Below are 114079 nucleotides of genomic sequence, written 5' to 3'. Positions count from 1 at the left end.
AGGGAATCATTGTTTTAATATAAAGGATTTAATCTGGCTGTAGGTATTTCAAAATAATCAAGATGGACAAAGATCTAATTGAATTTGATGGACAAAAATAACCCAATGGCACATCAGTGGTTTCAGTTTAGGGTGCCATACTAATCCTAATTTACACACACAGATAAAGTAATAACTGCTTAACAGCAGAGACATGGTGGAATGAAACTGGAGGGGTGGAAATCAAGAGGGATCGGGGAAGATAACTAAAGTAATGGGCTGAGAAAAGGAGACGGTTTTGATGGCTTTGCAGGGAAACCCAAAATGGACCAAGGCAGACTAAAGAATTCCCAAATCCACATTCCCAGGGCCAAAAGGCACACACCTATAGTGCTCCTGAGCTTATCTGTACATCCTGCACTGGTGAGTACCTGAGTCAAACACTAGCTCTTGTTGGATCAACATCTACTATCCTTTCTCTCACTCCAATTAACAACTCTGCTTTCTTTAAACTGCCAGTCTGTCTCTGATGAAGTCAGTGGGTGAGCAGGCTAATCGGTCACTAGGTTGAGTATGTTAGCGGCAGCAAGCAAGCCTGGTGTCTATAAAGGCGATTGCAGGGATGATGTGGACCCCCTGGAGGGCTAGATGTCATGAATAAACCACATGAAATCAAACGCCCCTGCTGGGTCAAAGATGACGGACGACATTCTTATTGTTATCGTCTTCTCTAACCAGACGGTGAAAGTGAGGCAGGATGATGTCCAGCAGATGAAACGGCCTAAGTTCTACCAAGCCAGTGACATCGCTGATCACACGTTCCTCAACGAAGCCGCGTCTCGGAAAACCTTCACCGCCACTATGTCAGCGCAAGGATCTACATAAGCAAGCTTCACAGCACTGAGTAATCCACAGCACCATTAAAAAGCAGTCAAACCATAGAAAAAAAAGCAGTATAGGAACAGAAAAGCCTTTTGTAACTTAGAGAATTTTATTACTTTTGGTTTTCAATGTGTTATTCAATATGTTTCCCATCAATCATAATCAATCATAAAGATTATTCACTGCGCAGAGAATTAATCACGCCATGTGGTTGATGCATACCCCCCCCTCTTTTCTGTTCTTTTGCCATAATGGTTATGCAAGCTTAAAATGATTTAAGATTATTCATACAACTGATGATTTATTTGATGACAAACTATAATTTATCACATTTAACATTAAATCTACATGTGTAGCTTTGTACTACTTCTTCAGTTAGTAAAAGTCTGAAACCTTCCAGAATGCCTAGAAGGGGTAACACCATGTAATCCTCAAGTTAATAAATTGTAACCTTGTAATTAATCAAACTTCATTAACAAACCGTGAAATTGTATCTTATAATCTTTGTTTATCTTTAGTAAAAATGACAGCTTGTGATGACAATGCAAAACAATTTTTACATTATGTGTTAGTTATTATTGGTTATAATTCCGATCAGTCGTTAGCCCGTCCTGTTTATTTGTGGTGCAGTGCTCCATAAATCTGTGTGGATTTGAGGATAAGGGCCAAAAGGCATATTTATGCTTTACAAAGTCCTTAATAAGCTCAACTTCAGATGTAACTTCATTAAAAAAAGATTCAAACAATATTCATGTATGCTTTACAAATAATTTATTATTCATTTGATATTTGTTATAATAGTTTTTTCATGTTTACAACCAAATAATAACCAATTAGTAAACACGATTGTTTGTGATGTATTATTTGTGAACTATAAAATCCTCCTCCTACTAATAAGAATAATAATGATTTAATTTAAGAATTGTAAGACGTGACAACTTCTTTTCCCCCCATAAACTAGCTGATGCCCATCTGCATCTGCCTCGCAAGTTTCAGTATACATTATTTTCATGTTTATTCAATTCAATTTTATTTATACAGCGCCAAATCAGAACAACAGTTGCCTCAAGGCGCTTTATATTGTAAGGTAGACCCTACAATAATACATACTGAGAAAAACCCAACAATCATATGACCCCCTATGAGCAAGCACTTTGGCGACAGTGGGAAGGAAAAACTCTCTTTTAACAGGAAGAAACCTCCGGCAGAACCAGACTCAGGGAGGGGCGGGGCCATTTGCTGCGACTGGTTGGGGTGAGAGAAGGAAGACAGGATAAAGACATGCTGTAGAAGAGAGCCAGAGATTATTAACAAGTATGATTCAATGCAGAGAGGTCTATTAACACATAGTGAGTGAGAAAGGTGACTGGAAAGGAAAAACGTTTATGTTTATCCCAGTAAAGCTTAAAAAAATAAAAAAATTCAAATTTTTTGTAAATGGGTTGTTTATTGAACCCATTGACGAAACAAACAAACAAAAAAAAGCATTAAATACTAGCTTCCATATATGATTATTAATTTGTGTCATATTTGCTACATCTGGCATTTCATTTGCAATGTACTGCTTAAAAATAAATTGTGCAATTATGATGATACATTGATAATTTAGAATTATCAAAAGTATACAAAAACCTCATGTATCATATCTGATACATGAGGTTTTACATACAGGAGGTTGAATTACACTAAAAATGTAACATTTATTTTTTAACACAGTACAGGAAATAGCATCAACATGTAAAGGTGCCACAAAGTTGAAAAACTTTCCATCATGTTTTAACATCATTGACCGAGCATCCTTAAACCTTTAAACCCACGTCTGGACATGCACACGCCTCTTCTGTGTGACAGTCAATCCATATAAATGGCTTTCTATCTATGGAGCTAAACTGGCCCAGATATACAAGGCGGAGCAGAAACGTGCAAGTGGCCTGTCGTTACGCAGTTGTATGTTTTAAGACGGCAGTTGCTGGAGGTGTGTAATCAGTGTGCCGTGTGATGATTTGTTAGGGGAGTAGAAAAAGGTTTTGCGGCATCGGGACAGCTGTCTGTGTTGTTCACAGTGCTGACGGAGGGAAATCAGCAGCAATTACTCTCCTCTCTCACACTCACTCTGTTTGTCTGCCCCCTTTCATGTCCTGTCATCGCAGAGCGCGAGCACCAGTCTATGCTGATCACGTAAGGATAACACGCGTGTTCCTGTTTCCGACTTTGAGCTCCCTGCAAAATCATGTACACCGTGTAATCACACCGTTCTTTTGATCTCTGGTCCTTTCCTATCAGTGGGGAATCTGGTGCAGGCAGGACTGAAAACACTAAGGTTATCCAGTACTTTGCCAGTTTTGGAGCGTCCGGGAGCAAAGCCTCAGACTCCAAGGCTCAAATAATGGGCATTTGAATGTTGCTGCTTCCAGGGCTCAGTGGAGGACCAGATCATACAGGCCAACCCAGTGTTGGAGGCATTTGGTAAACCCATCAGGAACAACAACTCCTTGCACTTTGCAGGGATCAGATTTTAAATAATCAGATAAACTATTAATGTCTCGCATGAAATGAAATAGAAAAATTGTTTCCGAATATGTGCGTCTGTTTTCCTTCTAAGGAAAGTTCATCCTCATCCACAGCTAAGCCGGCTGGCGCTGACACTGAGACCTGTGAGTGGATGTTACTCTTGCATTACTTCTGATCAGGCTTGTCAGTGTCAGGGGGCCTTGTTAAAAATAACACGCCTTGCTTTTTATGTGCCGTCGTCCGTGACATGAAGATGTCACGCCGTGACAAAACATCAAGTGAGAAATGAAAATAATTTGGATAAATGGGCCCTTATGAATTGCGTTTGTCTTGGTGCTAGATCTGCTCGAAAAATCAAGACTGATTTCCCAGCAGGCTGCCGAGAGAGGATCTCACATATTCTACCAGCTCCTCTCTGGAACGAAACCAGAGCTCAGAGGTAAAGCAGATAAATCTGCAGTGGATAGAATTAAAATGACTGAATGTGAAACGACAGACTGGGGAAAAAAACATGTTTTAATAATGTCATATGCTGCATGCTAATATGCAAGAAAATGAATAAATAACAATTTAAAATTCAACGTTTTAAAAACTAAAACACTTGTAGCGGTTTTAAAAGCAAAGGCTTGGTTTGTGTGGATATATGCAGTTTCACTCTTAGGAGATTATTAATCCTATTAGGCCAAGATCCAGCAATTCATTCTTGTCCTCTGTAGTAGACATGAGTCTACATGACTTCTACATGACATCAATCATCATTAATTCCTGCTGTACTGTCAAGAGGAGATCCTGGGCTTTCTATTGATGCCACATTTGTGGAGGTTTCAAAATGACGGGCAGTGCAGCTTCCACATTTTACAGCAGCAAGGGAAGTTAAGTGATACAGTGTTTGCAAATATTATGTTTCTATTGCTAAAAATCTAATTGTTTCTTCTACATGTGACTCCAAACATCATCCATCCATCCATCTTCATCCGCTTTGTCCGGGGCCGGGTCGCGGGGGCAGCAGCCTAAGCAAAGAGGCCCAGACCTCCCTCTCCCCAGCCACCTCCTCCAGCTTATCCGGGGGAATACCAAGGCATTCCCAGGCCAGCCGAGAGATATAATCTCTCCAGCGTGTCCTGGGTCTGCCCCGGGGCCTCCTCCCGGTGGGACATGCCTGGAACACCTCACCCAGGAGGCGCCCAGGGGGCATCCTTGTCAGATGCCCGAACCACCTCAGCTGGCTCCTTTCGATGTGGAGCAGCAGCTGCTCTACTCTGAGCCCCTCCCGGATGGCCGAACTTCTCACCCTATCTCTAAGGGAGAGGCCAGCCACCCTTCGGAGGAAGCTCATTTCTGCCGCTTGTATCCTTGATCTCGTTCTTTCGGTCACTACCCACAGCTCGTGGCCATAGGTGAGGGTAGGGACGTAGATCGACCGGTAAATTGAGAGCTTCGCTTTTACACTCAGCTCCCTCTTCACCACGACGGACCGGTGCAGCGTCCGCATTACTGCAGCTGCAGCCCCAATCCGTCTGTCGATCTCCGGCTCCCTTCTCCCATCACTCGCGAACAAGACCCCGAGATACTTGAACTCCTCCACTTGGGGCAGGAACTCATCCCCGACCCGGAGTGGGCACTCCACCCTTTTCCGGCTGAGAACCATGGCCTCAGATTTGGAGGTGCTGATCCTCATTCCCGCTGCTTCACACTCGGCTGCGAACCGTTCCAGTGCGAGCTGGAGGCCCTCACCCGATGAAGCCAACAGAACCACATCATCTGAGGCCACCAAAGCGAAAGCCCTCCGCCACTTGGCTGCGCCTAGAAATCCTGTCCATAAAAATTATGAACAGAACCGGAGACAAAGGGCAGCCCTGGCGGAGCCCATCACCCACCGGGAACGAGTCCGACTTATTGCCGGCAATGCGAACCAAGCTCTTGCAACGGTTGTATAGGGATCGAATGGCCCGTAGCAATGGGCCAGACACCCCATATTCCCGCAACACCTCCCACAGGACACCCCGAGGGACACGGTCGAATGCCTTATCCAAGTCCACAAAACACATGTAGACTGGTTGGGCAAACTCCCATGCACCCTCAAGTATCCTGGAGAGGATAAAGAGCTGGTCCAGTGTTCCGCGACCAGGACGAAAACCGCATTGTTCCTCCTGTATCCGAGGTTCGACTAACGGACGAACTCTCCTTTCCAGCACCCTGGCATAGACTTTCCCAGGGAGGCTGAGGAGTGCGATCCCCCTGTAGTTGGAACACACCCTCCGGTCCCCTTTCTTAAAGATGGGGACCACCACCCCGGTCTGCCAGTCCACAGGTACTGCCCCTGATCTCCACGCAACATTGCAGAGGCGTGTCAACCAGGACAGCCCTACAACGTCCAGAGCCTTCAGGAACTCGGGGCGGACCTCATCAACACCAGGGGCTCTGCCACCAAGGAGTTGTTTAACTGCCTCAGTGACCTCGCCCCCGGAAATTGGCGGGTCATTCCCCTCATCCCCAGACTCTGCTTCCTCCTCGGAAGACGTGTCAGTGGGATTAAGGAGGTCCTCGAAGTATTCCTTCCACCGCCTGACAATTTTCTCAGTCGACGTCAGCAGCGCTCCGCCAGCACTATACACAGTGCAGGTAGAGCACCGCTTTCCCCTCCTGAGACGTCTGACGGTTTGCCAGAATCTCTTCGAGGCAGTCCGAAAGTCTTTTTCCATGGCCTCTCCGAACTCCTCCCACACCCGAGTTTTTGCTTCAGCCGCTGCCCGAGCCGCATTCCGCTTGGCCTGTCGATACCTGTCGGCTGCCTCCGGAGTCCCACAGGCTAACCAAGCCCGATAGGACTCCTTCTTCAGCCTGGTGGCTCCCTTCACCTCTGGTGTCCACCATTTGGTTCGGGGATTACCACCACGGCAGGCACCAACCACCTTGCGGCCGCAGCTCAATGCAGCAGCTTCGGCAATGGAGACGGTGAACATGGTCCATTCGGACTCAATGTCCCCAGTCTCCCTCGGAATGCTGTTGAAGCTCTGCCGGAGGTGTGCGTTGAAGATCTCGCGGACTGGGGCCTCTGCTAGACGTTCCCAGCACACCCTCACTACGCGTTTAGGTGCACCAGGTCTGTCCAGCGTCTTCCCCCGCCACCTGATCCAACTCACCACCAGGTGGTGATCAGTTGACAGCTCAGCCCCTCTCTTTACCCGAGTGTCCAGAACATATGGTCGCAGATCTGCTGATACGATTACAAAATCGATCATCGACCTACGGCCTAGAGCGTCCTGGTGCCACGTGCACTTATGGACACTCTTATGTTCGAACAGGGTGTTCGTTATGGCCAAACTGTGATTAGCACAGAAGTCCAATAACAGAGCACCGCTCGGGTTCAGATCAGGGAGGCCGTTCCTCCCAATCACGCCCCTCCAGGTCTCGCTGTCGTTACCCACGTGAGCATTGAAGTCTCCCAGCAGGACAACAGAGTCTCCAGGTGGAGCACCCTCCAGCACCCCCCCCCCAGGGACTCTAAGAAGGCTGGGTACTCTGAACTGCCACTCGGCGCATAAGCGCAGATGACAGTCAGGACCCGTTCCCGACCCTAAGGCGCAGGGAACAAACCCTCTCGTCCACCGGGAAAAACCCCAACGTACCGGCAGCAAGCCGAGGGGATATTAGGATACCCACCCCAGCCCGCTGCCTCTCACCAGGGGCAACTCCAGACTGAGACAGAGTCCAGCCCCTCTCCAGGAGACTGGTTCCAGAGCCCAAGCCATGTGTAGAGGTGAGCCCGACTATATCTAGCCGGTACCTCTCAACCTCACGCACTAACTCAGGCTCCTTCCCCACCAGAGAGGTGACATTCCATGTCCCTATTGCCAGTCTTGGCAGCCGGGGGTCAGTCCGCCAGGGCCTCCGCTCCTGGCCGCCACCCGGCACACAATGCACCCGACCCCTATGGCGCCTCCTGCGGGTGGTGGGCATGCGGGAGGATGGGCCCATGTCTCCTCTTCGGGCTGTGCCCGGCCGGGCCCCATGGACTAAGGCCCGGCCACCAGACGCTCGCCCTTGGGCACCCTCCCCGGGCCTGGCTCCAGGGCGAGGCCCCGGTGACCCTATCCCGGGCAGGGTAAACTGTTCCCTCGGTGTCCTTTTCATAAGGGTCTTATGAATCGCTCTTTGTCTGGTCCCTCACCCAGGGCCAATTTGCCATGGGAGACCCTACCAGGGGGCAAAAGCCCCCAGACAACATAGCCCCTGGGATCCCTGTGACACACAAACCCCTCCACCACGATAAGGTAGCGATTCAAGGAGGAGCTCCAAACATCAATTTCAGAAATATACAGAAATTATAACGCTTTCAAAACAAAGCTTTTAATCTGTGTTCTTTAAGTGTTCTTTCACTGTTTTCTCTGTGTGATTGTAGGGTCTTTACCTTACAACATAAAGCAAATTCAGGCACCTGTTGCTGTGATTTGGTTCCATATAAATAAAGTTTAATTGAACAGTGGACAGCAGGACTTACTAACTCCCATTGCAATATGTCCGTGCTTCAGAAGGCAGAGGTTTGAATGAGGAACAAAGGGTTTTAGTCAGAGCTGTAGAAGGGGAGTCAGACTTCTTGCTGTCAGGGGATGAGGCGGAGGAGGGCCAGACATTAGAGCGGGAAGGTGAAAGCTCAGAGGACGACATACCAGCTTTCAAGGAGCCTGCGCAGGGACAAACTGACAACGCTCGCCACTCATTATAGATAAAAAGCATCGTGTAAGATAGGGCTCTGACGTTTTTTCACATTGCAATGTGTAGAAGTGGAACACACACACACACATACAATAAAATAAAAGTTTGGTTTCTTAAACTATTTGCTTTGCTGATTTATATAATTAATATATTTCCCAAAGGTGCACTAAACTCCAGCTCTTCTTTCCATATCAGTTCTGTTTCAAACCTCCTAAAATTGGGTTTAAAAAAAGTTTACAATATGAAAAATTAAAAGTGGGACATTGTTGCCCACAACCACCAAAACTGGAGGCTCTTTGATTACATCAAACAGTTAATAAGCAACCAGGTTTTTTGGGGGGAAAATGAGTCACAGCACATAAAACTACAAGAAGGTGCTGCTATCTGAAGGCATCTTTAAAACTGAAAGCATTTTTTAGCATGTGTATGTTCACAGTATGACTCGGACATCCTCCATCCAGACCCAAGTCAAGTACCCTAGCTTACACAATATAATGGATTCCTGGTGTCACGTTTTTGTCCCTGCGCAGGCTTCTCAAAAGCTGGTATGTCCTTCTCTGAGCTCACACCTTCCTGCTCTGATGTTTGGCCCTCCTCCACCCCATCCCCTGACAGCAATAAGTCTGACTCACCTTCCACAACTCTGAGTAAAATCTTTCCGCCTCACTCAGCCTTCTGTCACATCCACGGTGAGGTGACATAACAGCACAGCTTTAGGTGCCTGTTAGCTGCTGAATGCAGTTTGACCAAAAAGCTTGACTAAGAGAAGTTCTTTTTAAACAGGGTTTTTGTGTTGAAATGTGTTTCTTTCATTTTTAATTTCCACAGTTTTAATGCTCATAAAATAAAAAGGAATGTTACCAGAAAAAAAATGAAAATATTATTACGTTAAATCATTTTGGGATATCATGAAGGACAGACTATCCCTGGGTCTCAGAGATATGTTCTTGTGGCTACTCTGTTTTCCCAAGGGGTCATGGTGGTGAATTTATCCACATGTTTGAGTTGACAAATTTTGCACCAGTTGCCCTTGTGACACAACATACATTTATCCAGGCGTAAGACCAGCAAAAAGAATACACTATCTTGTGATTTGTTCCTCTTCTTGGTCTCAAACCAGGGGTCTTTTGTGTGTTAGTCAAATGTGTTAGTCATTACACTGTGGAGCCACCAAATCTATTTTAATAGGATCAGTTTTTTAAGCTTTCTAGAGTCCCAGTTTTGAAAAAGTGCCACCTGAATTACTGATTCCCAAAACAAAAACTTGCAGGAGATACCAGTGCAGCTGTAAGGTAGCAAGTGGAGAGTTCGAGGTGTAGCTCAGCTAATTCAATGGAATAAATTTTAAATGAATTTTAAATGCATTTACTTCAATAAGTTGTAACTTTAGTAAATGAAAAGTAGTCAGCAAGCGAGTAGACTGCTGACTCAGTAACGTAACATGGTTGGAGTAATGTTAATTATGTTAGCTTTAAGACTCAGGGAGTTAAAAGAAAATAGCGAAACCCACCAAAAGCAGTAGATTAAAGGTTGAAACTAAAAGTAAAGCAATACACGATTGAATAATTAAATGTGAAGGGAAACAGCGAAGAATGCGTATCAATATGTAAAACCGCTACAAAGCTCTGGATAAACAGATCCAAATAGTGGCTTAACACAAATTTAATATGTCTGAAAAATACTAAAATACAAGTATAGTTCAGCAGTTCAGATGGATGTAGCCAATGTCACACCATCTGTTGATTTGTGGACTCGTATTTTACATTTTGAACCAGTAACTTTACTTGGAACCAGAAGTCACCATGTTTGGCCAAGTGGGTCTAGCGCTATCTAGCTAGCAAACCTCATGAAAAGGCAAAACCACTGTTTGTAGCTTTTACTTATTAAAAGACTGAAAAATTGCAGTTTCATTCACCAAACCTGGAGGACAAATGTCTGAGGGGCAGTTACAACAGGGTATTTACTTATCAGTTAAGAAAAAGCAGCTAGTCTTGGCTACCTGCATCCAATGCTCATGCTAACAGAACCCCAAAGTGGACTTGTGTGGCTGGCTGAAACTGAACCAAGCAAATGTATAAACCTTACTAAACTATGGACCCATTTATTTAACTATCGTGTAATTGCATTAAAAACTCAAAAAGGCAAATAAAGCACCAGTTAGTGGTCTAATTTATCTGTCACGAAGGACTGCAGACAGCTAGTAGCTAGCCTCCTTGTTTTTATATACCTGCTGATCAAAGTAACCGCACCCCTAATGTTAAACTTTAAAGGATTTTTTTGTAGCAGGCCATAAACAGTTTTATTTCTATTTTTTTGCTACAGTTAAACGTATTTGGGTGTGCTGATGAGTTTAAGTTTGTTTTTTGAGTCTAAAGGACATACTTTAAGAAATCAATATTTTATCAAATCTTGTAGTGTAGTAACTGTGGTGTCTCTTTTCATTATAACAAAAAGGTAAAGTATCATTACCTTACCCGAAACAGTGTGGGTGTGTCAGGGAGTCACTCTGGTGGACAACGTGGACGGCGGCGAGGAGCTGCTGCTCACTGATGTGCGCTCACTCCTGTGCTCACACTGAAAGCTTTTATCTTTCATTCAGAGTTTGTATATAACATTTGATTATGGAAACGTACTGGACTGTTGATGGTGCTGTTGCCTCTTTTTGTACAGCTTTATTGTGATACTTTGTTCCCAGTACGCTCTGTTCTCTCTGCTTGTGTGTCCACAGGAGGCCTTCGGTGTCCCGGGCTTCACTCCTGAGGAGAAGATGACCGTGTACAAACTGACCGGAAGAGTAATGCACTTTGGAAACATGAAGTTCAAACAGAAACCCAGAGAGGAGCAGGCTGATGTGTTTACCTCCCTCTCTCAAGTTTACCCCAGTTCTTCTCTTTTTAGCTCTCTCCTTCTCCTAAAACATGCCCTTCCATTTTGACATACAACCAAATATTTTTTCATCCACTGCATATTGTTTTTTTTTTTTTTGCTTCCATTAATCACAGTCTTGGCAGCAACCTATTTTTCAGCTGTGTAATTAGATCCTTGTCCTCTCTCTCCTCTAAACTGGCTGACAAAGTTGCCCACCTCATGGCCATCAACTCCGGGGAGCTGCAGAAGGGCATAACACGCCCCCGCGTCAAGGTTGGCAATGAGTTTGTGACCAAAGCTATGAGATCACTTCAGTACTAAAGGTCCTTGTGATTACTTATTTAACAAAGGTGCCGATGGACTCATTCACATTTTAAAGATCATCCAATTTTCAAGTCAGAACCAAGACCAGTGTGTGTACTCCATCGATGCTCTGGCAAAAGCCACCTATGACCGCATGTTCAAGTGGATGGTGACCCGCATTAATAAGACACTGGACACCGAGATGCAGCGGCAGTTCTTCACAGGAGTGCTGGACGATGCTGGGTTTAAAATCTTTGAGGTAAGCTTTAAGCAGAGTGGTCTCGATCAGAAGCTACAATATGCTACTTCCTCTTGTCAGCTCGCAGGGTCATGCTCTGTGCTTTGTCTCCAGTTCAACAGCTTTGAGCAGCTGTGCATCATCTTCACCAACAAGAAGCTGCAGCAGTTCTTTAACCACCACATGGAGCAGGAAGAGTACAAGTAGGAGGGTCTTTGTGGACTTTGGCCTGGACCTGTTGCAGAGGGTAACGCAAACATACTCTCAGAAACGCTGTGTGCACTCACGGGGCATTATTTCCACCTTAATGTATTTTATCCCCCCCTCCAGCCTATTGGGATTTTATCCGTCTTGGAGGAGCAGTGTGCGTTTCCAAAAGCAACAGATGCAACTTTCACAGCAGCTCTGTATGAAAACCACCTGGGCAAGTCCTCCAGCTTCCTCAAGCCAGAAGGGGGGAAGAAATTGGCCAAGGCCCACTGATGCACTATGGCGGCACTGCAAGTACTTCTTAAGAGATTACTGGCTGGTAAATACACGAATGGCTCCAAACATGTGTATGTGATGGAATAAAGTTATTTCAAAATGCTTCTGTCAATGAAATCAATGCTAATGTGTGACTTTAAGCTGTTTTTACTAGGGGTGCAACGATACACAAAATTCACGGTTTGGTTCGATACTTTAGTGTCACGGTTCGATATTTTTTCGATACAAAAAAAATGTTCATGCCTTTTTAATTTGTCATTTATTAAAATTATAAATATATATTTTAACTCAAAAGTACAGTTTTTAAATTTAACCCTAACCCTTGTGCATGTTTTTTATTTTGACAGCGAATGCGCACCTGCGGACCACTTATGTGCAGCCCTGGTTATTTAGCTCGTCATATCGCAGCCACAGAAATTATTTTGTCCATGAAACCATAAAGCTGCACTTTCTTTTTGCCTTATAGTCTGATTTGTCATAACTTTTCTGTTTTGTGGTAAGCTTTTCTTTGGCTGTCACTTCTTCACCCTGACCTGTCTTATTTGGCTCAGCAGAACTAAAATAATATAAACTATATATCATATATCCTGCTGCTTTTACACACGCACTCACATAAGCTCAGCGATTCTCTGCGCGATCAACCTCTCACATGTTTAAGCTGCGGGAGATTTCACTTGTCATGTTTGTGTAGTAAGCTACCAATTAATAAGACGATGTCAGAGGAATTGGTGCACAAATTATCATCACTCACAGATCAGTGCTGTCGCTCTCTATACACAGTTCGCGCGATTGCAAAGTGAAAGCAAAAAACAAGAGCAAATTCAAACGCGATTTCAATATGTCACATATTGACAGTGGCTCACCGATGCCAATGACATAATTACCCAGCTACATTTCTGAAAGAATGCAAAAGCATTGACATATATTTTTTGCTTCCTACGATAGGCCGACGGGCAGGGCAGAGATAGATTTTGGTAGCCCGACTGGAAAAATCGCTAGCCCCAGGACGTTGGGCTAGCGATATTGCAAGCCCTGTATCTGATTGAGGAATTACTCATCTTTGGAAAAGAGAGTTTATTACAGAGAAATGGCTCATTCCAAAATAAAAGCTATACTATACGCTTCTTCTGGGCTATATTCTCAGCAGCATATTAAACATATCAGGTCCCCATAAGGAGACTCATGTGCTAACGGCTGTCTAAATGACTCGGGTAAAGTTTGTAGCATGCGTGCTTATTGTTTTTGTCTGCTTCCACTTGTCTTTGCACTAGGATGCTGTCGGAGTAAATGTGCAGTCATATTCGTTGTGTTCCCACTAGTGCTTTCAGGTTAATCTCGTTCAAATGACCTTAACGCCACAACACGGCAAATCTCCGTTAACGAGCTACCCCTGATCGCCCCGTGCATGGGGCTAGACTGCCAACACGTTAACGAGCTAACTGCGCTAACACACTAGCTCCCACCCATGTAATTGAGCATTGCGTGGCACATCCAACATACTGTTTTACTTTAGTCCATGACTCGCTTACCTTCAGGGTCATACGTCACATGAAAACCAAAATAATTCCAAACGCCAGATCTGAATGAGGGTGGGGAGGTTCAATTTGCCATGTTGCAAGGAGAGCTTAACTTCTGTCTCGCTAGCTTGCCCTGCGCTCTTCCTCCTGACTATGCTGTCTGTGTTGAGCGCTCAGTGGATCTGCGCTCGACAGTGCAGCCTAGGCGGAGTAGTCAAACGCAGATTCACTGAGCGCTCAACACAGACAGCATCGTCAGAAGGAAAGTTGATAAAATAAATTACAAATTTTGTATTGTTCGATACATATGCGTACCGAACCGAAAGCACTGTATCGAACGGTTCAATATCGATACGAATATCGTTGCACCCCTAGTTTTTACCTCTCATAGGTGGGCTACAATATGACAGCGTGGCTGGATAAGAACAAAGACCCCCTGAGTGAGACAGAGGTGGGACTCTTCCAGAAGTCGTCAATGCCCTTGCTGGCCCCTCTCTTCAAAGAAAAGGACACTTCCGGAGGATCCAAGAAACAGAAAAAAGGGTCTTCCTTCCAAACAGTCTCCAAATTCTACAGAGCAACTCACACAGCCACAGGAACAAATACACATCTGCAGATACTGCACGATACCCATAAAGTAACAGAGGGTAAAAAAGGACTTAAGGACAATACAAAACGTAAAATTCAAGAAATAAGAACAATGCAAATGTCATAGATTGCTCATAGTCTACCTTTAACTACTTATGAACAACATAAGTTGTTTCTTGTAAAACAAAGGGGGGCTCTGTTATGGAGCGGCTGTGTGCAGACAGGAATCGTGGACCCAAAAGTGCAGACACTGAGAGGCACCAAGTAAACTCAAAAAACAGCTTTAATGCTGAACTAAAAAAGAAACCAGAACTGAGACTTTAAACATAAACTCAGGCACGCAGACAAAACACACAGCAAAATAAACGGTAGATCGCAACACAGAAACACAGGGCTTAAATACACAGAGGGAGCAATCAGGGAATGGGTAACAGGAGGGAAACACAGCTGGGCCAAATCAGGCCTATCGAGACAAGGGGAAGCGAAACCAGATACATTAACCTCAGACAAGGACCTTCAAAATAAAACAGGAAACATGACACAGACTGAACTAAAGACGCAGACTCGCACGCACTGCAACAAAGGGAACAGAGACGTGGGACCAGGGCAGACACAGACACTGACTGGACACGGGGATATAGCAACTAAGGATACACAGAGACGCGAACTAGACAAGGGAATACAGCTGACAGGGGAGACAGAGCAACTAGAGAAGACAGAGACATAAACTATAAGACAGAACTCAAAGAAACCAAAGACTAGAAATTATAAATAATATAATAAACTCAAAAACCCTGGGTCAACGACCCAGGCATCCTAACAGGCCCAGCAAAAAAAGTTTGGGAACCACTGTCATAGACATTGGTGAATAATTTTAGTTTCCAAATCTGATCTTGGTATTCGTGATTTCATTCTTTATTGTTTGTGTTTCAAAGGTGTGACAGACAGTCTTCTCATCCTGCACCAGCATGCCTGTAGTGGGGTGTTAGAGGGAAAGGATTTCCTAACCCAGAGTTCAAACCAAGGTCTAACTACATCTGTATTTATCCCAATCATTCTAGTGTATATACACATACACAATGTAACTAGAGTTTAGTTAGTTCGATCCCAACAGAGCACTTCAATCTTGGACTCTTTACCTTAAAATAAGATAAGATAAGATAACTCTTTATTGTCATTGCACAGTCATACATAGTACAGTAGTACAATGAAATTGGAAAACTGTCCTAACTCCGAACTGTAGTAAAGGGACCTCTGACTAATACGGCGGGGTCCCTGTCGGCTCGTAGCCGAAAAATAGCTTTACTTTGTTGTGTGGGTCAACTTTTTTTGACAGAGACAGAGAGAGGCGTTGAAAGGCTGCTCCAACGGAACTTATTGTTTTCGGAGGAAAACACGAACACGGTGTACAGTCGAGTCTTAATAGCTTACTTAAAACTGGGCTCGTCAGGCACTCTTCTTGGCTGAAGTGGTTATTATTACATTTACATGCTTCCAGCTGCCGTTTTTCCTCGACGACAACTCGTACCTTTCCACTCCCCTTTTTCTCCCTCCTTGCGCTCACAGACCCATAACGTGTATGGCAGTCCATTCTCCCTGCAACACGGACTACACTGCCCATGATGCTACATTGTTTAGAGCTATGCTTGTAGCATTCTGCCTGTTAGCTTAGCACAACAACAACAAAAAAAGGCGCTCTCTCACCCAGGAAACACACAGTCGCAGAGAGAGAGAGCGTCACCCTGTAACCATGGCAACCGTAACGCTGCCGCCTGGAACAACAGCACGTAGCTGTCAAACAAAACCCAAACAGTCCTGACCCGCGACAAAATGAAACAGGAAAGTACCGCAGTGTAATCCATTTATTTCAACAAAGTAACTGTATTCTGAATACCACCTTTTTAAACGGTAACTGTAACGGAATACAGTTACTCATATTTTGTATTTTAAATACGTAACGGCGGTACATGTATTCCGTTACTCCCCAACACTGACGATATGACACATCACAACGCAACAAACAACACAACACAGTATATTAACTTAGTATAAAAAAGAAGAATAAGTGTATGTGTATTGCACACTGTTATTATTGCACATTATTATTGCACCTTGTTATAAATATAAATATTATTATTGTTATTATTTTAAACATTGTTACCTCCCCCCTAAAAAAGTCCAGGGAGGTAGCCAGTCAGGTCAGCTATTCGCATTGATCAGGGCTAAATACACAGAGTCCTCAAGTCCTCAAGTCATGCGCGGCTCAGCTGGCTGGAGTGTTCACACACATCTTCAACCTTTCCCTCTCTCTATCTGTAGTCCCAGCCTGCTTCAAAATGGCCACCATCGTCCCTGTACCCAAATCCTCCACCATCTCCTCATTGAACGACTGGCGACCTGTAGCCCTGACCCCCATCGTGAGCAAATGCTTCGAGAAGCTGGTCAGGGACTTCATCCGCTCTGCACTACCCGACTCACTGGACCCTCTACAGTTTGCATACCGCCACAACAGGTCCACTGATGATGCCATAGCCCTGACACTACACACTGCCCTGTCACACCTGGAGAAGAGAGACACGTATGTGAGAATGCTGTTTGTAGATTATGTAACGGAGCGAAGGTGATTTTATTTCCACAGTGTCGTTTTTTTTTAAAGGAAGGAAACCTTCCTCCAAACGGACAGAGCAGTGGAGCCGCCAAGGGAAAGCACACGATTAAAAAAAACTGTATAATTAAAATATAATTTATATTTAAATAGTTAAAAATGCAAAATGAATTAAAACAACCTTGGCCAAGGGGTAACACAATAAAAAGCAATAAAACACAACATTAAAAGTCCAGTGGCATCCGCCACGATATAAAAGTCACAAAGAACTAAAAAAGTCCAGCGAAGTGATGTAAAAGGGAAACCCAGCGGAGTCCTCGCCTTCCTCCCCGCATTCCGCGTCCTGGTACGCTGAAGAAAGGGAGGGAGCGGCAGTCACTATTCTTTTCGGCAATTTTCATTCAATAAAAGGGGCTAAGTCGAAGACTTACCCCGGGTGGGCAGAGCTCTCAACTCCGCCCGCCGCTTCTTTAAAACTGCAAATCGGCACCAGCTGTCTCGCCGCCTCTGCTCTCCCGCAGTGCACAAGCTGGGCTCTCGTTACTACTGCCGTCCGCCTGTTCGCTCCGCGTCGCTGGTGCTGTCCGTCCTCCTCGAACGCCAAGCTCCAACCCTCTTATGTGTCACTCAGCACTCTGTAAATTACACTGCCTTTCCTCTCAGGTGTGTCCAATTAGTAAAAATGGGGAAAGGCGGAGTCTCTCCAGGACAATTTGACGGTATAACCAAAACATGCAATCTAAATAAAACACTGCACAAAATATAACCAGTACATGCAATATAAAAATATAAATAAGTACACTTCACATTAAAATACAGCACAGCAAAACAACATCCGTCCTTCCCTGGATGACATCTACAGCTCAGCATTCAATACCATCGTTCCCTCGAAGCTGGACAGGAAACTGCAGGATCTAGGACTGAGCAGCTCCCTCTGCAGCTGGATCCTTAGCTTCCTGTCTGACAGACGCCAAGTTGTCAGACTGGGCAGCATCACCTCATCCCCCGTCACACTGAACACTGGTGCTCCACAGGGGTGTGTACTGAGCCCTCTCCTGTACTCACTCTACACCTACGACTGCACAGCCACTAACAACTCCAACATCATTGTGAAATTTGCGGACGACACTACAGTGGTGGGTCTTATCACCAACGGTGATGAGACGGCCTACAGGGAGGAGGTCAGCGCCCTGACCCACTGGTGTCAAGACAACCATCTCACCCTCAACGTCGCAAAGACAAAGGAGTTGATAGTGGACTTCCGGAGGTGCAGAGAAGTACACACCCCCATCACCATCTGCGGCGCTGCTGTGGAGAGAGTGAGCAGCTTCCGGTTCCTTGGCGTACACCTGGCTGAGGATCTTACGTGGTCAGTACACACAAACAAAACAGTGAAGAAGGCGCAGCAGCGCCTCTTCTTTCTCAGGAGACTGAAAAGATTCGGCATGAGCCCCCGCATCCTCAGGACCTTCTATCACTGTGCCATTGAGAGCATCCTCACTGGATGCATCACCACCTGGTATGGCAACAGCACCGCCTACAACCGCAAAGCTCTCCAGCGAGTAGTGCGGTGCTCTGAACGGATAATTGGAGGTGAGCTTCCCTCCCTCCAAGACATCTACAGGAAGCGCTGCCTGAGGAAAGCGGGGAGGATCATCAAGGACTCCAGTCACCCCAGCCATAAACTGTTCAGACTACTTCCATCAGGAAGGAGGTTCTGCAGCATCCGGTCCCGTACCAGCAGACTGAGAGACAGCTTTTTCCATCAGGCCATCAGACTGCTGAACACGTCATAGACACCTCAGCTTCACTACTGGAACTTCAACATTATGCACTCCATACTGTACAGTAATGCCACTGTTTTGCACATGTCTCAACTCTGTATATTTTTATATATTTTATTTATTGTTTACTCTATTTAATCTGTAAAATATGTGTATACACACACACACACACACACACACACACACACACACACACACACACACAGAAAAACATTTAGTATACACATCCAGAAAATTTTTTTTGCATATACTATTATATATTGTACATATATTTATTAGTTTCAGATTTAGCCATTCGTATATTTGCCTGTTTATGTTATTGTATTTTGCACAACTCTGTTGCTTGTGAAGCTCGCACACAAGAATTTCACTCACATGTACTGTGCCAATGGACCTGCACATGTGATGTGACAATAAAAGTGATTTGATTTGATTTGATTTATTGCCCTGTTGTAAAAGCTGTCCTTGAGTCTGTTTGTTCGGGACCTCAGCAGCCTGAACCTCCTGCCAGACAGCAGCAGCTTAAACACCCCGTGTCCTGGGTGTGTGCAGTCCCGTAGGATGCTGCGTGCCCTCTTGAGACAGCGAGTGCTGTACAGGTCCTTCAGGGAGGGAAGAGGATGTCCAATGATTTTTTGGGCCATATTGATGACCCTCTGGAGTGCCTTTCTGTGTGCTGTGGTGCAGCTGGAGAACCACACACCGATGCAATATGTCAGCACACTTTCAATGGAGCAGCGGTAGAAGACGGTCAGCAGCTCCTTCTTCAGGTCCATTTTTCTGAGGATTCTCAGAAAGTGGAGACGCTGTTGGGCCTTCTTTAAGACCGCAGAGGTGTTAGAGCTCCATTGGAGGTATATAAAGCGCCTTGCGGTGAAAGTTGTTGTGATTTAGCACTATATGAATAAAATAAAGCAATCATTTGAGTGTGATCATATTTTTTGTTACTCTTTTCCCTCTCTGGTCTTCTCTGTACTATGTCCAGGTACTATATCCTCAACACCCACATCATCCTCAAGGGACTTGCTGACAACAAGAAGGCCTCTGAGCTCATCCTAAATTCCATCGGCCTAGATAACATGGAGCCACTCCAAGGTACACCACTATTACAAAGACCCAGAAGAATGAATGCTACAATATTCCTTCGCTTCAATAAAATCATACATTGTCTAAATTTTCTTATGATTTAAATCTTCAAAAAGTACAAGTGATGATTATGACTGTTAAATACTATCTACTATTGGCATCTGGTACAGATATAGTATAGTATATAATATTGTAGTACTAGTATAATACTGTCTGTAATATGTTCAAAGCTGTTTATCTAAAGACTGACCATAGGTCTTCTTTTTTTCTATCATTTCCTTTTTTCTTTGTCTTTCTTTTTTCCATCTTTTGCTTGTCCGTGTTTTCCTCCCATCCTGCCAGGATTCTTTTTCCATGCGGGCATCCTGGCAAAGCTGGAGGACATGCGTGATGAGCGGCTGGCAACGATCATAACCATGCTGCAGGCTCAGCTTAGAGGATTTCTGATGAGGATTGAGTTTAAGAAGATGCTGACCCTCAGTGTGTGGATCTGTTTGTATATGCATGCATGCACAGTACTGTAGCCGTTTTGGTTGTTCTTTCTGCATTTATGTGGCGCGTGTTATGTAGAATTGCACTGATGGGTATCCAGCACAATGTGAGGAAGTTCCTGCAGTTACGCTGCTGGGGTTAGTGGAAACTCTACACTAAGGTCAAATTTTGAAATTACTCCTCTTGACAAATGATTAATTATCATCATCATATTTTCATCATCATATTTCTTGCTTTGTGCCGACAGGTGAAGCCCCTGCTGATGGTCAGATGTCAGGAAGAGACCTTCAAAGCTAAGGAGGAGCTGAGGGTGGCAGTGGAGAAGGTGAAGGGACTGGAGAGCTAGATTAAAGATCTGGAAAGAAAGCTTGTCACTCTGTCACAAGAGAAGAATGACCTTGCCCTGTCATTGGCTGCAGTAAGTAGATCATTATGTCTACACACAGCACTGCTTAGCAGATGTTTCTGTGCATTTATGCTATATTTAGAGTCCTGCAAATTAAATTCCTGTAGTATATTGGAAATCTTTTTTCTGCAAAGTAGCACAGTAAAACAACCAATACAATAAAAGGCTGATGCCTTTGTTGTTTCTTTAGTGTAAAGGATGCTTATGAGCCAATGTTTGTGCTTCCCATGTGTTACCGTTACATCAGGATAATACATATTATACATCTTTAAATCGCTTTGTTTCTCTTGTGCCTTTGTCTCTCTGCAGGAGCAGGACACAGTGGGTGATGCAGAGGAGCGCTGCACACGGCTGATGCACCAGAAGGTCCAGCTGGAGGAGACTGTGCAGGTAATTTGCAATACAGGATCTGTACTGTGTTACAGACGTCTTTAGCATCTACCAGTAGAGCTCAGTGGAGGCCATTTGGTATAATCTGCAGTAATACAGCAGCAAACAGGATAAAGGGAATTTTTTTTGTCAGTAATAATAACTTGGATCGCCAGTATATGTGAATATAAATGGAGTAAAATTTAATGTTGGGATAACTAGCAAAATGGCCTTGTGTATGTTTAGCACATACACAAGGTCGAATACTCATTAAATGAGGTCATTATTATTTAGAGCTTTTCATTTCTTGGAATCCACAAAAAGTCTTTTTTTTTCTTTTTCTTTTTCTTTTTCTTTTTTACAAACAATTGTGAGTTTAGGATCTAAATGAGCGCCTGGAGGAAGAAGAAGGCAACACAGCGTCTCTTCACAACCAGAGAAGGCAGCTGGAGGGGAAACTGCATAAGCTGAGGAGAGACCTGGACTCCCTGGAGTCTACACTGGCCAAGACTGAGAAGGAGAAACAGGTTAAGGGCACAGGGAACAGGAGTGTAGCAGCTGATGAGATGTAGCTCATTTGCATTTTCTGTGCCTGCAGACATTTGGACAAATAACCACAAAACCAGGAGATTTGATGCAGAATTTGAAGGTTATGACTAAATGCTGGTGACCTGTCCAGAGTGTACCCTGCCACTTGACGAATGGGAACTGGCATATGAAAAGTGAGAGAGGGGACAAGAGTGCTCTCTCTCACACACACACACACACACACACACACACACACACACACACACACACACACACACACACACACACACACATGCAGATTTACATTTATTTCCTGGACACTTGCACTTGATAAACAAAACTTTCTTCCTTGAAAGCCTAACCTAAAAGTAAACTAAAATTTGTCTTCATCTCAAAATTTAAAGCCCGACATTATAGATACATGCTTTTTGTCTCATCATATTGACCTCATCTGTAAGTATAACATAGAAGAAGATAAAGGTTTACACCATTTCTACATATATTTGTGTATGTTCCTGTTATCTACAAACTGTCAGTGGAAATGGACCCTCTTTCATGTTCTGCTGTGTCCATTTGTTGTGTGTTTAAAGGAGAGACTTTGAAATTATCAACACGAACTAGAAGGAGGAGGATGAGCAAGCTCTCAGCACCACGCTCACCCAGAAACTCAAAGAACACCAGGTTGGTGAAACTACAATAGCTTTTTATTTTCACTATATTCTTAATAAGGGTTATTTGAAACTGTTCCTTCTTCTGTCAGGGCTAACAGGGTGTCAGAAGCACCGTACAAGATGCACACTTTAGCAGTTGTAGATGCTATTTATGCAAAACCTGAACTACAATTGTAAATTATTTTTAGCAGCACAGATGGCTGTACTAGTTGGTCTACTGTTTATACAGAAAGTTCCAACACTCTGAGTCTGGTGGTCATCTGACCTCTCTGACGGCATCATCATGAAGCTTAAATTTCTATTCATCCATTAAATGTCTTACCAACAGTTGGAGGATTGTTCATTTTCTTTTGGCTGCTCCCGTTAGGGTGAGCCACACATCATCTGCCTCCATCTCACCCCATCCCTAGCATCCTCATCTGTTACGCATATCCACTATCTGTCCTCTGCACATGTCCAAACCTTCTTCTAAACCTCAACCGGAGGAGTCAACCGGAGCCGTCTCTCTGATGTATCCTGTCCATCCTGGTCACTCCCAAAAGAATCATAGCATCTTCACGCTACAGGATGAATTCTAATAAATACACTGATAAAAGTGAACTTTTATTGGAAGTGAAGAGAAAAAAAGATTAAAGCTTGGTGAAAGCAAATGAAAGCTAACCGGACGGCTAAAATGACAATGATGGGAGCAAAGAAGCATTGCAATGTGAAAATTTGGAAATAGGAAAGTGAGAAGCAAAAGAGGATAAAGAGCAGTGATGATTAATAGTCTGGCTTTAAAGACGCAAGGTTTTTGCTGTGAGTGCTTATGCACACGTTGATTCGTTTTCTATCCTCTTTCAGGGACGCATCGAGGAGCTGGAGGAGGAGCTGGAAGCTGAACGAGCCATGAGAGCCAAGGCACACGGACAGCTTGTATCACAGCTTTACCTAGCAGTTTCATCTTTGAGAGTCTATTTCAGTCCAAACGTGATACATACCTGACCACTACGCATATGAATTCAAGTAAAAAATACGCAGACATGTGACATTATGCTACAGCTAGAGAGTCAAGTTGTTTTCCTGTTAGGTAGAGAAGCAGAGAGCAGAGCTGTCACTAGATCTGGTGGACCTCAGTGACAGACCGGAAGAAGCGGGAGATCTCAGCGGGAGATCTCAGCTTTCAAGCTGCTCAGAAAGCAAAGCTAGATCTTTAGACTATTGTGTGCTTAACTCTTTCAAAATAAAACAGCCACAAACATAGACGCTCAGCCACTCTTATAGATGAACTCTGAGGCCCACAAAGTGGAGGACAGCGTGTCGGAGGCAAACACTCGCCTGGCTGAGATGGAGCACACTCAGACAGAGCTCAGTGCTGGCAAAATCCATCTGACTGGTGAGAATGCGAATGCATGCGTTACTGTTCCTTGTTGAGCTGGATGCATCATGCATTTGCCTCTCCACCTCTCCATCCAGACTACCTATCCACAGGCTCATAACTCAGCCTGGTGAATGCCCTGCATGATCTCTTGCAGTTAAAGGAGCAGCTGGATGAGGAGTTAGAATCCCGTGGGGAGATCCAGCGTCTTGTGTCCAAGCTCACTGCTGACGTCACCACATGGAGGAGCAAGTATGAGACGCCATACGCCGCACCAAGGAGCTGGAGGAGACCAAGTAGGTTCAAAAGAATTTTAAAAAAAGAGTCTTATGAATCATGACAGTGATAAAATTTTAATTTAAATTCCACTCTGGTTCTTTCCTCCCACTCTCTCCCAGGCGCAAACTTGCAGTGCATCTCCAGGAGGCTGAGGAGGCAGCAGAGGCGGCTCAGGCCAGAGCTGCCAGCCTGGAAAAGGTCAAGCAGAGGTTGCAGGGAGAGATGGAGGACTTCACTATAGACCTAGAGAAGGTACACATGCACAAAAACAAAATCTCAATGTGTACAGGACACAGAAGCACCAGAGGCTATTACACGGCAGAGGTCATGCACATGAGGTTAGTTGCTAACAAACAAATCCAGCAGAGAGCAGTCAAGAGGCAAAATTCCAATAAACAAGCAAAGTGTTTTCAACAGCACTGGAAACAAGAGCAATGCTGGAACGTCTGATTATTCAAAGCTATTACTTAGAAACTTAGTTACCCAACTAATTTCTGATCCAGTTATCCTCACCTTTTGTGTGGATAATGCACTTCTTTATTATATTAATGCTTTCTGTAATGATATATCAGCAACAATTAATAATAATAATGAATCTAACTAACTGAGTTTGCTATGTCTGCCTTTGTGTAAGCAGTCCAATGCGGCAGCTCTGGATAAGAAGCCGGGAGTTTTCGATAAGATGGCAGCCGAGTGGAGCCAGAAGGATGAGGAGCTGCAACTGGAACTGGAGAACAGCCAGATGGAGAGCCGCTCCTACATGATGGAGATCTACATGCTGGAGACGGAAAGCCAGGATCACTTGATGACTGTCTGCAAGGAGAACAAAACCCTCTCAGGTGCTTTCTAACTTGTCCATTACAGCTGATCATAATTTGCAAGCATTTGAAGAAAGGAAAATATGATTCTCAGTGATTAACTGTTGTGTTTTTATTTCTGTGCCATTTCGTTTCAGAGGAGATCAAGGAGTTGACTGTCAGCTTGGGGAAGGAGGCCGCAGCGTCCACAAGCCAAGAAGAACGTGGAGGTGGAGAAAGAGGAGCTGCAGATGACTCTGGAGGAGGCTGAAGCTTCACTGGAAGTTGAGGATGTGCCTTATTTTCCCAGTGTTTTAAAAAATATTATGATGTTATTTAGAAAGGTTTAAGATTTGACATGTGACATGAGTGAAAGAAAGCAGACACAGTGTGTGTGTGTGTTTCCAGGTGGAAGAAGGTTGGTGCTGGAGCTGGCAGCTAATTTGTGTGTTTCTGTAAGAATAGCAGGCCAACAGCAGCCTGTTTAAATACATGAAGACCATCCATGACCTGGACGATGCTGAGGAACGGGCTGAAATGGCAGAGATGACCCTGACAGGAAGTGGTGAACAAGGTCTTAAACTATCAAAAGTCTTTAACATCACTGATAGTCATAATCAGTGTAGTCTTAGGAAATAGCCTGCATGCTGTTGATGTTTTTGCTGATGTGCTGTAAATGTACTGTATGTGTTTTTGTGGAACATCGGGTTTGGGGCTTTGGTTGTTGCTCTTAAAGTTTTGCAAAACTTTTAGATCCTGTATTGTCGATTAACATAGCAGAAAAATGTTTGAAATGTTTTTCTGTACATGTGGAATGTGATTTATATCATCTCAGCGTTGGTGCATAAGCCCTCTAGGAAGGAGTGGCTAAAGCTGTGGTCTCACGTCAAGGATAGAGTCCACCCTCGCGTGTGAGTGTGTGTGACCTGCTGCAAAGTTCAATAAGCTGCAATGAAGCAACTTCTTGAGCACATTATTACTCTAGTAGCAGAAAATTTGTATCTTATTGTATTAATTTATTTTTTCCTTGTAGGTGATTCAGATTTGGTCGACTTTCCTTTAAAGTGGTAGCGTTTAAAGTGTCTACAAAAGATTCTGACAAATGGCTCCTTCACGTCCTGAAATGTTACATGAAATGTGTAATTCAGTTCAATTTCATTTCTAAATCTGGACTACTTTGAAGTTCAAGTTCGTGGCATTGTATTAACACACAGTGCCAAAAAATTCTCCTTTTATAGGTGCTCACACTTGCCGATGATCAGTTAATGAAGTGCATTTGATTTTCAGCACCTGGCTGCCATGTCATGTGGAAAAAGTAAGGGTGTAAGTATTGCTTTTGTACTGTCAGGATAACTTTGATATTATGGCTCTTGGCATTACCCCCCTCCCCAAAAAAAGAAAAGAAAAAAAGCATATTCTGACTGAGGCAGTTGGAAAGGGGAACCCACATCACATATGAGCAACATGGGGTACTATAAAAAACAAAGCCACATGTGGTTGTGCAATGGAAAGCTAAAAATTATTTTTCACCTACACGGGCAGGGCTCGAGTCCCACATGAAGTCAGCACTGACATGTACAGAGCATGCACACATCCCCATGCTCTTTTAGTAGGAAGGGCATTAAACTGAGATGGGAGGCAGGTCTATTTTTTAGATGCGATGTTATGTTACAGCACACTGCTCTCACTCGGGCGTTCTGGTCTGTGGGTCAAAGGTTTCTGCTTAGCAGGAGTCATTCTTTCACATACATATTATAGTAATATTACAGTGTGGCATAGAGGATGTCTGAAATTATGTGGTAACACCTAAAAGTATAAAATTCCGATGCTTAAAAACAAATAAAATAAAAACTGGATTTTACCTGACTTCTATTGCTCCAGTAGCTGTGATGCTGGGTAACACATCCTCCCATTCAGTTGGCCTAAGATGCTCTTTATAATGAATGCAAGATGCCAGTGCAACAAGAACAAAAGGCACTTAACTTCATACATCAACATGAATTTATTTTAGTTTCAGATGAACGTTTCACATTTTATACAAAATCATTAGAAAATGCCCGACACTCCAAACTCCCACATCTAATCCTTACTTGGTGGCTTCACACACTGAAAAGGATTATTTGGGGAATCATGCAGCATCCCGGCCCAGATGATGAGGCTCAGCCCGACCTCCAGATCACAATCGAATGATGATGCTCAGCTTGCTCGTTGGCCAAACACTCCCTGCGTGACACAGTGATATCTCGCCACATCTAATAATGTACAGAGTAAGATACAGTAGGATGAGTTGTTAAGAGGAGACCGGAGAGCTTCCTGCCTTTCTCCGTCGATCATCACCAACCACCGCTTAGATGTATGGACACAGTACCACATCAACAACACCATGCATGTTTTCATACGCATGACACATCATTGGTTATGATTAGCTATGTAGTTTAAAAAAAACAAAAAAAACCCAAGATTGATAGTTTAAAAATTAACCAATGACTGCAGGCCTGAGGACAGGGAGAGGGCAGGAGAAGGTCCACTGAGCCTCTTGTTTGGATGAGGTAAAGTGAGCAGGGGCAGGTGTATAAGCTCATGACTAGATGGTTTACTAATGTACATGCCCGAGCACACACACGCACGCACGCACGCAAGCAAACAATCACATATTTGTCAACACCTCTGCCTCATGCCAAAAACCTTAGACTGATGCCTCGCCCTCTGCAGGACAGTGTACAAGAAAGTGTGTGTGTGTGTGAGAGAGAGAGGGGAAGGGGTCAGAAAAGATAGCACACACCCTCGATTAAGATTGAACAAATGAAAGAAGATTTTATTCAGCCAATGAAAAGAGGTCGCCCCTCTCAAACACAAAAAAGCCATCACAGCAAGGGCAGAGAGGCACTTACACAATCGGTTTCTACTCGCACACACAGGCTCGCTGTGTGTGAGAGAGTGTCTTTAACAGCGACACAGCTACATTTTTTATTTTTTTAAATGACACTCACACTCTCAGATACTCATTTTCACACTTAAGCTTTTGGCACATGTACATGCAAAGCTTCAGTTTGGCCTGCTCAGGCTAAACTGAGGGAAAAGGGAGCGGAGGGGGGGGGGGGGGGGGAAAGACGACGTGTATGTGAACGGACGGATGCATGAACAAACTGGCGGACAGGCTCTTGAACACTTTAAAAGAAAAACAAAGACACTCCCCCCTCCCCGCCTCCATCTTTGATCCTGTCCACGCCCCTTTCGGGGTCACGTGTCTCTAGCAGCACCAGAGGAGCCCTCTGATCGGTGGGTACAGCCATCAGTCCAGTCACTCGGTCTCGAGGATGAGCGGCGGTTGCTCGTTGTCTTCCTCTAAGTGTAGGTCGCTGAGGTCGTCGTCAAGCCCCACCCCTCCCACAGCGCCCTGCTCTTCACAGTAACCTAGGAAAGAAGAGTTCACAAGTCAAACATTGATGAGATTTCTTCTGATTGGATCACTTCCAAACTTGTCCCGCCTTTCTGCACAACTTAATTACAGATAGTCGCTCCAGAACAGCCATCTTTACAAAATAGAAAAAAGTTTATTCGTTTTTATTATTAGTTTTTATTTACCTATTGCCTTTTTTCCCCCCAATCAGAAAAAAAGAAAGATATCAATACTGTGTCACCTACCCTTTGAGACAGCAGCACTGTAGGTCTGGGCCACAAGTGGGCGATCATGTGACCCCTGCTCAAGGATCTCATTGGGGGGCTCGGTACTCCCGTCTAACCTGAAGCCAAAGACTGAAATCCTCAGTTTAACTCCCCAAAATTTACCTTACCAGCTAAAGCGAGCCACAATCTGCCAATGCTGTGTTACCTGTGCTGCTTCGTTAGTGTGCATTCGCCTCCCTCCTGTGGATCCAGGTTGTACATATACAGGTAGCCATCAGCCGCTGCTACAAGCAACCTGGGAATCTTCTGAATCCTAATTTTTAACAATTAAAAATGGAGATTCATGAAAGATCCACAAATCCAATCCAACACGTCAATCACATTTATCCTCTTCAGCATCTTCTCTTCTTCAGCACCAGATGTGACATACCAAGCAGCTAATAAGAATCCTACAAGCTCATTAATATTTTCCAGTTTCCTATTCTTAGATTCCTCCTCTGATTCCTTGGCACACAGATGAGGAGCGGCAGAGGTGACGGATGTTACATTACTCAAGTATTTGCATTATTTTAAGTGCCTGTCAGAAGCTCAGGACCTATTATGGAAATGCTACTAACTTCAGTTCTCCATACAAAGTGGTACAAAGGCAGAGTGACAGAAGCCTGCACATCCTCAGGAAAACCACCTTGTAAAAACTCATTTTGATTATTATTAATATTAATTATTAATACTACTCGCTACAACTTTAAATTGAAAAAAAAAAAAAAGTAGGTCAAAGGTGACCAAAGATTAAAATCAGTCAGTATTTTAAAACTTCCTACAATCAAAGTGCAACGTAAATAAAATGTGCTAGAAATTTTGTATGACCTGTGATTGTAAATTCAGTCAACGCTACTTCACATTTTTCCCCCCCCCTTTCTCTGGCGTGATAAGAAGTAACAATTTCATAATGTCTCAAACGCAGTGTTGCATTTGTGCTCACTGCGAGTGTGGAAAGTGTGTACTCACACAGCTAAGGCGCAGATATTCTTATGCCCGCAAAAGGGTAGACGTACAGTGGCGAAGGCTCGCCCCTGGGTAAACATTTCCGTGACTTGGGAAGGCAGGTAGGTGGTGGACGCCATCAAGACCTTCCCCAGGTAACCTCCCCACGTGGTGGGCTCCTCGGCTGGCCTGAGCGAACACGTACAGAATGTGAGATGCATGTTTTCGTTGGAGGAAGCAGCAGCTTGATAAGTGGCTACGAAACAAGCCATCCAAAGACAGACAGCTACGTACACATACTTCTCCTTCTGTGTTTCTAATTTGAAGATGTGGACCGTCTCTGTGTTGCTGGAGGCAGAAAGGTACAGGCTGTCCATACTGAACGCCAGCGAACAGATGCTCACGCACCTGAGAAGACAAGCACGGCAACACACGTGCACAGAGGAGATGGTAAACGCGTACAAAAGCGTGCACAGATGTTACGAAGAATCAAAACTGCAGTGCATGAGCCGTCTACCTCTTGACTCCTCGTCGAAACTCAAAGAGCTTCTGTCCCTCTGGGATCGAGAAGACACGGATGACTGTACCCTGAGAGGAAGTGAAAAAAAAAGGCACAAGATGTACAGAGTTGCAACACTATTACAGGATGCAAGAATCAAAATCTGCATTTCCTCATGTGGAAAACAAAATTAGCTGCGGAGATGACAGGGTAATGTCCTGCACAGCAGCTGAACTACCTTCTCTGATGCTGTAGCCAGCTTAGTTCCAGTAGCATCGAAAGCCAGAGCCGCTAATGGGCTGTCGTGGGCTGGAATCATATTTGCTGCTCTCTGGAAAACGACACACAGATTAACTACTTTACAAACCTGCTTTCAGGCCCAGAAACACCTTCAGACAAAAACAGCCAAACGCACAATAAGCACTGCAGGAGTGCTCAGACCTTTATATAAGAGAAGCCAAACCACCAATTTACAAAACACACGGCACAACACAGGAGAACCAGCTGAAGAGGAAAAGACTCAACTCTAAGCCTGCACTTTAAAGACAAAGGTCGCTCTTTCAAAGATGCAAATGTTCACATTTTAGGCCGAGAAGATGGAAAAGTAAAGGAGGTCATCCACGTCCACTATGAAAGACCATCAATTAACCAAGTTTGTGATTCCGGTCAGACACAGGGGCCATGCAGTCCTTCAAGACTGCTCCATCACTGTGTGTTGCTGGAAGCGCATGAGTTAAGTATTTGCTGAATGGTGATTGGTTGACTAGATCAGGGAGCGACAGCTGAATTAACCAGCAACGCTTTTAAAAGTAATAACTGTGGTTCTTCACTGCAGCTGGCTGACCGACCAATAACAGCACTGCCTCCATCTGACAACAGAGCTCTCTGCAGGCAGACGGCTCTGTGCCCCGACTAGAGCGACTACATCTGCTGTTACAGGCTGTTCAACCCCCGCTCGCACTCACACTGTGCCTCAGGAGACCTCAGCAGCCACACAATGGTTGGGCGGGGCAGTGGCTGACGGAGGTTTCACACTTCGGTGCTCAGTGATGGTAATGACCCAGTCTTTTTTCACAACTTGGCTGATGATTAACAACAACCCTTAGTGGAAAACCCCCACTAGGTGTTAAACACCTCTCAGCCCAAGTAGTTTTAAAACTGAAGAAGCCTCTTTGATGAACCTAAAGAAATCCAGCTGATTTCTTTTCAAGCACTCAAAGCTACCATGACCTGGACGACTGAGTATCTATGCAGACATTCGTCAGAAACTGAAACACTACTGTGGCACAGCAAGCGTATGCCCCGGAAAATGCTTTGTAATAAATCCTGATGATGGCTTTATTTAAAAACAGGAGCACATAAAGTATCATTGTCTGGGTTCACCTACCAAGTTGACTGTGTCAAACACTTGGACCTCTCCTATCGTAGCACTGCCTGGGTATGCCAGGTAACAGTTATCATTGCTGATGGAAAGGGCACACAATCCTGGAGAGATACGAGCACAAAGACAAACTAATCAGTAAAAAAAAAAAAAAGATGGAGAGAAAAAACAAAACGAGTCAACACAACCAACTACAACAATGGTATCGGTAACATTAAAAGAAAAGAGGAGAAGAAATGAAGTCTTAGTGTTGAGAGTGGCAGACAAAACAACGCTGTTCAAAATAAACTGAGAAAATGAAAGTGGAGACACTTCTCAGCTGATACGAGAAAGTCATATTACTGCTTTCAGTGGGCCTCACTCATAAACCGCGTGAGCACACGTTACGCACAAATCTGAGTCGTACTCTGCAAACAAATTTTGAATAGCTACGTATGAATCTTGGGCTAACTGAACAGGAGGAGGTTTAAACCGTGTCTGCCGTCTATCGTGATGGGAAATGTGCGATCGTTGGCAAGTAAAATCGACGAGCTCTCAGCACTGGTACGGAGTCAGAGGGAATACCGAGAGTGTAGCCTGATGTGTTTCACCGAATCATGGCTGCACCAGGTCATTCCCGATGAGAATGCTTCCGTGGAAGGCTTCCACACTGTTCGGGCGGACAGGGACAGCATCGCTAGCGGTAAGCGTAAAGGAGGTGGGCTTGCTGTTTTAGTTAACAACCGGTGGTGTAACCCTGCCAACATAACAATTCAAAGAAAGGATTTGTTGCCCGGACACTGAACTGTGTGCTGTTGGACTCAGGCCGTATTATTTACCCAGGGAATTCTCTCACGTCATCTTGGTGGCTGTTTATGTTCCCCCCTCTGCTAACCCCACAGCTGCATGTGACACTATCCACTCTGCCATAGCTCGGCTACAGACTCAGCACCCGAGTGCCTTTATTGTGATCTCGGGTGACTTCAACCATGTATCACTGGACAATACACTACCAACATTCAAACAATATGTGGACTGTCCCACCAGGGGAGAGAAAACTTTAGACTTACTGTATGCTAACGTCAAGGATGCATACAGCTCCTCCTCCCTCCCCCCACTTGGTAGGTCAGATCATAACCTGATTCACCTCACCCCCCGCTATGTGCCAATTGTGAGGAGGGAACCTGTGACCACCAGGACTGTTAGGAGGTGGTCAGAGGAGGCAATAGCGGAACTACAGGGCTGTTTCGAGGTGACCGACTGGGAAACACTCTGTGAGCCTCACGCCGAGGACATCAATGGGCTTACTGAGTGTATCACAGGCTACATAACTTTCTGCACCGACTCCATTGTTCCAGCTCAGACTGTTCATTGTTACCCAAATAACAAGCCGTGGGTGACTAAGGACATCAAAGCCCTCCTCAACAACAAGAAGAGGGCTTTCAGAGGGGGCAACAAAGAGGAGGTGAGGAAGGTCCAGGTGTTACTAAAGGACAAGATCAGAGAGGCTAAGGACAATTACAGGAGGAAGCTGGAGTGGAAACTCCAGCAGAACAGCATGAGAGAGGTGTGGAGGGGCATGAAGACCATCACTGGATTCAGGCCAACCAACAGCAGGGGAGCTGAGGGAGGTGAGAATAGAGCCAATGAGTTGAATCTGTTTTTCAATAGATTCGACACCACAGTGTCTGCTCCCACCCCCACAACCTCACCTGCAGTCAGCCTGGAATCCAGAGCCACACCACTGTGCCAGCCTCTCTCTTCACATGTTGCCTCCTGTGAGATTCCTGACACCCCTCCCCCACCCATCACCTTCACTCAATACCAGGTTGAGATGCAAATGAGGAGACTTCACTCAGGCAAGTCTGCTGGACCAGACGGAGTGAGTCCCCTCGTCCTCAAGACCTGTGCCCCCCAGCTGTGTGGAGTCTTTCATAAACTGTTTATGCTGAGTCTGAGTCTGCAGAGGGTCCCGGTGATGTGGAAGACATCATGCCTCGTCCCTGTGCCAAAGACGCCTCGTCCCAGTGGCCCCCAGGATTACAGGCCCGTGGCACTGACCTCCCACATCATGAAGACCCTGGAAAGGCTCATCCTGGACCAGCTGCGACCCATAGTAAGACCACATCTGGATCCCCTTCAGTTCGCTTATCAGCCTCGTCTCGGAACAGAGGACGCCATCATCTACCTGCTCAATCGTGTCTACACCCATCTGGACCAGCCGGCGAGCACTGTGAGGGTCATGTTTTTTGACTTTTCCAGTGCTTTCAACACCATCAGGCCGACCCTCCTGGGTGATAAGTTAGCAGCGATGCAGGTGGATGCTTCTCTGGTGTCCTGGATTGTTGATTACCTGACAGGAAGACCACAATATGTACGTCTCCCACAGTGTGTGTCTGACAAGGTGATTAGCAACACAGGGGCACCACAGGGGACTGTCCTCTCCCCCTTCCTCTTCACCCTCTACACCACAGACTTCAGCCACTGCACAGAGACCTGCCATCTTCAGAAGTTTTCTGATGACTCTGCGGTGGTTGGATGCATCAGCAGGGATGATGAGACAGAGTACCGGGCTGTGGTCGACTCCTTTGTCACGTGGTGTGAGCAGAATCATCTGCAGCTCAACGTGGCAAAGACCAAGGAACTGATTGTGGACTTCAGGAAGACCAGGAAACACTTGACCCCCGTTTCAATCCAGGGGGTCAGTGTTGACATTGTGGAGGACTATAAATACCTTGGAGTACACATTGACAATAAACTGGACTGGGCTAAAAACACCACAGCACTTTACAGGAAGGGCCAGAGTCGTCTCTATTTTTTGAGGCGACTGAGGTCCTTCAACATCTGCCAGAAAATGCTGAGGATTTTCTATGAGTCTGTTGTGGCCAGTGCGATCCTCTATGCTGTTGCATGCTGGGGGAGCAGGCTGAGGGTCGCAGATGCCAACAGACTTAATAAACTGATCCGTAAGGCCAGCAATGTTGTGGGGATGGAGCTGGACTCCCTCAAGGTGGTGTCGGAGAGGCGGATGCTGTCCAAGATAAAGACAATGTTGGATAACACCTCCCACCCACTCCATGACATGTTGGTCAGTCACAGGAGCTCGTTCAGTGAGAGACTGAGATTACCGAAAAGCACCACTGAACGACACAGGAAATCATTCCTGCCTGTGGCCATCTCCCTGTACAACGCATCCACTTAACACACTGTTTGCTGCTACAGCTACACATGTTTCTTTTCCAACTATTTATTTATAAGTGACTTATGTATGTATGTATGTATGTATGTATGTATATATATGTATATATTGTACTATTCTTAGTTAGCGTATTGTCTGTCTTGTCTTAATGTTGGTTTAAAATGGAGCACTGTAACAAAAAATAATTTCCCCCAGGGATCAATAAAGTATTCTGATTCTGAGATGGTCCTTTCACTCCAGCTCTTTATTCTCTTTTGATTAGTTTTATTCATTCGTTTTTAAACCTATGCTACAGTCCAGATCTACATACAGTCATGGAGGCCCAAGATTTTTTCCCTTTCATTTTAAAATGAAAAACTAGATTTGTACATTTCTAAATATTCACGATGAGGCCCAATACAAGCACATACATGTAAAGTGGAAAAAAAGGTAAACTTTTATAAAAAGCACATATTACATTCACTATATTTTCCTATTTATATGATGATGATGACAGACTGTTTCTTCAGACTCACCTGAAGGGTTAGGCGGAGTCTCTCTAATAGTGTGCAGCACTTTCATGTCTCTGATGTTGTGAATATAGAGCGACTCTTCCAGGCACACAATCAGCCTCTGCGGAGGAACCACGCAACATCAACTTGTGTGTACTTAGCAAACAAAGTCGTCACTAGAGGGTAAATAAGCCTCTTCATATTCATGAACACTGCAAACGACCCCTGGCCTACCTGTCTGTTGAGCTTCACAGCCAGTATAGTGTTTGAATAGGAGTAGTTGCAGATCTCAGTTCCCTTCTTGAAGTGACAGACTTTGAGCTTCCGGGGGGCCTTCAGACTAACTATAGCCACCAGGCTGCTGGAGAACAGACGCTCCACAATGCACACATCCTCAGTGTCAGCTGCAGGAGACGGACACAAAATTATTATTTCATCAGTGCTCTGACATTTTATAATCACTTATGTGATTAAAGGATTAGATCATCTTAAACAGTTTGACAATTTGGGCTTAGACATTAAAGCATCCCATAATAACTACAATACTGTAATAAATAATCAGCTGATGAGCAAAGGAATAAAGCTCCAAGCATGATAGTGCATTTGTAGCCTGCAGGTGCCATAGAGCACTGTGCAGACCCACATACCCGTTTACTGTCACCAGGGGGCAGTGTCAAAAATACAACAAAGGAAATATGTGCTATGCTGTTGTTAGCGTAGCACGTACCATCCAGAAGAAATAACTCAAAAAAACTTAATCAGTGAAGTGAAACCAAATGTTAAAAACAGTAACCTATATCTGCTCCCAGTGAGTGCATTTCCCCATTCCTCTTTGTGGTGAGCTCTACCTTGTTTCCCCTTTCCTAGTTAAGCTAATTGAGCTACACATTGTTGCTTCTTCATAGCTAAAGACTTACACCAATGTGTCTACCCTTTATTTTTTTTTGACTCTACTCGAGTTATTTTCTGTGATTCAGACTTCAAAATATACATATCCACCTATAGTGGAACAAAGAACCACAGTGGCATCACTGATAACTGAAAGAACTACTAAATGAAGTAAAGCTGAATTCATGTTTTTCTACTGCTATCATACTTAAAACTCAGCTTGGATCCTTTGTTTTAGTGATGATTAATAACATTGGTGGAATATGGGGCACAGCTGTGGAAGCGGGACATGCCACAAACAGGAGAACCACTACTTAAGGAAGCTGTCTTCTGATTGGCTGACATTTGAAAACAAAAGGTTTCAACAGCAGCCGTATGGGTTGCTGTCTCAAAGCCAGAGGAAATACAAAAGCAAGAGGGAGGGGAAAAAAATTATTACTTGCACAGATTACTCATAGTTTTAAACTGACCATGCTGAATGTGCACCATGTAACAGTGTGTATGAAATGTGAGCAAAACATTCTGGGACTGGGAATACCCCCCCCAATTATTCTCTCTTTGACAATCTTCAGCGTGGCTGCTATTTTTAGATCACTCCATGGAAGTCGCGTTAGGTCTCATTGCATCTGCGCCTCTGTAAGACCTGCTGGATCTCCTCCAGTGTCTCAAATCGTGATCCTTAAAACTTTATTTTCATTTTGAAGAGTGGAACAAGCTGTAGGAAGCCAAGCGGTCCACGTGGCGAGTGAAAATTGGTTTGGTGAGGCCAAGAAGAAAACTCCTGGTATGCAATGCGACTCAGGGCTTTTCATCTAAACCGGGGGGGGGGGGGGGGGGGGGGGGCTCCAGGCCTCTAGGGCTCACGCACCCTAATCATTTGATTCGGGTGCGTGAGCCCTAGAGTATTCCACCCCTGATCTAAACATCATCTCTCCGAGTCCAGAACTCTGCAGAGGGAGGGCAATTCATGAGGCAGGGTCCTAGGAATATTGAGCAATGATTTCACACACACACACACACACACAGTCAGTGCTTATCTGCTTGCAAGTCTGAGGTCTGTGGTGAAACTGCAGCATGCACAGTTCCAGTGGTCAGAAAGGGACTTCCAGGGAATGATCCAAAAATACAGAGTGGGCTGGAATCTGTCTGGTCTTGCTCAAGAAGTATAGATGTGGATAGTTTTGCATTTTATACCTAGACTGTGTGAACTTCTTTCCTTCTTTTATCTAGGGTGCAAAAACAATCAAAAAGCTAGCCTTTAACACTTTGTTTCATGAAAGAGTCGAACGAGCGGTGTTCAGAAATTGTAGAAATGGCTTTCCCATTCTCTTGTGCTGACTATAAAACTTAAATCACCTACTCCCGTCTTCTTCTTTGGTATTTAAATATAAATTAATTAGCAAAAAAGTCAGAATACAACATATAGGTTAATAAAAGGGATGCAGCAGAAATCATATGTAACCTTTGTCCATATACAAGGAGGATGGTTGATGCTTAAGCATACTAGTGAGAGGAAAGGGCAGACATACTTCATTAATTATTTAAAGTAAAAGCACTGCACGAGTGGTATAGTGACTCCAAACTAACAGGAACAAATGCAGTAATACCTCATAAAATATAATCAAGCAATGAAGTAACAGTTTTTATAAGACAAGTACCTTTAAAGCCAACTAACTTAAAACAAATTATTTGCTCCGCTGCAAATACCTCAATGGCCAACTACATCTGGACAACTAGATAAAGGTATATCTGGCAGCCTCTCCAGCGAGACTGTCCTGCAGATGGACTGCTTCAGACTGCAGCTGGTAAAGGTAGTCGGCCATTTTATAACAGGCAAACCTTGCAGTGTCCTCCTTCCCCTGTGCAGTTTTTCGCGTTACACCGCATGGACCGATTATCTACCTGTTGAACGTTGCTTCAGCTCTACAGTGTGCAGTCGATCGCCGTCATCGGCATCAGTCATAGGTAGCACAGATGGAATCTGTGCCTGGGAGTGAAGACTAACTGGAGAGGCAGAGGAAGAGCGACATCGAGGACCACCGCAACAGGGGCCTACTCTGTCTATGCCATTAGCATACACATGTGTGGTTAAATTACTGGAAAGAGTTTCATGTTATGCAGCCTCGTGCACCATTACCACCACCATTACACCCAAGTCGCACTTTCACAAAAACAAACCAAAAAAAAATGCATGCCTTTAAATCAAAACAGCTAACTGCATGCAACTATTGTGTGTGCATTCTGTTTAGTGATTGGATGAGGAAAACAAACACAAACGGGTGAGTAGATGGAAGTAGAAAGCCAGAACAGAGGTCAGTTTATACTTACTACATTCATATATCTGCTCCAATTTGTCCACAGAGGACAGGGAGAAAAACTTGTATCCTGATTTGGTGCCAACAGCTAAGGACCTGTACATGACACAGAAAGGAAGCGTGGCAGTGACCAAGCACGGTGTCACAGACATACACTGAATAACAATGCACTCTGTGGTCGTTGTTACAGCCACATTGTATTAGTCTACACAATGAAAAACAGGGGGTTCGGTCTAATTTCAGTGATATCGACTAACTCCGCGTACCCTAGATACATTGGTCACTGTGGTCTCAGTGTGATTGTGATCACACGACTAACGCTGTGTTGCAATAATACCAGGCCTCTGCTGCTGAGAGCAAACACCGGCAAATTTAGTACATGACCGAGTTTAAATTCGACATGTCTATCTTAATCATATTAAAACAAATACAGTGACCCAGTTCGAGTCACAATTTCCTACAACAATTTCCAGCAGTCTTCCAGCTGTTCACCAGTAATGAGTCCAAAACACAGAAAAATCGAATTGCCTTTTACTATTTCTATCTACCGCCAGCCTGAATAAGTAATTACAATTACCCGTAGCAAATATGCGCCTACAGCACACTTAATTTACGAGCATGTTGCTAGTTAGCCTCGGACCACAAAACACTATGCTAGCTAGCAAGCTATGTTAGCATCTGATAAAATAAAAGGTAAATGGGTAGTTTAAAAGAGTAGCTAACCCAAAACACGACGCCTACTGATAGTCTTTTCTAGCATGACAAAAACTACATCTAGGAGATTTCAAATCCATTCCTGTGACCCCGCTAGGCGTCCAGACAAGTCCAAGCTGGGTTAATTAGCATTAGCTAGTTTCACAGCACAGGCCATCCGATCCCAAGCCACTTTCCCCGGCCCTGCCTTACGTGTTGTCCTGGTTAAAGTTGGCGAAGAGCAGCTGGCTTCCGCCAGCGTCTCCGCTTTGACTGGCCAGGTTCATGGGTTCGGCACCATCGACGTATAAAGCTTCAGTAGAAATAGCAGCAGCTGGACTGAATACAGTGGTAAAGACCAGAAGTGTTGAGCTTTACGGAACCATCTCTGTTTGCTGCTCTGCTCTAACGATTGTTGTTGTTTTCCACAGGAGCTTGTTGCTCACCCCCAATACGCATGCGTTATGCGCACAGCGTGCAGTTCCTTTAAAGGGCCATGACAGATTTTAATAAATGAGCTCCCCGGACTCTAAACAGGAAACGATACAAAACAAAAATATGAAATGAACAAAAACAAAACATTTAAATAAAGAAAAACCCCACAAACAAAATTATGGTAAAACGGTAAACATACTGGTATCTCGGTTTCTGTCCTTTTTAAACCAATAGGGAGACAGAAACCAGGACCAATCACGACTCTATCAGAAGACTCCTCTGTACATTGAGGATTTCAGAGAACCAGCGCCCCCCATCGTTACATTGTGTAAAAGTCATCTACAATGGAGGCGCTGCTAGTAAGTATTTATTCTACAGTTCCCATCTCCTCATAACACCAGCATGAAAAATTATATTGTTGTATCTTCAGCTTTAATTTAGTTTAAAATTTTAACCTCCTGTTATTCTCTTTTTTAAATTATTAAATATATATAAACAATCATCAATCGAGGCAACGGGATCCTCCCTAAAATGACGATAGTTTATAGTGAATTTTTAAAATGATAAAAAGTTAGTTTTTTTTTCTAATTTGAAGCCTCTTCAATCTACAATTTATTTGCACGTTTTGTGTTTATTTGCCACTTCTTTTTTAAATGAATTTGTGCACTTCTTATTTCTTACTGAGTGCAGTTCCTGCTCTACACTATTGCAAAGCAAACCTCCAAATAACTAAAAGAACACTGATTGCGTGTGTGAGATTTGAAAAACTCAATGTACTGACACTTTCACTTTCACATAGTCAGATCTTTGTGTTAGAGAGAGGCAAGTGAGTGCAAACTAAGTAATGCCTTTAAAAAAAGAGTTGCAACATTTCATACATCACCATTTTTTAGCCATTATCTGTTGCCTCTTCAGTTAATGTGCCGCAGTTTACAACATTTTAACAGATGCTGAAAGGATCATGTAGAGCAGCTTTCAACATATGTGAACATCAGATATTAAAATTGTATTACATATATGTCTAAGTAGCCCGCGTTTTTTCCTTTTAGTATGCCATATTACTGAAAAATAGAAAATTAAGCTTAATAAAGCCACTTATTTGGAGCTTTCTGTGCTTTTGCAAATGCCTTCAATGACTTCAAATGAAAAACGTTCTCTTTCCTCTTTGAATTCTCATGTGGGAGCACTGGACTAAAAACTTTCACATAGCATGACAAAAGTCCCAAATTCTGGCAGTTGGAACAACAAAGTATAAGGCGTGGAATGAAAAGGAAACAGCGAGTGATCCCATCCACTGACTGAAATGTAATTTAGAGCATGAGTCATAGAATTTCTGTCTGTGTATTGGTTTCACTGGAGTTTCAGGTGTAAGTCTGAGCATGTTGGAGTGGAAATTATTCACTCACGCAAATCTGACAGGTAACGTGAAACACCAGGATGAGACAGTCTTTCCAGACAGTTTATCAGTGAGGATCTCCCGGGAAAACAAAAAGGAAGTGTATAATGTTGAAATACTGTCACCTAGTTGGCAGAGGGGTAAAAGCATAGAAAACAAGAACACGAGTAAACTAAACATACCTTAACCAGAACTCAGTCCACTGTGACAGACTTTTAGTGTAATGAATTACCCTGTTTACCTACAAAGATTCCACTAGAGTAGCTTTGCATGAGTCACAGTATAAAGAAGGATTATTATTAGTGCAGCCTTTCAGTTCATTCTGTGTAGAACAAGTTGTTTAAACTCTCTCCTCTTTAACACCACTTACCTTTCGTCCCATTGGCTGCTCCTTGCAAACAGAAGGTTTGAACAGCAGGTGGGTGGGGCTTGTGTGCCCACAGCCAGAACAATGACCTTTGATCTCGTTGAAAGTCTGGTGTATCCAGGATAAACACAAAACATATGGAAGCTTGGCTTTAAGAGCAGGAATCTTTAACCAGTTTCTCTCTAAGGCTCCTCTCAACATTATTTGGACTGTTTCAACACTATCTAAACTCTCATTATGAACAATATTTTGCATTTTCATAACCATGGTGACGACTCTAGTTTTTTTTACACAATCAAGATCGATTATAGAGCATCGCACACACATTTATTATAACCAGTGACTCCACCGAGAGCTTTTCATTTCTTCGTCTGCTCCAGTGCCTTCATCGATCTGAGTCAGCCGTGTCCTTTGGACCAGCCTGCCGTTTCCAGGGGCCGGGTGGCCGCCTCTTCTCCAAAGGTCTGTCAGCACAAACATGATGGGCAGAGATGTGCAGACATATCTTGCTTTTCAAATAGAAAGCAAAGCTGCAGTCCTGGCATTTGAGAAATTTAAAGGCGATTACAGTAGGAGACAGAAACCAGCATGTCTGGCCTACACAGATGTTTGTCACCACACCCCAATCTACCAGCTGTGTTACAGGATGTTAGTTTAAAATACATTCAGATACGCAGTGTTTAAAACTGAATGTTTGCAGTGAGGCTAACCACAGGCAGCTGGTATTTATAAGTATTATTCACCTGAACAAATATGGTTGTCAGGTCACTGTCCCTGATATGGAATCTTATCTGCAAACACAGCCGGGGTGGTGGCAGCAGTGTTGGTCGCCTGTGTGTGTGTGTGTGTGTGGGGGGGGGGGGGGGGGGGGGGGGGGGGGGGGGAGGAGGTAAATGTATAACACATTTCTCTCGCAGTTTGGGTATCTGTGCATTTGCATAATGGGTCTGTGCTGTCTCTCACATCTGCAGCACGGTGCCAAAAAGGGCTTCTGCTGGCCACTTTTACTGTTGGATAATATTTAATTTTCCATTCAGTGGAGCATATGTGTTTGAAAGGAAGAATAGGGGTGGTGGGGTTGTGTGTATGTGTGTGTTTATGAGTGTGTGTGTGTGTGTGTGTGTGTGTGTGTGGGGGGGTGTCTGTAAAATGCCAGGCACATAAATGAACTGTAGAGCCAGCAGTCAGCAGTGTATACTTTCCTGTTATACACAACATTTGTGTATTTTATGGGCACAGAAGAAAACATTGCTACAGGGAAGGACTGCATAAATTAAAACACTGTTAGTCCAAGTCCTAGCAGCCTTCTTCTTTACTTTAAATACACTTGCTGGCCACTTTATTGGGCACATCTGTAATAATCTAGTAATCTAATAATTTTATCAGCCAATCAAATGGTTTGCAACTTACTGCCCGTATTCATGTAAACATGGTCAAGATGATTTACTGAAACGGAGCATCAGCATGGGGAAGAAAGGTGATTTAAATGGTTGTTGGTGCCAGATGGGCTGGTAAAAAAAATGCCTTGTTGATGCTAGAAGTCAGAGGATAATGACCAAATGGCTTTTCACTGTTAGGAAGGTAACAGTAACTCAAATAACCACTTGTTACAATCAAAGTATGCAGAAGAGCATCTCTGAATGCACAACATGCTAAGCATTGAAGCAGATGGGCTACAGCAGCAGCAGAAAACCACATCGGGTGCCAGTCATGTCAGCTAAGAACAGGAAACTGAGGCTATAATTTACGCAAGCTAGCCAAAATAGAATAACAGAAGAATGGTCTGATGAGACTCGATTTCTGCTTCGAGATCATAAAATCGCATAAAAAACATGGAAGTGTGGATCCATTCTGGCTTGTATCAGCAGTTCAGGCAGCTGTTAGAGGTGTAATAGTGTGGGGGATATTTTCTTGTCACACTTTAAGGCCCTTGGTACCAACTGAGCAGCGTTGGCTCATTAGCCTGAATGAGTTTTGTTGCTGACCAAGTTCATCTCTTTATGACCACAGTAGTTAAGACACCTTAATCATTTCAAACTTGAACACGACAACAAATCCTCTTTAGTTTGGAAACTATTGCACAAAGAATTCAAACGGCTATAACTTTAGCTTATAAAGTGGCCAGTGGTGTAAATATCAAAAATCTAATAAATAAAATAATTCCAGTGGCTCCAAACCTTGAGGTCACTTCTTATTTGGAACATAAGCGAATAGCCAATAGAGAAATTTCTTTCTTTCTTACTATTTTGTTTTTCCAATCTTTTGCGAAATTTCTGCATATCTGTCCTTCCCTGTTCCTGGACTTTATCTAAATGAAACGTCAGAGGAAGGGGATTCCCTGGAACAACACAATAGCACAACAGAGTGATGTAAAACTACTTTCCCGAGAAGAATGTTGAGAGAATCCCATTGAATACTTTAAAACTACAAGTTGTGTTATCTCAGCTGGTCACAGTTTTATTATATGAATCTCTTGAAGTATTTGAAGTTATTAAGAAGTCACTCAAACCCCCAAACAGCTACTTTAAAGCACAGTGGAAAGAAATTAGAGCAATGGAAACAGTAAAGGAGATAAATAACAAACAAACTAGGTAACAGAGGTAAATGTCTGTCCAGGATGTGTTTGGCATCATTTTCGTTGCAACAGCGCTCGCTCCAGTCTCTTGAGTTCAGTTGACTCATTTGGTCAGGTTTTGTTATCACCTTTGTGCCTCCCTTCCTGTCTTGTTTCAGTCCGGGTTTGTGTTTCAGAAGCGACCTGTTCACATGTCACACTTGCAAGTCACAGCAGAGGGTGTCGGTGCTTTGTGGTGAGGGGTTTGCCTTTCGTTGGTGAAGTTAGCAGCAGCCAGGAGAGCGAAAGGGGAGGGGAGAAGAGGGCAGGGGAGGGGTTACGAGCCCAGTCCCGCGGAACATCCTGCGACCACATCTGAGAGAGTCGGAACGAAGCTCGGCAAGGTCCCCTCACCGCCAACTTCTCTTGCTGCGCGCCGATCGTCGCTTTCGTGCCCAGTCGTTTAAACCCCGGAGCAAGCGCGGGCCGGTTGTCCTGGTACCCGCTCTGCGAGTCGCAGGCTCTCCTGGACTTATGTTTTTATCTCTGGACGCGCGGTGGTGGGACATCCGGAATGGGGAATCCGTAGGAGAAGACTGCGCTGGCTGGTTTTACTGTTTGCGATAAAAAACAAGAGAACGCAGGCGCGCAGACGCGCTGGCCCGCATAGCCTACGCACGAGATGGACTTCAAGAAAACAAAATTTGGAAAGTAAGTTGAATTCCCAGGAAAATAAGAAAAAAAGTTTGAGCGTTGTTATCTAGCAGCATGTTTTTGTTTTCGTTTGTGACAGATCCTGTGCATCCATGCGTACTGACGCGCCGGCACGTGCGCGATCAGAGGGATATAGATTAGTTTGTGTGAAAAAGCCAGAGAGAGGGAGGGGGGGGGGGGGGGGGGGGTGTGCAGAGCAGCTATCTTTATTAAAAATATAAGAAGATTTTTTTTAATCTTACTGCGGTGATCGATCCCTTTGATGTATAAGTCGCTTTGTGGTATCTGTGCAATCCATCGGGCTTTCCTTGGGAAGTTGAAAATAGTTCAGTGTCAGTTAACTTTAGACAGAACCGGTCTGTGTGTGTGTGTGTGTGTGTGTGTGTGTGTGTGTGTGTGTGTGTGTGTGTGTGTGTGTGTGTGAGAGAGAGAGAGAGAGAGAGAGAAAGTGATCTGGGGACGTCGGTAATCATGAGAACCAGAGTCCCAGAGGAGATTAACTTGATCTTTGCTGTAAAAGGAATAGCCTTGAAGCCACAAATATTGGATACACACACGCACACACAATCTGTGGGGGGTTTATTCGTTTTACTGCATTCCTTAGCTCCTTACCCTAGCCATCACAGTTGAATGCCAGCATTCCCATAATTCTGGCCTTTACCCTAAATCCAAGTCTTGGCCTTGAAAAAAACCCAGCGTGATCTAACTAAACTAGCTTGTGTTGGTACAGTCAGGTCAAAGTCCCCACTGGGCTTGATAATGTATGGAATGTGCTGTAATGCTCAGTGAGATGAAAACAGGGGTGCCACATGCATGCACGTAACTGTGCCGTGACACATCTGCCGGAGAGGAAGAGGTGAGCGCACGGAGAGGGAGACTCTCAATAGAAAAAAGGGATGCTGATACAATAATGCCCTGTCTGATCAGCCTTTGAATTTCCATCCCTCTATTTCACTTCATTACTCACACACACACACAAAGCCCTCCTGTCATAACTGATTAGAACACATCAGAGTACCACACTGAGCCACAGTACAGCAACAGTGCTCAGAAAAATACTGCTCCCTTGTTCTGTTGCTTGGCAGAGCCTAAAGGGACACCGGACAAAGAAACGAGGAAAGGCAGTCACAGAGCGATCTAATGTTATCTTGCTAAATGCTGTTTTTGCTTTTTATTACACGTTTATTACAAGTTTAATGTGTCCAGAATTGTTTTTTTTAATTTTGCAGTAGGAAAACATTTAATAAAAGCACAAGAAGATGGAAGGGATGAGTCCTGGTGTGTGTGGGAGACAAATGGAGGTTGTTTGTAAATGATAGAGCCCTGATGACACCAGCCAGACCAACAACAACCCCCCGAAAAAGCACCAACTTTCCTGTTATGAGGGAATACATTCATATTTATGCATATTTATGTTTTAATTTTAGTCTAATTAGTCTGTTAGTCTAATCTCAAACAGTTATGGAAACCTAGAAATGTATCTGTTCATGCTTTTTCATCCTTCAGGGTTAGCTGGGTCCTCGCTCTCGTATTTTGGTAAAAACTATAAAGGCACAGATGCTGATCTGTTATTAAATTCTGCTATCAGCCGCTGGCTTAGCTTCTGTGTCAGCAGACTCGTGCTCTGTAGATTAGTTTGACAGGGAGGGAAACCCGAAGTCTTCCTGCGTGCGAACACAAGTCGGCCCACACGGACCTGATGTCAGGGCGAACTGGCAAAGTGTAGTTTTAGCACGTTGCCTTGGTGTGAACGTAGATGACGGGGAAGCCGTTTTTAAGTGCAAAGAGGTGAAAAGGGGTTAAGAAGTCCACGCTCCAAAACCAGAGGGAGCTCGTTCCCCGCATGTGGGCACAAATTGAGGAAATGCTTTTTGTCTGGGAAAAAGCGATCAGGCAGGAATAATGAAATAGAGGGAGAAGCTGGAGAAGTTAGTCCTGGAACAAGCATCAGGTTCTTTCACAGCTTTGAGGGCATGAGGACAGATATCACCTGAAGGAGAATGTGAAGGAAACAGCAAATATTAACTCAAAATCTACAAAGAAACAAAAAATGAGAGGATGAGCAGGTCATAGCGAGGCTGATTGCCAACGTGTTGCCATCAGTTAATGAGCACAACTCAAGCAGACTTGACTCAGCTGGCTTCCAGCCACTGACAAAGTTACATTTGGAGGATGAAATTTGAAGTTAATTAAAGGTGATAAATACCAATGCATGCTGTTACAATACTCAGCATAATGACAATAAAATCCTAACATGAGTTAGAAATATTGTGATAAAAGTATCCTCTGCCCTCTATTTCCCAAACAGTGAAGTTTTACTGCTTTACTTACCTCTCCACAAAGCTGCGGCGTTCACTGACACCAAAAATACAAAACAAAAAACCCCCTGCTGTCATCTTGGCATTGGTCAATAAAAATGAGCACACAGTTTGTGCATTTTAAAATCTGATATTTTTTGAATTTGAAAGGAAGTCACAGTGGTTTCCTTTCTCCCACGAGCTGCATTTTGCCAAAGATACTTTCTTTTTCATAGTCACGTGACTTTCAAAGGGTTCCTTATCTGTGATATCTGTGAAGCGTCAGAGGTTTGGATTCAGAAAGTGTTTTTCTCCCTCTGATGTCTGGTCAGAGTTCACGTAGCCTCGTATTTGGTAGACATTTAGGTGACTAGTGTGTGAAGTCGTAGTGCATAAGCTTAAGCAGCCACGTTACCTTCCCTTATCTGCTCTCCTTCTTCTGCTTTACTTCCTCCCGACTTACTCTTTCCATTCATCTTTTATAAGAACGCAAAGACGAGGCACGTGATGGTGAGTGCGCGGCCTAAATGTGTAATCAAATAACACAGCTGACCAACAGCGACGCACCTGTGGCCCTGCATGAGAGGCTTCTTTTAAACCAGTGTGTGCGTGTCCGTGTGTGCGTGTGTTCATCCTGATGTAAAAAAATGTGATTTCGTAACATCTCCAGATGTGTTTTTTCCCTTTAAGCTGGGATTGAGAGGTTTACTGCTGATTACGTAAATACAACACACACACACACCTACGCATATACACACACCCGCACACACACGTAGCAACTTTCTCATGGCGAATAATGCAATGCGGTTAATAGTTAATGGCCAGTGGTATCCCTTTGTGGTGGTAACAATGAAGCACTCTAAAATGCAGACAGCGTGATGAGGATTAGAGAGCTGCAAATCCTTTCACAATGACCATCTCACACACACACACACACACACACACACACACACACACACACACACACACACACACACACACACACACACACACACACACACACACACACACACAAGAACAAGAAGTAAGGCCTCCAGATCTCCTTTCATTATCTAAACACATACTTTCGCCTCTCCGTCTTCCCCCTCTCGGCCCTCTCTCAGGTTCATGAACTGCAGGGTGCCAGCCAGCAAGAGATACCAGCCCACTGAATATGAACACGTTGCAAACTGTGCCACACATGCGGTAAGTCTAAACAAATACGTACGTAGAGCAAACAAACAACACACAATACATGTACACAAAGAAATACACGTGTCGCTGCTGTGTTAGCTCAGAGGATCCTCTAAAAAAACGATGAGGAGGATTGTGAAGAATGAGGCACGGTGATGTGTGATGGAAGCATTGGGCTGTAATCTCTGAGTCAGCCTGTAGTTTCCTGTAATCTGCCGTAATCCCAGTGTGTCCCTATGGAAGACTACGACTGCCAAAATCAAAAATTAAATAGACATGAAGTGTAAAATAGTGACTTTCACCTCCCATTCTTTACTTTTCTGTTTCATTTACAAAATATTCCTCAATGTATAAATAATAAAATAGCTAATTAAAACTGATAATTATGTAAAACTACAATAGTTTTTAATCAATGCTAATTCATGCTACAATATTTTGTAGCATTAATGATGAATCATAGATACAGAAGATCTAATACGCCTCTAAATCTCTCATGGCAGTTAAAATACGTTCAAACGTGTACACAGTGAATATAGATGTAATGTCGCCGTTTGGTGCTCAGTTGAAATGTCAAATGTGCAAATATATGTAGTATTTGTACAAAATATTTGTATACACCATATAGATGTTCGCACTCAGTCCCAGAGGGAATGTTTATGCAAAGTTTCATCAACATTGGTCCACTTGTCTAGGAGGAGATAGGGAACATACAAATATAGATCCATACGCTACGATCACTATAGTATGATATACATCGTTACTGCTTCCATAGGAATTAAGAAGGTCAGTAGCAGCCAACTGCTTCAAATCAAATGCACTGGATTAACTGCTCAGTGGGGTTCCCACCTGTATAAAAGCAGAACTTTTGGCAGTTTGCTCGTCAGGAGTTCGCAGGCATGTTAACACAATGCCACAGTCTTACCAGGTGTGGACGTGCCAGCAAACTCGTGCCAAGGTCAGACCGTGCACTGCTCAGAGAAACTGTAAAATACCCCAAAACCCACATCTGGGATTCCACAGGCCTCAGTTAGCATGTTATGACAGCACAATTAGAAGAAAAGACTCAGCAAGTATGGCTTGTTTTGAATGGTTACCTGGGAAGTTGCATCTGATTGAACCAGATTGCTTCTGAAACAAAGTGGAGATGTGAGACCATAATGCAGCCGCATACCTGGGCACCTTGCAGTCACTGAGTCGACCATGACAATGGCAAACTGTCTGACGGCTAAAACTTGGCCAAAACTGGGTCATGTGACAGGACAGTGCTGCCAAACACAGTCTACACAGTCTGAAAAAGAAAAGACGATTCAGTCAATGTTCAGACCCCAGCCCGACTGAAAAGCTGTGGCGTTACCTTAACAGAGCTGTGCATTAACAAATACCCACAAAACTCAATGAGCCGAATCGTCGTAAAGAAGAGTGGGTGGAAATTAATCTGGGATGATGTGAGAGACTGTTAAAGTCAAAAATGAGTCATAGTCATTTATATATGACATAGCCTGATATATTTAGATATGATTTTGGCAGCTTGTGTCCTCCATATGCATCTTCTCAGTGAGAGTGAATGATACAAGCAGCGAGAGGAGACACTACAGCTCTAATGGCCGTAAAGCTTTAAACAGGATGTTCTATAGCCATTTGTGTTCATGATGTATGTTTTGATCATCCCCTCTCCTGCCACAAAGCCCATTAGCATGTGAGTCGGTGTATCTCGTAAACATACAAACAAAATGTCCTACTTCTGTTACCAAAAAAAGTTCAGTTTTCATCAGTCATTAACACTTATAAAGGATCCAAGTGGACTTTTAGTGAAATCGTGGTTAATATTTTCTTTATATCCCACTTTTGTCCCCTGGTTGTTCACAGAATAACATCAAATACAAAATCCGTAAATATAGTTCATGACCTTTTTGGGAAATATACTTACGTGCTTTATTATTATTATCATTATTATTATTATTATTATTATTATTATTATTATTATTATTATTATTATTATTATTATTATTATTATTATTATTATTATTTCTTGCTGGGAGTTTGATGAGAAAACACGACGCCACAATGAGTGGAAATAAAGCGGAAATTTTATTGGCTCTGCTCAAAGGTAATAAACTCCTCGTGGATTTATGGGGGAGTTATACGCTGGTATAATAACCACGGAGTTATTAAGTCTGGCAAATAAATAATCCCACACATGAAAGCACAATGTGTTATTTTTCAAAGGTGTTAATCAGCGTTGTTTTGGACAGAGCCAGACTTTCTGCTAAGCAAAACTTTACTAGAGCTCAAGAGTGCTATCAAAAAGTGATTTCTCCTGGGCTCAGAGGAAGAGAAATGTGAAAAGTTTCATTTTTAGGAAGAGTAAAAAATGCAATTTTTCATGACGGCGGTAAAGAAAGTTAATTGTGTAAGGGGATGGAGCTCTGGGTACATTTATTTATTTATTTACCTGTTTGGAACTTGATTAGCATTATGAACATGAGTGTGAATGAACTGCACATATTAAAGTCTGACATGATTATTGGATATTTGAATCTTTTCCAGTTGTGGATTCTTCCCAGTATGGTCGGTGGGTCCGTCCTCTACTTTCTCTCCGTGGACCGATGGCATCGTGTCGCTGCCTGGCTCTATGGGAGCGGCCTCACCGGCTTATTCATCACCTCAACTCTTTTCCATACTGCTGCCTGGAAAATCAGCCACCTCAGGTGTGTGTTTGTGTGTGTGTTGGGGGGAGGAAGTGCTGATAGGGATTTGGCAGATGTGCCATCATGTACTTATGAGCTGCTCCGGTAGGTTTACGACACAGTTAGATGAACACTTTGTTTGTTGCAACCCAAAGGTTTTACAAAAACCAGACGAGGAACAATAATCAAGAAATTTCATGTCACTTTGGCTCACAAAAATGTGTTTTTGGTGAGTTTTTTGTTGTCAAAGTGTCCAAAACAGAAGATATTTGTGATACTGAGGTATGACAAGCAAATTTTATTTTGGCTAACAGCTTTTCCAAAACAACAACAACCAAAAAGTCCCACAAAGGAGAAAAAAAAGATTGTTATGGAATGGAGAGACAGGTTATTGATGGAAAAGATGGCAACTGAAGCGTTGCTTATGCACTTTTTATCTACTTCCAGGGGCAGTAGTCTCGCTTCTTTATATTTTGCTAGGAAAATGGGAACAAGGGGCCATGATTTATTGAAACATGCACAAAGATACTTGGAAATGCAGTTTATGAGCCAAAATTGGGTTTTGTTTAATTCTAACAAGCTTGAAAGTCAATATTTGGCATGACCACCTTTATTCTTTAACAGAGCCTGAACTCTTTTAGGCAGCTTTCTCAACATTTCTTTAAATTGTCTTTAGGAATACAGAGCTCTCAAAATTTCAAAATCCCTGGTAGCCCTTCGGGCAGGGACTCTTCAGTTTTTGGTAGCCCAAAATAAATTTAAGTAGCCCGAATAAAAAAGAGAGCAATTTTTTGATTGATGTTTTGTTTCCTTTACAATATTATACATTAAAGTATAATATTGTAAAGGAAACAAAACATTAATCAAAAAATTGTTGAAAAACAAATTACAACATTGTATAAAAATTACAATCATCAACTCAAATACTTGGTTCTAATTGAACAGAAATTTCTATGAACTTGTAAGAACTGTGTAGGACATGAATCAGTCTGTGTCAGATCCTGAATTTGAAATTTCCACTGAAGTCACGGGTAAGAGACAAGTGGAACCAAGATCTAGGCCATTTGCTTTTTAAAGTTTGCAAAGACTGCTAAATTTTGCCAGTGGTAGTTCACTCTTTGCAACATAGTACGCTGTTCTAAACAGATTTTTCAGGTTTATTTTTAGTATGTTATTTGCAATTGGTGTTTGTTCTGGGAAAGATATTGCAGACTGAGCAATAATACGTTTCTTGCATTTCTCATGGGTTCTAATGGGGGCCTTTCTTAAAATAACTGGTCCCAGTAACAAAGGCGCTTATCGACTCAGAAATCGAGAGAAAACCAACAACACACCCGGCAGAACATTATGTTATTTACACGGGTGCACATAAGTGGTCCGCATGTGCGCATTCGCTGTCAAAATAAAGCGCACCAGATAAGAAGTTGCAACGCGCGTTTGCGTCCATATAAAAAGCACTGTTTTTGTCCGCTAGAGTGGGATTTTCACGGCACATTCCGCACCACATCTCTGTGCGTTCATCATTTGTTTGAAGCCAGCTCACCTCCTGCAACCACTTTTCCGAGAATACGCGCTTCTTTTGTGGTTCGGACTCCTTCTGACATTTGTTTGGAGGTGGAGGAACACCAAAGTAATTGCTTAAAGGAGCTTCTTCGACATCTTTAAGAGTTCTAAACAAATGTCTGTCCTCCTCCAGAAAATCTTATGTATGCAAACACGCGTTGCAACTTCATATCTTGTGCGCATTTTTTTTTTATTTTGACAGCGAATGCGCACCTGCGGACCACTTATCTGCAGCCCCGGTTATATAGCTCGTCATATTGCAGCCACAGAAATTATTTTGTCCATGAAACCATAAAGCTGCACTTTCTTTTTGCCTTATAGTCTGATTTGTCCTAACTTTTCCGTTTTGTGGTAAGCTTTTCTTTGGCTGTCACTTCTTCACCCTGACCTGTCTTATTTGGCTCAGCAGAACTAAAATATATATCCTGCTGCTTTTACACACACACACACACACACACATAACGGTCAGCGATTCTCTGCGCGATCAACCTCTCATATGTTTAAGCTTGCTGCGGGAGATTTCACTTGTCATGTTTGCATAGTAAGCTAACGATTGATAAGACGATGTCAGAGGAATTGGTGCGCAAATTATCATCACTCACCAATCAGTACTGTCGCTCTCTATACACAGTTCGAGCGATTGCAAAGTGAAAGCAAAAAACAAGCGCAAATTCAAACGTGATTTCAATATGTCACATATTGACAGTGGCTCATCGATGCCAATGACATAATTACCCAGCTACATTTCCGAAAGAATGCAAAAGCATTGACATTGTAGCGGGTCAGGGCTGTTCGGGGTTCTGTTTGTACAGTTACGTTTTGTGTATGTTGCCATGGTGATGGGTGATGCCCTCTCGCTGCGACGGTGTGTCCTTCCGGGGTCAGAGGGCGCCCTGTGTGGTGTTGTTATTGCTGTGCGGTTGCCGCGCTGAGCAGTTAGCTAGCGGCAGTGTTCTTCTGCAGATGTCAATAAACGGCTGTGCTCCCTGGCTAGCTCACGGGAAGCAAGACCAAACGATACCTCCGTCTCCTCCTTGTCTGAGCTCGCCACAATATATTTTTCCTTCCTACAATAGCCCGACGGGCAGGGCAGAGAGATTTTGGTAGCCCGACTGGAAAAATCGCTAGCCCCGGGACGTTGGGCTAGCGATTTTGCAAGCCCTGGAATAGTTCTCCAGGCTTTGTGAAAGACATTTAAAGCTCTTCTTTGGATGTTAGCTGCCTCTTGTTCTGTTCTCTGTCAGAATGATCTCAAACAAATTAAGTTGTTGCCAGTCAGATGCTTTTCAGATGGTATTGCATGATGGTTCTTTCCTGTGTTTGTAATTCAAAGAATTGGACAATAACACAATCCTAATCCATAACAGAGCCTCTGCTGTGTTTTACAGATGGCTGTAGACACTCTCTGTTGTACCTCTGTCCTGTCCTTTCCATACATATTAAAATGAATCTGAACCAGAAAAACGTTCAAATTGGGATTAATCACTTCATCTGACCTGTTGTCACTGATTTTCAGTTCTTTTGCAATTTGCCGTACTTCAACCTTTTCTCCCCATTCCCCTTCCTTAATAATAGCTTCTTGACAGCCACACTTCCACTGAGACCATTTCTGATGAGGCTTCAGTGAACAGTAAATAGGATGCATCTCTCAGGTCCCGTGTCAGGTCTTTGCAGGATTATCTCCGACTTCTTGAGGTCATGACTTTCAGATAGAGTTCGTCTGCTGTAGATAGTTTTTAGGCCTGCCACTTCTTCTTTTGTCCTCCACTTGCCCAGTTTACTTAAGTGTTTTAAGGACACACTGCACACCATGCTGATATGGCAAGTTTTCAAAAGAAATGGGAACATGTGTTGACATGTTTTTACTCACAACAAAGTGCCTAAAGATACTATTTAAACTTGGTTCCTTGCTAAGGTGTCTGTTATTTGTGGACACAACACGGCATCATTTCTTGAGTTAGTCACCTTTTTGATCCTTGAACAGTTCACAGGTCAATTTGTTATGTTTCAACAAGAACAGGTATTTTAATGCTGCTATATAAAAATACATTTCCAGGAGATCTAAAATTATTACATGGATTATGCTTATAAAATGTGCTCATGGTTTTGGTTTAACCCTGTAAGATCAAGCCTGCACGAGGGTTGATCTTAGCAGGCCACGTCACCGGGTGACTATTCTTGTATGAAGAACAGCAGATGTTTTTTTTGTCCCATTGCTGCAGGTGTATAAAATCAAGCATCTAACCATGCATTGTAAATAGCTCACCAACTTTACACTAACTGTAACAGGATGCCACCATTGCAAAAAGTCAGTTTGTGAAATTCCCTCCACAATCTACTGCAAGTTATATTATTGCAAAGTGGAACCACTGCAAGGCAGCCACAAAGTGTCACACCAGGTAAAGTTACAGAGCGTGGTCGGCGAGTCCTGATGCCCACAGCACGTAAAAATCATCAGTAACTGCAGTGCTCCAAACATGAGCATTAACGCAAAAAGCATCAAGAGCTGTTTGGGTTAACATTGTAGTGCTGTAATTGTAATGTGTAGGTGATTCAGTTCATTTTGTTATACAGCCCCAGAAACGTGGATGCGTATTAAGAAAAGGTGCATGATTTGTAGGACTCACTTTGACAATTTAAATGTGTTTCTACCCTTTACACAACATTTTCAGAGTCCTCCTCTGGTCTTTCAGCCATATTGCTGTCCAAAAAACAAACAACACTTTCCACACTTTGGTGGACAATCATATGACCCCCTATGAATAAGCAGTTGGCGACAGTGGAAAGGAAAAACTTCCTTTTATCAGGAAGAAACCTCCAGGAGAATCAGGCTCAGGAAGGGGCAGCCATCTACCCCGACTGGTTGGGGGTGCGGGGAGGAAGACAATAAAAATCTTCATACAGCCTGGATCCTTTAAATTTTAGACTTATTATGTTACTCTAACTGAATCTTCACAAATGAGCTCATGCCTCCTCCTCTCTCCGTGTAGGAAGGTGGAGCAGCGCTTCCACATGTGTGACAGAATGGCCATCTACTTCTTCATCGCAGCCTCCTACTCTCCATGGTGGGTCATGTGACTACAGCAAAAAAATAAATAAAATAAAGACCAGAGCGAACACACTGTAACTGTGTAGGTGCGATGTCGTGTTTCCTCAGGTTGATGCTGAGGGAGCTGGGACCCTGGACGTGCCACATGCGCTGGCTCATCTGGGTCATGGCGTGTATAGGATCGGCGTATGTCTGCTTTTTCCATGAGAGGTAACACAGCCTCCGTTTGTACTGTGTGCACTAATTTGACACAGTTAACCTGAAGCCAAACGCCTCCATTCAAGTGTTGACAGAAAACACAAGACTGCTGTTTGGAGCACAAATAATTAGGCAGGAAAATGGAGGTATTGTTATTTTTATTATGACTTCACGGTCCAGTTTTCTACCTGCAGGTACAAGCTGATCGAGTTGCTGGGATACGTGGCCATGGGGGCTGTTCCTGCTTTGGTCATTCTCTCTATGGTAAGTCTACATCACATAGATGAGTCTTTCTCAGCGTCTGCCACTCCCCTTCCCCCCTGCAGACTTCCTTCCACTACCGTTACTATTTAAAGAACCAAACCGCGGCTTTTGTTTGAGTGCCCCATAACCCACAGATGCGTCTAATTGCTGGTAATAGAACTGCTGACTATTTTCCAATGCATAAGTCTTACATTGACTTCCCCTGTTGCACTGAATCACTGATTTCCATTTGATTACGCTCTTGATTTCAACTTATAGAAGCCTGAAATTGTCACTTTGAGGGTAAGACAGTCAACACCTACTGAAGTAGCTGCCACGTTCACTTACAGCCCGAGCCGTTATGGAGTGATTTCTTTTTCATGTCCCCCTGAAGATAAAGGTAGTAACGTAGCTCATTCTCTGGCTCCATAAATCACGCTGTGTTTTAGTTTCATGTCTGAGAAATTGTATTTCTTGACATCTCTTTTATTAAAGGGAAAAGCTGGCATAAATCTTATAGTCATATTTTATAAAAAGGCCTTAAACAATGTGCTCAGAACCTGAATCTGATTCCTTTGGGTTTCTTTTACCCACATGGAGCTCCAGGCCCTTATTTTTCGTAGCACTTCATCGTTATGGTGCAATTTTCTAATGTCTATTTGAAAATTCATGCTCCAGATTTCAGTGCATAAAAACACATGAAGGACAGAAGAAACAGAAATCATTTAGGCCAGGCAGGGCATGACTTGATATACAGTATACTCCCAAAGGTATTCACTCACCCATGCAAATCACTGAATTTAGGTTTTCTAATCACTTTCATGGTCACAGGTGTATAAAACCTGGCATCTAGGCATGCAGACTGCTTCTAAAGATGTCAGGAAGTCAGCGAATTCCAGCATGGTACTGTGATAGTCCAGCCCAGTCATGAAATTTTCTCACTACTAAATATTCCACAATCAGCTGTTAGTGGTATTATAACAAAACGGAAGCGACAGGAAACGACACCAACTCAGGCACAAAGCGGTAGGTCGCACAAATTCCAACATGCACCTCAAAATCACGTGTTATTACAATGTAAGGATAAGTGGTTAGGATAGTCCGTGATACAGCCTGGGCCCTTAATAAGTCACCGTAAGAAACATTGTTGGTCTGATCTTCTAAAATAACCAAAAACTACTCATTACTCAGTATAATTTGTTGCTTCTTTCTTTTAAAGCTTTGTTATCATGCTGTACCTACAGGTAAGGAATTTTAGGTATATAAAGTTACACTCTAACCTGTGAAAAAGTCCTTGGTAAATGTTGGAAAACTACACCAAGTATTGGGCTGTTCGATGAAGTGCTACTCCGTCTTTTATGGAGTGGGCATGTAAAACGGCATTTCTCAAAAATTTGGGAAACCTCTTTTAAATAAGAGTATTTCTTATTTCAGATGAATTCAACCAAAAACTGGATACATCTTTAGCAAACAAATATACAGTTAAATAAAGCATCTTTAAATTAAATACCAGCAAACTTTCCTATGTTCCAGGTGGAGCGCACAGGTGTGTGTGAACTGGCCGTGGGAGGTGTCTTCTATGGAGTAGGCGTGGTCTTCTTTAGGAGCGATGGCCTTGTGCCATTCGCCCATGCGATCTGGCATCTATTTGTGGCCGTTGGAGCAGGCATTCACTATTACGCCATCTGGAGGTACCTGTATTTACCGGGGACACAGCTGCAGACGTCGAGGTGACCGGCTGCATACTGACGTTAAGCGTTTCCATGCCGACAGGCTGAATGACAAAAGTGCATTTCATGTAGTTAGGACGTTAGTGTTTTGACTACGGTAAGCTTCACTTACGAAGCTGGGCCACCGGGGACCAATTTTTGTACTGTGTGCTGACTATATAACATCTAGCCTCACTACACCAAATTGACGCTAATTTATAATGTCTAATTCTGCTCTTTTAGACGTAATTAGCGACACTGACACTGGTTTGCGTGCCATGTTGACTGTCTGTAGTGTTTCAGACGAGATCCGAGTGCCAGGCCTGCATTATGAAATCTTCCTTCCTGCTTATCTCCGCCAGTTAGAGGAATAGTTTCTAATTTTGGGAAATGTGTTTATTTTCTATCAGAGGTAGATGAGAAGATTGATAACAATCTATAATGTTTGTGGTAACCACGATACTGTGCACAGACATGTTCAGATCTACAGATTCTACATCGCGCCATCAGAGAGACATTTGATCACGTCAACGATCTGACCCCTCAAAGAGCCCTGATCCCAGACAGACATCATGGAATCAGTTTGGGATCACATGAACAGAAGCAACAGCTTCAGGTTATATTTCACCATGTTTCAAACATCCTCAGTGACGGGCATCCTGAAAAACACGGTTCAAGTGCAATGAAGGAGAACGGGTGCAAATTCAGACCTGAAAATAATGCTCAGTGTTTTGTTACGGCCTGCGGTTGAGCGTTGAGGTTGGACAGCGGTGTGCACTGGTGCGTCACAGCCTGCTCGGAGGTTTGCTTTTGCCTGGGGGGTGTTGGAGGTGTTGCCCCATCACTTGTAAACCCCGCCGAATTATTTAAAGCATTTCATTCCTATTATAAAAAATAGACATCATCTATTTTGCACAGTGGCACGGCAGTTGCCGCACAGCGAGAAGGTCCTGAGTTCAATTCCACCATCAGGCCGGGGTCTTTCTGTGTGGAGTTTGCATGTTCTCCCCGTGTTTGCGTGGGTTCCCTCGAGGTACTCCGGCTTCCTCCCACTGTCCAAAGACATGCAGCTTGTGGGGATAGGTTAATTGGATAATCCAAATTGCCACTAGGTGTGAATGTGCGAGTGAATGTGAGTGTGAATGGTTGTCTGTCTCTGTGTGTTAGCCCTGTGACAGACAGGCGACCTGTCCAGGTTGTACCCCGCCTCTCGCCCTATGACAGCTGGGATAGGCTCCAGCGCCCCTGAAAAGGAAAAAGCGGAAGTGAATAGATGGATGGATCTTTTGATGGGCTCTTACCGGCAAATATGTAAGCAATCAGGAGATACAACTCCATTGCTACACAAGCACTCACAGTACACTTAGCTTTAAACCCCTGCACACCACTCAGGTTTCTTGACTCATTGTTGCTGATGCTGTTGCACTGACAGACATTTACTTCCTAAAATACACTGTTATAAAAAAAGAAACACATTTTAATCAGATTATAGCATCAAGTCAATTAAACCTCTGGGGCATTGATCTGGTCTCTAGCAGAAGGTGTTTTCAGTCAGTTTCAGCTGCTTTAGTGTTGATGAAAAACAACAGGTGCACTAGAGAGGCAACAATGAGACCCCCACCAAAACAGGAATGGTTTTACAGGTGGAGGCTATTTTTCCCTCCCCATCTTTTTTGATTCTTTTTTTCCACTACTTTTGCGTTTGACTAGGGTCAGTGTCAGACAGTCATGCTGGATATCTGTGCTGATATGAACTGGGTAATGTTTTAACTCATCAGCTGGATCGGCATCTGCTTCTTTGTGTAAGGAGGAACATAATGAGCACTGCCAGAGCCACAAAATGACCCCCTGGAGGCCACCAAACAATTTGAAACAGACTTCATGAGAGTGGCTTGATGGGCCGATGTCCTCTAGTGGACCCTGTGCTCACTGCCTGGAAACATAGAGCCTGATTAATATTTGCTATAGAATACCAGAATTATCAGGTCCACCACTGACACCCTGTGCCTTTCACACAGATTCACCCACGTGACACAGATGAAAAGGCCTGAAGCAGCAGAGGAAAACATTATACTGCCAGTAACATTGTCCAGCATGACTGATTTGGTGGTAGATCAGACATAGTCTGGGGAGCCATATCCTCTACAGGCAACGGCACCATGACTGCCATTTGGTGTTGGGATGAAACCTTTGGACCTCACAGACCCTACAATGGTGCAGTGTGTACTGGGTTTCTCCTGCTGCATGACAATGTCTGGCCTCATGTAGTAAGAGTATGCAGGCAGTTTCTTGGAGGATGAAAGACTTGATACTACTGACTGCCCGCAATTCTCACCAAATCCACCTCTGGGACATCGTGTTTCAGTCCATCCGACGCCACCAGGCTGCACCTCAGATTGTCCAGGAGCTCAGTGATGTCGTGGTCCAGATAAAGATTTCAGGGTATCTTTGAATTCAGCCCTCTGTAGGTTGATCATTTTAATTTCCTTCAAACAATGTGTCATCTTTTGGTTCCTCATTACCCGTTCCATATGGTTTTCTTTCCCACTGAGATATTTTGTGTATTTTAAAGTGTTCCTTTTGTCCACACCAGCTGCTCAACTGTTGGTCACGACTATTCTGGGCATTATTTTACAAGCATGAGGTTACTGGAAAATCAATAAAGAAACCAGAGTATCACTATTTTTATGCCAGACTAGTAAAACTGTAAGAGTCTTATCGATCTTCTCGTCTTTACAAGAATATATATGCACTTTCCCAAAATAATGAAGCTTTACTTACTGGCATATCTGTTACTGAGCATTCCTAAGCTGTTAAACTCCCTACTTTCAGTAATCCAACCACAACTAATGTGCCAAAACTCACTACACAGGAATCCCTTTCTGCTGTTGGTGCTACATCCTTGGTCGGTGGTAAAATATGACAGTCAGGAAGTCGCCCAACAAAGCTGCCATTGACAGGCTTTCAATATTGATTTGGCTGTAAAAGCTGTTACAGATTTTTACCACCTTATGTGACCCCTTGAACATTTATGGACGATCTGAGAACTGTCGACATTGCCTGGGACGAAGCTGAAGCAGTCGCTGCTGACCGACATCGATGGAGATCACTAGCTGCCTGATGCGCCGCTCGGCGTAGGAGGAACTAAGTGCTAAGTAATGTGACCCCTTGAGAGGATCTGCTTTTGACTTCTGTTCATTTTCACAGTACATGCACGACCCCTGGTTTCGTAATTAAACATACTCATCTTTGGCCGACTGAGACCGAATTAAGCAATCTGCAGACAGACTTTAAGGTCACACATGTCTGTGTGACACACTGTAGCCAGACTGTAAATGATCAACCTGATGATAAGAGACGCGAGTAGAACCAGCTACTCGTGTGTGGCTGTGACTCAGCTTTGAGTTTTATTTTTTTTGACTTGTGTTCCAATTTAATTTTCCTAAAACTGTAATTTGATTTAAAAGACAAAGAAGTCCGTCTCATTATGAAAATGTCAAGGTCTAATGCATTTCGTGTCCCGTTCAGGGGAATTTTAATGCCAGTTGTTTTGTCTAAATGGTGCGCTCTTGACTTCTGAGCACTTTTCTATCAACACTGATGTGTAACGTAGAATTTGCTACAGTCCTCTGACTACGACAGAATCAACGTAGCTCGTAAATGCAAATTTCTATTTCCACATTTCATGATTTTCTTAACTTCTAGTACTTTCATTACTTCTGTTTTAATTCTTGAAAACAGAGCACCTACTCAGGAAATGAGCAATTTTTTAATCTTTTTTTTTTTAATCAGATGATCTATTTTATAAAATGATATTTCTGTCAAATCACTGTAATAAAGAAGAAAAATATTACACTGAAAGGGATCTGTGTGTTTTATGAAAATCATATCAGCGTCAACATCAAACAAATCAATTACAAAAATGCATTGTCAGCGCAGGATGATGTTGCGTTTTGTACATGAGTGTGTGTTTGTGTCACTGTGAGTGTGTGAGGCTTGTGAGGGCTCGCAGTTGAAGCGGCAATGCCACATTAGTGTCTCTGTGCCACTGCGGTGCGATGACATGGGGAGGTGGTGTCAGGACACTCTGAGCTACGCCGGGGGCCTTCAGCAGCGACCACAACTCCTCCCCTCGTGTTACTATAGCAACGAGGTCCTCCTCATCAGAGCACCAGGCAACCGATCCGCTTCTGGTTACAGTTCTTAGTTTAGAGAGGAACAGAGACACCCTAAAAAGAAAAACAAAACACACACAAATGATATCAGAACATTACAAAGTCCTGGATGAAGAAAAGAAAATATTGCATCTTTAAAAAGAGTCTGTTACCGAGGTATGAGGTCATGTGACCGTGACGCCAGCTTAGCGAGAGCGCTCATTAAAGTGTTGATGACTTTAGGGGCCGGGCAAACCGTTCCAGTTGGAGGGGCAGACGAAGTGATCTCAAACAGCACCGCCTCCAGTGCTTCAAAACAGGAAGTGATGAGGCTCACGGAACAGCGAGAGTCACATGACACAGAGAGGTACTCTCCCAGCACCCACACCTGAGAGACAAACAAGCTCAGTGCTGTTTCCGCATCAGGTTTTGAGCAAATGCTGAAATGTGAGAAGCACTGGGTTTTTGCACATAACCCAAGATACACAGAAGAGTCAGCACTCTCTTTACCACATGTGTATAGAGTTCCTCTTTGCTGTAGACGTTGGCTGTGCTTCCAGCAAACTCCAGCAGCTCGTGGGACTGGTTCACGACCAGAGAGGGGTGGAGCTTACATAGCCTCAACAGGTGGCAGCTGAACACCCTGCAGAAACAGTGAGAAGTGGTTGGAGCGAGTGAGTGAGGAGATGAAGATGAGAGTGAGGCAGCCAGCAGCGCTTTAGTGTTTCGGTGTACCGGTGTATCTCTTTGATGTACGCAGGGATGTTAAGGAGCAGGCTGCTTCTCTCCAGCATCACCAGAATCAAATGAGCCAAAAGCTTCTCGTCAGCGATCTGAAAGAGACGCGCGACATATTTTTTTAATAAGGTGTATATTGTAAACTGCAACACAGCAAGTACAGACGCAACGAATTTGTAAAGAATGTCGAATCTTTTCACCGTAACAATTGTGTTGAAGAAAACGTGCAACAACACGGGGACCGTCCGAGCACACTGAGTGACTCTCGGCCAGTCAGCAGCTTCAACCAGCAGCTCGTGGAGCGTGCTCAGTCGGTCAATTGTGTCACCTAAACAGGGAGATACAAAATTACAATGATTTCATTGGCTAGAGCATAATTTAAGAAGCTACCTGCCCCTGCTGCTTAGATTTAAACAGAATTACAGAAGAAACAAAAAGCAAATATACTGTGTGTGCAGTGAAGAGAAGACAGGAAAGCAGGGAGGAGCCTTGGGTCAGAGCAGACCTGGAACAGTTTGGCCTTTTATTCTTATTTGATTTCCTTCTGTTCTGTGACTTGTCCTACCTGAGCCTGCCTCCGTTCGGAGCACGAAGAGGAAAAGCCCTCTGAAAGAAGGGTTTCGAAATGCATCCAGTGACACGAAGCTGCGACCGACTGGCTCAGAGATGGGCAAACATGTGGACCTGTGACACATGAGACCCAGTGAGACAGGGATAAAAACTGTGCATGTAACCAAATCCCTGTGGGAAGCAGTTTTTCTCCTGCGTGTGCCTGAACCTGTGCTGCAGGACCAGCGTGGCAGAGAGACAGGGCAGGTCAAGCAGGGTGTGAAGCAGCTCCACCGCAGTTCCAGTTGTAACCATAGAGGGCAGCAGATCCACAAAGTCGTCCACCATCGCTGGACTGTCCCATGCTAAAAACTACACAGAAAAAGAAAACATGTAAGGAATAAAAAGCACATCCACAATCTAACAATTGTTGCACATGTTTTCTCAGCTTTTCACCTTCAACAGATTTGGAAAGTAGAGCGTGTACTGTGGAACCCGAAGCTCTATGCTTTCCACGTTAAGTCGAAGGAAGCGTAGAAGCTCGTGTGCCAGGAATGGGTCATTGAAAAGCTCCGTAGGAAACCGACCGAACACCACCTTCCACACGTTCTCACAGTCCACTGCAGCCATCTCGCCTGATCGGATACAAATAAACATATTCAACCTTGCACGCACAGAAAAAGGGGTCATGTATGATGTCATCGTGTGAGCAACCAATTTACAGTGAACACACGTGACCCTGTTTTCCGTTCTAAACTTGTGGCAGCTGCGAGCACATGTTGCTGTGTATGCGCACCGTGGTTGAGGTAGAACTGTGCTATGGGCAGCAGGACTCTGGCATTCGACAGCTCTGAGCTGAGGCGACCAAAGAGAGCCTTTATGCAGGGGAAGGTCCTGTAGACCAGCGAGGCGTCCTCAGCACACACGCAGTCCAGGATGCACACGGCCTCCACCAGACACTGAAACAGGAAACAGGACACAAGGGCAGCAGAATAAATCTTGATAACACTGCAGAACTTTCTTTTGGTTAACACCAGTGGTTTCTCTAATGCAGGGGTGTCAAACATAAGGCCCTAGGGTTAGAATCGGCCTGCCGAGGAATCCAATCCAGCCCACTAGAAAATGTGAAGGAGGGCTTAGTTTTTACACGCTAACTACATTTTCGTAGCTTTTACAGCTTTTCCAACCGATAAAAACCTCAGTCATGGCCAATCATACTGCACTAAAAAACCAAAGTAATAGATAAACGTCTTAATGACAGAAGAGTTCCTCTTTTTTATTATCTACAACAGAAATGTCTTTTTTTTATAGTGGGTCTGGAGTTTAAAAAAAGATTCTCTGTACACGTCTATTCCTTACAATTTAATCATGCTGACAGGTTTCCTCCACTTACTGCAGCTGCATTTCTCAATTGTGTCAAAAATCAGAGATGCACTGTTGAAACTGCACTTCTTTTCTCTTATATGAAGCTATCTGAGGGACTCGGTGCAGTTAAACAACACAGGAAGGGGAGTTTTCTCTGGTCTGGCCCCTTTCAGGTCAGAGTGGGCTGTGACGTCAAGGGGTGATGTCACCGCCCAGACTTGATGTCTGGTTCAGCAACATTTATCCCCAAATGAAGAATGACTGAGCACTTTATGCACTCAACAGCTGTAAACAACCTCCAGAGGGATACATTCCACCTTCCCTTTGAGTCACTAATTCACATAGTTTGGCTCTTTTTTGTTTTGACATGTTTCTATTTATTTACATTATACTGCAAGTCATTCCCAAACTGTGTTACATATCCACAGAACTCAGAAAAACAAGTCAAACTGTGAGCTTGTATCAGCAAACAGCAGTGCATCTTACAACACCATTGTGTGGAAGTGTAACGCAAAGAATGTAAAATGTAATTAGGGGGTTAGGGGCAGAAAAGGACAGTGTAGATCAGCAACTGAGCCAGACTAAGCCAAGCATCCTATCTAGGTCTCCTTCTTTCAGCCTGACTTCTTAAACAGAACACCAGGAGGCGCTCTTTACTACAACACAGTGAACAGGAAAAGCTACAGTTATCTACATCAACACTGTGGCTCTTAGTTTAAGTATTAAAGGAAGTCAGGCTAAAAGTGTCTAAAAGTGATTTAAACCCCTCAGTTTTACAAACTGCACCATGAAATGTGTTTCCATAGTGATAATAAGTGATCTGCAGACTCACCGCTTTTTGCAGTTCTGTATCGGTCTTCTTGTGTGCCTCTGATGGAAAGAGAACAAATAAAGATCCGTGCATGAGGAATTCTGCTACGCGTCTCACTTTTCTCTCACCCGGTGCAATTTAATGCGCACACACTCACTGCGGTCGCTCTGTTCGATGAGGCGCTGGCAGTACTGGAAAGCCTTCTCTCTGAGACGCTCCTTTGGAGGCAGCAGTCGGCTGGAGGAGGACGTCGCCGAAACCATAGAAACTACGGACCCGTCCACCTCCGATCGGTCATCTGTGACAACGTGTAACGGCTTGGGAATTAGAGGTCGTGACCTTCTCGGTATAATGATTCGTGATTAAGGTCTATATCCGATTGCTCCGAACACATCAGGAGTCGGAGTTAAATTGTGTTTCTGATGATGTTAAGTAGAATCACTACAGGTTAGTAAAATGCCTCATGCCTCGACTGAAACCTACTGTTGCGGTCTCTAATTTCACCTCTTAGAACACACAGAAATGAAAGAAATCAACACAAATGTGCTGATATTTTTGTGATGTTAATCAAAGCTTAGTTACAGTATTCTTAAAGTGTACCATGCAAGGGATCAAAAGAAGCATTATTAGACCACATTAGCTAGTAATAACTTTGATATACACTTTCATTTTAGGAACCTTGTTTTCTTTGCTCATATTTCAGACTCCAGTACTGTGAAGCAGGATTTGAGGCTCTGTAAGCTAACATCAAGTTTAACCCTTGGATTTCAATATCATGAAGGGCGTTCCCATCTTACTGGGATTCACCATCATAGCACCCACAGCACAACCTGCTCCAGGACAGATCCACATGACTACCAAAATACCACCTATTGACCCTGCTGCACAGACAGTGACAGGATCTCCCTTTTAGAGACCGTCTAAATCCTGACAAGCATCAATAAGAGACACAAATTCTCAACACAGGGAGCATTACTCCAGTCCAGGTTTGAAAGAAAAGGGGACACTGGACTTTCACTGTTTTAGCCATAACAGATCAGCTCCCTGATAGCAACACCCTGAACCGCTGTTACATGCAGGACGGATTCATGCTTCTGTGCTGTTTACACCAAATTCTGACCATCTGAATGTTGCTGCAGAAACTGAGATGTAACCGGGCAATGTTTTCCCGATCATCTTTTGTCCGATTTTGGTGAGCATGTGTGAATTGTAACCACACTTTCCTGTTCTTAGGTGACAAGAGTGGCACTCGATACGTTCTTGTGCTGCTCCATCTCATCTGCATATTTTGGTTGCAACGAGTTGTTATTTGACTTCTAAGTCTTGTAAACTTGAAGCGTCCTGACAATTCCGTCTTCCACAAATGACTCGATTTTCTTTTCATTTTCCTCAAATTTGTATTCTTGTGGGACATTTATGGGTTTAGCCGTATCCATGTTTGCGTTTGGTCACGCCTCTTTTACATTAACCAGCTTTTAGCTTGATTTGGAAAATCTTGGCAGACTTGTCAGGCTGACGCTGCTCAGCAGAACTATGGTATAGCCAGGTAGTAAAACAGATCTCAGGGATCTGTTGAACTTTCTTTGGTAATCTGTAACTGTTTCCGTGCCAAATTATACAATTAAATCATTGCGAAAAATGTATGCCAGTTCAGAGTGATCAGAATATTAAGCTCACATAAATCCTTTACAGTTTTGGTAAAAGATTCAAAACGCCATCAGATTACAGTTTTATAATTCATGCTTACAAAAACATGTTTTGACCGTGTGGAGAAAGGCCAACCATCACTGCATGACTAAGACTAGCTTCATATTTTGTTTGTATCTTCGAGCCAGTCTGTGGGCGACACTGATTTACCCAAATCACTCATATCGGCATCTGTTTGTATCAGTGGATTCTGTATGAGGCCAACTGGACTGGATGAGTCACACTGACAATGTAAACAAAACAGCGTCTACGTTAAAACTGAACAAATTCACTTTGTTAACAGCAAACCGATGAACTGGCTCTCTGTGCACACAGGACTCATTAAGATCTTTAGCTTTAACATGAGCTCACTACCGAGGGCTAGATGTAAGTAACCATACACGTTTGAGAAAGTGACGATTATCACTGATGACACAATGACTAATAATTGTCGGAATGCTATTATAAGAAAGCAACACAGTCAAATTAGGGTCAAAGACCACAAACATCCAAACACAGAAGTTTCAAGATGAAATTGAACTTGCCGCCCACACTTTACACAACACATGCAATGTGTGGCTGTGTGGCATTTGCAGTTCAGCATCTCACCCTTAAAAGTGGCTGCTGTCAGAGCATATTTGATCATGATTAGGACCTCATAAGAAAAATTAGGGGAAGGCAAATGACTGTGGAAAGAGGAGGTTAAAAGTCAGAGATTATGATTTCTGATTAGAGACTTGTTTGTTAGTTAAAGTTTAGAGTTGTGAATTGATCTGTACCGCCTCCAGTTAAAGAACAGTGGGGGAGTTCAGCTTATTTAATTCTTAGAATCAGGCACATGCAGGGAAGGTTCACAAACTCTCATGTCTTACCATTTGAAAAGGAGTGGGAGACTGACAGGCTGAGTTGTAGCCTGTTTGCTGAAGATGATGAAAACACAGAGCAGGTCATCTGAGACTTAGTCATATGAAGCAATAACAGCCCTAATACATCCTACCTTGAAGCAAAGGCTCCTCAAAAAATAGAATAGTCATTCTTGGAGAAGTATTATACGGCCATTCAAACACCTGCCATTTAAGCTAGTTTATAACTAATAGAAGCAAAAATGGCTCAGATGGGCAGAACTGTGGAGCTGTTTGTAAATAGAAACACATAAAAGTGTCACTAGCATATTACAGCAAATGGTCATACCTGCATCTACTGTGCTGCAGCTGGAATGGTAGGTGAGAAGCCAATGACGCAGCATGGAAAAGGAGTAGACGTTCATCCACTGGTCTTCAGTGAAGCCCTGACCCACACATAGGACAGTGAAGAAATCTCCGGACACAGACCCATCCAGCTCTGCTATAGGCACCGGCTGACAGTGGGAGAAGGGAAAAAATCCACAAGCAATCCAGTTTAGCTTTACTAACTTATATATTCACTAGTTCATTACCTTCCTGGAAGAGTCACAAGCTTAATGTAATCCTATACTTGCTAATACTAATAATACTTACCTAACTTACCTAATACTTGCTCAATATGAAAATTAACTGCTCACCTGACGGGATCTGGGCCCCGTGAAGAATCCTCCAGAGGAAGTCCCGACTCCCTGCATGACGCTAGCATAACGCAGCCAATCAACAAGCTTTTTGCTTACAAGGGTCATTTGATCTGCAGACAGTCAGAATTGGAGAGAGATCTGAGTGCAACTCTCTCCAGTGCAAACAACTTAAAGCAATAAGATAAGACACACGGAGGTGAATCCAGAGGTTTCCCTTTACCCCTCATTATCACTCTTCTCCAAATTAACTGTACTTTGAAGGACTAAACAGGCTTGAAAACACACAAAAATTTTCTTTATATACATTTTAATTTTATGAAATTACCAACAAACATAACACAGTGTGTTCTACACTGTATGAACAATTAGTTGGTGCACATAGCAGATGCAGGAAGTGATGTGGAATTATTTTTTACAACATTTGATAAAAGTCCAGATCTGTATCTGTATGTCCCGCTACCTTCGCTGAGGCACTCTGGGCTGTGTGTGAGGACGTTGTTGAGGACTGGCAGGGTGTGCATGAGCGAGTGAGTCGGCCCTTCAGACGGTCGACTCTCCAGATTGCGAAGGAGTTGAGTGCAGAGAGATGAAAGATCACCCTTGGATACAGCCTGTCAGGATTAAAAGTGTGAAAGAGGATTGCATTAGATAATGCCTTTAAAAAAGCCCAACAAGTAAGACACACACACACATACAACACAAACTGGGACTGTGTTACTAAATGTCTTCTATATTTAAAATTACAACAATACTGGCTAATTATTTTTCCAATATCCTGAGCTGAAAAAGGATGTGGTGAGTCTTTTAAATACATGTCTCACAGTAATGAAGAAGTAGGCTCAACCACACAATTTCAGTTCTGCCCACCTGTGAGAGCAGCAGACCAGCAGCGTGACTGTTCAGCTGACCGAGATTGTCCTGGTTGTAATTCAGCTCCTGACCAGTGAGGGGCAGCGTTTCTCTGAGCACAGCGGTGCTCAGCACCTGATGCTGCTCCGCAGGTGATGAGAGAAGCGCTACAAACCTCTTCTGGAGCTCTAAAGGCAGCCTTGGGTTGACGACAGCAGAAGAGAAATAAGACAACGCACTTATTTATCCCACAGTGATGCAGACCCAAGACATTTGGCTTGACTTGCTTTTTAATAATTATATTAAGCTGAGGGATAGATTTAAACATTATTACAACTTTAATTAAAAGTGTGGGAAGAAAGGGAAGCTGCTGTTTACTGTGAAAAAAAGACCACATGGAAAGTGAGAGGCTGAACTGTTGAAAACACTGCCTTTGAGAGCACAGAGCAAAGGAACAGCAACTTGCAGACATAACAGCAAAATGTAAGACCTGACATTTATTCGTTTGAACTGCTGATTAGTGGAACTCTTAACGCTTAGGTGGTCACGGTGGATGAAACATAGTTTAGAGGTTGTTGCAAGCAAACAGATGACATAGGTGCTGATAAGATGATAGGCGCTGAGAGCAGAGGAGACCACGGCAGTGTGGAAATGTGGGTGTCTGATCACCGATTTCAACTCCGCCCCCAGTTTCTAGGCGTCCTGACTAAACCACAATCCCAAAGTTTTCAAAAGGAAACAGACATCGTGCACAGGAAGTGCTACTGAAATTGACAATAAAAAAAATGTAGTGTTTGCGTACCCTGAATCTCTGACACTAATGAGGAAAGAGTGGGAGGAGGGAGTGAAAAAAGTGGGTTTAGAGAAAGAGATAAGTAGCTTAAGTTATAAGAAATGAATACACAAAGGTGGAGATGAATCATTAAGTTTAAAATGTAGAGCAGTGAGAATGAAAACTGGTATCAGCTCATCCACGACATGAAGTATGAGAGGCGTGGGTGGGAGTTCTTACGTTCGGGTGTACTTGGTGGCAGAAAGGATGAGGTGCAGCCTCTGCAGGGAGTCCACTGTGTCGTGACCGAGCTCCTTGCCCTGAAGCATCTTCATTAATCTGCTGTAAAACTTCTGCAGCTCAGACTCCTGAATCTCTCTGCAAACGACAGAGTGCGGCTGGTTTTGATCTCTTTAAAGACCCCTGACAGATCTCACGGAAGCTAAACACGTTGAAAAAAATAAAAATAAAACTCTGACAGAGTTATGTGACAGCGAACACATTTCTTTCTACTCAAGTTAAAGTCGCGAACGCTTTAAAGAGCCCTGAGAAGAATGTATCTTTAAAGTGCGTTTGAATAACATGGAGATAAATTCAACATGCTAGCTAGCTTTAGTTTCAGTAGCTAAACAGATTAAAGGAAAGCGAAATGCGGGGAGAAAAAAAGAAAGCTATCCTTTCATTCTGCCCTTACCTTGCTTGTTTAATTAAACTCTCTGAAGCGTGAGAATACATTTTGAAAGAATATTATTCTGCCACATCTGTCTGAAGCGGAAGGTAAACAGTCCGTTTGCTAATCGAGTCCTGACTGGAATCACATGACGTGACTTTAGTTCCGCTAATGAACTAAAACCACTGCCGGACTCTCCCACTCCGTTTGTATTCAAACAGTTTAAAGAAAAAGTGCACGGTGGCAGGCATATAATACGGACGAACCGAATAAAAATGACTGTGCCTACAAACCTTCTTCCGAAGCATTTGAAAAGGTTCCAGGTTTTTGCGACAGTCCTTCGACTACACAATACGTTACAATCAGACGACAACGAATTTCTCAATTATAGAAGGGTAAATTTAATTCTTAATAGGTTACATTGTAACTTTTAATTTTGTTATGTCTTTATATTTAAACATTTACTTAGTTTGATACTTTTATAAATACATTTTTTCTTCTTCTCTCACCTCTCCAGCTTTGTCCTACTAAACCTGAGCTGTCCCTTTGATGTGATGGTTTCTAATTCTGTCCTGTTTAGCTCTGCCTCTATACATGATAGCAGGTCTCACTACCGTCTTGTAGTGCTGATACTTGTAGTGTTTAAACTAATACAGAGCCAGTAATGCCAATATCAATACTGAGACCGATACTTTCAACTTTCATGCTAGTATCGATCTGATACCAATACCAGTGTTGGTATCAATACTATAGATCTGCGGACCCTCACATTCTGTAACCTTCGCTTTCACCCTTCCCTTCCTAGGCATTTGTCCCACAAAACACCTACACCACTTGTCTCCACTCACTCCACCCTGCCTGCACTCTCTTCCTCACCTCTCTTGTGCACTGTCCATTGGTTTGCATGGTTGACCCGGGGGATTTAAACTCACACACATTCACTGTCTCTACTCCTTGCTGCTTCACTGTTACACCTGTCTCCCTCTCATCCACACACATGTATTCTGTCTTGCTTCTAATGACTTTCATTCTTCTTCTCTTCAGTGTATACCTCCACCTCTCCAACCTCTTTTCGACCCACTCCCTTCTCTCACTACAATGGCGTCCCTAAACATCACAGTCCACGGAGACTCCTGGCTGAGCTAATCTGTCAGCACTTCCTCTTCCATCACTACTGTCTCGCTGTCCTCATACGTCCCTCATGCAGTACCACAGTTCCTCTCTTGGCACCTTATCATATTCATTTTTCTTTAAATCCACAAAGACACAATACTCCTTCTAATCTTCTCTGTGCGTTCCCATCAACACTCTCAAAACAAACATCCCATCTGCAGTGCTCTTTGTCATCATGAAGCCACACTGCTGCCTACTGCTCGTCACCTCTCTTCTTAACCTATAGCTTTAACGACTCTTTCCCACAGCTTCACAGTACGGCTCATCAGCTTCATTCTTCACGCATCCTCACACTCCATCCTCTCCTTATCTCCATGTCACCTGGACCAATCTCCTGACTACTCTTCATTTACTACTATAACTTATGTAAAATAAATTGTGTTTATTTTCTTTAGTTTTGATCGCTCATTGTGTTGAATTCTTTCTATGAGTCTGTCTGCAACACACAGTTGTTGTTTTTTTTAACTGTTTCTGAATCGGTCAAAGTAACACTTCTATTTGCTTTAATGCAAATTAGCCCCTAGTCGTGTGCTCTTTCTCCAGTGAAGAGAATACAGCTCCTTCTCTATGTTAATGATAGTTGCATAATCCCACCACAACGTCTTCTTCCCCTATTTAGACGTGAAAGACATTACAAAATTGCGCACTATTAATACGCATTTTGCTCGCGTGTAAAGACCAGGTTTTTTTTTTTTAGCCAGTTGTGGCTGAAACTTCACTTGTATGTGAAATCTAGACGAATGGCACATCGGCTCTTATGGACTAAAGCAACAGATAAATAGTTTATGCAGTGTCAGGGTGCTGAAATGTTGCCATCATCAATGTAACAATATGTAGGCCATATAAAGCCATAAAAATACAAATACCTATCGGGTGCCTATGGCCAAAGGGTGTTTTCACGTTATGATCGGTGAAGCTTGATCCTCGGGAATGCATTTAAGTGTTTCTCTTTCTGAAGCACAGCATCAGACGAAGATAATGAAGTGAAATAAAAGGGGGGAAAAGAAGCTGCCGTTAAGTTGATATCACCCAGCTGAGTTTACGTCAGATTGTTAGACAAGAAGCATAACAATCCTCATATAATACACTGTAAACTCACAGGTCCCTGTTAGAGTGGACGGGTTTATGGCAGGGCAGTGATGCCGTATCTGATCACAGCCACAGCGCAAACACTTGCAGGTCACGGCGGCTGCTGCGGGGTTGCGCTCTTCCTCACCTCCGTGCGCAGAGCTTGTTATTTCCATCCGAGCTCACATCGCCCGCCTCCTCTCTCTCTCTCTCTCTCTCTCTCTCTCTGTTTCTCTATCTCTATCTGAGGCAGTGAGTCGGGGCCGCAGCTCCCATGCGCTCTCCGCTCTCTTTTTAAAAAAGAAACTTCTCATTCTTTCGGATAAATGGAGACAACCTGAGCTTTTAGGATCCATGGTGGATAAACCGGTGTTTAGATTTTAACAAGGCAAGAAAAACAACAGAATCAGGCTCCACACCGCAGCTAGAGGCCAACTTTACCGTCTCTGCGACTCTTTGAAATTCACATCCGCCGCATCTCAGGTAAGCAAAAAAATGGCCGGTATAGAATTGCCCGTCTCCCCTCCCTTTCCCTCATAAATATGTCAAAACTTTTCATATTTATTATTGAGGGAAAAGGTTCACCAACAGCCTTGTAAACGTGCCGCACTTTTTTGGAGTGGAAAAAGCGAGGAGTCACACAGGCTTTACACCTCATATCACCGCAGCGATGACAGACTTTCTAAACCGTGCTGTGTGTCATCTAGATTACAGCTATGATTAAAATATAGACCGCACCACCCTTCTGAAAACAAGGCAGGTATTCTCTCAGAAGAAACGACACTCGATAAAAGATGATGGCAAATCTGTCATCTGCATTTATGACTCCGTTCACCTGTTTTTCTGGCTCTTACATTAGAAAATTTATAGGCTATTAGATGTGTAATATAATATCTGCAATCCTGTCATGGTCTGCTCTTTATCTGGCAATATCCAAATGTTTGGGATTCCAGCAGCAGGTGGAGAAACAATGACATCCAGTGAGAGTGAGGGAGACGCAAGGACACACACATGTCACGGACAGCGCACCGAGATGTTATTGGCGTCGGCTTGTAAAAAACCAAAAACCTTATCATGTTTGCTGAAAGTGTTGAGTAATATTTGTCAGGAAATGGGACGATCTAATTTTAAAAAGTGCACAAAAAGGGACACCACCCCATCAACAGCATGCACTCCCTTTTCAAATGCTGTAAGCAGAAAAAGGAGTAATATTAACTTGTTGTGAAAGCTGGTCTAACAGGCATGGGAAGCTATGCCTATTGCCTGTCATCTCTGGGCTCAACTGTTCATTCTTTTCAGTTAAATTAAAAGTGAGATGCAAAGTATTTTTTTGCTTATTTATTTGTTCTGCTAAACTACGAAAGCAGTGCATATTAATCTTTTAGAGATGCTCGACGTCCGCCTTTGTCTGCTGTGTTCTTTCACCGATCTCCACAGAGGGAACCCAGATATCAAATTCTTATAGCTTCAGCTATTCGGCCAGACAATGGAGTCTTTGTGATGGTTTGTGCACCTGAACCAATCATAATCTGCCTATCAGCTAGCTGACCCGCCTGTATGAGGCCAACACTCTGACAGTAAGCCTTGACACCCCCCCCCCCCCCCCCCCCCCACGTAGGATCATATGACCTGATCTCGTGCACCTGGATGGACTGTATTTGAAAACTCAATGCAAAACATTTATCCGCAACAGAATAAAGCAGAAAATAGTACAAATTGCATGTGCGGATCAATGGCACTGTCATCCTATGTCACACATTGTGAGTTGCAACACTGTTAAGCTGTATATTAGATCAAAATTTGAATTATTTGTATTATTTTATTTAGAGAGGAATATCTGTGCGTCTTTACCGTTTGCATCTTCCTAATTAAATTCTTTCAGCACTCTGATTTTGCAGGGATTTATACAGAGATTTATGTTCTCTGGGATTTACAGTGAACACCCCCCCTGCCACTGACTTTTTCTTGTTGATTTGAAAATTAATCTCAGCTTCCATTATATGCTCTGATCTTAGATGGACCCGCAGAAACTAGTGTCATGTAAGTCTCAGAATGACTGCATATTCGCTGATTGTCAGAGAGTGGTCTCGAGCAAACTGATTCCCATGATACAACCTGGTTTCACAGCAGTTTGGTGTGTTTCCAAAGCGGTTCACACCCGGCCCTGAAAGAAAAGCTTTCTAAATAGTCAGTGCACTGCAGACAAAGGATCACCATTTTAAGGACACTTTACTGCTTTCCATTACAGATGCACAAAAATGAAAATGGTTTCAGAATGAGTTTGATGCCGTTGTATTTGAGGTGAAACACTGACGCTCAAAGCAACTGAAATCCCGTTTGAAAACCATATAAAGTAAGTCTTTCACTTGGGTGCACAGGTCCTGATGTAGAGCAACGTTAAAGAAGCACTTGAAATGGAGGTTTCTTTATTTATCGTGTTCCACTGAGTGGAAATACTGAAGCGAAAACATGTAGTGTGACTTCTCCAAAAAGGAAATTCAAATTTTTTTTCTTTGGGTGGGTGTGTGTGTGAGTGCATTTCTTTCTTCACCTGCAAAAAGTCAAACTGAGTTTTCTAAGTATAGAGACATTAACAAAAAGGAAGGGAGGGTTAGACACACACACACACACACACACACACACACACACACACACACACACACACACACACACACACACACACACACACACACACACACACACACACACACACACACAGATGCACACGTCTGCGCACTGCTTTAAAATGGACAATCAACTCCTCTGACCGCAGTACTATAAACAAGAGTGGCTGTCTGTGAAGACGAACAGAGAAGAGAGGAAGGGAGCAGCTACTCACATCTGGTTTGAAAAGGAGGAAGCAAGGATGAGCTTTCTCGGTAATCAAGTCCAAATTAAGAAAAGAGAGAAGAGGAAACATGTGTGTGGTTACTGAAGGGGTCTGTGCGTGCATGTGTGTTTGTGTGTGTTTATAATGTGCCTGCATGCACTGTGTATTTGTGCATGTGCACAACTGCAGGGGTGTGTGTGTCTGTGTGTGTTGGTCTGAGTGTTTGTGGTTTTATCATCTGCAGTGACTGTGGCAGGGTATGCATGCTGTAGATACAAATAATAGCTTAAGAGTTGAGAGGGTGTGATGTTTGTGCTTGTATCGAACTGCGGAGAAGCTTGTCATTGATTTTGTTCACTGTCTGCACAAATATCTGAAGGCAGTTACAAAATAATAGAGGTAAAGCTGTTGAGAGGAGCTTAATCTCACTTTTAATTTACTTTCACATTTACAATAAAGATTAAACTGGGTACATCAGATGCTGCTCTGGCATTATAACCAGCATGTGTCATTTCTAAGCAGGACAAAAGCACAAGCTCCAGTTTTTACACATGCAGTTAGAGTATGCAAAAGTATGCGTGATTGTGTGTGTTTACATGTGCTGCGGCATCAGATAACCATGATTTGCCTAACTGTTGGCTTCAAGTCACAAAGCGGGCTTGTAGGATAACACCCACTACCCAAAGAGCATGCAAATGCCAGCAGTGCATGGACAGTGTGCATGCCTGTATAAGATGGAGAGAGGAAACCAAGTGGGAGTAAGAGGAAGATCAAGAGAGCACCAATTTGTCTCTGGAAAAGTAAAAATTAAAAGAGTGGAGAGGCAAATGGAAAGATGTCAGCCAATTAAAGTCTATGTCAAGAGTGTGTGGGACCAAAGTTCTGTTATACTTAGTAAGGCATGAAGCGGCTCTTTTAGATGCATCGGTTATCATATTTCAGGACCATATCAGCTATAAAGATAAATATAAAAAAAGATTTTACACCTTGGAGGTAATACAATAAATATGAGATCAGTTGGAAGTCTCAGATAGGAAAATGAGTCAATAATGATGTGTTTTCTCGAGTGATGTCAGTATATGCAGTTTTGGGTAGGACAAGGGATTTACCAGACGTAAGTTCTTTCACCTCATGGCTCTCGGAGAACGACGGAGGAGCTAGAGAATGACTTAAGCTGCTTACAATGTAGCAACACAGAAGCATATAATTCTTATTGTGCTTCCTTTTTTTTTTACCATTGTTTATGAAGGCCATAAGATAATCAAGGCCTAAAATGGTGGTTTCTCTCTGTATGGAAACAATGGTGGCAGTGAAATGGTTCAGCAATAAAAACAACAAAAAAAATCTGCTTTAAAAAAAGTAGTGGCTTCATGTAATTACAGCAGTATCAGTATATACATCCTACCTGGCATAGCTTCTGGTTCTGTTGGGCAGCCACAGGTGCTCTGTCCTTGACCACTTAGATGAAAACTTGGTAAATGAGTGTTTTCATATTTAAATACAGAAATGTAATAATTTAGACATTTCTCTATGAGACAGCAGTAACTATATGCACTATATGCACTAAAGGTTTCTTTTAATGCCCTTTCTTTTAATTTAGCATTTAGCTTAGCATGTTAGCATGCTAACATCTGCTAATTGATGCCAAACATGCAGCTAGTTTTTGCACGTAGCTGGTGGCTAAAATTGATACACTTCCCTCTGTATGAGATGTGTGTATTATGTGTCACTTGGTGGTCTGTTCGGAAATTTTATTGAAAACCACAAATGTCAACTTTCTGGTAATAGTTGGTGGGGGTACTAACGGAAAAACTAGGAGGCTAAAAGTTCAATCAGCTTCCCAGAACCATTAATATGCATCCCCAGATTTTATCTGATGGCAACCCATCAGACCAAAGAAGGAAAGAGATTCCATCCATATGACAGAAATAAGTAGCATGAAATTCATAAACAGAAATTATTGTGGCTCACAAACAAAATCAACTTTTATATATTTAAAAACACTGTGTTATTCTGTTTTTACCAAAGTAGAAACTTCTTTCGGGATCATATAAATGTGTATATCTTTTAATTTGGTGCATCTTTCTTAGTCTTGCTGATGTCTGAAAGTAAACTAAGCTATCATATTTCAAATGTGGTTTCTCATAACCTAACAAATATGTCCTCTCAGTTCCTTCTCCTTTTTCATTCACCATTTTGTGCCTGATAACTGTTCAGGGAGCATTCACAGATCTGCGATGTCCTCAGCTAACTCGCATAAGTTAATTTCCAGTACGAGACATGTAAAAACAGACAACATGCTGCACAGCTAACCCCCCCTGTGGGTTCTGCTACTTTTTAAGGGTGTAAGAAATGGAAAATGGGACATCTGATGATGTGGAGGCATTGTGGGAGAAGGTGGAGAGCCAACGCTACAACCTGTGTACTACGATCACCCCGTCAAAGCTCACGCCCTACCTTCGTCAGTGCAAAGTCCTGGATGAACTGGATGAGGATGAGATTCTCAACTCACTAGTGCTTGCCACAAAAACAAACCGCACAAGTGGGTAGAAAGGCGTATTTCCACATTTGTTAATTATTAAAGGCAGAACTCCTATTTTGCTTTCTTTTTCTTTGACCTCTCACATGTTAACCCTTCCTCTCTCAGGCCGTCTACTTGACATCCTCCACACTAAAGGCGAGCGGGGGTACGTGGCCTTCCTGGAGAGTCTGGAATTTTACTACCCTGACCTGTACAAGCTGGTCACGGGGAAGGAACCCACACGACGCTTCTCCACCATTGTCGGTGAGGCAAAAATCTTTGCATCCAGCACATACATGCATGAACACACATCTTCCGTGTACTACAAAGACTCATACAGGCTTTGATGGACAGTGAAGTGTAGAAAATTTCTGAAGTGAAGCGTGACATGTGTGAGTTGAAGGTTGGTTGGTGGATCGATTGCCTGCTCCTTCTGCAAGATGCTGAATCCAAAGTTGCCCAGGAGTATTTGACTCAAATGGAGTAGATAGCTCCAGTTCATAACTCCAGTTATGGGAGGAAACTTTGTGAACTGGTCGTTCTGTAGCTGCTTTATAGCTCTGTTCAGGCAAAAGCAGTCACTTCAGTTATGCAGTGTAAGAGCTGAATTGATCCAAATCAGCTTACTTTGCAATCCTGTTATAAAGTCAGAGGTGTATAATATACTTTGTTTTTTTTTTTCCTCCTCTGCTCTCCTGCAGTGGAAGAGGGTCACGAGGGTCTGACGCAGTTTCTGATGAATGAAGTCACGAAGCTGCAGCAGCAGTCCAAAGTCAAGACCCTGCAGCACGCTGAGCTCAACAAGAAGTTCGTCACTCTGGAAGATGAAAAAAGGAAGTTAAAGCTGGCCAATCAGGAGCTTCAGGCCTTCCAGCAGAGTAAAGTTTTTGTTTTTGTTTGATATATTTCCTGACCGCAGTTTACTAGCTTCCCACCATCTGTGTCTCTACGCTGAATTTGTATTAATAAGACTGACAATGCAGTTGCGTGGCTGCACTAAGGTGTTGTTTGCCATTCTCACAAAGCGAATAACTTACAGTATATCATTAATATGTTTACTGGGATGCATTTACCGAAAAGATAATGCTTCCAACCACTGCTGCTGATGTCTTGGATGCTTAAAACACACACACACACACCTACTCGCTGCAGACAGTAAAGACAGATGACTATTGTCTCAAATGGTTAAACCTAAAATCTAAACCAAAAGCTTACCACGATTTGCTGAAACTGCAACCCACCACACAGGCTTGGTTTGCCCCGCCTGGTGCACCACATTCAGGTTCGATATGGATAAACTCTGTTGTCTCTCAAAGACTACCAGTGAAACTAGGACGCTGTGGTCTTTATGCCCCATGCAGTTAAACACTGCAGCTGGAACACCAAGCACAAACAAATAAATACTAAAAATAGTGCAAGTACACTCTTTAGGCTTTCACATGCTCATATAATTAGCTTTGCGACTTTTATCATTTTTTTAATATATCAGCGTTGAGCTTGTTTTTGGATGTCATGTAATGTGCTGCAAAACATAAAATGATGTTAATCTTTACACATAAAGGGAAGCCATATTCCTTATTTCCACCAATGAAACAACTGCTGCCCAACAGCAAAGCGAATAAAGAAGAAGGATCTAGTAAAGCTACATTTTCACATTTTTGGTTGCCGCTTAGGGTACAATAAGCTGAGAGAGGAGAGAAACACCTACAGTGATGAGCTCCTGAGAGTAAAGGATGAAAACTACAAGCTGGCCATGAGGTACGCCACGCTGAGTGAGGAGAAGAACATGGCTGTGATGAGAAGCCGAGACTTGCAGCTGGAGGTACTGCCTGACGTATTAAAGCACATGCAGATAAACGCCATCATCACTCTGTGTATTAATGATAATCAATGAAAAAAAAAAAAAAAACAGTAAGAGCGTTCCTCTAGCTCGGTGCTGATCACTGTCTTGTCTGCGTTATAGATTGACCAACTGAAGCACAAGCTGAACAAGGTGGAGGAAGAGTGTAAGATGGAGAGGAGACAGAGTCTGAAGCTGAAGAACGACATCGAGAATCGGCCAAAGAGAGAGCAGATCTTTGAGCTGGAAAGAGAGAACGAGATGCTCAAGATCAAACTGCAGGAGCTACAGTCCATCATACAGGTACTTGAGCATTATGTAATAAAGCACTGACATTGCCTGCTCTGCTATCATAACTTAAACCGACTGTAATAAATACATTTTCACCACTTCAGAGCAGCACAACAAGCTGTTAGCGTGAGCTGTCAAATGCTTATCTCCGCATGTGTGTAAAAATATCTTAGCAGCTAAATGCAACACTGAGTTTGCAGCCCAACTGCTGTTTGTCTGCTGCTGTAAGTGCAAAACAAAAGTGTAAGGTACAAAAACCATCGACACCAAAGGACTGAGCTACTGAGCCGGGTTGGACTAACTAATAATAGAACCAATTATTCATTCATTTTTCAGTTCCAATTGCATAGTTTTCTATTTGCATGATTCACAGATAAAAAATAATCTTATATCATCGGTCTATGTGTGTTTATTTGCTGTGGGAACTTTTAACTGCTCTGCATTTTTAGTAAGTAAGTAAGTAAGTAAAATTTATTTATATAGCGCTTTTCACAGATAAAAATCACAAAGTGCTTTACAACACAGAAAATGGGAATATAAAACAATATAACAGTAAATAAAACAATGTAAAACAATAAAACTATAAAAACAGCATAAGAAGAAATTAATCAAATGCTTTTCTAAATAAAAATGTCTTCAGCTGTTTCTTAAAACAATCAATGGAGTCCGTGCAGCGAAGAGACAGTGGGAGAGAATTCCACAACCGTGGTGCCACAGTCTGAAAGGCCCGATCACCACGAGTTTTAAAACGAGTGCGTGGTACCACCAACAGTCTCTGATCTAATGACCTTAAAGCCCGAGAAGATGTATGTGATTTCAGCAGGTCAGATAAATATTGAGGAGCCTGACCATGCAGGGCCCTAAAGGTTAGAACTAAAATTTTAAACTGAAACCTAAAATTTACAGGCAACCAGTGAAGGGAGGCCAAGACTGGAGTGATATGCGATCTTCTCTTGGTGCCTGTTAAGAGACGTGCTGCAGCATTCTGCACAGTCTGAAGACGATTTAAGGCTGATTTGTTAAAACAAGTAAAAAGGCTTATCTACCTTTAAGCCAACTTTTTTCTTGCCTGCCTCTCATAAACAGAAGGCTTTGAAAACAAATGGGTGTGGCTTCTGTGCTCACCGACAAACCTGTTTGCCTCAGATGACCATATTGGGAAAATCTGCTCTCATTGACATCATAGAGAGCTAAGAGTATTTGGTCATGTTTAATATGAACATCCACCATCTTTAACAGTAGACACGCTCACTGGCCACTTCATTGGGTACACCTTGTTAGTACCAGATTGGGCCTCTTTTTGTCTTTAGAACTGCTTTAATTCTCTGTGGCATAGATTCAACAAAATGCTGGAAATATTCCTCTGAGATTTTGGTCCATATTGACATGATAGCATCACACAGTTGCTGCAGTTTTGCCAGCTGCACATCCATGATGTGAATCTCCCGTTTCAACAACACCTCAAAGCGTTCTATTAGAGACCATCTGAGTACAACAAAGTCATTGTCATGTCCAAGAAAGCACCATCCCTGCACCATTACACCACCAACAGCAGCCTAACCTGCTGAGGCGAAGAAGGATGGATCCATGCTTTCATGTTGTAATCTGAATGTCGCACTAGAAATTGAGACCAAGCATGTTTCTTCAGTTGTCTGTTTCCCCTTTTGGTGAGCAAATATGAATTCCAGCTTCAGTTTCCTGTTGTTAGTTGACATGAGAGACCAGATCCAATGTGGTCTTCTGCTGCTGTAGCCAATCTGCGCCAAGGTTACATAATTCTACATTCAGAGATGCTCTTCTGCATAACTTGGCTGTAATGAGTGGTTTTTGAGTTACTGGTGCCTTCCTCACTCTTCCTAATCTGGGAAAACAAGACATTGGACTCAAAACTAAGTACACATACACGGGACAGGAGGCTAGCAAAATAAAACAGGAATCAAAAGACAATGGATGTAATATAATGATGGGAAAGGGGTTAATGGTAAACAATAACTATAGTTACAAAATATAAAAGAAAAGAAATTCTGAGCTGAAAACATCATGGAAAACCAAACAGGAACTAAAGTTAGAATACAAACCTCTAAAGAACCAAGAACAGACTCCCAATCAGGCATTTCTACCCAGAGAACTGCAGCTCATTGGATGTTATGTCTTTTTCAGGACATTCTCTTTAAACTATATAGATGATTATGTGGGTAAATCCCAGTAGATCAGCAGTTTCTGAAATACTGATCTGCCCGACTGGCACCAACAACAACGCCACCTTTTAAAATCCCTTAAATGACCTTTCGTCCTCATTCTGATGCTCAGTTTGAGCTTCAGCAGATCGTCTTGACCGTGTCTACACGCACTGACTTGTTTTGTGTTAATAAACAGCTGAAAAGCTGTACCCATTGAAGTGTCCAGTGAGTGTGCCATGAAATAAGGGAACGGACAATAGATGCATCATTTTATTTTTCTTAACTTTGCTCTATAAATTACTCTGAAGAAGGTCTAAATGTGATGAGGTGTTCTATCAATAAACTCACACTTATTGGTTGACTCACTATTTCCTTGCTGATAAGCATAAAAAGGAAAGGTTGACAACTGCAGTGTAGCAGCCAGTCATATGATTTCATATCTAACAGTGTTAATGTGTGTGTGTGTTTCTTACCCAGCCCGGCCCTTTACCTGAGTCAGACAAGGCCATCCTTGACATTTTGGAGCATGACAGACAGGAAGCACTAGAAGACAGACAGGATCTGGTCAACCGCCTCTACAACCTGCATGAAGAAATCAGACAGGCAGAGGAACTACGAGATAAGGTTACAACCACACACACACACACACATAAGAATGTATGGCTGTATGCTGTAAGTGGGCTAAATGGGAGTTTAGCAGTCATATTTCTGTCTGGCAGCTTGTTTCCATCTGTGTTTAAATGTGTGAATATGTAGCAGTGTGGTGCAGAGAGGCACACTGAACAAACAGGCTTTGCAGTAACACACCCTAAAAACCTAAACCAGTGCCCCATGAGACCTTTGAAGAAAGCCCCGTCTCAGGCCTCTTTCTGCATAATCTGGTGGCTCTTTATTTCTCTCCCGCTGTTTCTCTTCCTGTATTTCTCTACCTGTTTTTGTCTAACTATAAATAACCGTTAGTTTTGGTCTGTGTGCGTGTGTGTGTGTGCATGTCCATGTATGCAGTACCTGGAAGAAAAGGAGGACCTGGAGCTGAAGTGCTCCACACTGCAGAAGGATTGCGAGATGTATCGCAACCGCATAGACACCATCGCTGTACAGCTAGACGAGGTGGAGAAGGAGAGAGACCAGGTGAAAACACACACAACACACATGATTTCATACATACAAAATCATTCATACTTCTGTGTTAACTCCTCTGCTGCTTGCAGGCGTTTCGAGCCAGAGACGAGGCCCAGCACCAGTTCTCCCAGTGTCTCATCGACAAGGACAAGTATCGCAAGCAGATCAGAGAGCTGGAGGAGAGGAGCGATGAACTCCACCTGGAGATTGTACGCAAAGACGCTAAGCTGGTCACTCTGGAGTCTCGCCTGCGACGAATGTCCAAAGACATCAACCTAGACCAGGTCAGACACAGTAGTGCGAAGGGATATTGTTTCTTTTCTTCACATATCGATTTAAAAAATGCTCAAGTTTTCGCCAAACATTCCTCCCCTTTAACAGTTTCACTGTTTTTGCAGAGTCTACCAAGGGATTTACCTCCGTCCATCATTTCTCAGGGAGATGATAGTAAACTGGCACAGGGACAGTCTGAATGCTCCAGCGACGAGTCGCCTGACGACAAGTTCTTCTCCGAGGAGCCCCGACTCAGACGCAGACTCAACCTCAAAGCGGGGGTCAGTTATTCTCTCCTTAACCTTATAGATCATGTGAAGCAAAGACCAAACTCAATACCTTCTAATGCACAGAGCAGAGATTTATCAAATGGCTCTGCTACACATGACAAACTGATCAAAATGACTGTGTTTTGTCTTTTAGAATAGAGTAAAGTCTCCAGTCTCTTTACTGAAAGACTTTCCAATCAACTCAGAGAACAGTCACCCTGCAGGTAACACTACCTACCGCCGCATTTCCTACAGCAACATGTGACCAATCCTTTTGTGCAGCTTTATCAAAGTTTATCTCCACCTTCCAGCTTCGGCTCCTACCAACGGAGGCAACTTTCTGGAGATCAACGTGCCGAATTATGGCAACAGCAGCTCTCTCCCTCCCTCACCCAGCATCCCTATTTCCCCCACATATCCGCCCTCGTCGGCTCCCCCGCTCACCTGCTCTTCGTCCACCTCCCAGCTCATGTTCAGCCCGGTGGATTCACCCAGCAACAGGCAAATGGTGCGACTCAGTTGTTTTTGCTTACTTTTAATACCAGTGAAATTGCGCCGCTCTGATTTTGGTAAAAAATAATCATCCTTGCTGCTCTTTGTAGAAATCCTGGTCTATCCAGAATCTAATGCAGTGTTGACGTAAATGGCTTGTCCAGCGTATAATGGCGACTTCTCCCTTTCAGCTGCGTTGCCGTAACGACAGCATCCTGTCCACTCTTCCTGAACCCCCTGAGAAAGCGTCCCTTTACCGTCGAGAGAGGGAGAAGGAGCACGACTTCTACCCCCGCAGGTACTGAATAAACGTCACGGAGACGACCGATTGAACTTCATGGCAGTAAAGTTTGAAGAATTTCTGCTGGTTTGCCTTCCCTTCAGTCTGATTTGTTTTGTCTGTTTTAGCATCTCTGACTTTGACAGTGACAACATGGAAATGGAGCTTGGTAATGCACTTTTTAAACATCTGCTATTTGTGATCTGAGATACTATGTTTACCTTCAGTTGACCTGGTTTTTCTTTTTGAAGGAAAAAAAATGATCCATCTATTTCTATTCTTTCCTCAGAGGATGAGCGTGGTCCTCCCTCTGTGCACTCATCTTCCTCTTCCCATCAGTCTGAAGGAATGGACACTTATGACCTGGAGCAGGTCAACAACATCTTCAGGAAACTCTCTTTGGAGAGGTACAGCATGTCCGCTGGTGCAGAAACGCACACAGGAATAAAAGCGAAAAGTGATGCTGACTTACAAACACCTTCTGCTTTGTGTCTTTGCGTGCTCGTGCAGGCCGTTCCGCCCGTCTCTTTCCTCCTTCTCCAGACTCAGCGGGTCCCTGAAGCCGGTGCAGGAGCTGTCACTGCAAGGCGACAACCTGCTGAAGGACATCAGGCTGATCGGTGGCAACGACAGCGGGATCTTCATCTCGTATGTCCAGTCTGGGTCCAACGCAGAGAAGGCGGGGCTACGAGAGGGCCACCACCTCATGTTTGTATGTCATCTACCTCCTGAATGTTTTAATTGTGAAAAGATTCATGGTGGCAGTAAGACGACCTCAGTTAAAACAGCTGGATGTGCAAAAAGAAAAGCTCTTTAGAGAACTGGGAACGTGGATGGACATTTAGAGAGGAACGAGGAACACGCCGAATTCATAATTTTAGACACCTGCTTGTTTTATTTGTTCTATTTCTGTTCCTTTTCCTGTGACAGTTTTTAGAAGGGACTAATCGGTAATCTTTGTTTCTGCTGTGATTGGCTGTCCAGCTTGAAGGGTGCATACGTGGGGAAAACCAGAGCATTTCATTGGAGACGAGCACTCAGGAAGAAGCCCACTGGACTCTGCAGCACTGCTCTGGGCCCATCACCCTGCACTATCGAGCCAGCCACGACTGTAAGTGATGTTTATATTGGAACATTTGTTTAATGTGACTCCACAGCATACATGAACTCAAATATATGCTCGCCCTGCAGCTTATCGCCGTCTCCAGAGCAATCTAGCAGATGGCACTTTAGCATCCGGCGACTCATTCTACATACGTGTCAACCTCAACATCTCCGGACAGTCGGACAGCTGCTCTTTGTCCGTGCGCTGCGATGAGGTGGTGCACGTGCTGGACACCAGGCACCAGGGCCGCTGTGAGTGGCAGTGCGCCCGTGTGGACCCCTACAGCGGCTCTGACCTGGCTGAGCGAGGCACTATACCCAGTTACTCACGGTACAGACTTTGTATGCTTTTGTTTTTTAAACTGAAGTTTGTGAGTGAGTTTTAGCTCAGATTTTCAAAATGCAGTAGCAGCTGATTACCACTGATCTCCTGAAAGATTACACATTACACCAAAGAAGCATTAACCTGAAACATCTGCAGAAACAGCCTGTTGTAACCTCAGAGCATAATAAAAAGAAGCCCGAGGGAGGACGAGTTCGTACACGGAGGGAGAATCTTGACAAGCATTCAGTGTGCATGTGTGTGTGTGTTTTTGTGTGTTTACGTGTGTGAATAGAGCCCAGCAGCTGCTCCTGGTAAAGATTCAGAAGTTAGTGTATCGAGGGGGGAAAGAAGAGAATGAAATTCAACGGAACAACAGGGTGAGAAACCTCAGCCTCTTTCTTTTTCCTCTCGCTCTCTCACTTAGTTTAAAAAAGTGCATTGAAAATTTGAATACGGGTATTTGACTAAAGCAAAGATGCGTAAATAAGTCTTATAGTCTGGGTTGCAAATTAAGGGTTCGCAAACTAACGCGTAATGTGGGGGAAAATCCTTCCTAGGTCATTGGATTGGCGGGGGAGGTGGTTTGATGTGCACAACCGGAACAACAAAGGCAGTTTTCCCAGAAATGATTAATATCCAACTATTTCCCAATAAAAAATTTACCATTTAATAGTTCTTATCCTGGCCATCTCTGTATATTTTGGATATTTCTTTCCAATATTGATTGCAAGCAGTTTGCATGCAACCACGCCTGCATGATAGTTGCAACCCTCCCCTCGAAAAAAAATTTCTATGCATTTCCAAATAATCTGAGACTAGGCGATGGGTTTCCAGATTGCATTCCAGATTGGATTTATTTTGCAGTTCATCCATGAGATACCCTTTCAGGTACCTGCATTGCATGATAAACAAGCCGTATACATGCCCATGCATCTGCAATCAAAAAGAAAACACTCTAGAGTGCTCTTTGATAACACGCTAGAACTAAGCTTTCTGCTTAAGCTTGGGTCAGCATCAGTTTACATTGATGTCAGGTTGGTTGAGTAAGTAGTTATTTCAGGGCGTTATTCTGCTATGTTGTGCTCACAAAAGCGTGTTTGTTACAGTTTGGATCACAACATTCATGTATGCTTTTCATTTCTGCCTAGAATAATTTACAACCAGAAGAAACCAGCCACTCTCCTGATCCCAGAGCCAGCCCGCGCTTGTCTAGAGCGAGCATCTTCCTCACTCAAATACTGCAGGTAATAAAGTTCAAACAAAACCTCCAGTTGTCGCGATGTCGAGAGTTGTTCGGCGGTGCGGAAACTTAAGACAATGAATCAAGATTGGTCCTAATAAACTCTTCGTTTTCCATAAAACCGATGCGCAACTGCCTCCACGTCTCAGTAACTCAGGCCTTTTTTTCTATATCTGCTTTGATTTGCAGTTTGTGAGCAGGGTGGACATCAAGTACAAGCGAATGAACAGCAATGAGCGTGTGAGGATCATCAACTCAGGCAGCACAACACTACCCAGGCAAGGCTTTGAGGTGCTTCGACCCGAAGGTGAGCACAAAGCGTTGCAGTCGGTCGGTTGGGGGGGAGAGACAAAACAAAGACGGTGCACATGTGCTAACTACGGAAAATTCACAGCTGAAGCATTTGAAGTGGCTGTCAAAAGCGCAGAAAGTGAAAGCAGCAGTGGTAAAGAGCTGCTAAAGGGTGCATAGGTGCCATTTTCCATGCAAGCAATTCTGGTGAAGCTGAAGCGCGAAAAAAAGGAAGAAAAAAAGCTGAAAGGAGTTGAGGATTGAAGACACCGTGAGCACAGAGAGCAACTGAAGTAAATCGCGTCTAAAAAAGCAAAAGTTGTGGAAAGTTGTTTTGATGGTTTTTGTTGTCAAAAAGCTCAGAGCGTGTGAAGTGTCAGTTGTATAAGAAGCCCTGACAGGAGCTGAAGGAGTCATTGGAAGAGTAAGATGAAAGTGTGTGAAATGTCACTTGATGTAAACACAGACGGGTGTGCGGTGGAAACGGTTGGAAGTTGTGCTCAAGTGTAAGACTGGAAAGTGCTTGAACTGTGTGCTCTGCATAACATGTGTGAGCCAAAGCAGCAATTTAAACATTTAAATTACATAGCGAGGTGTGAAAAGGCCATGAAACTAAAACTGCTATAACAGTAACACTATAAAAATATGATAACGTGGAATTAACTGTTTAGGTGAGAGCATGAATGAAAGGCTTTAATAGAACATGGGGGTGGGGCTGTGACTGGAAATGTTGCTGCACAAGATTCATGTTAATTTTTAAAAAGAGTACTGAAGGTGTACAATGCAGTGCTTAGTTTCTTTTATCTGCACTGAGCCCTTCTTTTGCTGGCTGCTTTTTCTCTTTTCACTCTGTTGCTCAAATTCAGACTAGATATTCGTTTGCTAAAATTATTTTTGGCAGCTCTTCACTTTCTGTTCTCAAACTGAGTCATAATTGTGCTATACCTCTCATTGCACGCTGTGGCTGTTGGTGCAAACAGATGCCGCTGACGGAGATGGTGAGCTGAGCAGGAGCTTGAGCCTGATTCCCTACAGTCCCGTCACCCTCCAGCGGACCCAGAGAAGAAGACCGGTCCTATTCACGCCCGCTGCTCTCGCCAAAACCATTATCCAGAAAATACTTAACATGGGGGGAGCCATGGACTTTAATATCTGCAAACCAGGTCAGTGTATGAAGGCTCACAATGAGGAATCTTTATACCTCATTGAGATAAGAAGTATATAAACTATAGACGAGTCGTTGAGAGAAGAGGAAGCAACTACTCAGATGTAGGTCAGGTATTGTGCTGTGTATAAATGTTAAGGAGTATAGCCAAAGAGACAGCAGAGGCAGGATTTAAGATGACCCAGATGATAGTTAGAATGACGATGCACAGAGATGACACAGATAGTTTAGTTGCGACACTTCAGCTGACCCACTGTAATGTGAAAACGTTGCCGGCCCCGTCAGATTTTTAGAGAATTAACACTCCGGTCACATGACAAACCGACCGGTCCCAGTGGACCAGGGGCGCGACAAGTTGCCGGTGTAAAAAATGTTGAACATCTGGCGAACTCAAGAGACTGCTTGAAGTCTCAATTACGTCGACATTCCCCACGGCAAAAACCACAAAGGTTTCTGTTCCTTGTGCTAAATGTGCTGTGGTGACTGTTAACAAATGAACAGTTTCATCTCTCTGCCCTTAGAGCCACAATTTGACAAGACAAGAAACAGACTTGACATCTTTTCTTTTTTTGTCCTGTTTCCTTTGCATCCTGCTGAGCAGACAGCTTGACCAAGGAGGAGTTTCATCTAAAACAGAACGTGGAGCCCTTCATTCACTACAAAGAGAAACAAGCCACTTTTGAATGCATCACCAGAGAAAACATAGAGGCTGTCGCTGCAAAAGTGAGTTTATATTGTGTGTGTGTGAAAATGCAACGTCTCCTAATGTGTTTACTCCTTTATAAACGTTAAGGGACCACTTTAGTCAAAGGGGAGTGTGGAAGACTGACATGACCCCCGTTGTTGTGGGAATGTTATTCTAATGTAATTATTCAGATTTGTAAAGTTAATAATGATCGAGACAACCTGACACTAAAAGACATACAACAAATGTAACCAGTGATAAACCTGTCATATTCACAGGCCTAATTATCGCACACATAGAAACTATAAGGCTTTATTTGTTAACTTTACACTAAAGTGTACACTGTGTGTGATGAAACTGAAACAAACAAGCCTTAAATGTGCTATCATCCTAACCCCAATCATATAACTTACCCCTACTTCTCACCCTTTAAGAAATAGCTGTAAAAATGTAGTAAACATGCTATAGTAATGCTATGTGATTACAGTGGAAATCCTGATGAATATATTAACAGCAAGATATAGATTTTTTTGAAATATTGTTTCTTTTAGTAAGCGCACATATTTACAGGAATTCAAAAGTTAAGTTTAACCCTTTAAACCCTAAACTAATTTATCCTTTAAACCAGGGGTGGGCAACTCCAGACCTCAAGGGCCAGTGTCCTGTAGGTTTTAGATGTGTCCATGATCCAACACAGCTGATTTAAATGGCTAAATTACCTCCTGAACATGTCTTGAAGTTCTCCAGAGGCCTGGTAATGAACTAATCATTTGATTCAGGTGTCTTGACCCAGAGTGAGGTCTAAATCCTGCAGGACTCTGACCCTCAAGGCTTGGAGTTGCCCAACCTTGCTAAAAATGCTAACCGTCACCGGTGACAGGTTATTGTTTAAAGGGTTAAATAATCCATTTATGAATATTTTGCTTGTTATTTCAGTTATTTTGTGTTTAGTGGTGCAGTGGTTAGCACTGTTAACGCAAAATAAGAAAGGCCCGGCTGGTTGGAGCTGTATGGACTTTGCATGCTGGGTACTTGAGTTTCTAAACTGGCTAAAGGCATGAATGACTGTCGTCTGGCTCTCTGTGTTAGCCCTGTGACAAACTGGCAACCAGTCCAAGTGTACCTATGGCTTTCTTAGGATAACACTGATATACTGTCATAATATGAAAACTTAAAAAAAAGAAAATAAATTGAGAACATGAGAGTCGCAGCATTTTACAGTAATAAACTGTTCATAGAAATTACAGGGGGGAACTAAAATAATAGTATAATGGTAACCAAAGATCCTACAATATGGTATTACATATCTTTTATTCTATACAGCATGATTATTTAAAAACATATAAAAAACAAACCAATATTACAGTTCAGTTTTACTTTTATTTGTCATGTGTGATTTACGACAAACACTGAAATGTGTTTGATGAGATGAAAAACAAGAAATTAAGATAAAAGAAGTAAGTTAGTAAGTAAGTAAAGTTTATTTATTAAGCGCTTTTCATAGACAGGTAGTCACAAAGCAGAGATTAAAATAAACAGTACGATAAATAGCAAAATGCACGATATACACAATATAGAGTTTAAATGTAAATTAAAAATATAAAAATGTAAAAAGCATTGGTCAACAGAAAGCTTGTTTAAACAGTAAAGTTTTACTGTAGTAATAAATAAGGTTAAAAAAGTAATGAATAAATAAATGTACATGGGATGGGGGGGGCGGGGGTGCAATATGCAGCATGTTGCACATGAGGAAACTGAGAACTGTAAGCAGCAGTTGGGTGTTGCTGTAGAGGCGTCTGATGGCTTGATAATAAAATGTGTTCTTTAATCTGTATCATCTGCTGTAAAAAACAGTTAAAAGCTGGTAAATCCAGTTTCTACATCCAGACACGGTGCACGCAATATTAAAACACAGACACACAATAAATAAATATGCAAAATAAGGAAACATTAAAGATGTAAAGCGTAGTTGTTCAGTGCAAGTCTCGGTCTTTTTTCTTCTCCTTAAAAAAAAAAAAGTCAAAGAAAGTCAACTGCTCTAAAAATGACATCGTTGTTTGTCAGTCCTATTCATACCTTTTGAAATAAAGTGGGTCAGTTAAGTGATCCCCCCCCCCCCCCCCCCCCCCCCCCCCTTCCACCAATGTAAAGAAATTGAACTGCACATTTAATCCCTCATATGTTAGTATGAGAAAAAGAGGTGGAGGTTCAACAGTATGTTTTGGTTTTTCTGCCTGATAAAACAAATGCTGCTGTAGTAAAATCCCCCCCCCAATTTCCCAGGTGAATATGCTGACTGACTAGCTGTAGTCCCGAGGTCCAAGTAGTGCTAGTTTGTCTCCACCTGTGCTTCATATGCCAAGCACGGAAACACCTGTGATACTCGAAGCAGGGGAGCTAAAATGGAAAAAGTGTGTCCAGTGGAAATGGGGTGCAGGCTTCTCAATCACAATGCTTCTGAGGGAAGTGTGAGTCAGAACGCAGGCCTGTAGGAAGCTAGTGCCCTCTGAATGAGCTGTCACCGGCTGTGGCTAATTAAAAAATAGACGTTATCTAAAGGCTAACCACAAGACACACATTTAGGTCTGATGAGCCTGTGGTAGGCCTACCTCAGCTGACAGCGTCTTGCAGTTAAAGGCCGAAACACAGCGGTGTCAAGATGTTAAGCCTTCAAGGCCGACCTCATTTAATTTATTCGTAGTGCAGAGAAATCAGGTTGTAAGACCAAGTCCTCACCTAACTCCTCAACAGAATGAATAGATATATATGCGAAAGCAGTTAACTTTAAAATCTTTTAATGAGACTTCCTTGTTCATGTATGTACGTAGTAGATCTGTATTTGTCTGTAAAGGCTGTTTTTTTCCACCCGTCACCAGGGCAAACACTGCCTGCTGGAGGCTGAGCTGAGCTGCGTCAAGGACCTTCTGCGGAGAGAAATCTACCCAATCATCATCTACGTCAAGATCTGTGACAAAAATGTCAAGAAATTAAGGTAGACCTAGCAAAGCTTGTTTAATCTTGCATGTTTACCCTGTGACTCAAACCACACAGCTGCAAACCGCAATTCTTTTTTTCCAAGAACAAGAAAAAAAAAAAAAACAGTCCCTGATATTTTGATATGACACCAGATAAGAGTTGGCGTTGAGCCGAGGATGTCAGTTTAATGTTGTTGTTGCTTTTGAACTTTTAATCGTAGCTGGCTGCAATTACCTTTCTTTTTGTGTGTGTCCTGCCCAGAAAGGTACCAAGATCTAGATCCTTACTCAAAATATCTGTGTGCGTGATCCCCTCAACTGTCCGTTACGTGATTTTAAATGAAGCCAGATGTTTGACGTGTGTTATGGTGGATTGTGTCTTTAAATAGCAGTCCAGCTCATGAACCCATTACCGTCAGCCTTATCTTTCTGAGAAAAAGCATGCAGACCGCTGTTGCAGACTGTCGACAGGATCTCATCAGAAACACTGGGTTCTAAACCACACTCACCACCTCATCGCTGCTTCCTTCCTGTTTCCTCTCCACACAGGAAGTTGCCTCTGCGCGTGGAGTCAGAGGAAGACTTTGTGAAGCTGTGTCGCGCAAAAGAGAAGGAGCTGGAGGGCATCCCATGTCTGTATGCCACCCTGGAGCCGGAGGCCTGGGCAGGGACGGAGGACCTCATCAGGGTGATCAAAGACCGAATACTGGACGAGCAGAAGAAAACCATCTGGGTGGAGCAGGACCTGCTGTAGGCAAACACAGATACACGCAATAGCCTGTACATGTGCCGTTAAACACAGTAAAACACAAAAAGCCTTCTATATCATGCTTTTCTGCGTTTATATTTATGGTGAAACTCAAAAATGTAAGTGTGGAAATTGTTAAATAAATAAATGCATTATATATTTTGTAAATATGTCTTTTATTTAGAAAAATAAACAGTTTGAAAACATGAAAAAGAATCCTTTCTTTGCCTTGAATTGCATGTTAAAAATAAGATTAAAAAATGAAACTTAGCTGTACTTTCAATAAGAGTGAGACCGGACCTACATGAGATTGTGCTGCCCTCTAGTGACTAAAATTGAAACGGCCCGATAAGCAGCTTCATTCATTTAGCATGAAAATGATCCCAAACGCACTGCCAGTGGAGTAAAATCAAACTTGGATAGAAAAACACAGAGTGGAACACTATGAGTCATGGATTGGCCTCCCAATCATTTGCAGAGCTCAAAATTATTGAAGCAGTGTTTGATCATGTTGATGGAGAACAGAACAAAAGGCAGAAACATCCAAAGAAAAGCTTTGAATGTCCTTCATGAAGCCTGGAGAACTATTCCTGAAGACTACTTAAAGAAATGACAAGTAAGCTGCCTAAGACAGATCAGGCTGTGTTGAATAATAATTACATCTGCCGTAAAACTAACACAGCAAAAGATCATCAGCAACAGTGGAACATGGTGGTGGTAGTGTGATGGTCAGGGGCTGCTTGTCGTGATTGATGACAAGCAGCCCCTGAATGAATTCTTCTCTCTACCAGAAAATCCTGAAGGAGAACGTGCATCCATCACTTTGTGTCCTGCAGCTCAACCGTGCTTCACTTATGCAGCAGGAAAAACATGCCAGAAGGTCCGAGTTTGGGCTTAAATCCGATTGAGATGCTTTGGCATGACCTTAAACAGGCCGTTCATGCTTGAAAACCCTACAGTGTGTCTGAATTAAAACAATTCTGCAAAGAGGAATGAGCCAAAATTCCTCCACAGTGATGTGAAAGACTCACTGGCAGATATCACAAATGCTTGATTGCAGTTTTAGCTGCCAATTGTAGCACAACCAGTTATTAGGATTAAGGGGCAATTGCTTTTTCACACAGGACCAGATAGGTTTGAACAGATTTTTTATCGAATATGAAAATCTGTTTGATGATCTGAAACATGTAATTGTAACAAATTGTAATGCAAAAAATAAAAGCTTTCTTGCAAACTACAAAGACATAAAGAGTGGCTCTAGACTTGCTCACAGGTCCACATGAAAAGAACTTCTCTTCTTTAACTCACTGAATGTTTATCATGGTGTTTTCTAAGGCTTAAAATCAGTGTCTGGATGTTTTGGGGGTTTTTAATGACCACATTTGGATTCAATCTAGTGAGAATGAGGCTGCCAGAAGGGGATTTAGAGTAAACCCTTTCATATGGATGCAGGATAATCTCCTCATCTGCGTGAAAAGACATGCTTGTGTCCACAGTAGTGATCATAACGGGCACACACTGAACATAACAAGCTCACCAGACTTTAACTCCAGTGTATTAAAAACGTATAACATACATGCACATTATAAAATGTATAGAAGGAATACATGGCTTGACATGAAAATAATCAGGATGGATGTGCCCCCACCCCTTTCTTTTTTTTTTCTTATAATCCGCATCTATCTGTTCTTAGGAGTGATGTTATATATAATCTTAGTTGTGTGTGTGCGTGTGTCCAACGTATAAATACTGCCAGAGTACAGAGTACAAGGTTATAGTACATTTATGAGAACACAGGGGCCTAGGAGCGGGGTGAAATATGTGATGCTGATTGAAAACGGATGATTTTGTGTGTGTGTGAGGGGGATGCAAAGTAAGTCAGCTGCTCTGTGGGGGCTCCTTGCTACGTTGGAAGTCACAGGATGAAAAGAGTTCACAAATAACTGGATTTTAACCGCATCAGCCCGAGGCAACGGAAATAATCACACGTACCCACGAACACATTTACTTAGGATCATTCTTAGGGTCTTATTTCGTGTGTTTGAGAGGAGGGTGACATTTAGGATTGCAGGTACAATATGTTATTTTCAGTACTCTGCTCCTGTGGGAGGTTGGGAGGGAGGGTGGAGAGGCTGTCTCCATAAATCATCCCCGAGCAGAGACACGGTATGCTGGAGCTGACCCAGAAAAGTGAATTTTTCCCTTCGTGCGCTCAATCTGCAGAAAGCTCAGCTTGTGAACTCTCGCGGTGCTTTGGGTGCTCGCGCTCCAACCAAGAGGACAAAACAAGAAAAAGCGGCTGGCAGCACAGACAGGTTCAGCTGACGCGGCGCTGGGAGCTAGTGGACACAGAGCGAGGTGAGAAATGTGTGTTTTTCCCACGTCGTTCCTGTCGTTACATAGAAATCTTTAAAGTAACGCAACGTGTCGGCTCTTATTAAGCAGCTAAACAGTTTTGCGCTGACCTTTTCTCCAACGCCGAGGACTACTTTAACACCAAGACACACCGCTAGGCACACTATCAGCCCGCCTTTGGCTTCTCTTCATTATTTCCCACGAAAAAAAACCCGATAAAGGACAAACAGCTGCACGCGACGCTTTAATTAACCGAAACCCCCTCGCGGAGAGCTTTCCGGCACGAGGAACAACCCGTTCCCGCGGAGCTGCTTTCGCGTCAAAGGCTACATTGTGTCCGGTCTGGCATCCGCTGGAGGCGGCTGCGGACAGGACGGAGTGATTTATCTGCCGCTCGGTCTACCGGCACACGGCTTTGTCTTTGGTTTACACCGGCGGGGTTACACCGGCGGGGACGTGCCGAGAAATAAAACAAACGCGAAAGAGTTTTGAAGCGACTGTTTAAATCGCTCAGAGCAAATGTTTCCAATAAGTCCGTCTAAAATCCAAAGCTTCAGCCTCCTGTCCACGGATAACAGTGCTGACTTGAATGAAAGAAATAACCACACATGTTTTTCACAAGTTTTCTTAGACTTAACCAACTTGTTTAGGCATAAAAATGAAGGAAATATAATATTAATGAACAGATTTGGGTAGTTTAAATAGCATAAGCTTCATATGTGAGTTCTTATGTGGAAATCGTGGCCTCCTTGACATTCAGTATCCAATCGAAAAGATTTGGTAAATGTACTCGTATGAATGTGAATTTGAATGTGAATTTCTTGTTGTGCTGTTTGAAATGCACCAAAAAAATTCCACACAAACATACAGCGCAAGAAGATGAAGAAAATCCAGCGGATTAATTATTCAACTAATAATAATAATAGTAATAATAATAGTAGTAATAATAATAAATCACAACATTTACAAAATTCACAGCAAAAACAACGCATATGAGTAACATGACTAGAAAGTAGGCAAGCTAGGAATATGAAAACATAACATAACAATACATATAAAATTAACAAATTATCAAACAAAGAAAGTTAAGTGCTGTTTCTTCTATTATTATTTAGTAATGATGATAACCCGGTGTGGCTTATTAATTTATGTGCTTCTTTGTGGCAGCACGGTTTTTTCTAATGTGCTCGATCAGTTGTGAGTTTTTTTTAAATTATTTGATAGACCTTTATATATTTCTGTGTGTCAGATCTAGACCTAGAAGTACTGTAGCTGTGGTTTCAGAAAGTGTGCCTCTGATATGTGGTGCAGCAGAAGTAAAGTGCTATGAGACAGAAATACTGATTGGGGAAAAAGAAGAAGTATGTCAGAACTGTACTTATTTAGCGGAATTAATGTACGCTCATTTAGTGACTGATGAACTTAATGCATTTGGGCTTATGATGTATATTATAGAACAGCAGTTAATTTGTTTGTGCACAGAGAAGTGCCATCTGCAGGCCGCCGAGTAGGCTGATGATGACTTTCCATGTCAATGGACCCCTCTTAGCTTCAGGAAAGAGGAAATAATATGAGGACTGTTGCAGAGAGCTCCAATTTTAGACGTGCGTAGGAATGGAAAGTAACGCCCTGCGACTTTTAAACTGAACATGAAGGAGCAGATAGACTGGTGGTGGATTAAAACACATGAATTGCGGCTGAATTAAGTCACGGGGAGGACAGATCCTTTATGTATTCCATCACTTCCAGGCTGTTTTTTTTCCTGTAGCTATAGAAACAAACCCATTTTGTGCATCACTTGAAGACATAGGGCTTCAGTGTGTTTTGTACATGCAGACTACATCGTGGTCGGGTATGTAAAATATTTGGTGTTGACCTTTTTCACTGTGGGCTTTTACTTCATTACTCACTATTAACGTGTTGTGCCCTAATCAGCTGGAAAGCTGCTATGGATACAGCTGGATACTTGTGCAGTGCAAAACTTTTATGGCGTGCAGAGCCTCCTAAAATGGAAATATTTGACAACCACTCGTGATTTTACTGCAGGGAGTGGGAGTGAGGTCAGCTCCGAGCACTGACAGAGAGATTGAGTGCGCGCCTCGTCAAAAAAGCAAACTCAATAAACTGTCATGCTCGCTTGAGTTTGCTTTAGATTTCAAGTTCTTACTAACAGGAGAACCAGAATACCTTAGTAGGTTGTCATTTTACTTTAGCATCAACGTGTATGCTTTAGTAGGTTCGCTTAAATGTGGGGAAAAGTGGAAAAACAGTGAAAAGAGAGACGAAAGGAAGGGGATTATCCTATGAAAGATTTATTGTTGCATTTAAAAAAAAAAAATTGTCAGATTTTTTTTTTTGTCAGATACTTTGAATCTTTTCACTGTATGAAAGTAAAATCATTAGAAAGCTTCTGTCATCCAGACTGCAGTTCTGTGCTTTTTAACCAGACTTCTTTTTTGAATTTGCAAAGCAACAAAATAATTAATTTAATAAATTATTGTTTCTGTGTTAGTGTCAGAACAGGTGTTGAACCCTGTACTCCAGCTGGACATTAAAGACACGACTATGCTTTCTGTGTGTTTGTGTGTGTGTAGGTATGACACAGAGGTGAGTTTATTGATGTTTGACCCCTTCTTCTCTTGTGCAGCGCGCTCCTGCAATGCACCAGCACCACAATAAGTCTGATGCTACCACAGACTCCGTGCATCTATCGCCATGGTGAGACAGAGAGAGAGAGAGAGCGCTCCTGGACCTTGACTCTGTTGCCATGGTGACCCTGTAGCAAGCAACAGTCACCATGGGAACGTCCAGGATGTTCCGCATTTTTGTAGTCCTGGGCTCGGCCTTTATGATCCTTCTGATCATCATCTACTGGGACGATGTCGGTGCCTCCCATTTCTATTTGCACACTCCTGTCTCCCCGGGCCCCAAAGTCCCACACCCCGTTCCCCAGAAGAGGCCACAGACCTCTCGAGCCCCGTCCTTCCTGTCGGACATCGATGCCTTTGTTAACCAGTTCTTAGAGCCGGGAACTGGTGAGCCCACTGACGCTGCCCCGGCTGACACAAGCAACCAGTCAGAGAAAGCAGAGGAACGATATATACCGCGGCGGGAGTGGAAGATTCACCTGACCCCACTGGCTCCAGAGCTCCGTGACAGACAGGTTAACTCAGTTTTTATTGTTGTTAGTAGTAGTAAATGTTTACTAGTTGATTAAAAGTTTTACTGCTGGCATTTTGAGATGTCTTAGCAGGAAAAGCACAGTTGCTGCACAAAAAATGAATCATTCTGCGTGCCGGTTTCTTGCTTCTTCAATGAGATGACTTAAATAGAGTCACTTAAGTTGTTCTTATTTCCACCTGTGTGCCTTCTCCCTGCTCCAGCACATCCAAATGTCTGTCATGTAACAAAGTCCAGTGAGGAAATCTGTACTAATGAGCAGAACCTTCACATTTCTGGGCTGTGAGTAGTTGACAGGAGCAGAGCTTCTAATTGAGACAGTGTTAACCTAGTCGCAGATTTAAGAAATTCAAACTGGCATTAAAGAAAAAGAGCCTGTTATAACTATAATCACGTGTGACAGCAGTAACCTTAAAGGCACCCACAGAGGTTGATACTGTTGATACTTCTTGCTGTAGATATAATTTTGGTTAATATCCCTAAATATGTAAATGAAGGAGCAAAAGCTCCCCAGTCAGTGAGCAATGTCTGAATATGAAGTATTTATAACCTCAGTTGGTAATTGTTAATTTTCCTGTGCTTCACGAATGGAACGATAGGAGCAGAGGCGGAGGTTGCTTCAGGAGATGTGCGCCAATGACAGCATCTTATTTCATGGCAAAAACCGTTCATTTGACGACATTCCCAACAAGGAGCTGGATCATCTAATCGTGGATGACAGGCATGGCATTATCTACTGCTATGTTCCCAAGGTATGCAGACACATGCTCCTGTAAAACTTAATAAGGCACATGTAACAACGGCATACATGGTTCCCTCCTGTCAGTGGTCACACGCTCATAGACAGTGTGTATCTGCCTGTTTCACTGTGACATCTGAGTGGACAATAAACTTTCCCTTCTCAGGTAGCGTGCAGTAACTGGAAGCGCATCATGATAATTCTCAGTGAAAGCCTGCTGCAGGAGGGCGTTCCTCAGAGAGACCCCCTGGCCATCCCCAGGGACCTGGTCCACAACAGCAGCATGCACTTCACCTTCAATAAGTTCTGGAAACGTTATGGCAAGTTTGCAAGGCACCTCATGAAGGTCTGTCCAAATTTCCCACCTTCTTGTTCTCTGTATGGTAGTAAAAAAATATAATTTAACTTGGTAAATATGCTGTTGATTTATTTTTTTATCTTTTGATGAATTTGCTTCGAGCTACCTGGAATGTGTTCTGAACCTTCTACCTCAGTTAGATGTTTATTCTGTTTTATATAAGGCCCTTCAATGTTATGGGGATGCATGACTGATCTCTCACAGAGACATTATTGATGCAGCACAGGAAGATGAATACTGCTCTCTGCTCTGTTCTTTTTTTTTTTTTTTTTCACCTTTACAGTTTTGAAATGCACATGTGTGTATTCAATAATTGAATGTTAAGAAAACTGTAATTTATTTTTCCCAGGTGAAGCTGAAGAAGTACACCAAGTTCCTCTTTGTGCGCGACCCTTTTGTCCGTCTCATTTCTGCCTACCGGAATAAGTTTGAGCTACCCAATGAGGACTTCTACCGACGCTTTGCGCAGGTCATGCTGCGCCGCTACGGCAACCAGCCGACGCCTCCTGCTTCTGTGGATGAAGCCTTTTCTTTGGGTATCCATCCCTCTTTCTCCCACTTCATCCAGTATCTCCTGGACCCTCAGACAGAGAAGGACATGCCCTTCAATGAGCACTGGCGGCAAGTGTATCGGCTTTGTCACCCATGTCAAATTCAGTATGACTTTGTGGGACACTTAGAGACGGCAGAGGAAGATGCTGAGCACTTGCTGCGACTGCTGCGGGTAGACAACGTGGTGGAGTTTCCCACCTCCAGCAGGAACCTTACAGCCAGCAGCTGGGAGTCGGACTGGTTCAGCACAGTTCCAGTAGAGGCACGCAGGGAACTGTACAAGCTGTACGAACCTGACTTCAGGCTGTTTGGATACGAGAAACCAGACTCACTCATCAATGAGTGACTCGTGATTCTACTGAGCTGATGAAGCCACGCAGACAAGATGTGTTTTTGTTTTTTTTTTATTAAATGTTGACCCCAACCACAGTGACACATCCCTCCTTCTTCTGGGTTGTGCAGATGTTTTCTCCAGTGTTGCTTATGCTAAACTAAACGTCTAGACACTCAATCTTCTGAGGAAGCACACTAATGAGTCAAAGCCATTATCAGTTATGGTTTTTCTCAACAAAGCTAACAAGAAGCACAGAGGTTAGACATGAACAAACGGATAAAGTGTGTTCAGTGTAGTCCTTAAAGAGGACCTATTGTGTTCTCTCCTTATTTTCTTTCATATATGTGCTGTTACAGTGGTGGATGCTGATACGAAACGTGGCCAAAGTTTCAAACCCTTTTCAAGCCCTAATGTTTAATTTCAAACTCTGTTTTTTGTCTCTTTTTCCTACTCTTGAATCTGAATGACATCAGTGGGAGCAGCTATTCCTAATGTTGGTTGTCTCATAGCCAGCTGCTCCACCCCTCTGCTGCTCGAACCTCCTGTCTACAAAGGGCAAAACCAATCAGAAGAAGAAAGCTGGCTTAAAGGGAGGTGAAAGGAGGTGAACAGCAGATGAGCTGAGGTTCTTCACCGAGGCCCAGTTTTTTTTTTTTTTTTTTTTTTGTTTAAACTCTGATTCGTGCGTAGTTGTGGCAGTAACATGTCCCCTTTAATTCAAAACTCCATGCTGCGTGTGCTGCAGTCTCATCTTTGATGTCCCCTTCATGCCTGCCATTTGTGGCCACAGTTGTGTTGTGACTAACTGTGATGATCAGAGACGCTTCTGTAGTGCGACGTTTGAAAGATCCCACCTCTGCGGGGGCACGGAAACCATGCTCGTTGTGATGCTAGCACGGCTGCAGCAGTTTTGGAAATTTTGGCCTGCTTTAAAAAAAAAAAAAAAGTCTGCTTGCTTAGTTTTAATTGTAGTTCCTTTAATTGTAGGTCAGCTTATTTATTTCACATTGTAAAAGTGCAACGTTTATGTTAAGCATGAAAGGGATTTTTCTGTTGAAAATGCATACTAATGACAGTTCAGTTATACCTCATACACGGACATGAAGAATATGTTCATGTTGCTAACTCTTACAGAGAAAACCCTGCTGCTTTTTCACACCTGGAACATTTGCATGGCCCATTAAATGATACCAACAGTTTATTCTGACAACATTTTAGCTGCTTGCTTTATTTTAGCAGTTTCAAAGCATGATGTAGCCTCATCGTACAGAAGCACAGCAGCTCCATTAGGCAGCACAGCAGGCAGATTAGTGGGATTTTATAATATAAATCCCTGGTGTGAGGATTTTTTTTTTTTGGTCTTCATAGTTGTACTTGTTCAAACGTGCCTCTGTGTATTTAAACAGTTTGTAAAGGGAACATTTTCTTTTGTTTCATGTTGTTGCCATCAACACTTGCTTGGTGTTTCGATGCACAGTGTACAGTTTTTAACACTTAATTATGCTGGGTAACCCTGAAGACTGCAACAGTGCCATAAAAGGCTGATGGGGTTGACGGGGGTAACCGGGGTGGTGTGGACACCCAACTTTGTGAACACGAGGCAACTTAGGAATTTCAAATTGATGCCATAGGTGTTAACTGACCTCTTCTAAGGTCAGAGGTCAAATTCTGAAAATCTTGTGAATGTGATAACTGAAGGAGGATACCATAGGTGCATCTAATAGGAGGCTGAGGGGGAGCATTGATAGGCAGTAATTTATTTACATTTTTTAAAATCTAAGGGCAGAATTTTCATGGGATGCATTGTTTTTGTAGCAAATGAGCTGAGCACATTATATGAAGCCAGCAAAACACAGTTTTCAGTTGTGCAACGCTACTGCGCTGCTGTGAGATGCATCGAGTTGGTTTGATGATAACATCAAAGTACAACTGTAACGTATAATGAGGCTATACTCGGCGCTAGCTGAAGGGCGAAGGCGTGAACACGGTTAGAGTCGGAGCTTCGCAGCATGAGGCTGGGTCAATTTTAAGGGAGAAAAGTGCAAAGGGAAGACAGTGCCTTTGGTTGCAAAAGTTTACACAGCAAAAAAAAAAAAGTATTTTTGTAGGACTTAATTTTTACTTAAATCCAAATACAGTAAGAGCTGTATGAAGCCACAGCAAAGTATGTTTGACGTGCTGGCCTGTGTTTATCGTGTGCAATCATCATTTGGGGGGGGAAAAAGGAAACACAGGAGCCCTTTTGGAGAACCGTAAATGTCTTTATGTGTGAATTTGTATGAATTTGTTTCTCCAGCGTGCCTGTGTTTGGTTCAGACTGTATGTGAGGTCATGCTCTGTCCGACATTATTCTGCACGTTCTTATGTGTGTGCACTCACAAACACACACACTGAGTCAGTGTCGTTTCAATGCTTTTTGGTTTGTTTTGTGCAACTGTGGGGTGTTGTTACTGTAAAAAACAACAACAAAATAATTAAATCTAATGTCATCTCAACATCATTGTTCTAAATATACAAAAAAAAGCTTGTTTGTATGAAGATAATGGAAAAAAACTGCATTTCAACCTTACTCGTGTTTTTTTTTTTTTTTGCAAGTCAGTCATCTTTAACAAAAACAAACTTCTGTTCTTTGGTCTTTTTTTATGTGAGTGTTCACATTCATTCAGTTAAAAATGATATTTTTCATTTCTGTGAAAGTGCAAAGAATTGACTTTTATTTATTGGCAGAAATAAAAATCATGAATAAATGCTGCTTTCTTTTTTCAACGGGAGCCTTGAACACTTTGTTTACACGGCAGTGCAAAAACCATAGCGTACTTCATCTCAACTGATGTTAAAAACACAAATGTCATATTTGAACTTGATGGCACATTTTAGAAGTATTCATGTAGCTGGAATTCAGAGAAATAATGTTGCGGGGCAGGAAAGGTTAATCTGCTCTTCTTTAGTGTGATTATGTACAATGCTAACATTAATCTACCAGACTGCGAAAGGTTACACAATGTAAAACACAACTATCACTTTGAATGAGAGCTGAGAATCGTGGTGAAAAACACATGGCTTGTAAGAGAATAACAGGAAACCAGTGCAGCCCACAAAAATGTTAACAGGAAATGCTGACCGTGTCTCCAGTGTGAACACTTCAGCTCGCCACTTGCTTTAGTTTGTTTGTGCTTGTATATGTTTGTGATTCATATCACAGGTGGGACAAGCACCTCTACTTTTATTCCTCAAGGTGTCAGTGTGGACAAGTTTATCACCATCTTCCAGTCATTTTGTCGTGGCTGCCAGTGCTGATCTGGGCACCTATATACTAGAGCAAACCTAAATATTCGTGGCTTTAGTTCAAACTGAAAAGACAAAAGTGTACCATAAACATGGCATGTCTTAAATATGCTTCCTGATTATGCCCAGTAGATTATGTCAGGCAGATAAGGTGCTGTGATGTATGTGTGATTGGCTGGAAACCCACCTTGATGATATACCCTGACAACAAATCAACAAATCTAAGTTTAATGATGCAGGTTCCAGCTGAAGGACTGACCCTAGGGACACATGATGGTAATGTGAACAAGTGAATGGCAGAAAATAAATAGTTTAGATGAGTAGAAACAAATGAACAATAACCCGTTTTCTGCTTCTTTCATTTATTTTATATAACTCATGTCAGTCTGTGGGGACTGACATGAGTGGACATGAAATAAGACGGTCTCACAGTGAGAATTACATTGAACATGTGTCCAAAAAGACGTTCTTATCATTATTGTTGCTGACTACTATAAACAACATTCACTTTTTATTCCAGTCACGGAATAACCAAAGCTGGATAAGCAGTCACTGCTGTTAGATCATCAACGGCACGACCTTAAAGGTGGAACAGACTGTATATAAAAGATGGATGTAACCCCCATGACGTCACCCATGGTGAGTGAGGGTCATGCTGCGTTCCATTTGTCTCAGAAGTGAGAACTGGGAGTGATTTGACACAAGTGTAGAAAAACAGCACAACACCTGCTTTTGCTCTTCAAAACATCGCTGCAGTGCTTTCATGGATATTGGCTGGTCAGTGCTCTATGTATGGCTTATTTAGCGAGTCACAAATACACAACAGTGTATACACAACTTCAAATGGAGCGCACTGTTAGATTTAACCATGAAACTGAGGCCCACGGCACGCTCACTGCCTTATGACTTGTGAGTCGTGAGCAGAGATGGGCAGTAACGCGTTACTGTAATCTGATTACTTTTTTCAAGTAAGAAGTAAAGTAAGGGATTACTATTGCAAAAACGGTAATTAGATTACCGTTACTTTCCCGTAGGAACGCTGCGTTACTGCGTTACTAAAACCGTGATTTTTTTGCGAGAATGTCTCATGACAGTGACGTAAGCGAGTGCGACGTTCGTGACAACAGCTGTGTGCAGATCAACAGTGGATCATGTATCGAGTGCGGGAGAGAGTATGAGCGTGCAGCGTTTAAAGCGAGGAAGCACTGACCTTACTTTGAGTTTGATTCCATAAAAAGTGACAAAAACATTAGCGTCCGTTGTGCGTGGGAAGAAAACTTTTTACAGCGAAAAAAACACCCTAAACAAGCACCGAGTGCGCTACGGCATAATGGGAAACTCACAGAGAAACTCACGGATTCTTCAACTGACCGCTGCGGCACACCTGCACCAGAGCACACCTCCGCCTGCCCCACTCCTGCTTTACAGGTGAAAATAGAGCAACAGGACCGCTAGTCTTTGACTTTATTTATTTTCTGCTGTGTTTTACTTGCATCTATTTGAAAGACTGAGTGTAAACACAAAAAAATATTTTATTTTATGTGCTGGAATGTGCAGAAAATAGGTTTAAATGTTAAACTAATTTCTTCAAGTTAGAGAATGTTGCAGATAATTTCATTTTTGCTTGATGCATAAAGTTAAAAGATTAACACTGATAAAACAAGTTTAAAAAAAAGAGACTTTTCCATTTGATTACATTTTGTATGATGGATTATGCAGAAAAAGTAGAATTGGGCTGAAAAGGGCAGAAGTAATCAGTAAAGTAACTGGATTACTTTTTGGGGGAAGTAATCAGTAATTAGTTACTGATTACTTTTTTCAAGTAACTTGACCAACACTGGTCGTGAGTATACGCTGATTTATCCTGTTTTGTGACTCTAATAATGGTCATATTTACAACGTGAACCCAACTGTGACCTGAAATTAGTAACTGAGCACATAAAGTCATAATGAAAATGTTTATTCTCGTCACAGGGAAAGGAAAGTAACATTACTTATTTTTCTTTTAACAGCCTGATAAGTCTCCCCCTGCTGGCCATTAGAAAGAATGCAGGTTTAAAGCAATACGGCAATGGCTCACTTTTTAGTGTATACAGTTTAATTAATGCTTCATTCTCAAATATTACATTATGTATCAATGTTTGGAGTGCTTTTAATATTCAGATTAGTATTTGTGTTTTGTGCTGCATTAAGCTCTGCAGTCCAGAGGGCAGCGTAGTTTCATTTTCCTTCACAGCTTTAGTGACATAACTTTGTCGGGTTGTGTGTCTGCACTTCCCTTGTAATATCTAACGAATGCTATCAGGGAATTTCCTCAAACTGACACAAATGTTTATGTGGAATCCAGGACGATTTAAAAAGTTTTTAGTGGTTAGAAGTGAAGGTTTACTCAGATGAAATGATGACATCATAAAGGTTAAACATCGCAGTTTTGCAACAAAAAGACTTTTCTGGCTGTTATTTATCTGTTATTAATGCACGACTCAGGATTAGAAGGTGAGAGTTATTCATTTGCTGTCGTCTGGAGAATCAGTTTTCTCACTCGTTAGAGTGTCGAGTCATTTTAAACTATGACTGCCAGAGCTTAGCTATTTGTGTTTTTAATTTATTGGTTTTGCATGCATAAAAGATTAAAGTTAGCTGAAGATGTAAATCTTAGAAGGAAAGGAGAATACTTTGTAAAATATACATTTCCCAAACCCAAATTCAGCAGGAGTTCAGTTAGCACTGTGTTTTAGCAAAACTCACTAACAGCAAATCTTCCCAGTGAATGTCATATAAAATGCTTCTGAACACCAAATACAGATAATTTTTCATGTTAAATAAACAGATTGAGCCTGCATCTTTGTAAAGTTCATGCTTTGTTTAATGCATCTAGTTTTACACATCAGGGGCAGGAGTGATGGATTCCAAACCAAGACTTATTTGATATTTGATGGTTTAAAAACATGTCTGTGATTGAGAAACACAATGAAACTGCTTTGTGGGTTATAAAATGTTATATAATGCAAATTTTTCTTTTTTCTTTTTACTGTGGGGTTCATAAGAATATATTTACCTCTCTCATTTGGCAAATATGAAACTACAGCTGCCAGCTTAGCTCAGCACAGTGGAAACAGTCCCCCCACCTTTAGGTAAGGGTAACAGAATCTGCCCACAGTCACCTGTAAAGCTAACTAATGTGCATGTTTCACATTTGTGAGAGCTAAGACTAAGCACCATCTCTTACAGGCAGGTGTGGGCAGTCATTTTTTCCCCTTTATGAGCACAGCTGAAAGCAATGAATCTGTTTGATTGACGCTGGATCAGTATAAGAGTCGTTGGTGCAAGGAGGTGATGCGACTGATCGTCTTGGTTTTCCAAAGTCAGACTGACTTTGGCTTTGAGCCCCCGGCTGAAGAAAAGAAGGGCTTATGTTACACTCCTGTCAGAAGCTCAAAGCAGACCCTGCAACCGTATCCTGTGATACCTGTTGAAATGTGAATCTAATCTAAAGACAGATTTCAGGGCCTAGGCTATTGCACACCTATTGTTTGATGTATCCTGTTTTAAATGGTTTTATTTTTTCCTCCCTGAGATAAAGATATTTAATTCAAGTTTTTCTTTTTCTTTTTAATAGTGATACAGAGCATTGCCCTTGTAGATTCCAATCTGGTGTGGTTTTAGGGTTGCTAAACCCTGTTTTTTTCTTTGCTTTTTTTGGTCCTAGACCGGCGATATCAAACTCATTCTATTGAGCCACATGCAGCCCGCTTTGATCTTTGGGTCAAAGCGGTCAAACGACATAATAATTGTGTAAAATGACACAAAATTTGACGATAGTTCATTGCACACACTGTCCTATAATTATTGTTATTCATTTAGAGTGGACTTAGTGGAACAACAGGAACGTTTCCTGTCATTTAATTGTTTATCTGTTAGTTAAAAACTTTTCTTATTGATAAAGACTGCCCACCCCCATTGCCAGTCTTTATCAATAAGAAAAGCTGTAAAACTTATGGAAATACAGTTAAAAGTTAAATATTTATGCACTCCTTACATTTACTAAAGCCGTCCAGTGGGCCGGAATCAAGTCTTCGCTGGGCTGATTCTGGCCCCAGAGCCTTATGTTTGACTAGACAGTGGAAGTGCTGCAGAGAGCTGGTGTGGTTTTTCTCACTGCTTCTTGCATGCAGTGCAGTAGATCTAAGCGGTAGAGGCCACTTGAGACTTCTTGACAGATCTCGCTGTTTTTTCTGTGCAGTTGACGTGTGAACATGTGGTGATTGTTTTTTTTATACTTACTGCAGAAAGCACACTGCCCATTTTATTTAGTTAGGCCACTCACTGCTGTGCAGTATTTAAATTATTTAATATTTAACTCATTATTTGTTGATTTCGTTAAATGTATTGTTTTGTCTTCTTAAATCGGTGACGACTTCATATTTTCTTAATATTAATATTGAAATTTTGAATCTGAATGCGCGTGTATGGCTCTTCTTGAACCTAAAATTAGTATAAATTTATACTAGTAAAACAAATGTTTTAACTTTATACTATTAACAAAGTGTCATTGGGTTTTACAGTGTTGTGTGGATTTTTTTTCAGCCCACCAGTGAAATCTGGTAAAGCTAGGAGTCTTTCTTTTTATATAAACATTTTGATCTTGTTGAGTATGTGTTTATCTACAAGGACAGTTTTGTGGTAAATTGCTTTCGAGCTCGACCGGGTACAGTAATACTCGGCCGATTCATTCCTTCTCTTCACTGGGCTTGATGAGGTATCCACTGAACGTTATGTAGATATCTACATCGTCACTGTAAATGGCGTTCTCTCTCTCCCTCTTGTACAGGCGGACCCACACCTCATCGTTCAGCTCCAGCTCCAGCATCAGGCTCTGACTCTGCATGATTGAGCGGTCGCTGGGCTGAGCGTACACAATCGCCCGCTCTGTGTCGTTCTGCATTATGTGGAGGTACGTCTCCTTGAAGTTCCACGTGTGGATGTTGACGTTGAAGAAGTAGATGCCTGGGATGTGGCAGACGAACGTTCCCTTGAACATGTTGAAGTGGTCGTCGAGGTTAACGAAGACCGTGTCGAACACAAGTGCCTGATAGGAGTCCAGGCTGTGAAGGGATTTTCGACGGCCAACGGAGAAAGCAGAGTACTGGACTTTGCAGGGGTCTCCTGGGAGACCAGCCTGACCCTTAGAGCCTTTTGATCCCGATGGCCCAATAGAGCCTGGAGGTCCTTCAAGTCCAGCTTTGCCTGGTGTGCCTCTCTCACCACGGTCTCCTTTGTCACCTAAAGTGAAAATAATTACACGACAGTATGAGATCATTTTTAAAAAGTCCAAAACCCAGAACAGTCGTTTGATCCTGTTTGAAACTCTACCCATAGATGGTAGAATCATGCCCTTCAGAAAAATGGTGAGGATGAATTTAGCAAATAACATGTGTGATACTGTCATGTCACCAAGGAATGCTTCCAGCACCTTGCTGAATCTGTGTCATGAAGAATTAAAGCAGTTCTGAAGGGAAAAGGGCAAACCAGTATGAACCTGGTGGCCAGTGAAGTTGAAGCAGAGCTTTTAACATGAATGCCGTTGGGGGGGGGAATTGAACTAAAAGTACATGTAAGAAAACTGTCATCTTGCAAATGAAAGAGCTTTGCAAAGAAAGCTGGTCTAAAATTGTCTTTGAGGCTGTCGGATAATCATCCAAAACCTGCAATATGTTCTGTGAGTGGTGTGATGCTTCCTTCTGATGCCAATGACCAGCTTGCTTTATCATAACAAAGAGCATCATGTTAGCTGATGTCTGTGCTTGAAAAAATAAAAACAAACAAAAAACAGGTAACTGGATTTATTTAAGTTTTTGAAGACTTTTCACCTCTAATCGAAAAACTATATTTGCTGATATTTTTTGTTGAATAAAGTATTGAAATAAATAGTTTTCCCTCGCCGTCCATCATCTTTATCTATAGTCTCAAACACGACCAAATACTTCAGCACAGCCATACTTTCTGTTTTTGCACATTATACAGTGTAGAAACACTGGGCCTGTTGTGTTGTCTTTGGCTCGGTTGTCCAATGACCTGCATGGCTTCATAAACATGTTGCCTTCACTCTTTTTTTGTTGCCATAAATTCCATCCCAACATAACTCTTTATAAAACAAGACCTCTCCTTAAATTTCAAATACACATGTGTTTAAAAGTGTTTTTCCCCCCAAAATTCTGGCTTTATTGTGAAAACCTGTGAGTCTGCAGATGTTCTACTACATATATTACACAGGTTCACACAGAAAAATGATTTGGTGCTTGGTGACTTGACTTGACCTCAGATGGCTGCTATAGATGTGTTACCTTTCAGAATGGTCATGTTGATATATGTGCGGACCTCAGGGGCATAACTACTTGGCTGGGCGCCGCTGCCCTCTGCTGGCTCCAGGTGATCACAGCAGTGTCTGCAGGGGACTGGAGGAGGCACCGTGGCCACCAGGCAGGACAAGGACAGGAGCAGGAGGAGGATGCCCGACATGGCTGTAACTAAGGTGAGAGCAGAGAGTTAATATCTGCTGAAAAGGGACTCGAGAGACTTTTCTATATTATCTGGAATTTGTGTGTCATCATCCTGGTGGTGTCCTGGTGACACTCACTGTAGCAGAGTTTCATCATCCAGTTTCCCAGACGTATGTTAAGTCTGCTTGTTGGCTCAGACTCAGCAAAGACCTTCAGCGAGAAAGGTTTCTAATCCTGGATTATTCCACGTCTGGGAACTTGAGCCTGCACTTCTAGCTGTCTTTTTACTTTCTGAACGCGATAAGTCGCACAAAGCATGTAAGATAAAGTCATGAAACTTTACCAGTTTGTAGCTGAAATCAAAATGAAACCCAAGTGGTGTAATCACATAGCGAGATGGCCTATATGTGGGATGTCAGTTGTTGGACAGCTGCTTTGAAAGTGAGATAATGATGTCAGAAGCTGGAAAAAGAAAGAGGAATCTGAAGCAGTGAGCCAGCAAAAACATGCATCAACCTGGGAAGAAAAATCAGGAGACTGGAACTGTGGAAAAAAAAAATCAAGTAAAGCTTTTTGTTTTTTTCAAGACAGTCAGTAAGTTTGAATCTGGACTGCAAGAACCATAAATCGTTTGAAAAATGACCCTGGGCTTTTTTTGTTTTCAGATAGCAAACTCTGGAGAACTGGGGGATAGGTGATGGCCGTCTGCCAGACTCTCTGTGTTCAGAACAGGGTGTACTGCTGTGTTTATAGGACAGCTCGGTCCATAACCACAGTTGCATCCTTTACACACAGGTGGCTGCTCAGCTAAAGACCACGAACGCAACCTCTGCACGCTCTTAAAAATAACTTGCTCTTGTTGTTTTGCTATAATCAAGAGAAGAAACAAAGTAAGAGCCACCATGAAACAAAGTAAGTCTGTAATGCGCCTTAGCAGATATGAAATGCCGGTATCCACCTTCACAGCGGCCGATATTTTCCGAATGTTTACTTGGCACCCTCAGGAAAGGGTTCTCGTGTAACGCTGTATCACATCGTACGGGTTTTCCTGAAATGTTACATTCACATTTATTTGCATATTTCTATGGGACATTACTCTTAATAATCATAGGGGCAAAATAGAGGCGCAACCACAGAGTACTTGAGAAATGCCATCAAAACATCAGGACACTATCAGATGCAGAGTCAAAATTGTGTATAAAATGCATGTTTTTAAGGTGAAGACTTGGATTAAGACTTCACAACAAAAACAGGATTTTTGTAAACGGAACTAATAATTTGAAAATGCTATTTAACCCCCCCCAATTATTTATTTATGTTTTTGCCTTGAATTAATCCTGATAAGGACTTAGTTTTCAGGATTCAGCTGTGTCTAACTCTCTTTCCTTTTCTTTGACAGTCCATTTCAAAGGGACACTTTCCTAAATGAGAGAAGCAGGAGGTTTTCTGTGTCTGAGTCATATTTTAGCACTTATGTGTCCACCTTTGTGCTACAGACAGCTCTGAGAGGGTTTGAATGGTTGAGTTGCAGTTGATTAAACTAAAGGTCATCTTTTTTTGTTCACCAAATCCAAAAAGTAACAGAGTCCAAGGGTAAAATGATGAAAACACAAGAAGAAAAGAAGCAAAAGAACACGGAGAACAAAACAGGAACAAAAACTGATGACACGACAAGAGCAATAAGAAGGACAGGGCTATTTATACACCGAGGACTAATTGGGAGAAGGTAAAGAGGGGAGGGGAATGAGACGCAAGTTAATGTAATCAAGACAACCAGGACAAACTGGAAGTTTCAGCCAAAACAAGATGACTCACTCCAAACATGAGACAAGCAAACACTGGAGGACAAAAGTTAGCACAGAAAGATGAGCCAGAGGGTGGGGATGGCAGAGAAACACCAAGGACACTCAAAGTACCCCTAATAAAGATCAAGAGCAGAAGCAAAAATAAAGAATAGAGAATGAAAAGCAGGAATGAAAAGTCCAAACACAAAAATCAAAGCACAACAATAACAGGATAACCTGAACTCAAATATATTTAGGGAGAATTCAAAATCCAGAACAAACACGATGAGGAAAATCCTCTCAGACCACCTCTGTGAGCAGTCTAATAAAACCGATAAAAACCATCCCCATGGTGTGAGGTCAGCTGACTTCAGGAGTTCTAACAATAAAACTATGACTCCATCCTACAGTTCGTCTGTCTGAGGTGCAGAAAGCACCATATGCTTGGAGCAATTCATAGTTACGTAACGCTAATCAGGGGTTGGATTTAGCGCTATGTGGGTAAATGTGCACTGTTTTGCAGATCTTTAGGAGTCTCACATAAATTCTGCTGATCTGCTGCTTCAAATTAAATAAAGTAGAAAGCAACAAAAAACAAAACAAACGCTCCTTTCCCAGGTTACAGGTTACATTATTGGTCATTTGTGCTTAAACTTGAATTTATAATAATTGATTGTGATTATAGATTGATGATTCCCCCCACCCACCCTCACCCCAACTGCCTGAATGGTGTTTTCTTCCTTTCTCACAGTGGAAATGTGCTGCTTGCTTGTATTTGGGTCCTTCTGGGATTTACCCAGATGTTTGACATGGCTCACGCTCTGACCAAGGGTATTACATAAGATTTTCTCTTTTTTTCTTTCTTGCGGAAATCTCTACTTGAACTGGAAACTTGTAAATCAAACGGGATTTTCTCCTAATATCACGATGAAAGGCATGTTTACATACCGATGCTTCTTATTTCATAGCATCCATAAGTACATGCAGTTATTATGCTGGCTGTGTAGTCCACACTGCAGCATTATACAAGTTAAAGCCAAACTGTAGTTAGTGAAGCCTCCGTGCTTTCTAGCAGACTGTCATGCATCACAATCTCACATCACCGCCACAGCGCTCCCATGCAGCCGACTGATCTCTATCTGAATGACTCACCTCGTTCACGTCTGCACTGCCGCTTCACACCGCTCAGAAGACGGGGACGGAGGAGGGGGAAAGTCCTGAGTCAGCAGCTCCCTCCCTCCTTCTCTCTCTCTGTCTGGACCTCTTTGTGAATTAGATGTGAAAAGTTTCCTATAGAAAGGAAGTCCTTCTTTTCTCCCTGACCCCTCCTTCGTGGAGCAAGTATCAGTCCGTTCATCTGACAGTAAAAGATGCTCAGTGATCCGGATCTGAGTTTTTTTCCCCCCCTGAAACATAAAACTGATGAACATGTGAAGCACCTAAAGCCTTTCATTTGCTCAGAGTTGTATCCCCAATCTGCCAGATGCTAATTAGGATCAAACAACACGCCTTGTTAAAGTTTAGCAGCACAACTTAATGATGATAATACCACCAGCAGCAGCTGGTATGTTTAGGGAAAACTCTTCATATCCTCTAGGGTGTGAGCTTCCGCTGCTGAATATCTGCAAACTTCCAGACCTCTCATCAGGCGCAGCTGCCAGAAGAAAGAGAGGGAGAGCAGAGAGAGCAGGAGTATAAAAAAAGAAGGAATGTCCTAAAGCTTAAGTAACCTACCGTCATATTGTGTATTATATCACATGAAAGGGCACGGAGAGAGCTGTACAACACACTTTTTATATATTCAACTTTACAATGACACCAGAAAGTTTTTCAAAATTACACACGGCATGAATAGATCTTAAAGTCTCAAGTTTTTACATCTTATAGAAGCTAAAGATTTCAGCCAGTCTCGCTTTAATCATATGGGTAAAGATAATAAAATACACCATTTTAGTATGTAATGCTTAAAGGTCATAGGTCAAAAGGTCAGACATCACCACGTTGTTATAAAAACAGGCACAGTTCGTGTTTCTGTTATCTTTATAAGGACCAAGAATAATAAAAACATCATAAAATATAA

General features: G+C 42.8%; 6 protein-coding genes and 1 pseudogene across 11 annotated transcripts; 4 read left to right on the top strand and 3 right to left on the bottom strand.

Moving 5' to 3' along the window:
• Positions 1-675: 675 nt before the first annotated feature.
• On the top strand, positions 676-25087 carry LOC146671243 (myosin-16-like; annotated as a pseudogene).
• Positions 25088-26445: 1358 nt separating this feature from the next.
• On the bottom strand, positions 26446-39059 carry wipi2 (WD repeat domain, phosphoinositide interacting 2). Of its 5 annotated transcripts, none has more exons than XR_014911416.1 (13): positions 38732-39059; positions 37839-37921; positions 37413-37571; positions 34857-35026; positions 34647-34743; positions 30960-31057; positions 29811-29903; positions 29591-29661; positions 29368-29481; positions 29098-29262; positions 28295-28402; positions 28108-28218; positions 26446-27876 (listed from the first exon to the last, which is right to left on the bottom strand). XR_014911416.1 is itself a non-coding variant. In XM_085403432.1 (13 exons), exons 1-13 carry the CDS (start codon positions 38803-38805, stop codon positions 27764-27766), a joined length of 1443 nt encoding a protein of 480 aa, XP_085259558.1. In that variant the 5' UTR covers positions 38806-39048; the 3' UTR covers positions 26446-27763. The 5 variants fall into 5 exon arrangements, 4 of the variants coding, with proteins under 4 accessions (XP_085259558.1, XP_085259559.1, XP_085259560.1 ...); XM_085403432.1 differs by having other exon boundaries at positions 28108-28205; positions 38732-39048; XM_085403433.1 differs by having other exon boundaries at positions 28108-28205; positions 29374-29481; positions 38732-39045.
• A 4240-nt stretch (positions 39060-43299) lies between these two features.
• mmd2a (monocyte to macrophage differentiation-associated 2a) lies at positions 43300-60721 on the top strand. Of its 2 annotated transcripts, none has more exons than XM_085403431.1 (8): positions 43300-43981; positions 47385-47466; positions 50002-50162; positions 54695-54769; positions 54862-54963; positions 55146-55215; positions 56728-56924; positions 59776-60721. In XM_085403431.1, the coding sequence occupies exons 1-8, from the start codon at positions 43953-43955 to the stop codon at positions 59858-59860; spliced, it is 801 nt and encodes a 266-aa protein (XP_085259557.1). In that variant the 5' UTR covers positions 43300-43952; the 3' UTR covers positions 59861-60721. The 2 variants fall into 2 exon arrangements, with proteins under 2 accessions (XP_085259557.1, XP_085259556.1); XM_085403430.1 differs by having other exon boundaries at positions 58922-60721.
• Positions 60722-60745: 24 nt separating this feature from the next.
• On the bottom strand, positions 60746-70196 carry ap5z1 (adaptor related protein complex 5 subunit zeta 1). Its single transcript, XM_085403429.1, has 18 exons — positions 70065-70196; positions 69611-69748; positions 68617-68797; positions 68210-68360; positions 67747-67859; positions 67398-67563; positions 67079-67126; positions 64678-64818; positions 64542-64579; positions 63141-63303; positions 62801-62979; positions 62574-62716; positions 62361-62479; positions 61996-62123; positions 61793-61890; positions 61568-61700; positions 61231-61445; positions 60746-61132 (listed from the first exon to the last, which is right to left on the bottom strand). Exons 1-18 carry the CDS (start codon positions 70103-70105, stop codon positions 60880-60882), a joined length of 2448 nt encoding a protein of 815 aa, XP_085259555.1. The 5' UTR covers positions 70106-70196; the 3' UTR covers positions 60746-60879.
• A 2342-nt stretch (positions 70197-72538) lies between these two features.
• On the top strand, positions 72539-93139 carry card11 (caspase recruitment domain family, member 11). The gene is made up of 25 exons (XM_085403428.1): positions 72539-72764; positions 77454-77653; positions 77759-77896; positions 78334-78510; positions 79306-79454; positions 79596-79775; positions 82421-82567; positions 82949-83074; positions 83155-83349; positions 83464-83619; positions 83762-83831; positions 83919-84115; positions 84291-84397; positions 84508-84548; positions 84669-84786; positions 84890-85091; positions 85364-85490; positions 85571-85814; positions 86101-86185; positions 86957-87052; positions 87238-87355; positions 88320-88502; positions 89106-89227; positions 92066-92181; positions 92714-93139. The coding sequence occupies exons 2-25, from the start codon at positions 77464-77466 to the stop codon at positions 92916-92918; spliced, it is 3489 nt and encodes a 1162-aa protein (XP_085259554.1). The 5' UTR covers positions 72539-72764; positions 77454-77463; the 3' UTR covers positions 92919-93139.
• A 1948-nt stretch (positions 93140-95087) lies between these two features.
• Positions 95088-103020, top strand: chst12a (carbohydrate (chondroitin 4) sulfotransferase 12a). Its single transcript, XM_085403426.1, has 5 exons — positions 95088-95270; positions 97915-98430; positions 99047-99199; positions 99353-99532; positions 99894-103020. Exons 2-5 carry the CDS (start codon positions 98065-98067, stop codon positions 100440-100442), a joined length of 1248 nt encoding a protein of 415 aa, XP_085259552.1. The 5' UTR covers positions 95088-95270; positions 97915-98064; the 3' UTR covers positions 100443-103020.
• Positions 103021-104072: 1052 nt separating this feature from the next.
• On the bottom strand, positions 104073-113261 carry c1qtnf6a (C1q and TNF related 6a). Its single transcript, XM_085403425.1, has 3 exons — positions 113152-113261; positions 110060-110242; positions 104073-108998 (listed from the first exon to the last, which is right to left on the bottom strand). Exons 2-3 carry the CDS (start codon positions 110232-110234, stop codon positions 108445-108447), a joined length of 729 nt encoding a protein of 242 aa, XP_085259551.1. The 5' UTR covers positions 110235-110242; positions 113152-113261; the 3' UTR covers positions 104073-108444.
• Positions 113262-114079: the final 818 nt, after the last annotated feature.

Source organism: Rhamphochromis longiceps, linkage group LG4 (genome assembly GCF_057381845.1).
Source record: "Rhamphochromis longiceps isolate RC_006_pf linkage group LG4, R_longiceps_female_GT1.1, whole genome shotgun sequence".
Classification (NCBI taxonomy): domain Eukaryota; kingdom Metazoa; phylum Chordata; class Actinopteri; order Cichliformes; family Cichlidae; genus Rhamphochromis; species Rhamphochromis longiceps.
The sequence above is the reverse complement of the archived record's forward strand: the minus strand, read 5'-3'. Positions and strand labels throughout refer to the sequence as shown.

Bases quoted from the DNA above. Each gene is read 5' to 3' on its own strand.
- wipi2 (XM_085403432.1), bottom strand. From the start codon at position 38,805: ATGAACCTGGCCAGTCAAAGCGGAGACGCTGGCGGAAGCCAGCTGCTC. The intron at 37,572-37,838 runs GTAAGTATAAAC...CTAATGGCATAG, and splicing joins GGAGCAGATATATGAATGTA to ACAGAGTAGGCCCCTGTTGC. The intron at 29,263-29,367 runs GTACGTAGCTGT...GTGTTCGCTCAG, and splicing joins ACACAGAAGGAGAAGTATGT to GCCAGCCGAGGAGCCCACCA.
- mmd2a (XM_085403430.1), top strand. From the start codon at position 43,953: ATGGACTTCAAGAAAACAAAATTTGGAAA. The intron at 43,982-47,384 runs GTAAGTTGAATT...GCCCTCTCTCAG, and splicing joins AAGAAAACAAAATTTGGAAA to GTTCATGAACTGCAGGGTGC. The intron at 50,163-54,694 runs GTGTGTGTTTGT...CTCTCCGTGTAG, and splicing joins TGGAAAATCAGCCACCTCAG to GAAGGTGGAGCAGCGCTTCC.
- ap5z1 (XM_085403429.1), bottom strand. From the start codon at position 70,105: ATGTATTCTCACGCTTCAGAGAGTTTAATTAAACAAGCAAG. The intron at 69,749-70,064 runs GTAAGGGCAGAA...TGTCGTTTGCAG, and splicing joins AGTTTAATTAAACAAGCAAG to AGAGATTCAGGAGTCTGAGC. The intron at 67,127-67,397 runs GTATGACCATTT...CATCATCTTCAG, and splicing joins CTGCAGCACAGTAGATGCAG to CAAACAGGCTACAACTCAGC.
- card11 (XM_085403428.1), top strand. From the start codon at position 77,464: ATGGAAAATGGGACATCTGATGATGTGGAGGCATTGTGGGAGAAGGTG. The intron at 84,398-84,507 runs GTACTGAATAAA...TGTCTGTTTTAG, and splicing joins CACGACTTCTACCCCCGCAG to CATCTCTGACTTTGACAGTG. The intron at 92,182-92,713 runs GTAGACCTAGCA...CTCTCCACACAG, and splicing joins AAAAATGTCAAGAAATTAAG to GAAGTTGCCTCTGCGCGTGG.
- chst12a (XM_085403426.1), top strand. From the start codon at position 98,065: ATGGGAACGTCCAGGATGTTCCGCATTTTTGTAGTCCTGGGCTCGGCC. The intron at 99,200-99,352 runs GTATGCAGACAC...TTCCCTTCTCAG, and splicing joins TCTACTGCTATGTTCCCAAG to GTAGCGTGCAGTAACTGGAA. The intron at 99,533-99,893 runs GTCTGTCCAAAT...TATTTTTCCCAG, and splicing joins TTGCAAGGCACCTCATGAAG to GTGAAGCTGAAGAAGTACAC.
- c1qtnf6a (XM_085403425.1), bottom strand. From the start codon at position 110,234: ATGTCGGGCATCCTCCTCCTGCTCCTGTCCTTGTCCTGCCTGGTGGCC. The intron at 108,999-110,059 runs GTAACACATCTA...TTTTCACTTTAG, and splicing joins CAACATGACCATTCTGAAAG to GTGACAAAGGAGACCGTGGT.